The 144,179-nt window shown below is 44.5% G+C and overlaps 1 protein-coding gene across 1 annotated transcript; it reads right to left on the bottom strand.

The window, feature by feature from the left end:
• Positions 1-26,669: 26,669 nt before the first annotated feature.
• On the bottom strand, positions 26,670-120,507 carry FGF10 (fibroblast growth factor 10). Its single transcript, XM_083153950.1, has 3 exons — positions 119,802-120,507; positions 30,767-30,870; positions 26,670-29,466 (listed from the first exon to the last, which is right to left on the bottom strand). The coding sequence occupies exons 1-3, from the start codon at positions 120,094-120,096 to the stop codon at positions 29,275-29,277; spliced, it is 591 nt and encodes a 196-aa protein (XP_083010076.1). The 5' UTR covers positions 120,097-120,507; the 3' UTR covers positions 26,670-29,274.
• Between the last annotated feature and the right edge of the window lie 23,672 nt (positions 120,508-144,179).

The raw sequence follows: 144,179 nt of genomic DNA, 5'->3' as shown, positions 1-144,179 counted from the left end.
ATGCCCCCAGCCCCTCAGACAGATGGTAACGCATGGACACGCAGACGCCGACAAACAGACAGATACTGAGAAATGGACAGATCCTAAAACACGGGCGCTGACAAGTTGATACATGGACGCCGACACAGACACATATGTTGACACATGGACACTGAAAGACGCCTATACACAGGGATACGCTGACACACGGACTGCACATAGAGACACTGATGCTGACAGACGCTGACATCTAGAGACATAACACAGACACCCAGACACTGACACAAATATGCTGACATGTGATGACACAGACACTGAATGCTTTGCATCCCACTGTAGAAAACCAGGGTTTGAAAGAGTTAACCTTATTGTTGTGTTCAGCTCCTGCGCTGAAGCCTGTAGAAGGGGAGGGCTCTGTAACCGGAGTGCAGAGTGCAGGGGAATAGAAGGCAGCCGCTGGAGCAGGACGGTCAAGAACAGAAAGCAGGGAGAGGGACGATGCTGCAGCTGCCCAGCCTGCGCGGAGGGACGGAGGTTGTGTGTACTTTGTACACAGAAACAGTTCCGAACTTCCTGCCTGTATGCTGCTGCTGCTGCTGCTGGGAGGAAGGGAGGGAGAGAGACGGAGTGAGACAGGACGGACCTCACCTCAGCTCTGCAGGTTAGAGTGAGAGGCTTCTGGCGCCCACGCAGCCCCCACTCCTCCAAGCAGTGGCGGGGGCTGCCTTACACAAGCTACGCTACTGCTTGAGCACCAACCAGCAAAAACATAAATCGTCACCTTTGTCTGCACAGATCACTCAGCACACATCGTGGTCCGCACAGATCACTCAGCATACATCGTGGTCCACACAGATCACTCAGCATACAGCACATCGTGGTCCGCACAGATCACTCAGCACACATTGTGGTCCTCACAGATCACTCAGCACACATCGTAGTCCGCACAGATCACTCAGCACACATTGTGGTCCGCAAAGATCACTCAGCACACATTGTGGTCCGCACAGATCACTCAGCATACATCGTGGTCCGCACAGATCACTCGGCACACATTGTGGTCTGCACAGATCACTCAGCACACATTGTGGTCCGCACAGATCACTCAGCATGCTAGGCTGTGCAGCAAACTGTGTTGAGCGATCCGTGCTTAAGCACAGGCTCCCCCATCACCATGTGAGTATGGGACTTTACACATTAAGTGATAGTGATCGCTGTAATCCTAACCCTGATCGCTGTAATCCTACCCCTACCCCTCCCACAGCTTAACTCTAACCATCCCTTCCCACAGTCAAACCCTAACTATTTCCTCCCACAGCCGAACCCTTACAATCTCCTCCCACAGGCTAACTCTAACCACCCCCACCCACAGCCTAACCCTAACCATCCAATATCCCCTCCTACAGCCTATCCCTAGTCATCCTCTCCCACAATCTAACCCTAACCATTCCCTCCACAGCCTAACCCTAACCATCCTCTCCCACATCCTAACCCTAACACCCCTCTCCCAAAGCCTAACCCCAGCCATCCCCTCCTACAGCTTAAACCTAGCCATCTACTCCCACAGCATAACTTTAGCCATCCCATCCCACAGCCTAACTATACTCTTCCACAGGCTAATCCTAACCATCCGCTTCCACAGCCTAACCCTACCATTCTGTCCCACAGCCTAATAATCTCCTCTGACAGACTAACCCTAACCATGCCCTCCCACAGCCTTAACCTAGCCATCTTCTCCCACAACCTAACCCTAACCATCCCATCCCACAGCCTAACCTTAGCCATCCTCTCTTACAACCTAAACCTATCAATTCCCTCCCACAGCCTAACCTTAACCATTCCCTCCCACAGCCTGTCCCTAACCATCACCTCCCATTTCCTAACACTAGACATCGCCACCCACAGCCTATCCCTAGCCATCCCCTCCCACAGCCTAACCCTAGCCATCTTCTCCCATAGCCTAACTCTAATAATCCCTTTTACAGCCTAACCCTAGCCATCCGCCCCTTCAGCCTAAACCTAACCATCCCCTCCCACAGCCTAACCCTAACCCTACCATCCCACAGCCTAACCCTAGTAATCTCCTCCAATAGCCTAACCTTAACAACCCCTTCCACAATAACAATGCCCTCTCACAGCCTACCCATCCGCTCCCACACCCTCATTAAAATGATCCTGTCCTAAAAACAAAAATAGTTACTAGCTTTTGCACTTCAATGTAACACCAGTATCATTACGGGTCTTAATCTGCATTTAGTATGGAACTGCTCACTTCTTTAGATATCAGAAAAGTGTTTTTGACAAACTTAATTTTGCAATTTAACTATAAAATCTCTCTTGCCTCTGTGGTGGGAGGAACTTCATATAATTCTTAATGATACATGGTATCTTGGAATGCTATGGTTGTTTATGTTAGCCACTTTTATTACTTCTCATTGTAGTAGGGGGGTGGGGATTGGGTGGTTGATTCCAATTAGGCAGAGCACATGCAGTGTCTCTCACCATTTAAGAATCATTGCATAGGCTGTGTGCATGGTATAGCTGTGGCCAGTATAGGCTGTGTGCATGGTATAGCTGTGGCCAGTATAGGCTGTGTGCATGGTATAGCTGTGTGCATAATATTTGAAGGGCATAATTTTAAAGGGCAGCTTCATTTAAACATAACTGCAGCATTATACCAGCGTTCTCCCGAAGTGAAACAGAAGGAGAAATAACAACCACAACTCTGAAAACCAAAGGACTACTTTGAGTGAGTTCACTTTATCCCATACAACTCCTGCCTGCTTAATCTGGATATTCTTCCATATTAACATCACCTTTTTTACATCAGCAAGAACATTCTTTTACTTAGTTTTTATTTATATTTTTAAAATCTTACACGTACAGCTGACAAAAAGAGCATGTGAGCTGACATAGAAAGACATAGAAGTTACAAAAGACAAATTTACATACAATACATTTACAACATTTACAACATGCAAGTCAGTCAAGTCCGGTAGAGTTCGTATGGCTACGGGCATTGGTGAGTAATACATATGGTGGTGGCTCATATTAGGTTAGAATATTTTTGGTGGGCCTGCCTTTTTAATCGCTAGGTCTTGGTGCTATTGTCTTATCCTTGCTAGGTGCCGTTATTGGACATTTAACACAGTCTGATATAAGGTCAATCCTCCGGGTATTCTATCAAGAGTTTACCAGAAGTACCTGGAACTTTTCGTGCTCAATAAAATAAAAAAAAAAGAAGAAATAAAAAAATAAAAAATAACAAAAAAAATATACAGTATATATATATATAAATTTATGATCAACTTTTTCTCTTCCTATTATGATGTGTCTAAATCCATTTTTATCCAATTCATTAACTCCTTTTTTACATATACATGTGTTCGTTCATCGCACAATATTAAATAGTGAAGTTAGTGATAAACCAATAAACAATGCCCCCCTCCCCTTTTTTTTTTCTTAACCTTACCCTTTCCTTATTCTCATTGTGTTATTCTTTGTTTTATAAATTTAATACCTTATAGAAATACTGTCAGTGTGCATATTTTGTTATATATTTATTACTTATTTTACTGTGTGCCTCGTACTCCAATAGCGCGAGGCTTTCCATCTACACCATATTGTGTCGTATTTACTCAGTGTATTTCTGTTAACGGCTAAGTACTTCTCTTGTTCAGCTGTGTAATTGACCAGCGCTATCCATTCTTCTATCACTGGCCCGGTTTTAGCCATCCAGTATCTAGAGACTATTACCTTAGCTAAGGAGGACATACATAGTACGTACATTTTTAGGCCCCAGTCTATTCTGGTATTTTCAAAAATATTCAATAAACAGCCCTTCGGCGACATTAGCTCTCTCTTAACCCCAGTGTTTATCATTATACGTATAACTTGTTCCCAGAATTCAGACACTGGTTGGCACTCCCATAGCAAGTGAAAAAATGTACCCGGGAATTTTTTGCACCTAATACAGGTTATTGAAGTCACTGCTCCATATTTAATCAATCTAGATGATGACAAATACGCCCTATGCAGAATAAACAGTTGGATTTGTTGTACTCTTAGGGCCTTTGTGGCCATAGTAACCATACCTAGGGCTGACTGCCAGTCCTCCTCTGATATTGGGCCCAGATTCTCTTCCCATTTGACCCTTAATTCAGTTAAATAGTTACTTGGAGTTTCTTTTATTATTGTTTTGTATATTCTGGATACCTTCTTCCTATTACCCGATTTAATGATCTTTTTAATGGGAGATTCTTTAAAATTTGGAGGAGAATTAGCAAATTTATGATCCAGTACACTCCTCAACTGAAGGTACCGGAAAAAATACGATTTTGGTATTCCAAATTCCATCTGCAATTGTGTGAATGACTTAAAGTGGGCATCTCGATATAACTGGCTAATACAGTTGACTTGAAAAGTACCCCATACCTCGTTAAGTTGTAACTCTTTTAGGACCCCAAACATCCACATATCCTCGATGGGATGTTGTGGATCCATGCTTACGTGGCCAATTATTTTATTTGCTTCTTTCCACACCTTGATAGCCTGGACTACCAAGGGGGGATCTTTCCTGAGGGTATGTCCCTGTAGTAGCCTACAGATTGGCCTCGCTCCAGGGGTAGACATATTTACAAGCTCTTTTACGAGGTTACTACCTCTATCCTCTTCCAACCAATCTCTCATCTGGGATAACTGGGCCGCAATATAGTAAGTTCTAAAATCTGGCAAACCCATCCCTCCTTGATCTCTATCCTTCACCATCATATCAAAGCGAATCTTAGATCTCGAATAGTTCCAGATAAATGATATAATAACACTATTGATCTTCCTAAAGATTGCACGGGGGAGATAGATTGGTGACTGTTGTACTATATATAAGATCTTCGGAAGTACAATCATCTTTATGAGGTTAACGCGCCCCACTGTTGTCAACGGTAGTCTACTCCATGTTTTGCATTTTTTCTCCAAATATACCACTAACGGTTGTATATTTAGGGAGATAAATTCTTTCGGATCTTTAGAGATCCAGATGCCAAGGTACTTAAATTTCGATACCCAGCTTAGTGGGATAGGATTGAGAGAAGGGGGAACACCAGTATGATTTACAGAGAGAATATGTGACTTATGCCAATTTATCCTTATACCAGAATATTCGCCAAATTGATCTATCATATCTAAAACCCTTGGTAGGTCGGCCTGATAGTCCGCTAGATAAATTAAGAGGTCGTCTGCATACAAGGAAATTATATCTGTCTTTGTCCCTACTTTAAAACCCTGAATATCTAACTGATTTCGTAACAAACCGGCTAGTGGCTCTATTGCCAGGGCGAATAAAGCAGGGGATAATGGACACCCCTGCCTCGTTCCCCTAGACAACACAAACGCAGGGGATATCCATCCATTAACTGAGACCCGAGCAGAGGGCTCCGTATATAATAGCTGTATCCATTTGATGTATCTAGGGCCGAATCCCATATTCTGGAGGACTATCCAGAGATATGGCCATTCGACTACATCGAAAGCTTTTGTTGCATCAAGAGAAAGTACAGCTGATCGTTTTTTTTTATCCTTAGGGGTCTGCAGATGGGTTTGCAGCTTGCGAAGATTTAGCGATGTTGTTTTACCGGGCATAAACCCAGTCTGATCCGGATGTATTATTTTTAATATATATTTATTCAGACGGGTTGCCAGGATTTTTGCCAAAATCTTGGCCTCTACATTTATTACAGATATAGGCCTATATGAATCAACCTTACTCCCATCCTTATCCTGTTTCAAGATTAAACTTATCTTCGCCTCGACCATAGATGGTAGGAGGCACCCAGCTTGCGGAAAACTTAAAGTGGTGACTTTGGCTGCAGGGCTAGCTATCATAACTCTACCCTCTGCATTTCAAGAGACAGCAGTGGAGGAGAAGGTGATAACTCTGTCTTATTTAATTAATACTGTGGTAGCTGCAGAAGTCTGAGACTCTCTGAGACTGTGATTAGCAGTAAGCAATTCCTACAAAGATACTGTGCCCATCCTCTCTTATGGGATAGGAGTTATCTTCTCCCATGAGGTTATGACATTGATGTGAATACTATTCTCCCCCCATGTGCATGAACACTTATGTCTCACAAGGTGATGAAGCATTAGGGTGACTGTGTGATAACCGAGGAGAGAGACTTCTCCAGAGACAAAATATCCCTGCACTATTACGTGCCCCCTCATTAAGTACTACAAGTCACAGCTGACATTTCCTACACAGTAAAACCGACCAGGAACGGGCGGTTAAATAAATCTCTGGTCTAAGGGTAGTGATTAACCCTCATTAAATACACCAAGCTATATACTGTGGTTTGAAAAATAAGGGACAGAATACCGAGGTGGGAGGGGGAAAAAAGTGAAAAAAGGAATAAATAATTAAATAGAGAGGAGAAGAGTAAAGAAGAAAGAGGAAAGAGAAAAAAAAAAAATAATAATAATATAAAAAAAAAAAAAAAAGGGTAAATCCACCAACGCCTCTGCAGCTGCCAGATTGGAGCGATTTGCACGTGCACAAGGCAATCTGCCTCAGACACCAAATACCACACCACATACTACTCCATCCAAAGCCGGAAACCCCCAAAGCCCGCCGAAAATAACATTACAGCAGGTTCTGGAGGCAATAACTAGCAGTGAGCAGCGCCTCACCGAAAAAATTGATGGCATTCAAACACAAATAACATCAATACAAACGGAGCTCAAAATAACCAACGAGAGAATTCAAGAAACAGAAAATCGCATCTCTTTATTAGAGGATGCTAATAACAATTCCTCTACCAAAATAAATAAACTTGTTCAACAAGTATCGGAAATGAGGGCCAAAATGATCGACGTGGAAGGAAGGCTACGCAGAAACAATCTACGATTTATTGGCCTACCTGAACGCGAGGAGGGGGCAGAAGCAATTAAGTTTATAGAAAAATGGATGGTAGAGGTATTTGGTAAGACATCCTTCACGGGACAATTTGCGGTGGAGAGGGCACATCGTATTCCGGCTAGACCATTACCCCCGGGTGCCCCCCCCCGTACTCTTATTGTGAAGTTCTTGAATTATCAAGATAGAGATTCAATACTTAGATTGACACGGGATAAAGGACAGTTAGACTTTAATGGACATAAAATTTCAGTATTTCCGGATTTTGCCCAGGATGTACAGAGAGATCGAGCAAAGTTTACAGATGTTAAGAGAAGACTGCGGGACTTTTTTGCTACTCCAGATGAAGCTGCAAAATGGCTGGACAGACAGACACCAGGCTGTCAACAAGCTGGCCTCTAGCTAAACACTTCTACGAAATAAGGAAAGGGATGGAGAGCTCCCCTACACATTGGTGGTTAAGGGTTCTTTTTTCTCTTCAGCCCCGAAGTGTTTTTTTTTTTTTTTTAATTTTTTTTTTTTTTCTCTTTTTTTTTGATTGGGCTTTTGGGAGGTAGATTCTTAAGTATGCCAACAAGTACGTGGTATACAGGGTGGGGGGAGGGCTGGGCGGGTAAGGGAATCGGGTATCGTATGTGTATGATTTTTGTATTTTTTGTACAATCAGTCAAGTCAAGGTACGGGCAATTGGTGATAGTAATCAGGTGGTTGAGTTATTGTGCACCTGCCAGGGAGGGGGCTGTGATGATGCATGGTACATACAGATGCAGTAAAATATAGATGGTAAAATTATCACATGGAATGTCCGTGGCATAAATAATAAAATTAAACGCTCCTTGGTCATGGACCAATTAAGGAAGTCTAAGGCCGATATTATGTGTATGGTTGAAACCCACTTGATTGGTGGGAAACAGCTTGCGTTAAAGAGACCATGGGTAGCGACGACCTACCATGCACCATTTACATCCTCCTCTAGGGGTATCTCAGTGTTGATTAGGAAATCCTTGTCATATACATGTAATAGGGTACTCCTGGATCCTGGGGGGCGCTATATCTTTTTAGATTGTTTGATTAATAATATTCATATATTGCTGATGTTTATATATATTCCCCCACCGTTTAGTTATGAAATATTGGTAAAAGCAGCTGAATTTGCATCAACCCATCCTCAAACCCCTATAATCTGTATGGGCGATTTTAATAACACCATTGACCCACAACTAGACAGATGGAGAACAATCCCGCTAGATAAAGCAAAGGGTGGTACCGGTTTCTCTAATTTCATATCGGATATGGGATGGGTGGACATATGGAGACTCCGAAACCCAACCAATACCCAATATTCTTGTTATTAGGCTACCCATCGGGTTTTTTCCAGAATTGATCTTACGTTTATATCCAGAGACCTGGTTACCCAGGTGAGAACAATAGAATATAAACCAAGGGGAATTTCTGACCACTCGCCTATGGAATTAGAACTACTAGAAATTAGAGATAAGGGGCAAGGATTTTGGAGGTTCAATGCAAATTGGCTGCAATCATTGGGTCAGGAAGGCATTATTACTGCCCAGTGGGAGGAATTTTGGAGTTTAAATAGGGGCTCAACCGCATCAGCAAATATGTGGGACGCCTTTAAATCATATGTGAGGGGAACATTAAAAAAGAGGATAACGGAGATAAAAAAAGATAGTAGGGAAAAAATTCAGGACTTAGAAAAGAAAAGTACGGCTCTCGAAATAAAATATTTAGTGGATGGTAGTGAATCCTCCAGGCTTGATTGGCTCCAATCACAGGGTGAGTGGTTGGAGACACTACGGGTACAGAATATAAAGGCAATGGCGTTTGGTACACAAAGGAATTACCAGCATTCCGATAGATCAGGTAAATACCTTGCCTATTTGGCTCAAGTAGAATCCCAGTCCAACAGCATAAATGTGATTGAGAGAGGGGATGGAACCCAGACATATACAACTCCAGAAATCGGACAAGAATTTATACAGTATTTTACATCTATATACACATCCAGATTAAATTTGAGTGCAACGGTTATAGAGGAATATGTGTCTAAAAATGTATCCGCAGTACTAGAAGATCGAGAAATACAAGACCTGGAAGCCCCATTGACTTTGGAGGAGGTGAGGAGGGCAATTGTAGATCTGCCAAGGGGTAAATCTCCGGGCCTAGATGGAATACCAGCGGAAATATACAAAAAGTTTATAGATCTTTTTGTGCCACTCTTATTGGAGACATTTATGTCCTGCTTCGAGGAGAATAAAATCAGCAAGAACATTCACTGTAACCATTAATGCTTGTATTTGCACTTTCAGTCTTGAAAATGCCCAGCTGTACTCTAATGCCTCCACCTGTCCTGCACTTCCACTGTCAGTAGGTGTCTCCCAAAGCTCTGTTCTTGGTCCTCTTCTCCCTCTCTCTATACGCCTTCCCCGGGTGAGCTCACTTTTACGCTGATAATTATCCACTCTACCTCTCCTTTCCTGATGTCTCACCCTCTATCCTCACTTATTTCCAACTGTCTCTCTGCTATCTATTCTTGGATGAGCCAGCACTTTCTTAGACTTAAAATGTCTAGGACTGAACTGATCATATTCCCACCCTCCCGCATAAAATCCAACCATCTTTCATCCTAACTGTCTATGCTTACTGCAACCCTTCTGTGTCACTCCTGTCTGTCTTACCCTTCCCTTTAGAATGTAAACTCTCACGAGCAGGGCCCTCTCTCCTCATGTACTTTTCTTAGAATATATAAACCTCTGCCACCCTGATAATTGCTTCAGTGTCCTGTCCCCTGACGTAACTACCCTTATTTATCATGTACTTGTCCTAAATTGTCTTGTACTGTCATTCGTTATTTGTTTTTTGGTCATTTATGTATTGTTATTAGGCGCTGTGGAAACCTTGTGGCGCCATATAAATAAACGATAATAATAATAATAACTCCATGCCAGGAGTACAAGGTGCCCTATTGTAGATAAACAGGGTTTTAACACTGTGGGGGCATATGTGTGGCACTGTGGGGGCATATGTGTGGCACTGGGGACATATCTGTGGCACTAGGGGCATTTTTGGCACTGTGGGGGCATATATATGTGGCACTGTGGGGGTATATCTGGCACTGTGGGGGCATATGTGTGTCACTGTGGGGGCATATGTGTGGCGCTGTGGGGGCATATCTGGCACTGGGGACATATCTGTGGCACTAGGGGCATATTTGGCACTGTGGGGGCATATATATGTGGCACTGTGGGGGCATATATGTGTGGCACTGTGGGGGCATATCTGCCACTGGGGGCAAATATGTATTGCACTGTGGGGGCATATCTGCCACTGTGGGGGCATATTAGTAAACGGCATGAGTTGTGCGTAGGGAAGCCAATCCCAGGGCATTTTTTCAATCCCGGGATTCGGGATTGAAAAATGCTCAATCCCGGGATTCCCGGGATCCCGGGATTGGCCTCCCTAATAAAAAAATGCCACTGTTCCCAACTAATTCCCCCCCCCCCAATCCTTCCCATCACCCCTGCACTGTCACTTACACAGCACCAGTGACAGGCAGTATGACCTTCTCCGGTCCTCACAGCATGCGACACAGCGAGCGGGTATCTGGGAGCGGCACAGGCACAGCAACCGGGTGGCTGGGCGACCGAATACAATAGACATTAGACAGAAGAATAAGCGTCATGCCGGCGGCTGGGCTGCGCAGCGTGACCCTTGACATCACGTCACGCTGCGCCATCTGAGCCATGTAAGGTGCTCAGCGCTGCCCGGGTTTTAAAGAAGAAGTGTATTCTGCATGCCCGCAGTAATTCCCGAATCCCGGGATTGAGCGCTTCAATCCCGGGATTGAAATCCCGCCTATTTTAGGCCAAAATCCCGGGATCCCGCCGATCCCGATCCCGGGATTGGCCTCCCTAGTTGTGCGGCAGCGGCGTGTGGGGCATAATGTGTAATAGGCATTATGGTGTGTGGAGTATTGTGTAATTGTTATCACAGTGTGGGGTGTAACGGGCATCATAATGTGTAATTGTCATCATGGTGTGCGGCATAATGTTTAATAGGCATTACGGTGTGGGGAGTATTGTGTAATTGCCATCACAGTGTGGGGTGTAACGTGCATCATAATGTGTAATTGTCATCACAGTGTGCGGCGTAATGTGTAATTGTCATCACGGTGTGCGGCGTCATGTGTAATTGGCATCACAGTGTGCGGCGTAATGTGTAATTGTCATCACGGTGTGCGGCGTCAACGTGTTGTTGATACAAATTTATTTTTGTTTTTTCATTTATTTTAGATGACGGCATTGGAGAAAAAAACAGAGCAAAACCCAAAAAATAAAAAAAATCCAAACACACAAACCAAATATATGAGGGTCTATTGATGTAACATAACAATAGTCACAATACTACCATGATTTATAAACAGCACAAGATAAGCAGCATTACACTATAACAATTATTAGATTAACTAGTATTAAACTAGATTAACCCAGCCTATTCCTCCTTTGTACTTTAGGGTAATACGGCAAGGCTTGAGCTTGACAGATAAACCAATAAAGTAAAGGCAAGATTATTAAAGGCTAGGATCTCCTTTGGTGGTCATACCATCCATCCTGGAACTCCTAAACCCAATTAATCCTTCATGCCAAGAGAAGTGTTTTCTGGCCTCCGACATTACTCTATGACAGCTCTTCTACCCCACTGACATAATTGGCTTTCTAGTCAAAGAAGTAATATTTCTCCATGACTGAGAAATACCAAATATAAAAAGTCAATTATCACTTGTAATAACTATTAGTACTCTTCCAGTGAACTATATTTAATTGCATGCTGTTTATGGAGTGATCTCAAAGACTTAATCACTGACCTGTACTATACACAACTGCAGATGCCCTGAGTCTAAGAACAGCCTAGTACTCAAACAGTGGGTAGATTTATTTAGTAGTATGTACTTACAGTTAGTATACACAGACTTGTTGCATGGAGAAGACTGGAGCATGCAGGTAACCAACCGGTGACTGTATCTGGGTAGTGGTGCAGGATGCAAGAGGTACCAGGCTCTGTAGCAGTAAAAAAGTCGTTAATATAACAGGGTAGAATATAGTATATAGGTGGCCATCTTGGTTAGGGATTTGAAGCCTCCCTGTAGGAACCTAATTATGGAATATGCGCAGTAGCACTCTCCAATTCCAGCACCCATTCTCCATGTTAGACATTTGCTTTAGGTTTACACAAACAAGCAAACATGAACATTTCAAGTACCTTATAATCCACGTTTTTTGGGAGCGTTATCAGTAAGACTCTATCATCTGTCTCTTTAGTCACAAACTCATGAAAAACTATATTCGGTATTATTTGTGTCATTATTTTGGCTGTCAGAATTGTGATTGTGCCTGTGTTTTCTTTCTATCTGTGTTTTACTTGTCGGTATTTCGATTGTCAGTGGTGCGTATATGTCGGTATATTGTCCATCGACATCCATCCATCGATTTGGTCGTGACAATTCTGTCAATTGGTATTCATACAAACAAAACAGTTATTGTAGTTCCTCAACAATCAGTTGGGCAGCCAATAAGGGTTTCCATGACTTAAAAGTATTGGCAAATACATCAACATATTTGCCTATACCAAGTTCCCATATTAATGCAACAAAACATGTGTCCTGCCTCACCAACCAGACTTTTGCTGTTGGAAATGTGGCCTGTACTAGTGCTATACCCAGATGAACTAAAGTCAGTAATCAACACCCAATTCGAGTCCAGATAACCCAGTAGCAGAGCCCTCAGGAGACCGGGACACCTGTTGACCTCCCTCGACTATCCCAGACACCACTATGTCCAGCTTCAGGACCTGAAAAACAAGACTAGGAGGGGGAAGACAAATCGGCCTCATGAGAAAGACTAGCAACCACCGATGATGCAGCTAGTGGACTGGAGGTGGGACAGAAAGAGAAGCCGTTTCCACATCAAGCTCTTTCAGTACTCTGGCCCGTGACAGATCTCGGTTGCCCTGCCTTCAGGTACAGTACCCTTCACTTTTAACTAGTGACATACTCCTTTTCCATAACCACAACACATTATATAATATTATTCACATATTTTCATAACATTTAAAATATTCCTCAATTGCGCACAGAACTTGTTTGATGTTGCTTGAACAGTAGCCATGTTGATCCTAGAACCAATCGAAGAATGCTTGGCCACAGTTTGTTGTATTTGACTGAAATATATTGTAAACACCCGGAATTCTGGCATATACATGTTATTATACCTCAATAAAGTTACATGGGGACAGTGTAACAATGAGATCAAACCCTCGTTACAGTGAAAACATTTTTTATATATATTTCTAAACAAAGCCCTCATTATATAAACAATCTGTATTTCATTAGTAAACTATTAGATTTGTGTTTGTCTCTCAATCTTAATGAGCATTTCTCCCGAGTTTTCTCGAGTTCTGGAGCGAGGAGCGTGCTTCTGCATCATTTCGCGGAATATCTGAGGATTGGACTCTGTTAAACCTTGTAAAGAAAAGCTTTGGCCTCACTTAGAAAGAATCATGGGTGAAATTTCTGAGGGGAACAAAAAAAAGTCCTAAATAAATATTAGAGATTTCATGAATTGGATTGTTTCCTGTTAGAGCGATGACAGTTGAGAAATGATAGGATAACAGCTCTAAAAATATCCCAGTTTATTTATTTATTTTTTTCTTTAGAAAGTAAAATGAACTTGTGCACTGTAAAGAATATTAATGGATATGAACTTCAAACTTCAGTCGGCCTTGTGTGAACTAGAGACGGGCGACTCATTGTTTGTTTAGGGTACAGTATGCAAGTCAAACCGAGTTCCGATTTGGAGCTACCTCAGTCTGGAACGTAAGATGCCCACCCCATACACCTGCAGGCGCGATCCCCCCACCTGCCAGCACTGTCGCCCCGCTGACCGTATGCACTGATTATGTGCCAGGCAATGACCAACAATCAATCAGAGAGGATCGGTGATACTAAGAATGTAATGAAACACCTGATTCCCTGAGTACCACCAGGATTGGAGGATTGGGATTTTAAGACATGTTTAATATCTCCGATCCCATCACATGACCATCCGGGGATTGGGGGATTGCTATGATACACCACTGGTGTATGGGACTCTCTAGATTTAAAAACATAATCTTGAGGTTTGGATTTCCCTCGTGATGTGCAGAGCCATTACACACAGAGGGGCCTATTCAGGTTGCGATCTGAATTCGGCCACAGCCCCTCTGGGTTTGCTCATGTGCATTCGTGCACATTTTCAATCCCTCGCCAGGCTATTCGCTGCGTGGAGCTAGGGCCGGGGTGTGCAGGCGGCGGCAGCAGGGAAGCGCCCAGCATGTTATGGGCGTCCCTGTAAAAAATGTTAGGCGTTCCCCTGGGAGCGCAGGCAGGCCGATGCCTCTTCGGTGGACTCCAACGGAAATAAAAGTCAATTTAGACTGACTTTTATTACCGAAGGGGAAAGAAATGGAATGATTGGGTGGGACGCCGTTCGGCCGGGTGGCGTTTATGGGCTCGCTAGGTAATGACCGACTGCTGCTTATCAAGCAAACCTCAATTAGGCCCAGAGAGTGTGATCAAATTTGATTGGAAATTAATGCTATTGGTGTTAATAATAAAGTACAAAACTAGGTCCAAATTACATGATGTTACCTATTTTTTATACACTTTTAAGAATTTTAAAGCCAATTCTGAAGAAAATTGAGGGTGGTTTTGCCAAAACTGAAAAACAAAAACAAAATGCCCAGGGTGGTTTTGCCTAAACAAAACCATGAGGGAATGTGCACCGGTATTGATTGTACATGGTTAGTTCTCAAAACAATTGCAGTAAACAACACTGACCAATCATTCACAAACACACAAAGGGATTCATTCCAGCCATTTATATATTTTTATATCTGTTCAGTGGTGACCTTGTATAAGGTCATCTGCCAAATTCACTAATGAGCCTAAACATTTTCTGGTTGCATAGCATTTTGTTTAGCCACTCATGAGTGTGACCAAACTGTAAAGGGATCTAGCGGCCTGGGGCGAATTAAAGATGGGATTATGGTCCACTGGGTCCATAAATAGAAATGACAGTTTAGTAATAGGCACACACTAAAATGCAAGTCACGGGTTCCATGGTAGTGTAAATCGTCTCAATGGATGGATTTCAAATAGACATGTGAACGGATTCAGTATGAAATCCCAGCGGTCGGGATCCCGGCGTTCAAAATCCTGACGCCGGAATCCCGACCGCCGAAATCCCGACAAGGGGGGGATGTGGATCGCTGCGCTCGCCATGCAGCGGGCCCCGTGCCTCACTACGCTCGGCACGCTAATTTATTCTCCCTCCAGGGGTGTCGTGGACACCCACGGAGGGAGAAAGTGTCGGGATTCCAGCGTTGGGATTCTGACCGCCGGGATTTAAACTGCATCCCATGTGAACTTACTGCATGGCTGCAGCAGCCAATAATAATAATAATGATCTGAAACAGGTATAATGTGATCTAGAACCAGAGGCGTACCTACATATTCGTGGGCCCCATAGCAAAAGTTTGTAAGGGCCCCCTATTTAGCAACTTATGGTGATAAATGTATTGCAAAACATATTAAATAGACAGCAAAGATGGGCCCCCTTCAGCTCTGGGCCCCATAGCAGTTGCACCCCTTGCACCTATGGTAGTTATGCCCTTGTCTGGAACATCAGTGGTAACCCTGAACTGGCATAGACGAGGGGAAGGGGGGGTACTCTGGGCAGATTGTGGGCTGGCACATAAGAGTGGCACTCTGGACTGGCACATAAAGGGTTGGAACTAGGTGCTGTCACAAGGGGGGACTCTGGACTGGCATAGAAATGGTTGGTACTCTGAGCTGGCACAAGAGGGTGGGACTCTGGGCTGGCACATAAAAGGCGTGGCCCCTTACCTAATTGCTGTGCACATTTTTTTTGTTACCCTCCTTTCAGGGCAATGTTCTCAATATGGCACTCCAAGAGAAAAGTTTGAACACCTATGACTTTTGCATTAAATAGGAAGCAAACACAACTATTGCTTGTATATTATGGGGGGTATTCAATGTCCCGCCGCTATTCCCGATGGGGAAATTAGCAGCGGGGCCCTATTCAATGTTGTCTTTCCCAACAACCTTGAATGAGGATGTCGGCCAGTGGCGTAACTAGGCCTCCGCAGCCCCCGCCATGGCGGGGAGGCGCAGAGTAACTATGGGCGCCGGGGGGGCTGCGGAGCTATAGTTACCCGCTGCGCTGCTGCCCGGCCGCATCTTCGGTCACTGTCCCGTCACTCGCTCCCGGCGCCGGCTCCTGCTGATAATGAAAAGTGACACTTAGAAAATGGCTGCCCCCGTATTGCAGACAGTTTTGGCAGCCATTTTCTAAGAGTCACTTTTCATTATCAGCAGGAGCCGGCGCCGGGAGCGAGTGACGGGACAGTGACCACAGATGCGGCCGGGCAGCAGCGCAGCGGAGCTGAGGGAGACTGGATGCGGCTCTGTAAGTATGCCGAAATTTTTTGGCGGGGGGGGGGGGCGCAAATTATATAGTTACGCCACTGATGTCGGCAGAACGGGCCCGACTTTAGAAGCAGTCAGGCCGTGGATTGTTGAGCTCCCGACCACGCCCCCTTTTCGGCGTTCAGCAGGCGGGACATTGAATCCCACCTGCCGATTCTATATCGAGCCAGCCGAGATCGGGACAGGGTAAAGGTTGTTGGGCCAGTCTGACAGTTATGACCAGGGATTGGTTAATCCCTTATGTCTCACATTGATTTATTTAACTTTGTTAATTACATTGGTGTAGAGGCACATATTAATGATCTATTCCAGAAAAAAAAAAATTTCGACCTTAACAAAAAGATAATGAAAGAAATGTATATGACAGTTGTGGCCAAACTTGTTACTCAAGGATCCCTGACAATTCAGGTTTTCTAACCAAGGCCCTTATTCTAGTTGAATCGGACGGATGCGTATTTTCAGACAGGAACCGAGTGTTCTTAGCCCCGCCTACTGTACGGATCGCTCACACCGTCCGAATGCGGTAAGCCTCCGACCGAATGGACTGCAAGTGGATTTTTCATGTGCACACCTCCTCCATCTGTGGGAACCTCCCCCATCATTTGATGGTCGCCGACCATCGAATGCTGTACCGAGTGGTCAGGCAGCACCGAGTGCTCCAGACCACTCGGGCATTTCTCCATGCAAAAGCAGGGATATGGGGGGCAGCTGGCATTCGGCTATGTTAGCTGTCCGCCCCCCACATGTGCATCACGGGCGGATTACCATACGTACGCCCAGCGTTCTCATGGGAACGCCCATGAAAAGCAAGGCGTACGCATATGGTAATGAGCAAAATCAGCCCTTCACACCCCTCTCCACCCCTGTTTGGATGGTTCCGTACGAACATTTTCTGCACGGACCTCACGCCGTGTTCGGATGTGTGAGGCATTCGCACATACGCCTCTGCACATGCGCAAACACCAACCATCGGCCAGCCGTCCACATTCGGAGCCATCCGACTCAATCAGAAGGGCCCAACTGTGGATCTTTTTAAATGTGTCAGTAATTATCGTTATCGCCTATTATCGTTATTACCTAATGAAGAACACATACCTTCCAAACATGACCATATTGTAGGGCGTAGATAAAAACAACAGCCAGGTAATACTTTGGGGGGAGATATTTTAAGTATTTCAGATGGGCAAGAAGAGAATTTGCCCATCACAATCACAACCAATCAGCTTCTAGAACGTATTTTAGCCAGCACATTTTATAAAAGGATAGTTTAAAGCTGATTGGTTGATATGTTGATACTTCTCCCTGCTGTCTGCGACTCTGTCCAATGTACTCTGCAGGCAGCTGTTAACTGGAAACATCTTTCCACTCACAGCACCTTGTCCCATCTGCACTCGGGGTATATGAGTAATATAGATGTACTAAAGGCTGCAGGAGGCCACTACACCAGGAAATCTGAGCACCTCTTGCGGTTGATGAAGTGCATCACATACACAGCCCAGTAACTATAACTGATATGTAACAACTGCAGCTATTGATTCCATATTGCGCAGTGACATGGACATCCGGTAGCAGCAATGAATCTCTGAATGGGATTACATCACCGAGGGCAGTAAACTGTCAATCAAGTAGCGTAATCCGCTAACAAATCTGCTGGGCTCAATAAAATCTCTGCATGCAACCTTCAGTGTTAAAACCGTGCACAGAACTCTGACAACAACGCGACGATAACATTTTATTGCAACTGTTACCAAAATGAGGCAGAAGTTGCACGGAACATTAAAACAAGGAAGAACAAATATTGGAGGAGATATTGATGCACTTTATTGATGACATAAATATTCATACCTGAGAAGAGAAAGCAAGGTTATGTGAAAGCTCGCTCTACTAAAACTAAAGTGTTTCCCCATGTTCTGCAATAAACTTGTTAATTCGGAGGCTCCCTCTTGGACTGACTAGAAAATAACTTTACCTATCCATTTTATGGCATCCCCTAGGAGTAAGTAACTGGAAAGATCATTCTACGAACTTCCTGTTCAGCTGCAGCACTGGGCATTCTCAGCTGGAAAACAAACTGCTGCTGTTTTTCATTTACACACTCACCCTCTCGCCTCTTCCTATGGTCTCCATTTCTTACCTCCCCCCCTCTCTATGGTTCTCACTCTTTCTCTGTCTCCTCTCCCCAACCCCCTGCTCTTTTTTAGATCTCTCCCCATCTTTTCTAACTTTCTTTCTCTCTCTTTCCTCTCTTAGGTCCTCATTCTGATTCATTCAGAACGGGGTATATTCGTCCCTGTTCCAATGTTTGGGGCTCTGCGTATGCGTGTGGTATATAATGTGCACGTGCAGCTCCCCTTTGCAAAAAGCTTTGATGACTTTCATAGACACTGAGAAACAGGGCGGGCCGGGGGGGCAGATGGGGACAGGAGGTTGCCCATGGGAATGGCCAGCATTTTATGGGAGATCCCATGGGTATGTGGGCGGGACGATGTGTGCCAGGGGTGGGCGGGACGAGGGTGTGCCAGGGGTGGGTGGCTTTATACCGGCACTTGGAAATAAAAGTCAGTTCCCACCGCCTTCTATTTACGAAGCCAGGGGAAAATCATTTAATGGTCGGCAACCATTGAATAATTTCTCCTGCAGCAGAGGCATGTGAGGGGATATGTTTTCGTTACACATCCCCTCACAGGGGAATATGCTGCGGGGGGGGGGGGGGGCTGTGGATCCACGCAGCTTACTAGGAATCAGGCCCTTAATCTTTATGTCTGCCGGACTGAAGAATCAAGTGCTGAAACCACAACAAAAAAATAGGAGGTTATAAAAAGACAGATGAAGAAATCATAATTAGAGGCAGGTATGGCCATTTACTTCTTACTGCCATAATCTGAGATTTCCACCACTAGTCTAATTACTGTACAATGAAATCTTTTCTCTAAATCTTGTGCAAGTGCAACACAGACTCCCAGCAGCCATTATGTCTCACACAAGTACTAGGCGGATGGCAGACAGTTCATCAACCTAAGACTGCAAGGGACGGTCGAGCTGGTCAGCAAGTTCAATATACATGTAAAGTTGTATGTAAGATATGTGCTGGCTGCCTTAGCCGGGATCATCAGCCGTTCCGCAACACAGGCTTACACGCTCAACATGTCTATCATCAATAAGCCTGCCCCCGACTCCTTAGAAAATAGCCAATGGGAATCGGGAGGGGGGCTGGCTTATTAATGATAGACAGGCTGAGCGCTGTGAGCATGTGTCTTGTATTGTGGAGGTGGCTGCCGATCGTTGGTAAGGTGATAAACCAGAAACCTACACAACTTGTGGGGCCACAACTGACTGGTGGCCTCACAGGTGGACTGGCCGACCAGGAGTCTTTCCTGTAAGGTCTATGGCCAATCTGCCCCTGCTTGGATAGTTGCTGTTGCCTCCTCCGCCATCTCTCTATCATCTCTAAAACAGTGAGGCTCCCGGCTAAATGCATTAGCTGCAAGCCTTGCTGTTTGGGGAATCCTCGCCATCCTGTGACAGCGAGGATTCCCCCGGGACGTAGAATAGGGTGAGCGGTCCACCCGGGGGGTTAAAATTTAGTACGGCCCTCTGTGATTTAGTAGCTACAATAGTTCATTAGGAGACATCCCAAATAACTGATAGGATGCCAACTCTTGATCGTTAACTTAAATGTGTTTTCCTATTTACTGTTCTGCAATTAATGAAGTGGCTTTTAACACAATAACCACTGTGTGGTTTTCAATGAACTCATTATATACAGGATGCATTTGGTGTTCCTGTATGAGCAGATTCCATGCAGGACAATGTAAGAGGACACATCCTTCTATTAGGATAATGGCTATTGAATTAAGCAGCTATGTTGACAGGAACAGCAAATATAGTAATAGTGTACTTATTTTATATAACCTTTGTGCCCCCATGGGATTTTCCTCTCTGATACTGACACCATGGTAGCCATTTGGCCACATTATCAGAGCAAACAGTAGAGTATGTTTGGCTTTACTACGCTTTACTGGGGGTTGTATATTGTTGGTGGGCCATATAGCAAAAATTTTGGTTAGGATTCAACAGGTAATGATGGTTCCTCAGTTCCAAGGACCAGGGTTGGACTGGCCCACAAGGGTATAGGGAAGAGGCTAGAGGGTGAATCTGTAAATGAAAAACAGCAGCAGTTTGTTTTCCAGCTGAGAATGCCCACAGCGGCCATTTTTCCAGTGATTTCTGCAGCGCTGCTGCCTCCATTGCTGGTCTCCAGAGCTTAGCTTATTATTACTTTAAATAAAAGAGGAAAGCAGTGATGCATAATAATGGCTTCAACTGTCAGCCAGCCCAGCTTGTGAAGACCCAACTGCTGCTGCATCACAAATGGTCACAGGAGCTGAGAAGGGTGAATGAACGGAAGCAGCTACAGCCAGTAAGGGATGTTGCAGGCATTACGCCTAGATCCCAGGTTCCTCTTCTCGCCAGCCGGCAGGAAAGAGAATGTGATGTGATGACATCACTGTCATGCTCCCAGCAGCCTGGCAAAGTGGGAGGAGCTGTCATGCCACTGAACCGCGTGGCCTTGCTCGGCGGCAAATTAAACAAAACTAATTGCAGTAATGGCAAATCAAGGGTGCAATGTGTTCGGCAGGACTTATAGTGTTTCAGCTGCCAGCCCAAACTGGTATTGAGTTCAAGAATTTTACTGCTCTAAGGTTGAAGAATCCTCTTCTGAATTCCGTACGGAATTTGTTTTCCGCGAGCCTCAGTACATGCCCGCGTGTCCTAAGTATAGGCCTTTTAGTGAACAAATCATCTCCCAGTTCCATATGATTCCCAATCCTGTATTTGAACATACTAATCATATCGCCTCTCAACTACCATTTCTCCAGGGAAAAAATATTCAGCCTGGTTAACCTATCTTTCTATTCTGGTGATTTGAGACCTTTTACTAGCTTAGTCGCCCTTCTCTGTACTTGTTCCAATTCATTTATATCCATTTTAAGGTGCGGTGCCCAGAAATGAACACAGTATTCCAAGTGTGCTCTCACCAGTGCCTTCTAAAGAGGCACTATCACATTGGCATCCTTTGAATCCATTCCCCTTTTAATGCATAAGAGGAATGGATGTACAGCGCTAGGTTATCTGAAGAAGTATGTACTACCACATGTTGATATTCATAACATTTATTAATGAAAATACAATTTTAATGAGAGCTCTCATAATAATTCATAACAATAGAAATATATAAAAATTTATAAAAATGTATAAAAACATATATTAGAACAGAGGCTCTCTGATGCAAGTATCTCCACAGTATGACACCAATATGTTTATATTTACCAAGGGGAGACGGGGGGAGGGTAAGTCTCCTTAATGATCTGGCTGCATAAATAGTGTCCCAATCCGGATGAATGCCCAGTATATCCAGGTAATCCAAGCAGGTATTTTTATGGCAGTCCTTTTGGTATGTATGTACCTGGCATGACACTGCTGCTGTCTGCTGGTTAAACGAGATCCTGGAAGCAATAGATGAACCGGTCCGAATTAAAGTGCGGGATATGGTGCAGTCCTTGGTATTGTGCAAAATAGCAAATGGCAGTTAGGTGCGGTGGAGAGGTGCTGGATACTGCTCAACGCGTTTCGACGCTGGCTCGCGTCTTCATCAAGCTCCTGATGAAGACGCGAGCCAGCGTCGAAACGCGTTGAGCAGTATCCAGCACCTCTCCACCGCACCTAACTGCCATTTGCTATTTTGCACAATACCAAGGACTGCACTATATCCCGCACTTTAATCCGGACCGGTTCATCTATTGCTTCCAGGATCTCGTTTCATGTCAATTGCAATTTTACTATGTCACTTCCTATATCATTAATGAATATATTAAACAAGGTCGGTCCCAATATTGAACCTTGTGGCACTCTACTTTGGACCTTACCCCAGCTGGAATGTATGCCATTTACCACCACTCTCTGTCCCTGATTGTGCAACCGGTTTTTAATCCAATAAAAAATGTTATCTCCTAACCCTAAATTACTTAGTTTCATTAATAACCTTTTATGAGGCAACGTGTCAAAAGCTTTATGTATCATTGCTGAATATTAATGACTGAGTTTGCTACATATAAAATAAATGGTAATGTAGGATACACTGTAGATGTCTGTACTGTAAACTTAGCGCTACTGTTGCCAGCCGTCATGCGTTTGTACTGTAATAGGATGCATATGAGGGATTTACATCAGGACCCCTGATCTTCCCACCTTCTGCAGTGACCGCTTTGCAATGAGACACCAGGAACTTTGAAACACTGCAGATTTGTGGATTACAAATGAAAAGGACTATAAGCCACAGCTTAGTTAAATAGGTTGTGTTTGGGATATCTGACAGCATTTCAAAAGAAAAACCTCCAAGCATCCTCACTTTGTTATTTGGTTTTGGATACGGAGCAGTGCGTGTCTGTCTGCACCTATTACCAGTCCAGCATAAACCAAGGATCAGAGAGTTCTACATCCTGAACATTCCATGCCTCTGCTTATGTATAGTGGTTTGACAAAGCACGCAGCTTAAGCCTGTGTGGGGAAATCCCAGAGCTCGCAGGTGAAGCTTCTCTCACAAGCCAAAAATCATCGCGAGTAGCGTGCACTAACTTAAGCATGTAATGCTACAATAAGGCACAGTGTTTGGTCCTAAAATAATAATTCAGTCCATTTCTTTTTTTGCAAAGAATTATTACCATCTGTTTTATTGTGTTTCTCTTTGGGCTTCTTACTGTAGTCTCTTGTTGACAAAACAAGATTAAATGATATGTGTTTTTATGAGAATAAAAAGGGAAAACATGCCTTAAGTATACAAATATTTTTCCTAGCAGCCGACTATGCACATTCTTCCAGCAAATTCAGAGTGCATCCCAGGTGCAGGCGCTGAGGAATGTCATGTACATTTATGAAAAGGAAATACGGTTTTAAAGCTTTCTGAATCTATTTATGAAGCAGTGATAACCCCTGACCCTGAGCAATGTCAGGCGGCTGGCCCAGTGCAGGGAGCAGGATGGGCTCAACTACCTCTCCCTGTCACCTCCTCCTTTCCCTGTCACCCACTGCCTCTGCCTGTCAACCTCTAAACCTCCTTATTATCCTCTATGCCTCCCTAACATCCACTGAGTTTTCCTGTCACCCACTACCTCTCCATGTCACCTCTGCCTTTCCCTGTCACCCACTGCCTCCCCCTGTCACCCACTGCCTCTGCCTGTCAACCTCTACCCCTCCTTATCATCCTTTATGCCTCCTTGACATCCACTGAGTTTTCCTGTCACCCACTACCTCTCCCTGTCACCTCTGCCTTTCCCTGCCACCCACTGCCCCCCCATGTCACCCACTGCCTCGGCCTGTCAACCTCTACCCCTCCTTATCATCCTCTATGCCTCCTTGACATCCACTGAGTTTTCCTGTCACCCACTGCCTCTCTGTTTCTATGGGCATCTTCTCCACGTGTCTTCTTTAGAGATTGCAAACTATTAATTTGCTAAGAACCTTCTTGAATCCTGCATCAGTGATGTCCCTAGTGTATAGTGAATAGAGGGGCTGAGTATTGCTTCAGACCACAGATTAGCTGTCTCCACCACATGCATGGGTAGAAACATAGAATTTGACGGCAGATAAGAACCACTTGGCCCATCTAGTCTGCCCCTTTTTTTAAACATGTTACCTCAAACCATATTTGATCCTTATTTTTTTATAAGGATATCAATATGCTTATCCCAAGCATGTTTAAATTGTACTACTGTATTTGCATCTACCACCTCTGATGGGAGGCTATTCCACTTATCTACTACTCTTTCTGTGAAAAAATTCGTCCTCACATTTCCCCTGAATCTTCCTCCCTCTAGTTTCAGTACATGTCCTCGTGTTCTGCTGCTCCTCTTCCTGTGAAGAATGTCTCCCACCTGTACCTTGTTAAAACCCTTGATATATTTGAAAGTTTCTATCATGTCCCCCCTTTCCCTTCTCTGCTCTAAAGTATACATATTAAGATCTTTTAGTCTTTCCTGGTACGTTTTGTGATGTAGGCCATGCACCATTTTAGTTGCTCTTCTTTGTACAGTCTCTAATGTATTTATATCCTTCTGGAGATATGGCCTCCAGAACTGAACACAATACTCTAGGTGAGGTCGTACCAATGACCTATACAGTGGCATTATTACTTCTTTCTTTCTACTGCTGATACCTCTCCCTATGCAACCAAGCATCTGACTTGCCTTCTTCATTGCTTTGTTACATTGCCTACCTGCTTTTAAGTCCCCTGAAATAGTGACACCTAGATCCCTCTCTTCCTCAGTAGTTTCCATTATAGTGCCATTTATACTATATTGAGTCTTTGGATTTCTGAGACCCAAGTGCATGATTTTGCATTTTTTGGCATTAAACTGTAGTTGCCATTCTCTTGACCATTTCTCTAATCTACCTAGATCCTCAATCATTTGTTTTACCCCTCCTGGTGTGTCTACCCTGTTGCATACCTTTGTGTCATCTGCAAAAAGGCACATTTTACCCTCAATTCCATTTGCAATATCACCAATAAAGATATTAAAAAGCACCGGTCCAAGTACAGATCCCTGGGGTACTCCACTTGTAACCTTTCCCTCCTTTGACTGTAAAAGTTAGATCTGGGCTATTATGTCATCACTTGAAAGTGCTAGTGATTAAGTACTATATGACTTCTATGTGTGGTCTGCAGGAACAAATTTTGGGTTATGGTATTCATTTGTTTATGATCAAGCATGGTGGTGGTGGTGGGGAGGGGGGGGGGGCGTCCTCCCTACCGGGCCCAGTTTGCAGCTGCAGGTGCTATGTCCAGCCACAGACAGAAAAGAGGCAGGGTTTTTGTATCTCTGCCCTTTCCTATCTCTGCGCCTACCCTATAAAATACACTGCACCTACAGTACCATTGGATTCTTCTTGGCTTTGAATCAGATGAGAATGGAAAGATAGAGAGGGGTATTCAATGCCCCAGCGAGCGGCCGGCGAGGGGGTTAAACAGCGAGGATTGCTGAAAACCTGCGATCCTCGCTGTTTAACCCCCGTGCCGGCCGCTCGCTCTATTCAACGTTGTGAGGAAATCCTCGCCGTCACAGGACGGCGAGAATTCCCCAAAACAGCGAGACCCGCGGCTGCTGCAGAAAACTCGCAGTTTTTAGCCGCGGGTCTCACTGATTCTGGAGCCGCATCCGCCAATTCCCCCTTGCTCAAAAAACGGAGCGAGGGGGAATTGGCGGATGCGGAGGCTGTGTTGAATGCTGTCAGGGTGAGTGGTGACAGCGAGCAGGAAGCCCTGCTTGCTGTCACCACTCGCAAACAGCATTGAATACCTGCCAGAGTGTACCACGGCCTCAGTATTTCATTCCAGTTTGAGCAAATTCCAATTCTACAACATCTAGCAAAATTCCAATTCTACAACATCAAGCAAAATATCATTGATTTGTATGGTGGCTATAACTAACTTTATATATTTTGCTATAATTTGCTACAGTCAACAATGAAACATGTTTATAGGCAACTGGAGTCAACTTTGTTATTTTAATAGTCTTGACTATGATTTAAAATCAAGGGTTCAATTTACTAAAGCTTCTAAAAATGAAAAGAGGTGATGTTGCCAGAGCAATCAGTTCTCTTTGCATCCTAGAAATTGATACACAGACTCTGATTGGTTGCTATAAGCAACCTCACCTCTTTTTATTTTTAGAAGCTTTAGTAAATTTGCCCCCTTCAGTCTTGTCTGATATTTCCACCAGGCAGAAATATCGCCCATCAGTATTCAATCCCAGGCATTTTCACCTATGCAGTCTCGACTTTGTTAAAAGTCGAATAGGCATTGTCAAAATCAGACGCTGGATTGTCGAACCTGCGACCGTTTTCATCTATTGGCGGCCATATTTGCTGATGCACGGGCTTTCCAGCTGTCCTAATATATTCTGACAGTTGGAAAAACGGACCCGACATTGAATAAGTCGAATGTATATTCTTGACGGGAATAGATGATATTTCCACCTGGCGGATATATAGGCCGGAATTGAATCCCCCTCAATCTATATGACTGCAAACACAACTAGAATATGCAAAACTAAAAACTTCCAAAATACATCTAAAATAAAGAGTAGATAATCATAGTAATAACACGAGACACAACAGGCATGATTAACTTTATACTCTACAAACATGTTTATGTTAACAGCTTTATTGAGGAAGACGGCACAATCTAACCATTTGCAATTGAAGAGAAAGCTCCTTTTAAACAGCTAATATTTAAATAAAAGATTTTACATTGGAAGTGCTGGTAAAAAGCATTGACAAAATAACTTATAAAACCACTAAAGACCAGTATTTCTAGTGGTTACATTTTTTAGTAAAAAGGCACATTAGTAAGTATCTCATTTGTACCAAAATACAATTTCCAAAGATTAAAAATAAAACATACTTTTTTTTCTTTTTTTTTTCTTTTTTACAAGAAATTTGAACATAAAACTGCAGCATCAATATAATCTCATATTATCATCATGTAAAGTGTTTTGAACAACATAATATTATTAGACTACATTAACTTTACTAGGACACTATAAGAGACACTTAGGGTAGGATTTTATTTGGTGGAATACAATGTGAAGCCCGTGGTATGTATAAAAGAACGGCTTGTATCTGTTGTAATAGCAAGGACACTATTATAAAAAAAAATACTTGTTTAAAGGAAAGTCTTAATTTTACTTGTTGTTTTCTAGCAATATATAAAATGACAAAGTGAGTTTATTAATTGTATTGCCTTTTTCTCCTTGGAATAAGCAGGAGTAGCCTTCTCTTTCCTTGTCATCGATGTTCTGATCTAGAGAAACATTGGGTATGGTTTGTATCACTGTAAAAAAGGGACTTTTTAATGACCAATGATAAGGCACACTCATCGCGGTGTTGGAATTTGAAGTTACAATATTTTGTGTCCCCCACAGACAACATATATTGAATTTGGTAATTTTGAAATTTTCTGAAAAATAAACAAAGACCTGCGGGGAGATGTTTCAAGCAGTGAAAAGGCTAAAGACGTTGACCATATCAACCAATCAACACAAACCTATAATTTTAAAGAATGTACTCTATACATGCAACCTATGAGGGTGACTTCTCCATTGGTCCACTTCTCGACTCTTTTTACTGCTTGATACAGAGAGATATTTTCTGTAGTAAAAACCTTGATATTCCATAGCAATAGAAATAATAAGTAATTCATGTGTATAACTGGAATTAGTGGGCTGTTTTAACTTAGTGGTATGTTTTTTTTTGATTACTTGTTTTTGTTTATTTTTATATTTATATTTAAATCTCGAAAAAGGTCACCAATTGTGTCTTAACACAGAGAATCCACCTGGATATTTTGGAATGGTTTATTTTGACAGTAGACTCTTCAATATAAGTACTCATAAATATGAACTCCATCTTTTAAAGCAGGCATTAAATATCATATATCTACAATTGAGACAAGTGGCTTAGATAATCAAAAAGAGGTACATACTGTACTATAGGAAAAGCGGTAAATATGAATCCGATATAATTCCAGCCACAATGAGAATATTATGATCCGACCACAATCAAGCCAGCTGTAACTTCTGTGAAAAACTCTAACACACAATACTGTACTGCTCCATAATGTTTTCTTTTAAGTGAGCCGTGTGCAAAAACATGGTTGAACTATAGGATGTCAGTGAGATATTGTGTGTGGCCTCTTCGGGTGATGACTTTACAGCACAGCCATAAACTGTTGCCAATCCAAAGCAATCGATGTACAGTATATCATATTCCATCAATTAACTCAAAAGTAAATTCTTCCCATATCCTGGTGACACTAGCTCTAATGCCGCTCAATTAACATGGCCAAGCCAGTCCCCTTATTTCAACTATATAATGACCACGGTAGAGAGACATACATTTTTGTAAATGATCATTGTTATTGTAATACTATTATGAGTAACTTTCTGCCATAAGGAGACAACAAAGTATTAAGCCATCACCCAACTTTTTGTTCTTTAACACATCTGTCCATTAGTGTCAAGGCCTTCCAGTAGACCATCTTTTTTACTTAAAACCCAGATTGTGTTTTCTAATTTTCAAAACAAATAGGTCTTCACTTTTTTTCAAATTTCTAGAGATACTGTCATGTATTACGATGTTTACGTAGTAACAACAATCTCTCTATGATGCTGAGATTAAAAAAAATGCAGAATTGTAGACACACCACTCAAACACTGAAGAGACACATTAAACATTCTATTAAATAAATAACTTACAAAGAATAGGAAAAAAGGGGGGAGAAGGTAGGATACACAGGCATACCACAATATTCATTTTTAGAACGGGTTCAGCATGTTTACACAAATCCTATACATTCTTCTGGATGTCTCTTCAGAAAAATCCATTACTGTTGTAGTTTTCGACCCAAGTGCTTCCAGTAATTTCTCTCGTGTCTAACTGATCATTGGGCCCGAAGTGAGCAATGAAAATCTTTGATTTGAGTTAGAATTCTATAAATAACTTTCTCAGAAGATTATCTCTCTGATTGTCTCATGTCCTTTAAAATGTATTGTACAAATAATAAAACATTCTTCAAATGGGCGGTTAGCTTTCATAGTCCCGCATACGGCCTGGCCAGAGTCCCTTTTATAACACCATACAAACAAGACGTACACTCGTGGTCTTGCAGTCTTTTCTGTTTTTTCGCTTACAAAAATAGGCAACCGTAGAAGGTCCTTAGAACGGTCTTCACAAGACATCAGTCTAAATGCAGCAAATCCTTCATCTTAAGTTAAAGAGGAATTGGGAGAAAGTGAGCGTTAGTGCTTTTCCTCTTCGTCTTCGGGCCTCTTTTTGGAGTTCCTTTTCCATTTAGTGCCACAAACATTTGTCTTGAATTATTCTTCCAAGTTAGAGATGCGTACGTGTTATAGCCGTTTTCCTCTATTCTTTCCTTTAGTTTACAGTCTATATTAAATTCTTTCTGTAAAAAATAAAAGCAAAAGTTGAAATGTAGATGTATATTAGCATATGGGTAAATATTATAAACATTCCAAAGTATATTTGTATAAAAATTCTAAAATTTACGAACATGTGTTTAATAAGTGGTGTAATAAATAATGTTTATATAGTGCATTTCTCCAAAATGACTCAAAAGAGGAAATTACTAAGATGGGAAGGTCTATTTAACATGAGATGTTGCTATGGGCAACCATTCAGATCCTTTCTATTATTTTCTAGAAAGTGCTAAATAAATAAGAAGTAGATTCCTATTGGTTGCCCATAGCAATATTCCATATGAAATAGGACTCCCATCTTAGTAAATTTCTTCCAAAAAGCTTTACATTTGCTGGACATAATGAGGCAGCCATCTTGGGTTCATTACAGTGGTCACAGAGGGTAAACATATAAAATAAAGTTGGCAACTACAAAAGTTGCACAGACTCATCAGTTCTGCAGACTACACATCCGATGGATCCTTCTTGGGCACACGACATAGATTACAATAGGCAAGATAAACAAAATATGGAGATGTGATGCAAATTAAGAAAATAAAAATGCACATTAAAAGCTCATCCAACCCATCCTACCGTAACCTATTATTGCGAACAAAAAAATTAAATATACTAGCTGATGTGCCTGGGTTCAACTAGGCAAGGTTATATTGGATGGAACATTTTATCCCTTTTCACCCCATAGGGGTCAAATTTAAAAAAAATCCCTGCTTAGTTTATGGCTGCAAATAACTGTCACAGTATCCAGACCACCGAGCAGGTCACATGTTCTAGGTCACCCAGCAGGTCCCTATGGAGATTTCACCAGCTGTCACATTTTCTAGAGTACAATGGTGATGGCAGATAGATGTTTCACCACATAACTTTGAAACAAAGCAACCAATTACAACACCATTATGATGTTTAATTTGGTACATGACAACGACATCATAGAATTATGTCCCTCACAAAAGTCATCCTTTTGCTATTAATATGATGTTACCTAAAGTCAAACAAATTTTACAAAGAGTCGGTATACTATCAGGAACATTTAAGAGATTCACATAACTATAAGTCAACCAGTGTAGTTACAAACAAGTGCATAACTGTATATTTATATTTAAATATAATGTTAGAATTTGGGGAAGCTACAAATGTTTTATTTGTAATAAAATGACAGATATAATACAAAATAAACATAAATGAGAGTTACTTGTAAAGTTGTAGTTATGGTTACATTAATTGTGTTCTCGAAGTTTTGATGGAAAATAAAGAAAAATGTTTACTTACAGAGCCATAGACTTTGCCTCGTTTGTTCATGGCTAAATAATAATTGCTGTTAACGGATTTCACTGCTACGACCCCCACATCCACCGATGTTATCTCCAATATACCTAAAGTGAAAGAAAAACATGTATTATGAGAATGTTTCTGTTAATACGCTAATAGTGAATACAAAATAATGTTTGATACAGGCACAATAAAAAGGAGATGTAGATGGAAACACCTTTAGCCTATGTTAAAATTTTCTTTCTTTTTTTGTGATGGAACTCAAACTCATATAGAAGTGCAGCCAAAATAAAGCACGTAGAAACACTTAAAATCTAGCCCAACAGTAAAAAATATGGCTATGTTTGTGGAATAAAGATTCATTGAAAATTCAGAAATGATTTAAAACGCTATGGAATTTCAACAGTATGACGGAACCAAATATATTTGATTTCTAATCAGCTATTTGTCCAATTAAAACGTATTTCTTAAATCAAACTATAGCATTCAATACACCAACACAATAAACAAGGTATTTATTTATTAACCGTTTCTTATATAGCGCGCACATATTTCGCAGCGCTTTAAAGAGAATATTTGACCCATTCACATCAGTCCCTGCCCCAGTGGAGCTTACAATCTATATTCCCTACCACATGTACAAGCACACACAGAACATTCTAGGGTTAATTCAGACATTCTAGGGTTAATTTTGTTGGGAGCCAATTAGTCTACCAGTATATTTTTGGGGATTGTGGGAGGAAACCTGAGCACCCGGAGGAAACCCGCACAAGTACGAGGAGAATATACAAACTCTGCACAGTTAGATCCATGACCCGGCTCACAAAGTTGAACCTGTTCGTACATTGTCCAACTACTGCAATGCAAATGGTGTTTGGTAAAGGCTACCTACACAGATATTATGGCTTTTTTTAAATTTGGGTTTGAAAAACCCCAAGGTTGTCAAATTCTGGCAAATAATGTAAAACTTTCCACCAACTCATCATAGAAAAGGAAAACCATGAGCTATCTACCAGTAACCTTAAGCTAGGTAAACAATAGACAATATCGTCCATAAACAATATCGCAAACCATTTCCCTTGAATTGCCTGGAGTCCCTGAGTAAACGGTTACGGCATAGATGATAGACTGGGTCGACACTGAAAAGGGGTCGACATACCTTAGGTCAATATTGCCAAAAGGTCAACACAAGCTTATGGTTGACATATGCAAGGTCAACAGTTAAAAGATTGATGTTTTTCTGAATGTTTCTGGTGTCTATGTAATAGTACATTGACATGGACGACATATATATATATATATATATATATATATATAAATATATATATATATATATATATATATATATGTACCACGTCCCCTTACATGGCTCGCCTCAGTCGCCAAGCTTCGGGCAAGGAACCTCGCTGCGCTCAGCACACTATTATATTCCCACTCTATGCCCACTTGGATGGTAAAGTATGAGCAACCACCTTTTTTTGAAAAAAATCATGAAAAACTCATGTCAACTTTTTTGACTATCGATCTTGCTTATGTTGACCAAACGCTTTTGTCAACATTTTGGCAGTGTTGACCTAGTCACTGTCGACCATTACTGGACAACCTAGTGACTGTCGACCTAATTGTCTATCCACTGACTGTATACGGAGCAAACAATATCCCTAATGATAACATCCAGTGGCCACATCCAGGAGAATGCTGTAGTTGACGATATAGTCAAGATTTGACTGCATGTAAAGGCGACGGTGGGAGTGCACATCGTTAACGATAAAGTTCGTGCACATTAGATGTTATCCACAAAAAATATTGTTAACTATATCATAATCGTTAACGATAATCGGCTAATATATACCCAGCTTTAGTCAGCGCCAGTGATTGGCTATTGATCTATGCCCTTTTCATTCAGATCTTAACCTTGTTATATATAGTAGAAAGGGTAGCACTCAGGAGGGAACACAGAGAAGATGGAACGCAGATGTGATTCATCTGTATGAAGTTCATAAGGTTTTTCTAGGATTTAGTTTCAAACAAGCAAATTATCGGGTATTTCCTTGTTGTATGTTTTTTACACGAGGCACTAAGCATAAAATAATGTCCAACTGATAATCATAAGTAGGGTGGCTATTTTCACTGTTGTGGAATCCAATTTAGCAGAGATAACTGGATATATACTGGATGCCAGTGTGGCATCTTTTTAGCTTGAAAGGTCCTGACAGATGGAATCCCATATGTAAGTAAGCAGGGGAGGGGGGGGGGGGGGGGTAGGGAGGGTTAGGCTGCAAAAAGGGAGGTTTAGTGTTAAGCTGCAGGGGGAGGTTAAGGTTAGGCTGCAGGAGAGGAGGATTAAGGTTAGGCTGCGGGAAGGGAGGGTTAGGAGTAGGGATAGGATTAGGATTTTTTTTAGTTACTGGATTCTGTCACCATTATGACGGTTGGGATGCCAGTGTTGGTATTCTGACCACTGGCATCCTAACTACTGGGATCCGGCACCCAACCTTAATGTGCATCGTAATCACAATGCAATATGACAAACTGTGCTGCAGCCCCTCCTCTGGATCCACCACTGCTTAAATGGCCTACTTATTACAATCTGTATAGTTATTGCATTTTTTCCATTGCCAAGATATGATTCTATTCTGATATGAACTCATCCTTCTGAATAACTGACAGCAGGATGACAGCTTACACTATCACTTTACTTCCAAGTTCTGATTCGGCGCATGTACTGTGCTTAAGCGACTGTCAGGGCGCCATGATTCAAGGAAGTTAGGGAAACGCCACTTTAACCATTACCGCTGCTTTTCAAGTAACGTCTTGGGACAAACATCACTTTCTTAGAACAAAAATGGGATCTACGATCATCATCATTATCGATGTTGGCAAAAAACAGCAATGCATAGGAAGAGGAAATTTTGTAAGTGCAAACAGGGGCACATCTAAACTCCAAGTCAGCCCGACACATGCATTCAATAGCTCTAGGCACATTCAACATGTTTTGCTGGTGTCAATAACCAAGAGATTACAGGAAACAAAACAGAGTTAACTAGCTACTTGTGCCAAGTCAATGTGCTGAATACTCAGCATACTTCAGCAGCGCACTCTCTCGCACTGGTGTTCTGCCAATTACGCCAAACAAGTAACACGACGAACAGATGAAGTGCCGGCATATGTAACACAGCTGGGATTTCTTATGCATCGTGCGTATGTAACAGGTAACAGTCAGTTATGGAGGCCTTCGCTGCGCCCACACAGACAACTGGCCAACTGGTTGTATCACACAATGCAGGTGTTATACAAATCTGTTCTACGGAGAAATATTTTAATTGATTTTTATTTTTATTTTATAAAGTCTAATAAAATGACGCAATGGCTGATGGAAAAAGTAGCCTTAAACAGTTTCATCTGGAATGTCTACATCATTAGAGGTAGTACATAGCACATAAGCAAGTTTATTTTCACTTTATTATTCTATGGGCTTTCAGTAAAACACATGACCACATGTTATCCTGCAAACTTGTTTTGAGTTTTCCATAGTTGGGTCATCGGAACATCCATCTTGATACTACGAATGGCATATGTGTCCGGAACCGGTGGCAGCTCCAGGGGTGGGGCTTCAGCATAGTTCAAAATTCAAATAGGGAGGACACACCCACTGCCAGTGAGTCAGTTTGGAATAGCAGTGGGTGTGGCTCCCCTGTTTGAAGTTTGAACTGAGCTGCAGCCCCTCCCCTGGAGCCGCCACTGGTCCTGACTGCTATGAATTTGGTCAAGAGTGCTCTGCACTGTTGCATGCAGCAAGACAAGGAACTTTAAAAGAGAAGCAGGAGGAGATGAATAGAGGAAAAGAAGTTGGAGGAAAACTAGAGGCACGTCCATGGGGATATGTCATGCCCCCGCCATGGCGGATAACTGACTCGTTTTGAGTGCACGAGCCAGTTATGATGGAAGGCATGCAATATTGAAGGGATCCTTGCCAAACTCTAAACTCAAAATAAAAAAGCATCCAAGGAATACTGGTTCTATTGTAAGTAAATATCACTCTTATTATTTAAAATTGTTTTCTTCCTCCAAGTTATTTTCATTAATTGTATTTCAATTTTATGCTTTAGTGACACTTTTAATGCTATTTGTGTCTTGAAGTGTTGTATTTATATACTATTGTTGTCCCAGGATACCACATTTCTGCTACGCTCTCTACAACGGATACAATTTTATTCATGGAGCAATTTTTGCTTCATGTCCCAGACAAACAAATACAAACATCTGTTCTGCTTCGCTGTCTCCTCTAATTACTTAATATCTGTACCTTAAATCAGGGTGATTATGTTCTATAGGGAACAGACACTGCATTAGTGCCCGCATTTTCTTTAGGTTTACATATAAGCTACACGTATATTGTAAATCTACAGATCGGGGTCACAAATTGTTGCAATATATATCAAAAAGAAAACTTTTTGATATAGATGCTTAACATGTACAAATACAGTATATGAAGGCCAATTACAACGACCGGTCAGGCAGCCTATTTACTGTGAAATGAGTTATTAGGACACGAGGGCATGCGCTTAGACTGGAGGAGAGGTTTAGAACACTTACAAGGAAAGGCTTTTTTTAACGGTCAGGGCAGTCAAATTACGGAACTCTTTTCTATGTGAGGTGGTGTCGGCAGTTACAAAAAAGTTGTTTAAATTAAGGCTAGGCAATCATTTATTAGATAAACACATCCAGGGATATAACCGTTAATCAAGGGTTGAACTTGATGGACGTAAGTCTTTTTTCTACCTAAACTACTATGTTACTATGTAACCAGGGGCATAAATAGATGTTCATAGGCCCCATAGAAAAAGTTTGTAAGGGCCCCTATTTACCAGCCAATAATGATAATTTTAGATAGCACATCTAACTTACAGAGAAAAGATGGGACCCCCAAAAGCTCTGGGCTCCATAGAACCTGCACCCCCTGCACCTATGGTAGTTCCACCCTTGTATGTCTATGTCTCTCCTCCCAACCGGAGCACAAATTCTGGAGACTGGCCTGCATTATTATCCTGTATACTGCACAGTATATTGTCAGGAATATGTTGTGTAATCTGCCAACTCTCTAGGCGCTGGTGGAAAGTTTGACCACTTCTTCAAAGGTTCCACCCTGCCTTTGGATTCGTGGACCAGGGTGGTATATGTTTGAAAGCATATCCAAGGCACATTGAAATTACAGTCAAAAATACTGGGGGGGCAGCCATGTCTAGTGCAGGCATCTTATGGGCCCCCTCATCTGGAACCCCATCATTCCTCTTTTACCTGTCAATGCCACACACCTACCCATTATTAGGGAGAGCCTCAGGTAAGCAGCTAATAGCTTTATTTCACCAATTTAGTATTTATAGTACCTCCTAACTTTTGTGCCATAGGTAAAAACCTAGGTTCACCTAGTGGTAGAACCACCTTATCCCTATCTAGAAGTAACAAGACCTCCAGCTTTGAATAACGTTTAAGATTAACGTTTGACTTCAGCTCTCCCCAGGAAAATTAGGCAGGATCATTCCCTATCGTACTAAGGGACAGATGTACCAAGCTTCAAAAAGTGATTAAGTGGAAACGGCCAATCAGCTCCTAGCTGCCATGTTACAGGCTGGGTTTGAAAAAAGACAGATAGGAGCTGATTGGCTGACGGTTTATTACTGTACACTTTATTGCTTATTGAAGGTTGGTGCATCTGGCCCATGGGAATTTCAGGATATTTTTAATATAATTTTAAAGCAGTTGTTGGGAATACAATCGCTTCCCTTGCCTACAGTATGTGCTGTTTTCTCCTTCCCATGCCTGTTGGGTTTGTTTGCTGTAAATTTCCAGATTTTACAATCTGTATCAGATTTATTGGTATTTTTTGTTTAATTTGACACACAAATAAAACTGTGCAGTCCTGTAAAACATCTCCCTAAGATATTTTCATCCAGAAAGGGGATGTTTATAAACGGTTTCCAGCCACGATACATGGGGTGGGAGTGGGGGGCCCCGGGAACACACAAAAATAGCCTGGTGTATTTGTTTCATATCTCATGTGCTATGGTCTGTGACTGGAGAAGAAGGATGGTCCAAACTTCCACCGTGACTGACTGCTGACATTTAAAAAGGTCTTGCTGGCTATCTTGCCCCCCTATCTGGGCCTTTTGGAGGAAATCACTCAGTGTAACACTTTCCAATACTTCATAACAGTTTGACACTGAGCGCGTGCGTCACCTGCTTTCTGTTTACAATAAAAATACAAATAGGGGCAATACCGGGGACCGAATTTTCCATGGAAAACACTAGAAAATACTATAGCTACAGATTTGTTATTGTGGATTTACTACACAAAATGGCTGATTCAGTTTTGTTAGAAAAGCAAAAATGCATGAAAATGGACAAAACCATGCTGCACTGCAGATGTAACAGGTGTGAATCGTTTGGTATACACCAACAAGGTTGAAAAGCATTGGGTCGACAACACTAGGTCGACAGGCAGCAAGGTCAACATGGGTATCGGTCGACATGGGTCAGGGTCGGCAGACGACATGGACACAGTTTCAAGTGCACAGCATCCCCTGCTTCAGGCACGGTGCCTCGCTATGCTCGGCACACTATTTTATTCTCCCACCATGCCCTAGTGGATGGTAGGGCATGAAATACCACCTGTCGGCATATGTCAGCTCAAAAACAGTGGAAAACCCCATGTCGACCTTTTGACTGTCAACCTAGCCATGTCGACATTATTCCTGTGTCGACCTAATGGCATGTCGACCTTGACCCATGTCGACATTGCTGCCTGTCGACCTAGTGGTGTCGACCCAATGCTTGTCGACCTAGTTGGTGTAGACCTAATGACCGTATCCCGATGTAACATATGTGCAGAGAGATTTAGATTTGGGTGGGGTTTGACAGGCAGGCAGGCCCATTGGGAGGTCTGGGCTGCGGTACGCAGAGAGCTGGCTTCCTTATTATCATGGTTCTCACCCATTCTGCACAATGCTGCAGGATCGCATATTAAGGACCTATGACGACACGATTCCCTTAATATGCTAAATAAAGTACTGTATATCATTTAATTCATTGACTTACTGAAACTTATAATGCAGTGTAGAAGCCACAAAAGCTTACAATCTTTGCAAATAACTGATCAACTAGTTCCTTCAGAATATTGTAACATTTGCACCCCCTCAGCCGCCTTGGCTCGCAGATCCATGCAGTTACTCGTAGCAACAGGTGACTTTGCACAACCTTTTTAAATGGCATGGCCTAGGTCAGTGATGGCTAACCTTGACACTCCAGCTGTTGTTGAACTACACATCCCAGCATGCCCTGCTACAGTTTTACAATTTGGCCATGCTAAAACTGATACAGGGCATGTTGGGATGTGTAGTTCAACAACAGCTGGAGTGTCAAGGTTAGCCATCACTGGCCTAGGTCTAGATCAGGGCTGGGCAATTGCGGCCCTCCAGATGTTGATGAACTACACATCCCAGCATGCCCTGCATCAGTTTCAGCATGGCCACCTAGCAAAACTAATGCAAAGCATCCTGGGATGTGTAGTTCATCAACATCTGGAGGGCCGCAATTGCCCAGCCCTGGTCTAGATCATGAGTCTTCAACCTGTGGCCCTCCAGATGTTGTGAAACTACATGTCCCAGCATGCATTGCCACATTTTTTCCTATAAGAGCATGCTCAAACTGTCAGGGCATGCTGGGATATGTAGTTCCACAACATCTGGAGGATTGTAAAGGAATGCTGTTCCTAAAGATTATTTCCATCAGGTCCTCTGCAACTTCAGGCTTCCTATTTCCACTGATGACACCAACTCCACACAATGTTCCACCTTTCTCACTCAGAACGCTGGACATTCTCACGCTAATGCGGCTGTGACCGAGATGAGGGGGGGCGGGCAGCTGACATGCGTACGCGCATATGTAAGGTTGCTCAGAGCAACCTTACATATGCGTGCACCTTCCACATCTTTCGATAGTCGGCGACCATCAAAAGATGTGGGAGGGTCCCAGTGGCATGCGAATAGATGTTTATGAAAAAAAACATTCATTAGCAGCTAGTGCGAACGTACGCGCCTTGCAAATGGTGGCCTCTGGTGGGATCTGGTTCACTCGCAAGGATGAGAATGAACAAGAATAACCCCCTAAGAGTATTTAATCACATGACATCTGTTTTTCAAGCTGGCTTTCTCCCGCAACACCACCGGCCCTTCGGTCATACTCTGTGAGACTGTTTCAGGTGTCTCATTTGCAAAGTACAGATAAGACACTGAAAGCATCAGATGGGAGGGAAGAGACTCTTATGGAGGTCACATTTTGCCTTTGAACATGAAAGTCTCTGAAGCTGTGAGATCACTGACAGCCACCTGCAAAAGGTGTTAACATCATTATGAAGTGTGCGGGTCCTCAGGACATAACTGAGACTCCTGTTATGGTGGAGGAGACACAAAGCACTTTAGATAAATGCAATATTTAAGCTTCTCTTTTTTATTTAATTAAATTAAATCTAACACTACCAGGACATAGGTCTCCTACCACAGACACAGCCTATATCATGGGTCTTCAAACTGTGGCCCTCCAGATGTTGTGAAACTACAAATCCCAGCATGCCTTGCCACAGTTTTACTATAAGGGAGTGTTAAAACTGTGGCAAGGCATGCTGGGATTTGTAATTCCACAACATCTGGAGGGCCACAGTTGGAAGACCCATGGCCTGCCCTATATGGTCATGTGCAATGCATGATGGTAAAATGATGCAGTTGCGGTACTTACGCACTAATATTAGTAGGCAGCGAAGCAGATGCAAATGGCTATGCTGTAACCTTCGGCCCTCCAGCTGTTGTTGTACGACGCATCCCAGCATGCCCTGCAACAGTTTTATCATGGCCAAATAGCAAAACGGCAGCAGAGCATGCTGGGATGTGTAGTTCAACAACAGCTGGAGGGCCTAAGGTTCCCCATTCCTGCTGTAAAGGGCGCTACAGTATGTGTTTCATTCGGATCCATGCCAAAAAAAAAAAAAGCACGGCCGTAAGCCTCATCCCGAGCGATTTCTTCACCAAGAATTAAAAACAGCTGCAAACTGCAGTATACCAAGAAGAAAAATTAATTATCTGGTAAATCTGGAGCAGATTAGACTTAAATAATTGTATTCTGTCCTGTAACGTAAACAGTCTCTTCTCGTACAATACATCTACAATACACACCGCTTTCATAAACAGTCATTCAACACATCATCAGACATTGATAAAGACTTTAAACTCACAAGCACACTTAAAAGGCTATCGCCCCACAGCTGTCATGTTACACCTTGGCAAATTCATTACTTATCGCATGCTCTTTCCAGGACGCAGCAGTTAGATCACATAGCTCGATGTCAAAGAGGATGTCTAGACTCACGCTGTGATCTGGCTTTGCGTGTGAATACGGAGGGATTTAAACTCGGCTTGATGACAACTCTGTAAACTTTGCAAAACGTTAAATATTTTAGCGAGATGCTCAATTTCACATTATAAAGAAGAGAGGCCTTGGAAAGTGAGGTTGCTGATGTAGTTTTATTGTACCTGGTGTTTCTTGCATACCTGTACATACATGATTGAATTCAAAGTACTTTTAGGGGAACTGCAAGATGTATGTTTCTTTGTGGTAACGTGTGCGTGTGTGTATATACTGTATATATTGTCATGATACCTACTCCACGACTGAATAGAGCAGACATGAAGTTGGAGATGTATCAAATCTTAGAGAGAGTTAAGGTGAAAAGAGATAAAGTGCTAACCAATCTGCACCTAACTATAATTTTTCAAACAAAGTTATAGATGTACTAGGCCTTAAAGAGTGATAACATAGAGAGAGATAAAGTACCAGCCAATCAGCTCTTACCTCAACCAAAGTATCTTTGAGTGCTAAATATGTGCAAAATATTAGCTGAAAATGCCAGCGTCGCTCACATTTGTTATATAGAGTCAAATAAAAAATATTGTGTAAAAAAGATATTTCCTGTATAAGGTAACCATAATAATACCCCTTTCACACTTGCAGAGCCGGGTCATACCCGGGAATGTGTTCCCGGATGCTTCCCGGGACTCTACCCGGGAATGTACCCTTTCACACTGCACTAAGACCTGGGATTGACCCGGGACAGCCCCATTCACACTGATCCCGGTAAATCCCTGCAAATACATATGCATGTCATTAGAAATGGACTCCAGGGCTCTGAAAGATGACATCAGCATTTGTGAGCCCAAGAAAAACTCCAATCAGTAGCTTTTTTAAAGTCCCGTGTGCCCAATCCCGAGTACGGGACTATTCACACTGGCCGCATCCCGGTTCAATTCCGGAATCTACCCAGGTCAGGATATTCTTTCAAGACCCTTTCACACTGACCTAAATCCCAGGATATTTTTGCAAGTGTGAAAGGGGTATAACAGAATGATACTGACTGGTTGGCACTTTATATCTCCACTATATCATTGTCCAAGCTTTGATAAATCTGCCCCTGGTACCCTTTTCACATCGCTCCTCAGACGCGGGTAATTGCTGGGTTTCTGATGTGTTGGCCCGGGTCATGGTGCTGTGCGGTGTGAGTCAGGTTATAGAAAGAGTTAAACCCGAGTTGTGTTATGGGTGCCCAGGGGTTAATGTGAAGGTGCCAGACCCGTGTCGGTGCTGGGTCCGAGCCGGGATTGAGACCCAGGTCTGACCCGTCTTAGCAATGCGAAAGGGGTTAATGTAACTGTGGAAAAACTGCCGATGTCAGGTGGGAGGGATCTGTATTTCTCAGAAATGTATGGTATTTTGGAATTTTGAGGTACACTCTAGTGTTCTAATGGAAAGGAACTGGGTATGCAGAAGAGTGTCTCCAAATGCAGAGTAAGCAGACCCCTGGAGATGATAGGATACAGCACCAGGCTCAACTAAGAATGGGAAACTCATGGTGTTGGTGTAATGATGTTGGGAATGTTTTATTGGCACACATTATGCCCATTAACACCAGAACTGTAACTGCCCATGTGCTTCTGTTTATAGCCAATCTACTAATGGTTACAGTGCACACATCATCCCAAGCTGCTCTACACCCAGTGCAATCCACAGATTTCCAGTCACCAGATCTTATTAAAGACCTTGAGATACTGTGGAACAGGAGATGTGCGACAGGAGTGCTGCTGACCAATCAGATGTGCTGCCACACCCAACCAGGAAGCCGCAGCTTAAAATTTGACTATCGGAACACGCCCCCATCATAACATGGCCACGCCCCTGCCCGGATTCCCAGAGTTCCAAAATTAGAAGGCACGCTATGTAATATTCAAGAAACAATCATTAAAAAGTGTGTAAAGAAAACATGATGATGGGATTTTTTCTCTTTCTCATAACACATCTCTCTATAGCCTGAGGCAAGATACCCAACATCTTCTCATGTGGAGATGTTGGGTATCTACGTACACACCAACAAGAGTTCAGAAATGGATGAGTGAAGGATGCACAGCACAGGATTTGCATGGGATGCTGCAGATATGAATATAATGAAATATTCAGTGTGAGAGAAATGTCCTCTAAAACATACGTCGGCACTTTAAATGTAAAAAAAAAATGATAAAAACCTAAAAGGACTTGGGAAAATAAGCTGGGGCATCTTGAAAGATAATTTGAGTGCTCTAATGTCTGCTGTAGCAAAGCTCCCCTTCTTCATTGCTTTAGTTTGTAAAACATGAAAACATAAATTACAATGTGCGTTAGGGCCCCTCCACTTCATAATGAACATGTTTAAATGCAGGGAAATTGGAAACACATTGATACAGTACTGTATGTAGCCCTGCAGTGCACCGCCTGTGTACGTCGTATAGTCCCATGCTTGGTAAGCCTCATTTTTTTTGTATTCAAAATAAAAAACAGATAAATCAAAGCAGTGACATATAAACAGAAATAAATAACACAAAGAGCTCAGCACTCACCATAGTTAATACATATATATATCAGTGGCGTAGCTACGTTTTGGGCGCCCCCCCGCCGTTAGGGGGGGCGCCACCCCTCGCCGACGCCCCGCCAAGCACCCCTACCCCCCTGCCCTGCCGCCCCGCCGCCTATGCAAACACCCCCCCAATCCCCCACAGCCTTACCTATCGCGCTGGTCCCGGCGGCTCTGTTCTTCTGCTGAGGACCACCACAAAATGGCCGCCCCCATACAGCAGACAGTTTCAGCGAACAGTGTGCTATATGGGGGCGGCCATTTTGTGGTGGTCCTCAGCAGAAGAACGGAGCCGCCGGGACCAGCGTGATAGGTAAGTGATAGTCTGCAGGGGATTGGGGGGGGGGGGGGTTTAACTATAGCACCGCAGCCCCCGGCGCCCCCACATGCACAGCGCCCCCCCCCCCCGCGGTGGCGGGGGCTGCGGTGCTATAGTTACGCCGCTGATATATATATATATATATATATATGCATAAATAAATAAATAAATAATGGGGTTTTTGGTTAGGGATGAGGGTTTATGGCCGATGTCAAATAATTTTGCAATCGATAGGGGAGAACCAGATGGTTGTCCATCACATAGTTTATAACTATCGTCGGCTGGTTGCAGACTCACAATCGATGGCGACTGCAATGGATCGATCGATGATTTTAAGCTTGTAGCCCGATGTCAAGGGACCCCATTTCACTGCAAGTCCCACTCCGGAGACCCCGGCAACTGATGTCACACCATAGTCAAACTGAAAACATGCTCCCTGGTTTAAAGCTCATCTGCCAACTGTCCTTTGAAAGGTGAGACAGTCACCAACACATAATATACTCACAAATGTTACTAGCCAATGTGACAGTTCTGATTTATACCTGTTCTGAAACAGAACCATTTCTAGAATTATGATAGAAACATAGAATTTATTGGCAGAAGAACCATTTGGTTCATATAGTTTTGCCCCTTTATGATGCTCACTTTCCATTACAATATGCAATTGTAAATTGTGGCATTTTCGGCATAGGCACTTCAAGGCCTACCTGTAGGAAGCTTCATAAATCACATGCCACCTAATCCAGAGGTCTGGCTATAGACTGTGCAGTCCAGTTGCAGAAGACAGCATGCCCTTCTGTCAGTATGCACACCTTGCCCTGTACTTAACCTTTTTGCAGTACAAATTATTTTTTTTGCAATTCAAACAGTCTGGTTTAAACTAATTGTCATTTTTTTTTTTTTTTTAAATAGTCTACATTGAATGATGAACGATGTTAATGTTCTTATTTTAAAGTGGCTCACCATGGGATCTGCTACTAGCGCTAGGACTGTTGAGCCTGACTAGACGTTGGACCAGAAAGGGTTAAGGTAAGCTGGGAAGTATTTTTGACTTCACCATGGGCAGTAGGTGCTATAGCATGCTGCAGTTATTTGGTGTATTAATGGATAGAGAAATATCTTGGCGTTAGAACCACTTTGATGCACCACTTCACTTGCAATGACCATGCCACTTTAAAAGGGTGCTACAGTTGTCCTGATTATCTTTAGGAAATGGGATTGAAATTCAAATAATGTAATATTGCCTACACCTCTCCATCATTGCCAGCTTAATGATACCGTACACCAGGGTTTCCTACCCACCCGGAATGGCCGGGAGGCTCACAAAAATCGGGTCCCCCTCCCGGCCCCCCAGAAAGGTGGGCAACCCTTCCAGATACAGGGACTGGGGCTAAAGATGCAAATTGCGTAATTTAGCCACGCCCCCTTCTCGAAGATCCGCAAATTGCGGGATTTGCATTACTGGTGGCGGGGCTTGATGACATCTACATCAAGCCCCACCCCCAGAAGTGCTGCTGACAGTCTCCTTTCCAGGGTTCTCCCGGAGAGGAGACTTTAAAAGTAGACAGCCCTGCCATACGCTGAGGTGACTTCTCCCCTGAGCGAAGTGGCACACGGTGCTCCCTTGAGTAAGGATCGCATGCAATATATTGTATGCACAGACCCCCCACCATCGAAAAATGTGGTAACACTAGAAACGCTGCCCTAATTACAAGCCAGTGTAATGAACAATTCCTGGTATTGAACAGTATTCAGACTATTAACCTTACTATGAAATCTGCAGAGACAATAAAGTCATTTGTTCAGTTTACACCGACACAGGTGGTTACTTCGGTGTGGCTGTTCTGTACATCGCAAGATGATTTATGATTGATAAAACCAGGGCCGGTGCAAGGCACCGGAGCGCCCCAGGCGAGGGGGGGTGGGGCGCCCCGGTGCCTACGGGGGGGGGGGTACCTGCGGCGCTGTGTGATCTGGCGGCGGGGTCCCTGCAGTGATGCGCGCAATCCGGCAGCCAGGCGGCGGCGCGGGAAGCCTGGCTGCCGGATAGCGCGCATCACTGCAGGGACCCCGCCACCAGATCACACAGTGCCGCAGGTACCCGGCACGGACACCCCTGCAGCCTCCATGCGAGAGGCGAGGGTCGAAGTGCCACCCTCCAGTGGCTGGCGCCCTAGGCAAATGCCTAGATTTGCCTAGTGGTGGCGCCGGCCCTGGATAAAACACACAATTGGTGGATAATGATGTAATAACTCCAATCAGTCTGTGAAGGTGTGAAGTCACTAACATATGACTTTACTGCACATATATGTGTTACTGAGATTAATATAAGTGTCCAAAGTGTGCCTCTGTCGTCTTCAATATACACACACACAATCCGGCCCTAGGCCTCACTGACTCTCCACCCCCCACCCGGCCTCACTGACACACCTCTCCCTCCCCCACACGCTGGCTCTCCCTCCAGATGTGGCTTCAACCAGGGCCCCAGACACTCCCCCCCCCAAGCCCCATTGCAGGACATCCCCAGGATCCATCCATGCTGGCTGACTTCTGTGGGTGCTGCAGGGGAGAAGGTCTGTTGAGCCCTCTACTGCTGGCAGGGAGCAACATCAAGATGGTGCTGCAAATGGCTGCCTAGGAACTGTGCCACTCAGCCAAATGGGGGGGGGGGGGAGTATAATCGGATGGTTGGAGACAGAGGAGATCTTGATATAGATGTAATATGTTTAACAGAGCATGGATTAAGTAATAAAAGCTGAAATGCCACCATAAATAAATACAGTAGGTTCATTAGTGGGTAATAAGCGGTTTATTTAGTAGTTCAACTCTACAAAGAAAGGCTGAACATGAGTGGAGAGAAGCGAGATTAAGCTTGGAAAACAATTTTTTCACACATGGTTTGGATTAATAATATATTCACTTTTACCGTGCTTACAGGGCACACACACATGCATACATGCAAATATTCCGAGAATCATCTGCGCTCATTACACACAGCCGCCAAGATCAGCACAATAAGGTAAATAGTAACAACACCGGCAGCATGTTTACATTGTCATTAGCAACAATACTACAGAACACAGGGTGGTAATCATTCCTGTTTGTTATTGGAACGTACAATTCCAAGTGGTATCCAGACTTTAGGTCAACAGCAATGAGAGGCAGACACTCAATTTGGCGACAACTAATGGTTGACTTGTATGGGTGAAAAGGTCAACATGATCGACACAACATACTGTATGTTCAATGTGAGTTTTTCTAATTATTGTTTTGTATTTTCTAAAACTTTATTAGGATTAGGAACGGTAAAATGCCAGAAGCATGTTGAGCAAAGCAAACCATGTGAGGTGACAGGGTACACTACCTATGGGTCCATGTGCTAGAAGATAAAAATCAACACTCCAAAAACCTATGCCAGGAGGGATGGCTTAAGGAGTCTGAGAATGGGGATATGGTTGGGGGTGTCAGAGAATGGAATGCAGGAGAGATGGCTAAAGGACTCACATTATGGGGGCATGTTTGGGATGTCAAAGAATGGAGTGTGGGAGAGATGGCTGAAGGAGTCAGAGAATGGGAGCATGGTTGGTGGTGTCAGAGAATCGAGTGCAGGAGAGATGGCTGAAGGAGTCAGAGAATGGGGATATGGTTGGGGGTGTCAGACAACGGAGTGTGGGAGACATGACTGAAGGAGTCAGAGTGTGGGAGCATGGTTGGTGGTGTCAGGGAATGGAGTGCAGGAGACATGACTGAAGGAGTCAGAGAATGGGGGCATGGTTAGGGGTGTCAGAGAATGGAATGCGGGAGAGATGGTTAAAGGAGTCAGAGAATGGGGGCATGGTTGGGGTGTCAAAGAATGGAGTGTGGGAGAGATGGCTGAAGGAGTCAGAGAATGGGGGCATGGTTGGGGTGTCAGAGAATGGAGCGCAGGAGAGATGGCTGAAGGAGTCATAGAGTGGTGGCGTGGTTAGTCACAGGCTGAAGGACTCACATAATGGGGGCATGATTGGGGGTGTCAGATAATGGAGTGTGGGAGAGATATGGCTGAAGGAGTCAGAGAATGGGGACATGGTTGGTGGTGTCAGATAATGAGTGTGAGAGAGATGGCTAAAGGAGTAACAGAATGGGGGTGTCAGGGAATGGTGTGTGAAAGAGAGGTTGAAGTACTCACAGATTGGGGGCATGGCTGGGGGTGTCAGAGAATGGAGCGGGGGAGAGATGGCTGAAGGAGTCATAGAATGGGGGCATGGATGGGGGTCTCAGAGAATGGAGCGTGGGAAAGGTGGATGAAGGAGTCAGAGAATGGGAGCATGGTTGGTGGTGTCAGAGAATCGAGTGCAGGAGAGATGGCTGAAGGAGTCAGAGAATGGGGATATGGTTGGGGGTGTCAGACAACGGAGTGTGGGAGACATGACTGAAGGAGTCAGAGTGTGGGAGCATGGTTGGTGGTGTCAGGGAATGGAGTGCAGGAGACATGACTGAAGGAGTCAGAGAATGGGGGCATGGTTAGGGGTGTCAGAGAATGGAATGCGGGAGAGATGGTTAAAGGAGTCAGAGAATGGGGGCATGGTTGGGGTGTCAAAGAATGGAGTATGGGAGAGATGGCTGAAGGAGTCACAGCATGGGGGCATCGTTGGAGGTGTCAGAGAATGGAGCGCAGGAGAGATGGCTGAAGGAGTCATAGAGTGGGTGCATGGTTGGAGGTGTCAGAGAATGGAGTGTGGGAGAGATGGCTGAAGGAGACAGAGAATGGGGGCATGGTTGGGGTGTCAGAGAATGGAGCGCAGGAGAGATGGCTGAAGGAGTCATAGAGTGGGTGCATGGTTGGGGGTGTCAGAGAATGGAGTGTGGGAGACATGACTGAAGGAGTCAGAGTGTGGGAGCATGGTTGGTGGTGTCAGGGAATGGAGTGCAGGAGAGATGGCTGAAGGAGTCAGAGAATGGGGGCATGGTTAGGGGTGTCAGAGAATGGAATGCGGGAGAGATGGTTAAAGGAGTCAGAGAATGGGGGCATGGTTGGGGTGTCAAAGAATGGAGTGTGGGAGAGATGGCTGAAGGAGTCACAGCATGGGGGCATGGTTGGGGGTGTCAGAGAATGGAGTGTGGGAGAGATGGCTGAAGGAGTCATAGAGTGGTGGCGTGGTTAGTCACAGGCTGAAGGACTCACATAATGGGGGCATGATTGGGGGTGTCAGATAATGGAGTGTGGGAGAGATATGGCTGAAGGAGTCAGAGAATGGGGACATGGTTGGTGGTGTCAGATAATGAGTGTGAGAGAGATGGCTAAAGGAGTAACAGAATGGGGGTGTCAGGGAATGGTGTGTGAAAGAGAGGTTGAAGTACTCACAGATTGGGGGCATGGCTGGGGGTGTCAGAAAATGAGGCGCGGGAGAGATGGCTGAAGGAGTCATAGAATGGGGGCATGGATGGGGGTCTCAGAGAATGGAGCGTGGCAAAGGTGGATGAAGGAGTCATAGAATGGGTGTCAGAGAATGGAGCATGGTAGAGATGGCTGAAGGAGTCATAGAGTGGTGGCATGGCATGGTTGGTGGTGTCAGGGAATGGAGCACAGGAGAGATGGCTGAAGGACTCACAGACATGGGGTAACACTAGAAACACTGCCTTAATCATAAGCCAGTGTAATAAACAAATCCTGGTATTGAACATTATTCAAACTATTAACCTTATTATGAAATCTGCAGAGACAATAAAGTCATTTGTTCAGTTTACTGCTAAGGACAGCACAAGTTTAAAGGTTTTCTGTCAGTCCATCTGTATGTGGCTTACCTGCTGGCATCATTGAAGGCACCACTGAAGGAGCAGGTGAGTGTAACTATCTTACTATGTATTTACAGAGTATCTAAAACATGTAACTACGTAGTGTACACTTGTGCACAGACACCAGCCAAAAATACATACCAAATAATAATAGCTATTGATATTACATACACATATTCCACAGTGCTTCAGAGATTAGTCATTTACATCACACACAAACTACACACAGAGAGGCCCCTATGGGATATAATCTCAAGCCCTACGTACTGTGGGATGTTATGCTGACCACGCAACCAACCATGTTGTACTACAAACAGAAATATTAATAATTGCAGACAAATTATGTAGACCTTGGCCTTTATTCAGATTATTATTATTATTATAATTTTATTTATAAGGCGCCACAAGTGTTTCGCAGCGCCGTACAAAGGAACAATACAGGGAGACAAAACTTGGCATAACATTGAATAAATAACAAAAATACAGTACAAATAAAGAGCGCCACAGATTACACATTACAGCTTGGATATAAGTAAGTGAGGACTCAATCAACATACAACTAGAGGCTTTAGGCCAATGATGGAGAGGAGTATGCAGACGAAGATGGTCACTGAGTGTTGGAGTAAAGGAGAGCTGTGAGTGAAATGTGAAGAGAAGTGGGCTTTGACAACAGGAGGGAAGAGGGCCCTGCTCGGAGGAGCTTACAATCTAGTAGGAAGGGGAGACAGACAGATTACAAGAGGTGCAAGCGAGGGGGTGGTGGTTAGATAGCAGGATGTAAACAGGAAACAGGCAAGGGGTCGGAGAACCAGCTGGTTTATGCAGTGCATACCTCCCAACTGTCACGATTCCGTCGGGACAGTCCCGATTTTCGGGTCCTGTCCCGACGTCCCACCCGCGGCAGGCATTGTCCCGCTGCGGGGGGTGGCAGTTGGGAGACCCCCCAATCTAGTAGAATAGACGCTGTGCGCATGCGCACAGGGTCTATTCTCGTATGAAAATGAGGTTGCGGCTAATTAGCATAAGCCGCACCCTCATTTGCATACGCCCCGCCCCCTGAGTGTCCCTATTTCCTCCAGACAGAAGTTGGGAGGTATGCAGTGGAAGGGTACGCTTTGATGAATAGGTGAGTTTTCAGTGCCCGTTTGAAGCTTTGCAAGGTCGGGGAGAGTCTAATGGAGCGAGGGAGTGCGTTCCACTGAAGGGGTGCAGCACGGGCAAAGTCCTGTACTCTAGCATGGGAAGCAGAGATCTGATTACAATACAAACTTTTTCTCAAAACGGGCAAAACCATGTGTACTGCAGGTGGGGCAGATGTAACATGTGCAGAGAGAGTTAGATTTGTGTTAGTTATTTTGTTTCTGTGCAGGGTAAATACTGGCTGCAATTTAGATTTCAGTTTCAACACACCCCACCCACATGTAATTCTCTCTACACATGTTACATCGGCCCCTCCTGCAGTGCACATGGTTTTGCCCAGTTTGAGAATAAAGTTGTTCTGCGATCAGATCTGAATAAGGGCCTTTATTCATTTAATATGCATACTTCACAACATTCCGGAATGAAATATCTCACACCCCATACTGCCCAAACCGAATGCCAATCCACCCATGACATACCTATAATGCCACGTCCAGTTTCCACTTAACCTAACATGATGAAATCTCTCAAACTCAGGATTTTGTGAAGTATTGATTTGAAATAAAACACCCTACACACTATTCACAAAAAAAAGGTTTGGGACATTTCGGAGAACTGGTGCATAAGAACTCATTTTTGAAAAGAAATCTCAGACTACTTTTTTCTTTTGCACCAACAGTTTATAATAAAACAGCCTGAAATCAGAATCTACATAAAAAGATGTGGTTTAAAATAGAAAGGAAGCTGTAGCAGTAAAAACACGCATACAGTATAATAAACATAAAAACTGTGCACTGTGACACTTATACCCCTTTCACACTGGTGCCGGACGGCTCCCCGACAGTCGGGATTCCGACAGTCAGTACTCCGAAGTCGGAATCCCGACTGCTCCCTCGTGGGGGTCCACGACCCCCATAGAGGGAGAATAAAACAGGTGGCGAGCGCCACCGTGCCCGCAAGGGGCTTCATTGCGCTCCCCACGCTGTGCAGTCGGGATTCCGACGTCGGAGTACTGACTGTCGGAATCCCGACTGTCGGGGTATTATACCACACCCTTTCACACTGCACTTGTTAAACAGTATATTGCTGTTTTTTTTTCCCCATTTCAAAACGTTTAAGGCTGCAGTGAGAAAGCGCCAGAGTTAATTTACCAGTTAAAGATAACCGGTATTTCAAAACGTTTAAAAAGCAGAGTCCGACACGTTTCAGAGCCGTTTTTTATGCAGTGAGAATGGCTCTGAAACGGTATTTATTAAAAACAACAGATTACAGACCTGTAATAGGCTGTCCCCTGTATTCTGCCTTGAAACGTGTTCATGGGATTAAACGGGTTGACTGATGTGAATTGTACTTAAACGGTATTTAAAACGGTAATCTACTGCAATGTGAAGGCTCAGACCCGTTTTAAAAAGCATTTAAAAATACCGGTTTTTGAAACGTTTTGGCAGTGTGAAAGCAGTATAAAGGTGGCACAAAAAAGTTCATTATGTGGCGATTCCAGATAGAGACACATTTCTACTGGATAACCTGGCCTGGCAGACTACATCAACATGGAGAAGCACCACCAGGCTCCTCTAATACAGCATCATTTATGGGCATAATTAATCACTATGACATATGTGTAGGGGGCGGAGCTGATTCTGGGTTGGCAGCACAGGAAAAAAAGGGCAAGTTACTGTGCTCCTGGGCAGACCATGTTGCACTGCAAGGAGAAAAAAGACATTTATTTTCCTTTATTTTCCTTTCATGCTGCTTCTGCATGTAGCTCACAAATGCAGGATAGCTTTAGTATTACACCTCCATTTACAATTCTGCTAAGCCACGCCCCCTCACATCTACCTCTCTCTCTCACACATGTTGCATCTGCCCCGTCTGCAGTGCAGAATGGGTTTGCCCAGGTTCCCAGTTAATTGCCTTTTTTTATTTTCTCCCAAATCAGAACCAGGCCCCTAAACTTTTTGATTCCCTTTCCATGAATTATGTCATACCTTGCAATATGTTTTCCAGTTACAAACCGTACATTTGTTCGATTTCTGGATCCCAATATTTTCCTAAATCCCCTCTGTAAGTAGCACTTTGTGGGATCTCAGCAGCATTTTTAGGTGTCCCAATCATTTCTAGAAAGAGATGCTTTGCAATGAGCCAACAGTCATTGTCATGTCCCATTAATATCTTCATGTTTCTTCTTCATCACCGTGGCCATCAACCCAACTCTCAGACAGTCCAGTCACCTGCCCCAACCAACCACATCACCATTGGTGGCTCTATGCAGTTGCAGGAAGCAGTGCTAATCTCCTTTTGATTAGATGATAACTGTTTTATAAATAGCCCCTGTAATGCCTCATCATGCATTCAAAGCCATTCACATAGACCAGGGGTGGCCAAACCAGTCCTCGAGATCTAACAACAGTCCATGTTTTCCAGGCCACCTGTGGATCTGTATAATTTGTTGGTTAGGAGTGAATGCACCACATGTTTGAAAATGTGACAGTTAGTAATGACTGCACCTGTGCTCTAATTAGGTAGTCTGGAAAATCTAGATTGGTTTGGCCAACCCAGACCCAGAGCACTGTAAGGTCAACCAATTTCCTGGGTGATGCTGAGCAGAGCCATCGACAGCCGGTCCACTCCTCTTACCCTCTTGTGCAGGAATGCCATGGACGGATGGCACTGGCTTGCTGGGGATGCATTACCACGTGTAGCACCCCCAATTGGTCACACCACCTCCCTGTACTGGGGCCTCAGGGGTCCCACTTTCATGCATGCCATTGTCATGCCATTGTCAAATCCACCAGGCACGGCCTCTTCATTGCGCCTGAGACACGGGGTGATCAGGCGGGGAGAGGGGGGTAGGTCCCGGAGACAGTGTGACAATAGAGCAGGGCAGCGGGGAGATGCGGGGCTGGCAGGTGAGGAGAGCATGGCATCTATTCCCCAGCACTGCTGCAATGCTTTCCACGCTGCGGCGGATGGGCAGTGGTGGGGTCCCTGAAGCTGACTGTCCAGACGCCGCAGGGAACCCCTGCCCACCCCGCTCTGCCCGGACCCCAAGGAAGCGCTGCCCAGACCCTGCTGTCTGTCACCCACCCACCTGGAGTGTGGGGGCCCCCTGATGTGTGGGGGCCCCGGGGAGACTGCCTCTAGTCACCCCTTGGTGGATCTGCTACTGCTTCTTAGTAACACACCAATAGCTTTAGTTTTTTACCTGTATGCTGCCCTGGGGTGATTGGCTTATGCCGGCTTTTCTGGGGTGTCGCGCCCCAGATTCAAACTTAGTATTAGGGACCCACCAGAGATACAGGGGAAGGGCTGATATTATGCATTTCTATGAAAATCACTTAATGGACCGGTGATTTGCATCATCCTGCAACTAGTGATGCCTAGCACAGGCCCCACCGTCACCTCCAGCTCCCGGGGAGGCCCAGAAGACAAGGTTCAAAAGTAGGTTAAGTATGACATATCATTTATGCGAGACATGATTAGCATTAGTCATAGCACCACAAGTATTCTGCTTCCCACAGACTTACTTAGGTGGCCATGCTACTAAATGACAAGCTTAAACGATGTCTAAGGAGCGAGCACATTATTTTAAATTGAATGTAATTTCCCTTTAATTACTTTGGGACTGTGGTGCAAGAAGACGGTAGCTATACACGTCTCATAAAGCATGCGCTGGAGACAGATGGAACATTATTCCTCGCTCCATTCAAACATGGATTACGTTACTTTAATAAGAATGCAATGCTTTCATCTTAAAGATTTGTAAAGATCAACGAGGTCACTCATTAAAAAGCCAGCATTCTGGATTTCCCGCTACCGCTTGGAAACTGCCATTCGAGCTGCCACCAGTTTTTAAACCCCCAAAAAGATTGGAAAAAAAAAATGAAAAACCCCTCCCCAAAGCTCATGATGTTTATCACACTTACTGATTTTGTACTGGTGCCCTCCGGAAGACCCCAGAGGGGGCAGTCTAGGTGAGCGGTGAGATTTATGGAGGGGGTGTGCAAATTCCGCCACTCAAGGGGATGTGATCCATCAAATCCACGGTGTCTCCAAAACTCAGGAGTCCCCCACATATTTTGGTACAGTAGACAATGATACAATGTAGTTTATTGAGAAAATGTTATTCTATTATATACTGAAGTCAGGACCTACAACCACTAGTATCCAGAGAGAGCAGCTTTCTTTTCATCCAACCAATCAGAGCATTACTGGTCTATACTGTTTAGTAGTAACAAGTCTTACCCTCTAACAATCATGTCAAGCGTTGGCCATTTTTATACATCCATTGGCCACACATTCCGCAGCCTTTTACAGAGACGATATTTGGTAATTTTGCCTCAGTGCCTGCCATTCAGAAAAAGACAAATATTTAGAAAAACCTCATGTTGACCTTTACATGTGTCAATCATTTGACCATGTCGACCTTTTAACCATGCCGGCTATGGGGGTGTTAATAAAAGGACATTGTTATTAAATTGCGGCTGTTTTTAGCCGTTTTTTTGTCATTTTATTTTTTATGTCAAAACTGCATTGGCAAAAAATCGCAAAAAAAAAATTGTCGAAAAGTTTTGACAAAAACATTTGGATTGGCCAGTAATTCGCATTCCGTGTGTTTTCCAACTGTGCCGGATTTTTCAATTGAATAGGTCGAATGTAAGTTAGATCTAGAATAATACAGCTTCTAACTGTAATTTTTCAAATAATTTTTGTTGTTGTTTAAACCAGTTTTATTTGTTGCATTTTTGATTTATTGAAAAAATGGAGTCATGTATTAGAAACCTTTATCAACCATGTTTTAATGCTTTCTAATTTTAATAACAATACAGGTTGAGTATCCCTTATACAAATATCCGTTATCCAAATTATTCTGAAAACCATAGTCTCCAAAATGTACTTTTATTTTTATTTTTTTCCTAAAAACCTACTGACTACATCTGTAACTGGCAATACTGGGGAAATAAATTGGAACTGGCACTAAATATGTGCAAGACAATGATTACTTGGCATTCACATTCAGTGCCTAATGTGGGGTACACACCACGACGACCCGCTCATGATGCACATTGTGAGCGGGTCATCAGTGTTTCTGCAGACCGATCAGACCGATCCGATGGCGACCCGCACCCGGCTGTATGGTCGTTATTCAGATCCTACCTGCAGCAGGTAGGATCTGAATAACGACCGACCCGCGGGACCGCGCATCGGATCGGTATCGGTCCACACCAGGACAGAAAAGGGTCCAATCACCAGACAATCTACATCCAATTGGTCGAATTGGATCTAGATTGAGGGGATCGGGCCCTAGTCGTCCTGGTGTGTACCAGGCTTAAGATAGTACACAAACTTTGTTCCATGTTTTAAAACCTTATTATATGTGCAAATAAAATATGTGTGTGTATTTTATGTGTTGGATGTGTTTGTACAACATAAATGCAAGATACCTCAAGATACATCACAGAAATATAAAAATATTCCAAAATATGGAATAATCCGTTATCCAAAATTCTTCTGGTCCCGAGCATTTTGAATAAAGGATACTCAACCTGTATTAGGCCTACGTTTAATTTATTTTACATCCTAGTCTTTCAATAAAACCATTTTTTTCCAGCTTATTATTCCTATTAGATCTGAAAATATGTAGATGCACTAAACATAATAATACATACAAAGAACACTCAGCAATAAATGAAATTGAAAATAAGCACAAGTGTTATGCTGGGTACACACCAGGGCGACAAGGGTCCGATCCCATCAATCTAGATCCAATTCCGACCGATTGGATGTAGATTGTGTGGTGATTGGGCCCTTTTCTGTCCTGGTGTGGACCGATACCGATCCGATGAGCGGTCCCAAGGGTCGGTTGGTCGTTCTTCAGATCCCACCTGCAGCAGGTAGGATCTGGAAACGACCATACTCCCGGGTGCGGGTCGCCATCGGATCGGACCCACTCACGGTGCACATCGTGAGCGGGTCGTCCTGGTGTGTACCCCACATTAGTCCTGCTTGTAAATTATTATAATTATATAAATCTGAATAGTAATACAAATAGAAAATGCTAAACATTTTTCAGAGAAAGACACACACACACACACACACACATACATACATACATACACACACAATTTTTATCTCTCTGCACGTTATCTTTCTCAAAGGCGCATGCAGGGCCGGTGCTAGGCACCGGAGCGCCCCAGGCGGGGAGGGGGGTGGGCGCCCCGGTGCTCAAACACTTACCCGCTCCAGGGGGGCCAAGCTGCCGGGTACAGCGATGCGGCGCATGGCGCCGTTACCTTCGCGGAGGCTTGCTGTGCGCCGCCGCGACTCTCCCCAGGGAGGGGAGAGGAGGGGTCCAGCGCTGTGACGTTACGGGGAGGGGGGGTGTCTTGCCGTGCAATGCGGCGCTGCCTGCCGCAACTCTGCCCAGGGACGGGAGGAGAGGGGGGATGTCCGGCGGCACCGTGACTTTCCATGGGGGAGCTTGGTGGGTGATGCGGCGCAGACAAGCTCCAAACTGCCGCCCTCCAGCGGCCGGCGCCCTAGGCAAATGCCTAAGGGAGATTTTGTAGATGCAATGTAGATCGCTCAGCATAATTGCTCAGCACACAGCCAGCGCTGTGCAGCGCTGTGTGCTGAGAGATCTGTCGGGGCCAGTGTTCTCCCTGACCGCGATGTCACTAGATTTATCCTGCATGCTATCACTATGGCCCCTACACACGGAGCGATGTCTAAGTGTTAAGAAAGTCGGATCACTTAGAAAATGGTCTGAAATCGCCCCATGTGTAGGTCTCATTAGTTACATCTGCCTCTGAATGGGAGATTTATTAAAGTGTGGAGGGATAAAATACCAACCAATCAGCTCCTAACTGCAAAATTTCAAATACAGCCTGTCACATGACAGTTAAGAGCTGGTTGGTTGGTACTTTATCCCTCTCCAATGATTGATACCATCTCTCTTTTCCTTAATATGTATGCAGGCATATACATTGTTCATGTGCAGTATGATAATGAGTAATTTACACTTGCAAACAGTCCTTGCGTCCAAGTCTTAATTAGCCCCAGCATGAACAGAAAGACAACAAATTGTTACTATGGGGGAAATTTACTAAAGGAAATTTGTAAAAAATAGGTGTATTTGTATCCAGAAATACACTTATTTTTGACATTTACTATCCTGAAAATACGGCAATTCGTATTCGTATTGATAGCACATCATTACGAATACGAATTGCGGTATTTTCGGGATAGTAAATGTCAAAAATAAGTGTATTTCTGGATACAAATACACCTATTTTTTACAAATTTACTTTAGTAAATTTCCCCCTATATTTGCATAATTGAAAGGAACTTTCAAAAACCGTACAACATGTTCTCAATATACTAGGAATTCTAGAAGAACAATAACTAACAGAAGAACAATAAAAGAGGCCCCAATACTATTAAAGGGTTATTCAATTTTTCCTCTATTAAGTGTTCCAAGCATTTGTATTTTGAAAAGATTAAAGCAAAAGGAACAAACGCAGAGGAATTCCCTTTCCCTGTTAGACAAGAAGAAACAGGGATCTTTTTCAAACTGTAACGACAGATACACTATATGGACACAAGTATTTTGGCCCACACCTGTTGCCGCAGGTGTATAAAATCAGGCACCTCGTCTCCATTTCCGAACATTTGTGATACAAAATGGGTCGTTCTGAAGAGCTCGGTGAGCAAACGTGATAGGAAGCCACTTTTAAGTGGTAGTGAGATAGGAGGCCACCTGTGCATGGTACTGATATAGGAGGCCACATGGTACTGAGATAGGAGGCCACTTTCCTGTGATACAGTGATAGGAGGCCACCTTCCTGTGGTACTCTGATAGGAGGCCACCTTCCTGTGGTACTCTTATAGGAGACCACCTTCCTGTGGTACTCTGATAGGAGGCCACCTTTCTGTGGTACTCTAATAGGATGCCACCTTTGCAATATGTCAGTTTGTGAAATTCCATCCCTGTTGGATATTCCACGGTCACCTGTAAGTGATATCATTAGGAAGTGGAAGCATTTAGGATCAACAGCAACTCAGCTATGAAGCAGAAGACCAAGTCACATCGGGTTGGGATCATTTGGTCTACAGCATGATGGGGTCGACAGTCATTAGGTCGACACCATTAGGTCGACATGGGACAAGGTTGAAAGGTCATTAGTTCGACAGGTCGTTAGTTCGACAGGTCATTAGTTCGACAATGTCTAGGTCAACAGTGAAAAGGTGGACATGGGGTTTTTTACTGTTTTTTTAACTGAATGTCAACAGTCGACATGGACACAGTTTAAAGTGCACCGCTGCGCTCGTGATGCGTCGGGCACGGTGCCTCGCTACGCTCGGCACACTATTTTATTCTCCTACCGCACCCTAGTGGATGGTAGGGCATGAAATACCGCCTGTCGGCACATGTCGGCTCAAAAAACAGTGAAAAACCCCATGTCGATCTTTTCACTGTCGACCTAGACACTGTCGACCTAATGACCTGTCGAACTAATTACCTTTTCGACCTAGAACCATGTCGACCTAGACCCCATGTCGACCTTTTCCCATGTTGACCTAATGTGTCGACCTAATGACTGTCGACCATCATGCTGCAGACCAAATGACCGCGTCCCGTAACATCACAGAGTGTGGTCAATGACTGCTAAGGCGCCTGGGGCATAAAAGTCATCAATGCTCTGCTGATTCCATAGTTCAAGAGTTCCAAGAGTAGCGGGACATTAATGGAAGTGGTTTCTATGGCTGAGCAGCTGCATTCGAGCCTCACATCACAAAGTACAACGCCATGCATCGTATGGAGTGGTGTGAAACACACGGACACTGTACTGTGGAGCAGTGGAAATGTGTTCTGTGGAGTGATGAATCATGCTTCTTTGTTTGCCAATCAGATGGGCAAGTTTGGGTTTGGCGATGCCGGGAGAACATTACCTGCCTGACTGTATTATGCCAGCTGTGATATTTGGTGGAAAAGTGATAATAGAATGGGTCTGTTTTTCAGAGTGTTGGCCAGACCCCTTATCAAAAGTGAAGGGCATTCCCTTCATGCTTCAGCATATCAATACATTTTGGACAATGCTATGCTTCCAATTTTTTGGCAACAGTTTGGGGAAGACCCTTTTCTATTCCAACATATGCGCCAATGCACAAAACAGGGACTATAAAGACATGGGGCGAGATGCTCCAAACCAAAAATGCTGTAAATACCACGTTTTCGGGGGTTTTACTGCATTTTCATATGCAGCAATGCCCCACTGCCGGGGCTTCGTTAGTGCATATGCAATTATTAACAATGCGAATGCCGGCGATGTGTGGCGGAGGATGATAGAGAATCCCGCCCATAATGTGATGAGTTTGGTGTAGAAGAACTTGACAGGACCGCACAGAGCCCTGACCGCAACCTCATCAAGCACCTTTGGGAGGAACTGAAACGGAAATTGGCCTTCTCATCCAACATCAGTGCCTGGTCTCATAAATGCTTTACAGAATGAATAGGCAAAAATTCCTACAGAAACATCCAAATAATGTATTAGGCCTTCCAAGAAGAATGAAAGCTGTTATAGTCGATAAATAGGGACCAACGTCATACCAAAGTGTATCTATATGAACACAATGTCATTACAGTACAGTACCTATTGGTATAATGGTCAAACATCCGATTACTTTTGTCCATATAGTGTATGTTCTGGATATATTTTGTTTACTGGGATGAGAGTGATTGTGCAAAATACCATCATTGTAATTAAATTGTTCTGCTCATGCTTGCCTACTTTATGGATCCAAGAGTTGAGTGTGGGGTTTATGACAAATGCTATTAAAATGATTGGTTGCAGTCATTTTTGATCTCTACACTTTGAAGAATCAGGTCAGTTGCTCTATATCAGCTGTAATAATGCATTTACACCAGGGGACTGGCTCTGCAGGGGAGGTGTAACCACTCCCACTCCCAATGTTGTGACCACACCTCTCTATGTGCAAGTCAGTGTTCCATGTTCCATGACTGGGCAAAGGAATGTCCCCTATGTGGCCACACCCCTAGCTCATAGTTCAACACAATTTCTCAGAGAATACTGTACGATAAGTACTGATAGATTGGTCCTCTGATGTTTTAGTTGTTTAACTTTTACATACACGAAGACCCACTGGGGAGCCTGAACACAATGTTTTAAACATTTACATGAATCTCTACCCTGTAATATATGACAGCAAAGGTCATGAAACGTAAGGCCTTCCAGCTGTTGTGGAGCGGCAAGCATAGCAAGGTACAGTGATAATGGAAGACAAAAATGAATTTGGCATGTTCAGTGCAAATAAGCAATGACTGTACTGAAGATGTATGCTGTATGTAAAGGTGGAAGTTTTATTATTATATATATTTGTTATACAGGACTTTTTTGTTATATGGCAGCTATTGTTCAGCATGACTGCAGCTACTAAAGACACACTTCAGAAGCTCTACAGAATTCTTTGGTGGGATGAACTTATGACCACTTACCGTCCTTACAGTAATGACCAAACTACAATGACAGAGCCATAAACACTTTTCCACGAACAATGAATACAACCCCTGACAAAACTATCTCCCAAATGTACAGTTATACACCTTTTACACCAAAACACCAGGTCGCGCCCGGGTTTTTGAACCCAGCTCAAACCCAGGTGCGACCCAGCGTTTCACCCCTTTTACACAGGCGTCCCCACCCGGCATAATGGCGGGTGGGTGATGTCAGTGGAGGCGCGTACTGTGCTGGCGCTTGGAGATGACATCATCTCCAAGCGTCATGAATCCCGCCACCTGGGACCCCTGCGACGTCAACTGACATGCTGGTGGCAAGCCCAGCACCCGGAAAAGCTGCTGGACTACCCCCAGCCACTGTGCGCCGCCAACCTCCTTCCGTGATGAAAATGAATACCGCACACAGGCATCCAGTCCAGAGCACAAATTAGTCGCTCTGCATTAAATCTCTATGAAGAAAACCAAAATACCAGGACAACTGTAAAAGTAAAGTTCATCCTGAGTTCGCTGCATCAACAATACTCAAGACATCGTTATAAAACCTAGATTTAAGATATTGCCACTAAATTAGCTGCAAATACACGTGTAAGAAAAATCTGTACTACAAATAATAACATGACCAATAAACAGGATGGATATATATTAAAAAGACGTCTTCTGAGACGTCCAAGGCAGATACTCCAAAATTCAGAAGACGAGGGTACCCTCCAACCCGCCCACTTCCTGAGGGAAAACTGGAAAAGAAACAGGGTGGTGGTCGGTAGCAGCTCCAGAGGAGGGACTGCAGCACAGTTCAAAATTCAAATAGGGGAGCAATACCAACTGCCACCAACTGACCAACTGTCATTCCTCACTGGCAGTCGGTGCTGCTCTCCTATTGGAATTTTGAACTGTGCTACAGCCACTGGTGGTGGGGGTGGCGGTGATGGGGAGGTATCAATTCTCATTGCTCTGCTGTGCAATGTTACGCCACCTGAACTTGTCACCCGGATTTCCACTTCTCTCGCAATTAAATGAAGCCGTCAAAAAGTTAAAAAGTATTATTTATTTGACAGACACAGAGCACTTGATTTTAATAAAAGGGGAAAGAGTTTTTTTTTAAAGTGGTTGAAGATATTTTGTAAGTTATGCTTGAAAGACTTATAACACAGTTTACCTATGCCATTTTTCTGGCTGTCCCTTTAAAGAAGGCTTAAGGGAAGGCTGGGACACAATTAACCAGTATTATTTATTCAACGCCTGGTAGTTTATTTATTTATCCTGACACTAAAGTCCCAGATAAGAGAGCGGCTTGTGTGACATGAGACTGATCTTTCCAGAACACCACTGTTTCCTACCGGATCAAGTTCCCATTTCCACAGCACAGGTAAGATAATAGCATTCCCTCCCCAGCCTGGGGTTTAAACTAAACGCACACAAGGGAAGGCAGGGCGACACAAGATAACAACAAAGATGCTAAGAGACTCATTTCTAAATCCTCAGAGATCAAAGATAGCAGGAGCCCAGTACAAAAGAATGTCATGAGAACCTTGGGGTAGCTTAGCTGATTCTAGCTGATTCTATGGCCATGGTTATACCATAGAGTCCCAGTGCTGAGAAGACAATGAGGCATAACTATCCCTTAACAAAAGCATCTGCCCTAATTGTTTAGTTGTCTGAGGCTTTGATGTGACTTTAGAGATATCCGCATCGGTTCTATTTGATATTTGCAGAAACACTTCCTCAATCAGATCGTGTAATAGTGACATATGGCTATTAAAACATATACACTTCATACCTCAGTGGGGGGGGGGGGGGGGGGGGTGATGCGCTATGCCAATGGGCACAATTCCAGGAGGCTTGCCTACCTTTCCAGGGGGCCGGGAGGGGGGCCCGATTTCCGGGTCCCTCCCTGCCATTCCGAGAGGGTAGGCAACAATGAATTAAAGGGATTTATTACAAAAATATAGGCATGATCTGGAACAGCAAGTCACTCTGGGGCAGATGTATTAAGCCTGGAGAAGTGGAAAGTGATAACGCAGCAGCCAATCAGCTCCCTCATTTTTCAATCCCAGCCAGTAATGTGACAGCTAGGAGCTGATTGGCTGGTGCATTATCACCTTCCACTGTATCACTTTACCATGCTTAATACCTCCGCCCCTCTATCTCACCAATACATGGCCACAGCAAACATATTCTTGTTTTAGCATTTTTATCAAGTCATATCCCCTGATCTACTGAATATATCAATGTCTCCCTACAGTATTTCCCTCAGAATCCAGTTTAAGATATTACCCTTAATTACAAAGCCCTTAAACATCACATTAGGTATCACGTAGGTTTTCCGAAATTTCATAGTTTTTTTTTTTATCCTTTCCGCACCTTTGTTCATACTCACCTTGTCCCCCGGTGTCCGTGGCGGCCATCGGATTAGTCTTTAGCGGCATCCCTGGTCCCAAGGATGCATTGCACGGGTGCGCCGGTGACATCACCGGAGCACCCGCTCACATGTGCAATGCATCCTTGGGAGCGGAGATGCCACCGAAGACAAATCTGATTGTCGCCACGGACGTCAGGGGACACCGTGGACGTCTGAGGACCGCAAGGGGATCAGATGAATATGTAATAAAAAATATTCAGTACTAAATGGATTTAGTACTAAATCCCGACGGTCTAAATACCACTTCCAAAGTATCACACCAGTGTTTGGGCCACCCGTCCCTTCTGAGAACCCGGGACCCTCGCATGCTGTCCTTTCACATGCTATGTATTATATGCGACCCCATCCCCCGCCACCGTGAGCGGGGCTGTCGGAGGGCAACAGGTCCAACCTCCCGCTCAGGTCTGATGCACAAGTTACCGTGCATCGAACCACCGCCAGGATCGGGTGAAACTGGCCAAATCAGACAAGTGTATGGGGCACCTTACTCACCCTCTTGTGAGTGTTCAGTAAATATGGGGAAAACCAGCAGTGGTATTAAAGGACAAACTTTACTGAACTACATAGGTGCACTTACAGATTTTAAATGTTCAGCCAGACGACATTCCAAACAACTCCCTGAAGAAGGACAAACAGGCAAAATGCACTGGAGCACAGAGGAGCGTTACTTTTACACACATTATGCTGCTTATCACGCCTCCTGACAGCGACAATGTGGACACCCGTCACCCGCCGCCATCAAAAAGTTAACATCATGGTCAACCAGGACCATGATTGAAAAAATGCACCGGGATTGGCTTCCCTAATTATTACTAATAATTATTTAATTACAGTGGGCGAGATTCAGCAAGCTGAAAATGCCGTAAAACCGCATTTTCATATGCAGCAAAGCCCCATTGCTGGGGCTTCGCTGAGGGGGGTTACGCCAGTTCCTATTTGGCGTAACCCCATGAAAGCCTATGGGCTTCCATTCGCGTCCCCTGCCACCCAACACGCCCCCCGCCGATCTGCGCCGCACCCCCCCTCACCTGTGTCTGGGCAGCCTCCTGCTGTGCTGTGCTGCCCGGACCAGTGATTTCCTCCTGCCTGCACCACTTCTGAGTGCAGGGAGGAGGAACCGGAGCCCTTACAGCCGTGTAAGGGTTCCGGCAGGGAGGGGGTTACCCGGTGCACATTGCCGGTCATCGCTTTTGCGTTAATAATCGCATATGTTAGTGCATATGCTATTATTAACTATGCGAATACCGGCGATGTGCACCGGGGATTATTGCTGAATCTCGCCCATTATCATTAGGGCTGTTTTTATCATATAGTCTAGGGCAGAACCATCATTTAAAAATTATTTTATTTACCTTTCCCAAAAAAATGGAGCAGAGGAATGTGATTTCAGGATTTGTTTACAAAAGACAGTATAGCTCAGTAACATGCTGGGAACCCAAACAAGATCCAAACTCCATGAGATTTGCTAACTAAGATGGAAATTCTGTTGAAGTCGGGATGTTGCCCACAGTGGCGCCAAGAGGGGGGGGGGCTACTTTCTACCCGGGCCTGGGTCAGATGGAGGGGACCAAGTGCAGATCCCCCCTTCCCCATTGCAGGGAGCCGGGCAGTGGGGGAAGAGGTGACAGGCTGCTGCCGCAGTGCAGCCTCTCTCCACATCTCAGTGCTGAGCTGGGGAGAGAGAGGCAGCGGCAGCCTGTTCTCTCTCTCCCTGTGCGGGTGTGCGATCACACCTACACCCCCTAGGTGCCTGTCATAATTCTGGTCAATTATTGCTTGGTAGTAATTATAGTTTGCAGACAATAAACAGACACCACCCACTTGTATTGTGTTATTCATGTAACTGTAACTTGTTTATGTAGTAAAACACGTTTATTGGACTCCTACTGTATTATTTTCTGTTTCTGCTATCCAGCAATCGTGATCTTACTACATAATGGCCCTTATTCTGGTTACATAGTTACATAGTAGGTAAGGCTGAAAAAAGACTTGCGTCCATCTAGTTCAACCTGGTGCTGATTTGGTTGGTTCTGGTATTTTACAGACAAATTATATTTCTTATTTGTACCCATGGATGTTTTTCTCCAGTAAATGTTTGTCCAACTTTGCCTTGAACGCATTTAATGAGCCAGCCGTTACCACCTCTCTGGGAAGAGAGTTCCAGAGTTTGACTGTTCTGACCGTAAAGAAATTCTTTCTACTAGCTGAATGAAATCTTTTTTCTTCTAATCTATACTCATGCCCTCGCGTCCTAGATTCCTTTCTAGTAGAAAATAGGGTGTGTGACAGTTCCTTATATTGGCCCTTGATATACTTGTACATGTTGAGCATGTCCCCCCTTAAACGTCTCTTTTCTAATGTAAATAGTCCCAAATTGCTTAATCTCTCCCCGTAGCTTAAATTCTCCATTCCCCTAATAAGCTTTGTTGCTCGCCTTTGGACTTTTTCTAATTCTATGATGTCCTTTTTATAGTGTGGGGCCCAGAACTGTACTCCGTACTCTAGGTGAGGTCTCACCAATGCTTTATATAGTGGCATAATTACCCTTGAGTCCCTAGTTTCCATTCCCCTCTTAATACATGCCAGAATTTTGTTGGCCTTTTTTGTAGCTACATTACAATGGGCACTACATCCTAGATTGCTGTCTATTTGGACTCCTAGATCCTTTTCAAGTATGGAATTACCCAGTTCCTCTCCGCTAAGGTTGTAACTTGCACACTGGTTGTGTCTCCCAAGGTGCATAACCTTACATTTATCTACATTGAACCTCATCTTCCATTTTTTTGCCCACTCATCTAGAATTGCAAGATCATTTTGAAGCATGGTGACATCTTCTGGTGATTTGATGACTTTGCTAAGTTTTGTATCGTCCGCAAAGATGGATACATTGCTGAGTAACCCTATCCCAATATCGTTAATAAAAATGTTAAACAAAATGGGCCCCAAAACCGAACCCTGGGGCACTCCACTTAGTACCGGTATCATATCTGATACGGCACCATTCACAACCACTCTTTGTTCTCTATTACATAGCCAATTCCCTACCCATCTGCAGATATTTTCACCCAATCCTAGGTTCTGCATTTTATTAATCAATCTCTTGTGTGGGACAGTATCAAATGCTTTAGCAAAATCTAGGAAAATCACATCTACAGCATTTCCATTATCGAGGTTTTTGCTAACCTCTTCATAGAACCCTAGTAGATTAGTTTGGCATGAACGATTTTTCACGAACCCATGTTGGTTAGTACTGAGTAGAAGGTGATGATCTAAATATTCCTGGATACCATCCCTTAAAAATCCTTCAAATAGTTTACCCACAATTGATGTTAAACTAACGGGTCTGTAATTAGCTGGATCTTCCTTTTTTCCTTTTTTGAATATTGGCACTACCTCTGCTATTCTCCAATCTTTTGGTACTATACCTGACGATAGTGACTTGCTAAAGATATAATGTAGGGGGGTAGCTAGTTCATCCCTTAATTCCATTAATACCCTCGGATGAATCCCATCTGGCCCTGGTGACTTATTTGTTTTGAGTTTGCTTAGCCTCAGTATTATTTCTTTCGGCGTGAAATCCACAATGAGATCTGGCTTATTTGTCCCGTTTGTGGTAAATGTTCGTTCCACAGTCTGCTCTCCCTTAGTAAATACTGATGAGAAGAACTCATTTAACAGTTTTGCTTTTCCCTTGTCCTCAGTAACACTTTTTCCACTAGTATCAGTTAGTGGGCCTATGTTTTCCTTAATTAAACGTTTACTATTTATGTATTTAAAAAATTTCTTTGGGTTGTTTTTGCTTTCAGTGGCTATGCACTCTTCATATAATATTTTAGCTGCTTTGATTACCCCTTTACAAGTTTTGTTTGATTCTTTGTATTTTGCGAATGCCTCCTCATTCAAGTTATTTTTATAGAATTTAAAGGCTCTGGTTTTATTGTTGATAGCTGACCTTACTTCTTTGTCCAACCATGGTGGCTTTTTTTTGTTGAATTTACCTTTAGTTACTTTAGGAATGTATTCAATAGTTAGTGAATCAAGCACCTTTTTTAGAGTATCCCACATTTCCTCTGCATTTTTTCCCTCCATAACCGTTTCCCACCCAATTCCTGTTAGGGCTTCCCTGAATAATTCAAAGTTCGCTTTTCTGAAGTTTAGTATTTTTGCAGATCCTTTTTGATGTAATTTACTGAAGTTGATTTCCAGTGAAACCATATTGTGATCACTATTCCCTAATTGTTCAATTACTTTTGTGTTTGAAACTAAGTCTGTGTTATTTGTTAATACTAAGTCCAAGAGTGCCTCATCACGAGTTGGAGTTTCTACCGTTTGTGTAATAAACTGGTCTTTAAGTAAGCTTAAGAACCCATTGCTTCTAGCTGATTTACCTGTTTCGTTTTCCCAATCAATGTCGGGTAAATTAAAATCCCCCATAATTAATACCTGACCCTGATTTGATGCTTGTTTGATTTGGTTTAAAAGAAGAGACTCTTCCCTTTCATTTATATTTGGTGGTCTATAGCATACCCCTATTATAAATTTGTTTTTTGGTTTCTTATTATTGTCGGTTATCTCTGCCCACACTGTCTCCGAGTTGTCGTCTTCCAGGTCTGTGCTCATATTTTTCTCACATGATGTTAAGTTATTATTTACATATAGGCACACACCCCCGCCCCTTCTATTTTCCCTGTCTTTCCTGTAGAGTGTATATCCCTCCATGTTTAATGCCCAGTCATGCGACTCATTACACCATGTTTCTGTAATACCAATGATGTCGTAGTCATCCCTACTGATCACCGTTTCAAGCTCCCCGATTTTACTCACTAAGCTTCTTGCATTAGCCAGTAAGCATTTTAATTTATGTTTATTTTTAGATATGGCTCTAATATTGTGATTAGTTTCACCCCAGGACCCATTTGAATTCTTTACTAGCTTCCTCTTTCCCCTCTCCCCTTCAATAGACTCTCTACAGGCCTCCCCACCATGCACACTGCCTGCCCTCTCCATAGTTCCGGGAATTCTTCCTCTGTCATTCCCTCCTTCCCGTATACTAAGATCATCTGTACCTAAGAACTGTAATGGGGTAACGTGACTGTTACAACATAACATTTTATTACATGACATTCCTGATGCACCCTGAGAGTTACCCCCGATTATACCCTTGTTATGTCCCAGGACTTTGTCTATGTCTCCGTCCCCCCCCCCATCTCCTTCCCCATATGATTCCTGATCCCAGTCTGGCTTCTCTCCCTGATGGTCCCATAATGTCTTGCTGCCCCCACCCCCCCGTTGCCTAGTTTAAAATCTCCTCCAACCCTCTAACCATCCTTCCCCCCAGCACCGCAGCCCCCTCCTCGTTCAGGTGCAATCCATCACGGCAAAAAAGATGGCGCCTGACCGAGAAGTCCGCCCAGTGTTCCATGAACACGAATCCCTCTTTCCTACACCTTTTCTTAAGCCACACATTTACCTCCCTGATCTCCCTCTGCCTCCCTGAGCTAGCGCGTGGCACTGGTAATATTTCCGAGAAAATTACCCTAGATGTCCTCGCCTTTAATTTCTTACCTAATTCCCTATACTCTTTCTTGAGGACATCCCACCTACCATTGACTTTGTCGTTGGTGCCGATGTGCACCAAGACCGCCGGGTTGCTCCCAGCCCCTCCCAACAATCTGTCAACTCGGTCCGCGATGTGCCGTACCCGAGCACCCGGGAGGCAACAAACCGTGCGGCGATCGCGGTCCCGATAGCAGATTGCCCTGTCTGTTCTCCTAATGATGGAATCCCCTACCACCACTATCTGCCTTGGTACCTCACTAACTGTCATCCCGTTTGAGCTAGAGGAACCTCTCCTCTGGTTGCTAGAGGGAGCCGTCTCCTCCAGCTCCGTCATTTCGTCTCTATCCTCCCCCGAAACTTCGTCCAACCGGGCAAATTTGTTCGGGTGTGATAGATCCGAGATGTCGTTCCTGACCCTCCTGTCCCTCTTGCTTCCCCTTCTAACCGTGACCCAGCTGGCTACCTGATCCTCCTCCTCTACCAGTGACCCCATCTGCAACTCCTCCACCGTTCTATTTAGGCTTTGCTCAAGATTGGAAATATCCCTCAGTCGCTGGTTAACATGGTTTTGTCCATTTGAGAAGTAATTTGCATGGTTTTGTCCATTTGAGAAGTAATTTGCCATTGCGATTGAACCAGAATACGGGCCAATGTATTCTGCTGGGGAGAACCAGTTATGTCATCCCAGCTTCAAACGTGTAATGTGATGATAACCCAGGCCTGCCATTAGAAATTGGGGGGCCCGGGACTGAGAAAACAGGCAGCCCCCCCCCCCCCCCCCCGCCCTATCTTGACACTGATTTTGGGGAGTCCAAACTACAGAAAGTATAACTTTTATAGACAAACTGGATTTTAGGCAAAACATAAAAATCACCCCTTCTAACTACAGAAACAAAAAAAAAGAAATAATCCTACAGCAAATGATATAATCAACAAAATTCATAGAGGTCTACTTAACACCAAGCAGTGGGGCAGATGTATTAAGCTTTAACAAGAGATAAATGCAAGGGTGATAAAGAGAGATAAACGTCCAGCCAATCACCTGCTAACTGCCATGTTACAGCCTGTGTTTGAAAAAAGTCAGTAAGGAGCTGATTGGCTGGACGTTTATCTCTCTTTATCACCCTTGCATTTATCTCTTGTTAAAGCTTAATACATCTGCCCCAGTGTTAGTTATAATTTTCTATCATCAGTGCAACATCTGCATACCCTCCAACTGTACCAATTTGGCCGGTACAGTACCGTTTTTTAATGGTCTATACCGGCTAAATCTAACTGTACCGACTGTACCGATTTTTGATAGATGGCTCCTCCCTCTGGGAATTGTAGTTTTCCTCTGTTACACTGCCGGGTGCTCTTTGAGGAGTGTGAGTGGCCTGCCAAAACTACATATCCCGGGTTGCACTGCAGGGGGACTCAGTGAGACGGCCGTACTCCCATTGCTTAGTGATTTCTCCCCGGAACCCCTGCACCTCGTCTCCATTCCCAGGTGAGGGTAAAGCTAGTGCACACCAAAAGTTTTGAGCTCATGGGCGGCTGAGGAGGCCCCGGGGGGCACAGGAAGCGGGTGAGTGCTGCTAACAGGATACCCGGGTCATCCTGGGGCCCCAGGTATATGATGTGTGAATTAATGCCAATACACATTCGAAAAGGGGACTTGGCCACACCCCCTTTCCCGCTGAACACGCTCACTTGGCCACGCCCCCTTTCCGAATGTGCACCGATTTCTGCCCTACCAGATGTTGGAGGATATGCATCTGGATATCTGCAGATACTGTCAGTATGCCCATGGCATGACAAACTCTGATTATCATTAGTAGCAGAGGACCAGTGGCGGCTCCAGAGTTGGAGCTGCAGCACAGTCCAAAATTCAAATAAGGGAGCCACACCTACTGCCAGTGAGTCAGTTTGGAATGGCCGTGGGTGTGGCTTCCCTATTTGAACTTTAAACTCTGCTGCAGTCTTACCTCTGGAACCTCCTCTGGGACTCAGGACCCAGGACTAGAGTCCTAGCAGTCCCCACCCTGATGCTTGCCCTGTGACAACCAATAGATATTTATTTAGACCTAACACTTTTAAGCTTCATTCTGCGCATATTCAAGCAATGTGCTAGACCCGATCTTCATCAATGGTTTGACACAGCCCTTGGTCCTCACTGTCCTCAGCCAACCTGAATCACCCCCTGAATGTCAGGGAATCCCTCCCCATTAGCAATCTGTAATTGAATTTACATTTGAAGATTAGTACATTGTAAGTCATGCACCAGGTGGAGCAACTTCAGTGCCGTGTTCATCATTGTTGCTTTCACAATCTCCCTGAATTGTTTTTTGGCAGTAGGAAAATTTTATGCAGCAAGCTCCAACATTGTTTAAAGGGCGCTAGTATTGGCTAGAGGCTACTTGGCAATTTTTGTTACAGTGAGGTGTGCAGCTAAGGGAGAGGGGATGGGAGCACCAAGTTACAATACGACATTTATAATTCCACCTAGGAGGGAATTCAATTAGCTGCTGTAAATTTTTAAAAAAACTGCAATTATCATGGATTTTGTCTCTCCTACCTCCAAGCAGTTGAAACAAAATCCCTGCACAGCTACAGTAACTCTGTCACCGCACCGCATTGCTAACTACATCACCGCACAACCAACTAGCTTACTGCAGAGCCTACTCCATCACTGCAGAACCAACTCCATCACCGCACAGCCATCTAGGTCACCGCACAGCTAAGTCCATCATTGAACAGCCAACTCCATCACCATACAGCCAACTCCATCACCACACAGCCAACTACCTCATCGCCAGCCAACTCCACCACCACACAGCTAACTACATCACAGCACTGCCAACTACCTCAACTACCTAATCGCCAGCCAACTCCATCACCGCATAGCTAAATATGTCACAGCACTGCCAACTACCTAACAGCCAGCCAACCCCATCACTGCACAGCTAACTACGTCACCGCACAGCCAACCACATCACCGCACAGCCAACTACATCACCATACAGCGAACTACATCATCGCACAGCAAACTACATCACCACACAGCCCACCACATCAACACACAGCTATGTAAGTCGACGCACAGCCAGCTAGGTCACCATGCAGCCAACTAGGTCACCACACAGTCATCTCTATCACCGCATAGCGAACTACATCACCACACAGCCAACTAGGTCCCTGGACAGCCATTTATGTCACCACAGAGCCAACTACATCACCACACAGTCAACTCTGTCATCGTACAGCCAACTAGGTTGGCACACATCTAAATACATCATCACACAGCCAATTAAATCAATGTGTAGACAAATCCATCATCATACAGCTAACTAAGTCAACTCTGTCATTGTACAGCCAACTAGGTCAGCACACATCTAACTACTGTACATAATCACAGCCAACTACGTCACTTCACAGCAAACTACTTCACCACACAGCTACCTATGTCACTGCACAGCCAACTAGGCCACCGCACAGCCAATTAGGTCACCGCACAGCCAACTATGTTACCGCACAGCCAACTACTTTACCACACATCCAACTCTGTCATCGTACAGCCAACTAGGTCAGCACACATCTAGCTACTGTACATCATCACACAGCCAACTATGTCACTACACAGCCATTTAGGCCACCTTACCGCCAACTATGTCACTGCACAGCCAACTATGTCACTGCACAGCCAACTACTTTACCGCACATCCAACTCTATCATTGTACAGCCTAGTAGGTCACCGTACATCCAGCTCCGTCATTGTACAGTCTACTAAGTCACCGTACAGCTAACTACATCCCCACACAGACAACTAGATCACTGCAGATCCATTTACGTCACCACACAGCCAACTAGGTCAGCACACAGCCAACTACATCATCACATAGCCAACTAAATCACTGCCGCAGCCAAATCCACCATCATACAGCTAACTAGGTCACCACACAGCCACCTGCGTTACCACACAACCAACTACGTCACCGCAATAATCAATTGCCGCAGTTCCGCTGTGGTTCTGTAGTGCGGATTAGTGACAGGACGCCATATTTAAATTCACGCACCAAAGCATGTACATCCTGTCAGGTATGATTTATATAGAGCTTTGCCATTTACCTCAGAAGCATAAACCCCACGATATTACATCCAAGCACACTTCTTGGAGACGCATATTGATATATTTGAAAGGAAAATTCAATTATTCAGGGCTGGCTGACATCATAAGCCACATATTGTTTTATTTACGTGACAGACTTACTTATCCAGGAATGTTGTGCATGGGCACATGAGAGGCGGCACAAGCTAAATAGTAACACAATAGGAGGCACGGACAGTTCCCACCCATTGTTAAAATAAGGGAGGAGAACAGCTATTAAAGGGAAACTCGAGCTTCAGTTCTTTCCTGACATCTGACTTTGGGCCAGATGCACTTAACTTCAAAAGTGATAAAATGGAGAGTGATAAACAGCCAGCCAATCAGCTCCTGCCTGACATTTTTCAAACACAGTCTGTGACATGGCAGGCAGGAGCTGATTGGCCGGCTGTTTATCACTCTCCATTTGATCACTTTTGAAGCTTAGGGCATCTGGCTCTTTGTCCTGATTATGTGGTTAGGAGCTCAGGGAAACACCTCAGGTCCACTTGTACCACATGTGCTATATGAGGGCCTTCATTTTATATAGTGCAGCTGAGAAGCTAATAAACGTGGCGTTTACTGTCACATATTTATTATATAGACATAAGATACTATGCTCCCATCAGTATACAAGCAGTGATTAACCGTTATGATTCGTGCCACCGATTGACTAGTGAATTACAGGTGGAATTACACTATAGGGCAACAAATAAACCACAGTAGCATGTAATGACTCTTTGCCTTGGGAAGAAGACAGAAAGAACCAGTGTCACCAACTGTGAGTGGGGGAACACTGGTAACAGGGTCAGTGTAAGGAGAAGACAACAGCTCAGTGGGCCCTGCTAGTAACATGTTACAACCAAGGCGTAATCCCGTTACACTCTATATTGTCATAGGACAGGGGTCCTCAAACTATTTTATTCTGGGACCCCATCAGACATTATAAATAATGACAGGACCCCAGCAAGTTCCTGCAGAAGGTCATCACATCACATGTGTAGTCAGCAGACAGCACATACATGGCAGCATTGTGGAGGCACAGAGTGATGGGAGGAGTCTAAAATAACAGACAACTCAACAGATTTTTCAGACTCCTTGAATCACTGACTGAGATTAGAGAAGTCATCAGCCTGACGGTCAGCAACATGGAGTCGTGACCCCATACTGAGAAGGTCGGGACCCCCTTTGGGGTCATGTCCCACAATTTGAGAACCGTTGACATAGGACACTACAGCTGCCAAAATGACCTGACATGATGTAAATATCTTATTACACCCTAAACAGACACAATGATCTTCCTCCTGGGGATGGCCATCGACCATTGATGAATCATGATATATGATGGTTTATGGTCGATGTAGAATAGTTTTGCCATCGTTGGGGCAGAACTAGAAGTTCTCATCCATCGATGGCACAGCATAACCAATTAGTTTTCGTTTTCATTACACCAAAGAGGTGGGGACATGGAGCATAGCTCCACCCCTGAAACCCATGAAGCCACGCCACCATGTTCTGTTTGGCTCATGGGCCATTCAGTCAAAGAGTATAGATGACCATCGATAGTCAAAAACATCTATGGTCATCGATTAAATATTATGCTGCCAATGATGACTGATTGTATCGCAACCATCAATGGTGACCACAACGAAGGCCATCCCTACTTCCTCCCCATCATGTCATGATCAATGGACATGATCATAATATAATTCTATTATACCATATACAGACATAGGACACTACACAGCCAATATGTTCTGATCAATATCATTATTCTATTATATTCTATATCTATTTATTTATATCTTACCAATTTCTTATCCAGCACACACCATACTTGCCGACGGGAGAAGCCCGGAGAGGAGTGAAAGGGGGGCGAGAAGAGGCTTCGTTTTGGCAGCCCCCCCCATGACAGGCCGCAGCATCAATTTACAGGTCCGTGGATAGGGGAGGGGCTAAAATAACGCAAAATCGCGTCATCCCCGCAGACTCGCGAAATTCGTAGTTTTAGACCGCGGGGAGAGGGGGAGCAGTGACTATGGTTAAAAAGCAGGAGACTTGCCCACCTTCCCGGGGGCCATTCCGGGAGGATAGGCAAGTATGGCACACACATATTCCACAGCACTTTACAGAGTATAGTTGAACAATCACATCAGTCCCTGCACAAGAGGAGCTTATAATCTATATTCCCTACGACATGTACACGCACACACATTCATGCTAGGGTCAATTAATGCTAGGGTTACTTAACATATCAGTATAATTTTGAATTATGACATCTGGTCACTAGACACAATTATAACATGAATATCTAACCATCTATACAAACCTAAGGCATTACAACTACTGTATTTACCTCACAATATTGTGCAGTCAGCAGTCAGGAGACGGACTCTGCCTACCCCCAAAAGGGGGACATGTCCTATAAAAAAAGCGGGCATAGCCTTGGGGCACATGAATGCTTTGGCCGGGGGGAGGGACTTGTATAAAAAGTCTCCCCCACCCCCGGCTGTGGCATTACCCTGCTGGCACCGGTGCTGGTTGGGCCCGGTGCTGGTTCTTGAAATACGGGGGACCCCAAGTCATTTTGTCCCCCGTATTTTGGAACCAGGACCGGTCCTTGAGCCTGGTGCTGGATTGGTAAAATCCACAGAACCCCGACTTGTTTGTCCCTGTGATTTTATGAAACCAGGACCAGCTCTTTGAGCCCGGGGCTGGTTATGTTCAGGAGGGGGGACCCTACGCCATTATTTTCCTGTTTTTTTGTATTTAACCCTTTTTTTTAATACAGAACCATGCACAGATCACAATGATTTGTGCATGGTTCTGTCAAATTCGCCAGCCAGAACCTGGTCTAATTTTTTGGCGATATTTGGTAGTGTTTACCAAAAATCACACCCTATTACATGTGCGAGTTAGATACTTTGTAATGGGAAAACATCTGGATGTGATTTGAAGTGTGACTAAAAAGCGTCACTTCAAAATGTGCGATTTTTTACCGCGAATTGCACCCTATTACATGTGCGATTTTTGGAAAACGTGCGATTTCAGACGTTTTTGACCAAAAATCGCACATGTGTAAAAAAATGTCCTCTATTTCAGTAGTTGATTCCTTATCACAATATCTATATATATATATATATATATATATATATATATATATATATATATATATATATATATATTGAAGGGAGAGAAGCAACAAACAAAAAAATGTAAATAACCCCAGCAATGTCATGCACAATTGATACGATAGTAAGTTCCTGGGCTCAGTGTTTATAGTGACTAACATTATTGCTATTAATTTGTCATCAAGGCACATGTAAGAGTATTGCACCGCGAGGCTTGTAGATACTTGTGGGTCACTCTGAATGATGCATAGAACGCTGAGTGATTTAGTGCCTCCGTGTAATGAAATAACTCACACAGGGGAAGGAATAAGGCTGATTCACAGTCCATCTGCACACAAGGGGCCGGCTGCAGACTGGAATGTGCGCCCATTTGCAGAGTGTATCTTTCCTATTATTGCACTTCAGGAACTTATTTCCTAGCACGGCGCCCACGATCTAGATTGTATGTGTCGGGTTGATATCTCAAGCATTGCATGCATCTTATGTGTTTGTGCGGCATAAGATGCATGCGATGATGCAATCGACGCAATCAACGAGATTTTTACATTGGAATCAATGTGAAATGGTCCCTGAGACCCAATTTTACATTTCTTCCAATGTAAAAAGCCCCCAAAACCCCAATTGTAATTGCTACCCCCCCTCATGGGTGAAATGGCCCCCATTGCTAACGCCACCCCACTATTGACGCCAACCCGAAGCGTGGCGAGCGCAGCGAGCCCGCGAGGGGCGGTGGTACGCGTCCGCCGACCTTTTCATACCCCCACTATCCACGTCGGCGTGGAGTTGATTATATATAGTGTGGCGAGCGCAGCGAGCCACCGAGCCAGAAGCGTGGCGAGCGCAGCGAGCCCCACGAGGGGACGCGGAATACATGTGAAGTAGTCCGCGTCCCTTCGCGGGGCCCGCTGCGCTCGCCACGCTTCGGGCTTGGTGGCTCGCTGCGCTCGCCACACTATATAAAATCAACTCCACGCCGATGTGGATAGTGGGGTTATGAAAAGGTCGGAGGGCGCGTACCGCCGCCCCTCGCGGGCTCGCTGCGCTTGCCACGCTTCCGGTTGGCGTTGATAGTGCTGGTGGTGTTAACAATGGTTATTGGGGGCTCACGATTTTTATCTTATAGCATAATATGGATCTCATGGATCTCATGCATCTTATGGATGCATAAGATCCATGAGATGCATAAGATGAGATCCATACAATTAAAAATGTGTTTCAATTGTATTGATTGTATGCCTTAAGTAAGGCATACAATCAATGAGACGGGCCCCGTGCTAGGAAATAAGTACCGCACTTCACATGCTATAACTTGGGATGGAGTATACAGCATGCAAGTATGAATTTCAAAGAGCTGTCAATGGGTGGTCTCATCTGTAGTGTTCATTCTAGCACCCCAGAGCTTTTAAAACCCATGCAGTTCCTCTTCCCTGCCTGGGGTGTCAATGTCTGCTGTGGTGTCTATCACATTGTGGCCTGTATCTCAATACAGACCAGACTGTATCAGAAACAACAAAAGCAGACAGCGACACCCCAGGCTGGGAGGAGGAACTGCATGGGTTTTGAAAGGTGCGGGGTGCTAGAATGAACACTACATAGACATCAGTGACAGTACTGCAGGTTAGGCAGAGATGGACATAAGACTAAACGCGCCAACAGGCACTTTCCAATGATTTTCTTTGCACCAATTATAGCCTGGTACAGTTGTGCATTAATGATGGTTTGCAATTCAAGCATATGAATTTGGAGGACGCACCGCAACAAGTGCACAACACTACATATAGACATACACATTTATTTCCATATGTACGTGCAATACATGAGCACACATGGCAAGTCTCTGTCCAAATCTGCACAAAATATCTGTTTTTTTCTGCGTTACATACCTGCTTACCTCCCAAAACGGAAGGATCTGGAAAGTAGGCGTGGCATGGGTCAGTAGGCGTGGCATGAGTCAGGTGACAGGCTCACCATATGATGCAACATCTCGTTGCACCTGTTCAGCCACTCCCCTGTAACCTCTCGGTCAGCGTCCAGGAACGCCTCTTACATTTCTGTCACCATGCGGATAAATTTGTTATGCGGCTCTGTATGAACAAAATACTTTCTTCCTGTCTCAGAAAGTCCTGGAGATCCAGGAATTTGGGGGGTTTCTCCTGGACTCTTGGGAAAGAAGACCACCTTCCAGGTTTGCAGCCACTTTAGAAACCCTTAAACCCTATTTGATCCTTATTTCTTTGTAAGGATGTCCTTATAGCCTCATCCACACTAGTGACCCCCACCGACGGCAATATCAGCGGCGTCAATGGCCCAACGGCATCAGCAAGTACATACACACTTGCCGATGCTGGCTCCGAGGTAGCAAAGGGGGTGGGTGGCTTGATGCTGCTGCATCATAGCCATCGTTAACAGGGGGCATGCATCATTAACGACATAAAGCGTACACACTAGAAGATAAAGTAAAAGATATCTTTCAGAACGGGCTTTCTGAAAGATATCTTACACTTTATCTTCTATTGTGTTTAATAACAATTACTCAGCCCTATAGGGTTATCATTCTGGATCCCCAGAATTTCTTATTACCGAGTACCCTATTCCTCTAGATTACCTTACAGGTTTATTTTATCCTTACTCATTATACACATTAACAATCTGTCTTTTTAAGTATGAAGTAGCTCAAACTAATTTGTGGAACGGAACACAAGACATTCATTCGTAGCTAATTGGGTGTATTGTGATTTTCCAGCCAATTAGATGAAGCCACTGTTACTATCACTATGTACCTTAACCTTTCATCTGTGGATCAAGTTACACACTCAATAAAGTGTGTAATTACAGATGTCAGACATATATGGATGGGCAACACTTATGCAGGCCTGATAAAAGCATACTGCAATGTGACTGAGCCTCCAGTCAGGCAGGAACGTCATTTCAAGGGACATCATTTTAAAAGTGGCAGAGAATAAGAAGTTCACCTACTCTCCTGGCCCACATGGATGATCTCTGCTAGGGGTGATCTTATGGTCTAACTATGGATGGCAAAGAGATCTGCAATTGTTTTCTCTACCTCTGTGCCATGGGCATAGTGCTTAGCTCTGTATACACTGTGTCCCACAAACCCAGCCTGATCCCCTACCTGGACTGTGGCTGAGGACAGCCTCCAGATACTGCAATGAGGGCCGTTGAAGGGCAAACCATCAACAGTTTCCAGTCAATGTCTTGTTTACATCAATTTAATACACCAATGGCCCCATTGATGGATCAAATTGATGGTAGACATGTTGATGGCCCTGCATGCAGCAACTCTGTTTGTTCAAACTGGCTAAAAATAGGGGCAAACTGCCGATCCATAACAAGAAAGTGTCAATGGGGGCCAACTGCCAGCCCACCACCATCAACTCCATGTCTAGATGGGGGCCAACTGCCAGCTCTTCACCATCAACTCAATATCTAGATGGGGTTAACTGCCAGCCCATCACCATCAACTCAATGTCTAGATGGGATGAACTGCCAGCCCATCACCATCAACTCAATGTCTAGATGGGATGAACTGCCAGCCCATCACCATCAACTCAATGTCTAGATGGGATGAACTGCCAGCCCATCACCATCAACTCAATGTCTAGATGGGATCAACTGCCAGCTCTTCACCATCAACTCAATGTCTAGATGGGATCAACTGCCATCCCATCACCATCAACTCAATCTCTAGATGGGATCAACTGCCAGCCCATCACCATCAACTCAATGTCTAGATGGGATAAACTGCCAGCCCATCACCATCAACTCAATGTCTAGATGGGATGAACTGCCAGCCCATCACCATCAACTCAATGTCTAGATGGGATCAACTGCCAGCTCTTCACCATCAACTCAATGTCTAGATGGGATCAACTGCCATCCCATCACCATCAACTCAATCTCTAGATGGGATCAACTGCCAGCCCATCACCATCAACTCAATGTCTAGATGGGATAAACTGCCAGCCCATCACCATCAACTCAATGTCTAGATGGGATCAACTGCCATCCCATCACCATCAACTCAATGTCTAGATGGGATCAACTGCCAGCCCATCACCATCAACTCAATGTCTAGATGGGATCAACTGCCAGCCTTTCACCATCAACTCAATGTCTAAATGGGGTTAGACTGATAACCCATCACCATTAACTCAATCTCTAGATGGGGTCAACTGCCAGCCTTTCACCATCAACTCAATTTCTAGATGGGGTCAACTGCCAGTCCATATTCATCAACTCAGGTCTAGGTGGGGGTTGACTGCTAACCTATCAAACAAAACTGAAGGTATCCAAACTCCCCTCCCAATGACACACAATAAGCCCACCTGCATCAGTGGTGACTCAGACTCCAGTAAGGTAGAATCCGCCAAACCTCTGTACTGGTAAGGAGAGCATCTCAAGGCCAATATCAAGACAGCCACTGTTCTGTCTATATTTTTTCTTGCAAAAAAGGCTGACAACAATAACATATAAAATGGATGGTAGGTGGGAACGGATGCAGCAACAAGTAACCATCCAGCACAGGGAACGTAATATAAATAATCAACCACACCCATAAAACAAACCCTGACAGGAAAACCTAGAGCACACAATTAGGCATATGTATCAAAGCTCGGAGAGAGATGAATTCCAATTCAATCAGCTCCTGACAGTTTACAGGCTGTGTTTGAAAAAACATCAGAAGCTGATTGGTTGGTACTTTATCTCTCTCCAATGAATAAAAACTCAAATACATTAACCATTTCTAAATGTGACTTCTTTACTGTAAATAAACCACAAATGTGTGAATGAAGGCATAGTTGAATGTTCTGGCCTGGCCTGGTCTGCCCATACTACTGGACGGACAAAGCAATTTGTAATTTGCAAAAGTCATAATTTGCCATATTTTCACAAATGATTCCGATAACGCACTGCACTGTACTGTACTGCACTCCATAATAATAACAGTGCATCATGCAACAAGAACACAAAGAAAAAAGTTTCAAGCAAAATAGTATAGGCTTCAATATAAACAATATTTACCAAAATTATCAAATTTCCACAAGAAATGATCAATGATCAATAGCTACTAGAAATATGCAACTGAGTTTTGTTCCGCATTTTCTGATTTTCAACTATTTTGATCCAAAACTCATACTAGAGCTGTAAGATTATTATTTTTTTTATATATTATCAGGCAAAAAGTTCAAACTGCGAAGCATGGTATGACAGTTGTTTCTGTACAAGCTTAGAGGTTTTATATTTTTCCCCAGGTTATGCCCATTTGTGGAAATTTACCAATGTGTAGAGAAACTTCGCTACCTGAAAACATGTTTTTCTGATGGAAAAGGGAAATTTCGTTACATGGGTTTTTTTTTTACTAATCTCACACAATTGGGACTAGCACGTTCCTTACCGGAATGTCATGTACATGGTTATGTGAGCAAAAATACTGGGCTTGAAATTCATGACAATTTACGACTGTTCTTGGCACATCTTTTACAGCACATCTGCTATAAAGTTAACTGAACATTTCCTTTCTGGATGACTCTGTGTACATGTTTTCTTCGAACGCTTGTAGCTCACACCTTTGATCTGGCTATTAAGCGATTTGCAACTCAAGAGCTTTGTAGTTTAGCAAGAGGAAAAGATATTTTGAAAGGTGCTAAAAAATGCTGTCATTACATTAGGACAACCCTTCCTGTACGTTACGTCAGCGCTATGTGTCAACAACATCATGTGAGAATCATACTTTGGGGGTTTTTCTTATTGATTTCGCACCCTTGGGAGTCAACCAGAATTCACCCTGCGAATGGAGGTAAGCCCGCCCCCCCACCTGGAACGCCGCGTATGTTTGCATGGGCTGCGATTGGATGTTTTGCATAAACTTTTATTTGCATGCCAGGGGGTACCTCCCACATCTTTCAATGGTTGTTTTACAGTCTTGAATGATGGTGGATTTGGTACCTGCACGCTTTTACCTTTGATAGCATATCAAAGGTATCAAACGTTTACGTTTGATATGTGCGGTATGCAAAATACTTTAGCTATAGATTAAATAGCACGGTACTCTTTACCTAGAACGGCGCCAGCGATTGAAATCGCGGTCGTCGTGGGTAAAAATCGCGGTGATCGCGGTCATCGCGGGCATCGCGGGTAAATCGGGATGGCCGCGATGACCGCGATGACCGCGATCACCGCGATTTTCCCATAGGGAACAATGTTAAAACGGCTGATTGACCGCGATTTTACTGTTAAATGCCTCAATGGACCCGATTTGGGGCCAAATAGGCCAAATTAACCCTTAAATGTCCCCCCAAATGTTTAACGCCACCCCACGATCCACGCCAACCCGAAGCGTGGCGAGCGCAGCGAGCCCGCGAGGGGCGGCGGTACGCGTTCTCCGACCTTTTCATGCCCTACTATCCACTAGGGCGTGGTGTGAGAATATAATAGTGTGGCGAGCGCAGCGAGCCACCGAGCCCGAAGCGTGGCGAGCGCAGCGAGCCCCGCGAGGGGACGCGGATACCTTCACAGGTAGACGCGTCCCCTCGCGGGCTTCACAGGTGTCCACCTCGCCACGGACACCTGTGAAGCCCGCGAGGGGACGCGTCTACCTGTGAAGGTATCCGCGTCCCCTCGCTGCGCTCGCCACGCTTCGGGCTCGGTGGCTCGCTGCGCTCGCCACACTATTATATTCTCACACCACGCCGTAGTGGATAGTAGGGCATGAAAAGGTCGGAGGACGCGTACCGCCGCCCCTCGCGGGCTCGCTGCGCTCGCCACGCTTCGGGTTGGCGTGGATCGTGGGGTGGCGTTAAAAATTTGGGGGGACATTTAAGGGTTAATGGGCTCTGTGGCCCATTTAACATTGATTCCTATGGCCAAATCGGGTGGATTGAGCCATTTAACAGTAAAATCGGGTCCATCGCGCCTTTTAACATTGATTCCTATGGGAAATCGTGAGCATCGCGTCGCGGGCATCGCGGGTACATTTATGGACGGCCGCGACGCGACCGACACGATTTCAAAGTTTAACATTGGTTTCAATGGGAAATCGCGGGCATCGCGTCGGTCGCGTCGCGGCCATACATAAATGTACCCGCGATGCCCGCGACGGGCGCCGTTCTAGGTAAAGAGTACCAATAGCACAATGTTCCTGTTTGGACTGCAGGTTCTCTTAAACACAGGAATGAATGATAACTTCAGATGTTAATGATAATAAAGAGCATATTTAATTTATTACAAACATTATCACATTTTTGATCAGTAGGCCCCCCTAGTGGTCACTTTACTATACCCCTATGTATATGGATTGCCGGGTTTTGAGATAAATAGATGTTTTAAATGTCTTGCTTAATCACAGCAGGAACTGGTGGCTTACAAAATGTACCCCTAATCAGGGTCACTGGTAAAATTTGGGGGCGTGGCCTAATCGCGAAAGGTGTGGTCAGCTCCTGCGATTAGGCCACGTCCCCAAAATGTTTAAAGTGGGTGAAAAACACTCTAAAGTCAAGGGGGGAGTGTAATTGCCCACCCCCACCTCATCAGCAGCAGCACGCACCTACAACATGTGCTGTGCTGACAGCAGGCTCAGCATGAGCTCACATGCTGTCAGTGAGATGATCATGCTGAGCCTGCTGTCAGCACCGCACATGCTGTAAGTGTGTGCTGCTGCTGCCTGGGAAGGACGGAGGGGGAAGGTATGGGGGGTCGGACCAGTTCGCCGGGCCCGGGTAATTAGTAACCCCTCCCCCCCCCCCCCTTATCGGCGGCACTTCCCCTAATACAGTGGTGACTGAGGGGTACATATACTAAGAATACACATACCGCAGACAATGTCGATGTATGTAACAAGAAACCACCAGCCAAAGTGGATGAATGATAAGTCACTCCCATGGGCTACATGAGCAGAGATGCCTAGCACAACATTACTGTTGTCCTTGCATGCGCAATTACAGGGGTTATCTCCTGAGAATCAGATTAATGCAGAGATGTATCAATGATGATGACAGTTGAGATCCCGGCAGTCAGTATACCAACATCAAAATCCTGATTGTTCAAATGCCTGACAGTCGGGATTCCAAATGACAGGTGCTATTCTCCCTTGTCCATGACCCCCCATGGATGGAGAATAGAACATGTGGCGAGCGTAGCAAGCATTGCAAGCGCAGCTAGCCCACAAGGGGCTTCTCTGTGCTCGTCCCCTGACGGAGTACCGGCGATTGGGATTCCAATGTTGGTATATTGGCTGTCAGATTCCCGACAGTCGGGCCGTCATACCACACTCGCATCAAATCTTTGAGCGATATAAAGTGAAGTAGTTGCCGATAGGAACCAGATTATAACTAATACCGCTTTTCCACTGACATAAAAATTCCGGGTTTTTCCACATGAACACGCACCTACCTGGGATTTTTGACAGTGGAAATGGTGACGAGGTAAAAATCCCAAGTAAAGTGAACCGGGGATTTTCAACCATGTAACGAGTAGAGTTTTTAATAGGGCATTTCCGGGTGACAAGCAGTGAAAACAGCTCTTACCTGGGATTTTCGACCGGGGCAGGGGCGGCTGGCAATTACACAGGTGCCTGCCGCTCCCTGGCTGCATGGTGCTCAGCAGTCCCAGCATGCTGCCCGGCCGCTGGTCTCTGCCTACTGCCCATCCGTCAGTCCCCGCTTGCTGCCTGGCTGCCGGCTCCCACATGCTGCCCGCCCGTCGGTCCCTGCATGCTGCCCGCCGATCCCCATCCGCTAAACCACTTTCCTGGGTTTTTCCTTGCAGTGGAAAAAGTGTCCACCCGGGAATACAGTGCAGAGGAAATGGATAAATGTTTTACATGCTTTTCCACCAAAATCCTGAGTCAAAAATCCTGTGTAGGACACGGGATTTTGGTGGAAAAGCATGTAGAACCTTTATCCAATAAGCATGTCTGCTTGCAGATAGAAGATACAGGTTATATAATCTGTGTTGTATTATCATTTTGCTATATAGGACTCTGTTCATTAAGCATTGCTGTTGCTTAGTAGCAGCAGTGCATGCTGATACATTGCCGCAATCCAACGTGGGGCCCTACTGGGAAAATACAATGGTACGACCCAAGTTTAAGGGTTTGGCCATTCTTCATGAGGAGGTGTGACCAGCCTTTAACCAATGAACTGGGCCCCTTGATAAATATGTATAGTAACTAAACACAAATAGTTGCATGTATGGCAATGTACCGTATTAATAACAGCAATGCCCTGTAGAAAATACACCACAATAAGGTACCATGTTTAATGTATAACTAAAGAGCAAAGTAAGGACCTAATCCATAGAGGAGAAGGTGGGCCCCCAGGCAGTGGGGCCCCCTGGGAGGGGTTTCCCCTGTGCCCCGTTCAACTCAGTATGTGAAGACGAGCTGTCAGCGCGATCCCTATCACGGCTCCTTATGTTGCAGCGGTATCGCCTGTATTACCGTTCAAATATAATAGCCCCAATACTTAAATATTCATTTTCAGCTACTTGTGTAAAGGGATAATGAATAGACCCATAATAATGAATCCTATTCAGGCATTATTACAGAATATGGATGGTCTTTAAGTAATGAAAAGAAAAAAGTCTGACAGACTAATAAGGCCATTTTATTAGTTGCTTTGGTAAATGTGGCCAGAGATGCCAAATTGTCAGCTATAAATTAAGAAAGCCGAGGAGATGCTGAGTGAAAACTCACAGGAAAGGCTTTTTCATAAACGTTCGGGTTATTAAAGAATAATAAAACTGCTGGGGAGTTAATTCTGAATCTGTGATGGATAAACACCAGAGCCGCTACTGAATGTCCTCAGTCACACCAATCAATCCGAGCCACACATGTAACATATTAACAAGCCAGTAATTAGCAGACATTCCTAGCTGCTACTAAAAGCTTTTTTCCCGCATGCTGCCTCCCCTCATTCTTCTTCTTATTACCTTTGATGATTCACAAAACGTTAGCCGCTGGCAGCCATTGCTTAACTTCGTGGTAGCGTCGCACTTTGATAAAATTCTCTGCACAGATCGATATTTATTAAGGGGTCTGTTCATTATCTCTTAAGGGCCCACTTGTTTCCCCGTGTACGAAGTGATGTGTTTCCTTATTATATTAGTAGAGCACTGTGTTGATAACATCATTTTTTTATAGCGTTATTTCCAGGCGGCTCCACAGGGGGTGGGGCTTCAAAATTCAAATAAGTGAGCCAACTGCCATTCCGAACTGACTCAATGACAGTTGGTGTTGCTCCTCTTATTTGAATTGTGCTGCAGCCCCTCCTCTGGTGCCACCACTGGTTATTTCTCAACTAGGGCCCGCGTACTGGAAGCGGTCAGGGACGTTTTTCAGCACCTTTCAAAACTTCTTCTTACTGCTCCCACCACCACCCACACACTGATACCAAAACTCGCACACCAAAACCGACTTTCCATGACCTCAGGTGAAAGTGTGGAGGGGGCAACTTAGACGTTCAACAACTGCCATTGGCATGCCTCAATCAGAGTCATCCCTAATTTTGTGATAGTGAGATTCAGGTACACCTTGCACATTCTAGAGCCCCATGGCAGCTACCTGGATGGTAAAGCCATCACTGGAAGCAGTGCTTCGTGCTAGACATTTGAGTAATATGGACAAGCAGCACAAAAACTACTTTATTCCATGCTTGGGTTATTGGATGGGATTAATGATCCATGGGTGATGTTTGCCCTGATTCTGAGGCAGGTAAAATAATTAGCATATTACAGTATATAATAATTTAACAAAGACTCTTTAAAAAAAAAATCTTAATAGAAAACATTAGGCTAAACACTAGGCAACATTCGGAAACAAAAAACATCTCCATATATGATGTCTACAAATAAAAAGTTGTATCTGTTGCATCTTAAAGAACCCATACACCAGAAGGGGGGGAGGGGGGGATGTTTTAAAAAAGTCCACATTCTGCAAACCTGCCGGGATTGGGGGATTGAGAATTTTAAGCATGTTTAATATCCTAGCGTGAAATTCGACCTACTGTGAATAACTTGCACTTGCCAACACTTTATACGCCTCTCCAGGTAAGTGCCAGTCAGGCATAATTGCAAGTGCAGCTGTATTATCCAGAACATGTGTAGCGCGACTAGGATACAGTTGGACTCTAAGGGGGGTATTCAATCTGGAATTACGACTGTCAGAAAATCCCGGCAGTTGGAATCCCGGGCCTAGGTGTATCGGTGAAAACAGATGCGCATTATCGTAAAACGGCTGATAATCCGACAATCCGTGTCCACCAAAACAGATCCGACTTGTTTTAAAATCGGATCTATCTTGTCGGAATCTGCCTTCAATGCTGTTGGAAACGGCAGCATGGAATAGTCCAGTGCCGCTATTTCCACTGGTGAAAATTGCGTCCGAGATTGAATTTACTAAAGCTTCTAAAAATCAAAAGAAGTGATAATGCCCATAGTAACCAATCAATTTCTGTCTATCATATTCTAGGATGCAATAGAGAAATGGCAGACCTAGTCTCATTGGTTGCTATGGACAACAAATCACCTCTTTTCCTTTTTTAAAAGTTTTAGTGAATTTTCTCCTAAGGGTAAAGCGTTCCTAAGCAATGTTGGACTTCCAGGGTTAGAACACACATTTACTAACATTTAAAAATGAATATCCAAATACATCTGTCAGTAAATGTGTGTCTTAGCCCTGGAAGCCCAGCATCGATTAAGATCAATTTTAAACCAATCAATATTGATCAAAAATCAATCAAAATCGACCATTTTTAGTAAATATACCTCTAAATCAGGTCTATAACACACAACTTTAATGCTAATATAAGAAATTAAATATATATATATATATATATATATTTGACTTAACAAAAATAATAGTTTAAAAAATCTAAGTAAAAATGGTATAAATATATGGTATATGGTAAAAATAGCACATCAATACGACTACGAATTGCCGTATTTTTGGGATAGTAAATGGCAAAAATAAGTGTATTTCTGGATACAAATACACCTATTTTTTTTACAAATTTCCTTTAGTAAATTTCCCCCATATTGTCCATCTGACAAATAATAACTTGTACTTTCCAAATTTCTGCACATATTTCATAAACATCTGTAACATTAAAGACACAATACACTAAGTATCACCGGTTCCTGATATCGTTTGCGTCTTTGGAAATCACCATTTCCTCTGAGAGGCCAAAGTGACATCACATCTAACTTAAAGTGCGGTACAAGAAGCCATTATTCTTCCTCTCAGCCCCGCTGCAGTTACTATATGGTATCCATATGCAGCTCTCAAACACCTCAGCAATTGGCAGCTATTAACCTCTTTCCCAATCTTGTTTTGGGAAAGGTCATTCCACTTCACTGCAGTAACAAATGACATCCTCTCAAACATGGTCCAAGGTCAATACTGCTTTTATTGGCTTGCCAAGGGCTCTCGGTCTGATAAACCCTAAATTGTTTTGGAGTAACTATTAGACAAAATACCGAGATGATCAATCACAAAATTTGCTCCTGAAATCCAGACAAAAATGAACATGGTAGCATTTTAATGGTAATTAAAGAAGTCCCTCTGCTCCATCAAACTCCATGGCAGAGCAGGAACCACACACATCTGAGACGCTTGTGTTTTCTCCGTAAAAGTGGTCAAGGACAGTTGACGTTCCAGCTACATCTGGAGAAAAGATAATATTTACAAGTTTGGTTTCTGTGGAACATTTTTGATGCAATTCAGAAAGTTGGTTTGTTTAGAATGTTCTCACTGTGCCCTTAGATTTCAACACAAGCTCATCAGAGACTTTCGACAACTTACTCAACAGGTGGTACAATAGCACGCAGAGAGGGTCAGGAAGACAACATAAACTGGAAAGGCTGTTTTGGAAACATCACAAATGGCAGTGCCTATTCCGGGAATGCTCTGTGAAGACCCACTCTTTGCTTCCAGGAAAATGGGTGAGCTGCCATGATCTCTCTTCTGAAGGATCAACTTTTTGGTTTTATTATCTTGGTTTTTGTTTTTTTAGCACAGTACTGTATGTAACTTTCCATAATCAGATTGGTCACATCACGTCATTGCATTGTACTGCTCATTCTGTTGTCCCTGCAGCCAAGGCTGAAACAAGGAGTTTTGTTGCAGTAATGTGGCACTTCCATCCAGGTGCATCAGATTGCCATCACTACTGTATGCCACTCTTTGGTACCCCTAAAATATGGTGGCCAGAGCCATGCCCCCTTACCCACCCCCCTTTTAATAACACCCATCTCCCCCCAAAAAGTCAGTATGGCTAAGAACATTTCCATGATCTGATTGACTATAGAACTGACCACTTGGGCAGGATGATAAATGCTAAACCAATGAAGGGGCTCTAAGGTTAAACACACTTAAAAAAAATGCCCCTTATCTTGAATGAACTATTAAAACGACAATTAGCATAATTCAGATCCGTTCGGATGGGGACAAAATTCGGCTTTGTTTCCGATGGTGGGGGCTCTGCGCATGTACGCATATGTGCATGGCAAACCGCCTGTCCAAATGCTTTCGGCGAGTACCACACTCGCCAAGACGTTGGCACAGTCAGGGGAGGGAAGGGGTTGGACAGGGTGCTTGTGCAGGGGAACACCCAGTCATTTTTGGCTATGTCGATGCCTGCTCAGGGGGGTTGATGTCACATGACGTCAATGCCCATCCCGAATTCGGCTATCTCTGGACAAGATGATAGTCAGTCTAGACCAGGCTTGTCCAACGTTGGCCCTCCAGATGTTGTGAAACTACACATCCATGCTTTGCCACAGTTTTGCTATTAGAGAATGCTAAAACTATTGCAAAGCATGCTGGGGTGTGTAGTTTCACAACATCTGGAGGGCCAACGTTGGACATGCCTGGTCTAGACTGAGTTTTATCTATGAAAAAGTAAAATAAAATCATTAAATGGTCAGCAACCATCCCATGCGGTCACATGCTAGGGGATGTGTAAGCATCCATATCCCCAGATGTGGGGATAAAGTGCTGCGTAACAGGCATTGAGGCATGGAATCCCGGAAAAGTTTATGGATTTGTGTATTAACGTGGTTGCAGCATCCGGTGACCACTGAAGCTGATCCCCAGATAACTGCTGGCTTCCAGGCTAACTGGGCAGCCCCGGGGCATCAATTAGCTTGCTGTAGATAGAATGACCCTCGTAGGAGGATATCCTATTAGCAGCGGTGATTCATTGCTGCTAATACATTCCCTGGGGTCTATTCCCAATCAGCAGCCACCAGGACCTGTGGGAACGCATGGGATCGGGAACCTATTCCCAATTCCATGTTTTTGGGACAAAAAAAACACGAAAAACTCATGCCGACATTTTCACTGTCGACCTTCCCCTTGTCAACCTAATGCTTGTGTCAACCTTTTGACCCTGTCGACCTCAGCCATGTCGACCGATTTCATGCATCCACCTTTAGTGGTCAACCTTATGTATATCGACTAGGGATGGCCATCGACCTTCGATGATTCGAAAATCATTGATGGTTCATGGCCGATGTCGAATACTTTTGCCATCGATGGGGGAGAACCAGATGGTTTCCCTTCATCGATGGAATAGCAAAACAATGTTTTGCTTTTTTTTTTTTTTTCAAAGTGTCGGGACACGGAGCATAGCTCTGCCCCCCCCCCCCCCCGACACGGCGAAGCCCCGCCCCTGTGTTTTGATTGGCCCATAGGCCAATCAATCAAAAACAATGGATGACCATCGATATGTAAAAATATCAATGGTCATCCATTGCATAGTTTAGCACTATCGATGGCCAGTTGCAGAATTGCCATCGATGGCGATGGCAACGGTGGCCATCCCTAATATCGACCCTTACAGTGTCGACCATATGACCCAAGCCCGTTTGGTTGTCACACGGCAAATCCTGTATGGTAGTGCGGTGCTTAATAACGCCGGCGGCAGCTGTTGCATCTTGCCATTTGCACTGAACCTTATCGCATAAACAAATGGAGACTGTGCCAGAAAATGAACCTGTGTTTTATGCCTCATATAATCGCATTATCGCACTAGCATTTGTTACATGTTTCCAAGTGCTCTCTGTCAGCCTCCAAATATTCCACCTCATTGCTCAGCGTAATGATTATTGTGCATTAGGTTTCCTTATCTAATTCATTCTGCTCAACAAATTCATTATTTTGTGGTTAAGGAGCTTACTGAAAACCACATGTGCCTGGCTGCCAGCGCCGCCCGCTTCATACCTGTGTTTTGGCAGCACGATACGAGCAGGAGAAATGTAATCTGGCTTTTATGTCATCTTCCCGGGTTCTAGTCTGATGACAGCCACTGGCAGCTTTTTGACTGGCTGCCCAATCTATTCCAAGTTGTTCAGGTATCTCTGCAATGTATCACTGAGAGATGCCATTGGCCTGATTCAGAGGTGCGCACAATGGCTTGTGTTGCTGCGAGTGAAAAAATATTTTATTGATGTCACTGTGTCGACCACTGAGGATTCGACATGCATTGGGTCAATCACTGAAGGTTGACAAGGCTTACGTCTACACCTGAAAAAGATCTACGTGGCTAAGTTCACAGGGTTGGAAGGTCAACACAAGCATTAGGTCGACAATGGGAAGGTTGACAGTGAAAAGGTCGACATTAGTATTTTGCTTTTTTTCCAGATGCGGACGTAGTTGACACCATCTAATTGTACCGCGTCCCCTCGCATGGCTCGCTGCCCTCACTATGTTTCAGACAGGGTGCCTCGATGCACTATTATATCCTCGTACCATGCCATAGTGGATGGTAGGGTAGGAAATACCGCCTGTCGGCACATGTCGGCTCCCAAAAAAAAAATGACATAAACTAACTGCATATACAGATGTAGCGCCTCTCATCTAGCGGGGGTCTGGCGGTGGGATCGCCAACCGCCAGCTCCATCGGCCCCCACCGCCTTTCCGGCACCCCCCCTAGCAGAGACGGCGGGTTTCCGTCCCCTGCCGCCGAAAAACTGGGACACGCGTGCGTGTGAGACGCTCAGATGGAGCGCCTCTCTGCCGGAGATCACCAGCGGGGGCATTGTGCCGATTCCCGGCACTGAATGAGAGGCGCTCCATCTGTAAGTTCAAACTTAAAGTGTCTCATTTATCAACAAGCGATAAAACTCGCTGTGAGTGATAAAACTCCTGGTGTACGATAAATGGCGCTCCGGCCAATCAGCTCGTAATTTTCATGTGTTTGGCTCCTCGTGTGTTCAAAAAAATGACAGCTGGGAGCTGATTGGATGGAGCACCATATGTTGTATGCAAGGAGTTATCATTCACAACACGTTTATCACCGTTTGATAAATGGGCCCCTTACTGCCAATGGATGCTGTAATACTATTTTGCAACAAACTTTCATTCTCCACAGGTTTTCTCGTGTCACCTAAGCCTCCATCTGTCTACAAGTTTCCACAAAAACAAACTTTATTTAATGTTACAAATGATAGATAATACATGCAAATGTCAAGGTTCCATGTTTATTTAACAAGGATTTGGTTCCTCTGCGTGTAGGCCATGCTTCGCACACTTTCTAAAATAAACCCACGACTCGGGCCCACTTTTCTCCCAAAATGTCAACACAGAAAAGCCGGAGGGAACCTAACAGTGTGTATGATGTCCTCATTCTCACACGCTACAGTAAGTCATTAATACTCCAAATAAACACAGTGAATCCTGGAGAGCGGTGTTTGTACTGATAGGAAAGTGCAGTCTGTAGTGTGTGTGTGTGTGTGTGTGTGTACACAGGAAGAGCGCTAGTGCCAGACATTTCCTTGTCAGTGCCCCCTTCCCCCACAGTGCTCAAATGTGCACTCAAATGTCTCTGAACATATTCCACGGGCTGCACTAGACGTTCATATGGAACTAACTATTTCCTTCTATCCCAGCAACAGTTGTTCTTCTATAGTGTCCTTTTGTATTGCATAAAATTAGGTACATACACACACACACACACACACACACACACACACACACACACACACACACACACGTATTTAACAATAAAAATTGGCTACATATTAAATTGGAATGAGACAGAAATTGTTTCTAAATAATCCTAAAATCTCATACCTCCCAACTGTCCAGTTTACCACGGGAACATCACGGTTTATGAGGACGTTCCCGCTGCCCGCCCGGGGCCAGCAGTGTCCCACAGCGGGGGGTGGGGGGGGTCAATTGGGAGTCCCCGCTGCCACCCGATTGTCAGCGGGGAATAGATGCTGTGCACGGAAGAGGGCCAGTAGTGGCAAAACGGGGGCGTGGGCAGAAGTGAGTTTGAACGCCACACCCCCTCACACAAGGCCACCCCCCCCAAATTTCCCGCTAATCTCCACCAATGAAGGTTGGGAGGTATGAAATCTGAGAGACTGTAAATTAGTACATTTTAAAGGACCCTCTCTCATTACTGGTGGTACTGTAAACTGTTCTGCATGATGCTGTCTTCAGGGGTGTGGTATGAGCTGCCAACAGGCGGGATTTTGACAGTCATTAGACCGATGTCGGAATACCAACTGTCGGAACTCTGAGATGGGGGAGGCGAGCGCTGCACAGGTTCTCTTATCCGTCTACGGGGATCATGGACCCCCACGGGGCGGAATAGCCACTGTAAATCAGGATCCTGTGTGTAGGGGGGGGGGGATAAATTGGGCAGAGCTTATAACAGTGGACCATACTTTAAATGTGGATCCTGGATACAGATAACGTATACTGTACCTCTCTCTCTCACTGTAAATTAGTACAGTACCATGGAAACTTCTAGTGCAGTCCTATTTGTTGACTGATTGGGGTTCATAGAATCTACCATAGAGTAACTCATGTAGCCACAGAAAATACTATGGTAATAATTATAATAATATTATTTATATATCGCTCTTTCTCCAATAGGACTCAAGGCGCTTAACGGATAGAATGAATGTAATACAGTACAGGAACAATGAAGTACACAGAAACTTTTCATAAACAATACTTAAGGGAATGAAGGAAATGCTTGAGTAAACAGGAAAGTCTTGAATCTCTTTCTGAAGGATTCTAGAGTGGGGGCCTCTCGAACTGTGCCGATCAATTATCAATTATTTTGGTACTTCTTATATGATTTACAGAGCGAAATGTCTACAATGTCTGTGTTCCCAGTGAGAACAATACATCGGTTCATTGTGTATAACTTGCTGATTAGATTAAACAGAGTCCTATAAATCGTATTATTATAATTTGATTTAGTTTAGATGGTAATTTGGTAAAAAAAACATTATAGTACCACCCAAACACAGGTTTAGGGAACACCAGTACAATATAAAGCCGATGCATACATTGGGAAACAGAATCCTCAGGACAGAAGTAAATGCTGTAGCTGGCATTGTAACAGTTAAGCCAAATAGACAATTTACAGCAGTGAGCACTTCCTCCTGTGGTCCGCTAAAGCACTAATGTCCGGATGTGGCTTCCAAGCGGGTTTAATAGGCCCCAGCACTGACTGTTTGGAAGTGGAGCTACAGATGTGCCCACATTAGCCTCCTTACGCCCTTCCGGTAGAAAATTTTAAATGACAGTGTTTTCCAGTAAAACAGTGTCATGTAGCATTTTGTATGCAGATATAAAATATAGGCAAACTACACATCATTTAATCCGAGGAAGCTGCTTGTGTGTCATTTTTACTTCATTTTGGGATTAAGACACATTGGGGCAGATGTATTAAGCCTTAACAAGAGCTAAATGCAAGGGTGATAAGGAGAGATAACCGTCCAGCCAATCAGCTCCTTACTGACTTTTTTCAAACACAGCCTGTAACATGGCAGTTAGCAGGTGATTGGCTGGACGTTTATTTCTCCTTATCACCCTTGTATTTATCTCTTGTTAAGGCTTAATACACCTGCTCCATTGTACCGGAAAAAGTCACAAGCAAAAACACTACTGAGTGACACGGAGCTCCCGTGTTATGTGTAGAGTGGCCTGTAGCGCAGAGTGCATATATGTATGTGTACATACCACATGTAGATAGAAGGCCAAAATGGGTTTAAGGACTTGTGGAAAATATTATAAGGAGAACACAGAGCCAATGTTACACATTGATGTTTGTGTCTTCCTGCCATCAAAAATGTTTCTGGTAACCCCCCCCCCCCCCTTATTATATTTTTTACCTATACTCATTGCCAGGGGTTTATTACTTGTTGCTAGGAGTTACATGCTCCTTGCTAGGGGTTCTTTCTTGTTGCCAGGAGTTACATGTTAATTGCCAGGGAGTTATATGCTCATTGCCAGGGGTTTAGTACTCACAGCGCGACCTGGAATCCGGCACTTCCGGTTATCGCTATTGACAGACATCAGAGGTCCAGTAAAACCTTTAGCATCTCCTCCAAGGTGGCGGCCATTTTTGGTGGGCTGTTTTCAGTAGAATCCATGGGGATGGCCAGGCCACATGGTATCTGAAGAAACCCTGCATCCCCATGGTGGCGGATCCTCCCCACCACCGTCTGAGCTGTGGTGACATTGTGGCCACTGACACGTAAGTATATGGGGTGACAAAAACTGAGAGATTTGGTAAAAAATCTCCATGTTTTTTTTAAAGCGGCAATCATTTACACTACAACATCAAACAGCAGTGTTAAAGATTTCTGCTTTAAAAAAACTGGAGATTTCTTACTAAATCTCTCACTTTCTGATTCTCTCATCCTATTAAATTTCCCCCATGATGTTTAGTGGGATAAAACTTTGCATAGCAAATTGTTCTGACATTGGGCAAGATGCAGGAAAGGTACAAATGCAGCCAAACCTATTTTGGATGCAGCTCCCATACGCACCAAGGCCGGCTTGGATGTTGTGGCCAACACGATTTTCGGATGAAGCCTATGGGCTTCTTTTGCAGTTTTCTGCTGTGAGGGATCTAACCCAATCCCCCAGCATCCCTGGCGGCATGCGCATCCCTGGCGGCATGCGTATCACTGGCGGCATGCGAAGATAGGACTCCAGGTCCAAACCCCGGAAGTCCTATCATCGCAAAAGAATGGCTCTTACTACCAGAGCCATCCTTTGCCAAATTCTTCAGACAGTCGGCGTTACTAAATGTGGAGACTGGCGGCAAGCATCGCAAGCGTCTTGTGATGATTGCTGCATTTCGCCCATTATACCATAGTAGTTATATAGGAACATATGAATAACTGTAACATATAAAAATGACTACAACTTTTTTGTGACGCACTCAGAAAACGGCAGGTTACCAACCCCAAATGTCAGCTCCCTGTCAGTCAAACTGCGGCTCCGTTGCGTTTAGGACCCATATGCATTTTTAGACCCTAATTACCCTCTTCCATACGCAATACGAACGCATGCCCGGTACGCATCAGCAGTCATTTGATAATCCCTTGATTTCCGAATTTTCTAATTAGCAATCCATGCTGAATAAGAAAATTAGAAAATGTACAAATTGCTGATAAAGGTTGCAGTAGCAGGGAAAATTGTCTCCTTTCTTGTTAATAACTAGAGACTTTTTAGGGGATATATATCTATATATCCAGGGGCGTAGCTAAGGGTTCATGGGCCCTGGTGCGAAAGGTCAGCTTGGGGCCCCCCTACATACAACAAAATTACTGACAATGTCCAAGAATAATAATCACAAGCGGTGTACTCCACCTCTCTGATTAAATGGAAATATACAGTATATGTCCATATATTTTATATTTGTATAATTCCATTTCCAAATGAATAAACTTTTGATTATTTTTATTCCTTTAAGCTCATTGTCCAATTAGAATGAAGTCTCTGTATCAGTCCAATATTGAAATGGGGGGGGGGGGGGGGACATCTAATCACAGTAACACTAACACGGACTGTATAAGCAGGTGATATTGGTAACTTACGGAGGAACAGGAGGCTGCCAATAGCGTATGTACTGTATGAGTCCCCGGCAGCGACACACTGCACACCCAGCCAGAGCCGACCACTTCGTTGCTATATTGACTGGTAGGTGCACTCTCCGGGAGATGGCTGCGGCGCGGGACCTGCCTGTCAGTTCTTCTGGCACTTCTAATCTCGCGCCGCCTGCAGTCAGCGTCACACCACCACTGCTGGTCCTGATTGGTTGCCCGGATCGCAAGCTCCTATTGGATCGCGGTCAGGGCAACCACTCAGGACCAGCAGTGGTGGTGTGGCAGCGGCTCTCCATCCCCGGATTGGCGCAAGATTTAGAACTGCAGCTTCTCACACAGCTGCTTCTCACTCGCGGCGCGGTTCCCGGACAATGTATAGTCCGGGAACACCACCCCTCCGGACTCCGGACACCGGGCATAATTACCGGACTGTCCGGAGTAATCCCGGACGGGTGGTAACCCTACGGACAGTGGCGGGGGCTGGGCCCCCCTGGCTCAGGGGCCCGGTCGCAGGTGCGACCGCTGCGACCCCTGTAGCTACGCCACTGTATATATCTATCTTAGTGTTCCTTCTAGAAACTAGGGCGGGCTGGGTGCCGCTGCACGGGGCAGCGTAAGGGGGGCGGACCGAGCCTGCCAACATCACTGTTTTGGGCGGTCCTGGGCTGGCCAATGTCACAAAAGGGGCGTGCCTGGGCCGCACCATGATGAAAAGGGATGGGCCCGTCCGGTGGCATCAAGAAAAGGGGCGGGCCCAGGCGCCGGCGTCAATGAAGGGGACGGACACGGCCACCCGGAAGGCTCTACACTGCGGGGAAGCGCCGGGCATCGCTATATACAGCGGCGCCGGGCTTGCTCGGTCACACCAGAGGGGACCGAGGCAGGCTGTTTAGCGGGGCGCTGCCAGAGGGGCAGGGCACATTTTGCCCTTTAAAAATCGGGCAGGGCGCATCTAAAGAGAGAGAGAGCAATTTGCTCTGTGGAAATAGAAAGCAAACCAATTCAGAAATCACATCTAAAAATGAAAAAAAAAAAAAATGTTCCTGTACGGTTCCCTGATGTAGTTTACGACACTGACCTACCATTAACATGGGCAGAAATACAAATCCGGTGGCTCTAAAGAAACGTCAGCTGCTTTAAAAAATACATCTGGAAAGCAGTGTGTGTCATGTCAGGAATTAGGTAAAATATATTTTTTAAGCTAAAACATAGCTCGTGGATATCGAGCGTTTCTAATCCAATTTAAAGTCAGGTATTTCATTTGTATCATTTATATTCATATATACAATATATATATATATATATCTCTATATATAGATCTATCTATCTTTATATATATAGATAAATATATATATATATATATATCAATAAACTGAAACGTTGAAACAAAGCACTTGCATTAGTGTATTCTTCCAACACTGGATCCAGGAGTGCTGCTCAACATTCTATATATTCATCTACACCAGAGAAGGCACTACATTGTGAGTGCCAGACATCTACATACTACTATACTACTATATATGCACAAAGATGACCTCGAGTGCGCCCTCAATAGTATAGCGGCTACTCTATAGAAATCCCCCTTGTTAGCGGAAGACAAGGAAAGGGTACAAATTAATGTAACAGAGAGCGCTAATATATCCACCACCTTCTCGAGATTTAGTGATGGTCTTTGCCACAAATGTAAATATACAGAACAACCAGCATCAATAAAACATATTTCTTTTTAATTAAAGATTCTTAAAATGTGATTATCCATGGCTGTTTGTTCATCTTAAAGCAGTAGACAACACGATAAAGTTTACAACCCCTTATGCGTTTCGTCTAGCAGACTTCATCAGGGGTTTACACTGTAACATAGGTGGTAGAGGATGCCAAAATTAACAAAAAGTTAAAACTACATAAATGGAGATCAAAGTTTATAAATATTCACTCTTTCTGACAAAATCCTTCTTAGATGGACAAAACCATGTGCACTGCAGGTGGGGCAGATGTTACTTGTGCAAACAACAAAACTTTTGAACTGTGCCTAATCTCTTTTACAGTATTTCAGGGCTTTTAGAATGCCGGCAGTCAAAAGACGACCCCGGCATCCCAAATCTGAGAATCCCCACAGGAGGTGAACTCCGACACCCCTTCTTAGAAAGTAAACCTACCACCCCTCCCTGCAGCCTATTCCCAACCACTCCCCCCTGCAGGCTAACCCTAAGCCCCCCCCCCCCCCCCCCCACTAGTGCCTAAACCTAGCCCGCCCCCTCCTTCTCCAGCCAACCATTTCTACTTCCTGCATATTCACCGATCAGGATGCCGGTAGTCACTATACCCGTGTCGGCATACTGACCTCTTCACGGTTTTCTGAAGGCTGTGTGAATGCCGGCATCAGTATACTGACCTCCGGCATCGTGACCACCAGGATGCTACTATTTTGTGAATTGTCCACATTACTTTAAAAGTAACATTTGTTTCCTAAGCTTTGGTGCTTAACATGGACCCTATAACACCGGGATAAAGGAATAACTGTCATTTATTTCCGTAGATGGTTTGGGAACACGAGTGAAGGTAATTAGATTATAATCATATCAACAAAAATGCCAGTTACTAATGTGACTCAAATAGACTCATTGTCATTAAGAACCTGCTGTATAGTTCCAAAGACAAACAGGCAAAATGAATTTGTTTTTACAGGAGACTGAATATAATTGTAGTATAAACATGTAATTTTCGATCAGCGATTAAACAACTGAATTCCACGTGTAAACTGCTATTAGAGGCCCATTACATATAAGAAAGACTTTCCTCTTCGTCTTTCGGAAATATGGGACGTACAAAATTGGTTTGGGAGAAAAAGTAGAAGCTGACAGGCCAAAAAGAATTTAGAGAGCTATTTAGCATTTTAGGAATGGTTTTCATTACACTTAAGTGAATTAAGCTGTTTCCTTTAAACATGAGAGATTAACAAGCTACCTTCAACCTCCTTTGGGATCCTGACACTTTTAGTAGCGTGTGACATATGACTTGTGAATGACAACCTTCCTTTTAAAGCTAGAATGTCTTCCATCGCCATGGGATAATCGGCCGTATCACATGCTGTGCGCTAAAATGTGTTGGGAAGTTACGCGTTGGATAACTGGGTTTTGTGTAAAGTATATATTTACAGATGAAGGCGGCAGTCGGGGGGGGGGGCAAAATACTCTGGTTCACAGGCACTTCGCAATTTTGGGCCAATTCATTTTTTGTGTGCATTGTCTTACAAATATTTTGACATTTCCAAACCTCCCAACTGTCCCCTTTACCGCACGAATATCCCAAGGCCAGCAGTGTCCCATGGGGGGGGGGGGGGGCGGGGGGGGGGGGGGGTTTTTGCAGTTGGGTCATTTCACTGCAGACAGAGGGGCGGCAGCGGCAAAATGGGGGCGTGGCCTCACACAGTGATACATTTTGAAGGCTCACTCACCACCCCAAAAATATCAGTCCTGCTGGACCACCAATGAAAGTTGGGAGGTATGCATTTCTGTTGTAAAAAGACGACACTGGTCCGAATTCACCGACTTCCTTAAGTGGGACTTTGACAGATCGATTGACAGGCAGCACAATAAGTTATATATTGTAGATGTAGTCAAAACGTCGATATACCCAGAATGTCGACAGGTGAAATGTCATCAGTGTTAGAATGTCGACATTAGGGTTCTGCTGCAGGCGGGAGTGTGAGGGTTAAGCCGTGGAGGGGAGGTTGGGTTTAGGCTGGGGGGGGGGGGGATTTGGGTTAAGCAATAGAGCAGGCCTGGCCAACCTGTGGGTCTCCAGATGTTGAGCAACTACAAGTCCCAGCATGCCTTGCCTCAGTTTTGCTATAAAGGAATGCTAAAGCTTTGACAAGGCATGCTGGGAATTGTAGTTTCTCAACATCTGGAGAGCCACAGGTTGGCCAGGCCTGCACTAGAGGGATGGTTAAGGGTATCGAGGGTCCAGAGGATTGGACGTCTGACTAAGAAGTGACAGTCACATGACTGCTGTGACCCAAACGATGTTGAGCCGGTAGGGACATAATCTCAACATTCTAAAATGTTAACATTTCATCACTGTCTACATGATAAATGTTGGCATTGACCATGTCAATATGATGGATGTCAATATTATGGGGGACATTTACTAAGATCGAATGGGTACGAATGCACCTATATAACAACCTACATTATTCTATATACATTAGAATGAATGAATGATTAGACTTTACCTAAAGAATTCCAGGTAATGGTAAGCAAATTATTCCTTACTTGCCCTTACGGATTCAGTATTGAATCCCGGCGGTCGGGATCCCGGCGTTCAGAATCCCGACGCCGGAATCCCGACAGCCGAAATGCCGACAAGGGGGGGACGTGGATCGCCCCCCCTTGCGGGCTCGCTGCGCTTGCCACGCAGCGGGCCCGGTGCCTCGCTACGCTCGGCACACTAATTTATTCTCCCTCCAGGGGTGTCGTGGACACCCCAGGAGGGAGAATGTGTCGGCATTTCGGCGGTCGGGATTCCGGCGTCGGGATTCTGAACGCCGGGATCCCGACCGCCGGGATATTAACTGCATCCCGCCCTTACTGGTCAACCAAGATTCTAAAACCAGAGGTGCAGGATCATAAATACAATACAACTTGCAAGCCTGCTACAGACGACCTAGAGCTCGCTAGTACAGTAATACCGCTTTTAGATCGCAAAGCCAGGTCCGACCTGGGATTTTGATCTAACCCTTTCACACTAAATCCGGGTCGTCCATTGACGAACCAGGTTTAACCCCTCCTATAACCCGGGTTGAATTGCCAGCTTGGTCGACCCGGGATATTCAGTTTGGTGCTTTCACACCGCACCTCCACACGAGATGACCCGGCAACTACCCAGTAATAACCCGGGATATTGATGCGGTCTGAAAGGGGTATAACTCTAAAGAGGTAAAGCTGGCCCTCTCTAACAAGTAGGTCACATGATTACTAATTTAAAAACTTAAAATGGTCTTTCTCAGTAGAGGCTAGATGCACAAAGTGTCAGAGTTTAAAAATGTCCATATGTAGAACTGCGACAAATTATTTGCATGGTATATTTGAAACAACCAATACAGAGGCAGCTTACTGCAACAAAGTCAATAATTGTTACCCATGTATAAGAGTGTGTGGTAATTCCGACAGTCATAAGTCCGATGTCGGAATCCCAACTGCCGGGACTCAGACAGTGGGCGAGCGCAAAAAAGGGAGACCCAACTAGTGTGCTCGCTGCGCTCTATTCTCCCTCTATAGGTGTCATGGACCCCCGCGAGGGAAAAATAGCCACTGTCAGTCAGAATCCCGACAGTCCGGACGGCACCAATATAAGAAATGTGCGATCATTCATATTGTGTAAAGGAACCACAGACATAATATAAATAGGTACTTGTGTATTTTGGCGGCGCCCATCGCATCGCATACCATAAGGCATGCGATGGTATGCGATGCGATATCGCGCGATATTGTACAATGTCATACAATTTTAAAATTGTACGACATTGTATATGGCATACAATGCCCTACAATGCAATGCGATTAAACATTGTATAAGCACCCTAATGGGTGCTTACAATGTTAAATGCACCCCCACGTCACCCCCCCACTATAAACGTGAACGTCGGCGGTACGCGTCCTCCGACCTTTTCATACCCCCACTATCTACGTCGGCGTGGAGTTGAGAATAGAAAGTGTGGCGAGCGCAGTGAGCCACCGAGCCCGAAGCGTGGCGAGCGCAGCGAGCCCCGCGAGGGGACGCGGATACCTCTGAAGCCCGTGAAGGGACGCGGATACCTGTGAAGGTATCCGCTGCGCTCGCCACGCTTCGGGCTCGGTGGCTCGCTGCGCTCGCCACACTTTCTATTCTCAACTCCACGCCGACGTGGATAGTGGGGGTATAAAAAGGTCGGAGGACGCGTACCGCCGCCCCTCGCGGGTTCGCTGCGCTCGCCATGCTTCGGGTTCACGTTTATAGTGGGGGGGGGGCGTGGGGGTGCATTTAACATTGTAAGCACCCATTTAGGGTGCTTATACAATGTTTCATCGTATAGGGGGCAAAAATCGCATCGCATGCCATCGGGTGCATGGCATGCGATGCGATAAAAACATTGCGCGATGGACATCGGGGGCGCCGCCAAAATACACAAGTACCTATAAATATAATTGTACAATGTTCTATTTGGCAAAACAGAATAACAGAGATAGGATGGGGATACTGAGCATAATTAGTAAAATATCCTCCCAGGCAATGGGATAAGCTCTGGAAACGTACCACATAAATAATCTGGGAACCATACAAGGAAGAAGCATTCAAATAAAGCACACTGGTTGTTCTCAGATCCAATCAGAATGTCTAAAGACTGGAGGAGACGATAGAAAGATCTACATTCACACTCTAGGCCACACACTGCAGGGGGAATCTGTAATAAAACAGAACAGATGCACACGTAGTGCTCAATAACACGAGTACCTTCTAAATTCCTTAACAAGCAATGAGTGCTAAATGACCTACGATTCAAGTAGGGATCACTGATCCGAATGCTAAAGTGACAAACCATGCTCATGGCACCTAACACCCCTTCCTGGGATTTTTGTCAGTGGAAATGGTGACATGGTAAAAAATCCGGTTAAAGTTACCCAGGGTTTTTACCCGTGTAGCAAGCAGGGTTTTTAGCATCTCTTTCCCTGTTAACGAACAGTGGAATCAGCTCTTGCCAGCAATTTTCAACCCAAGCAGGGGCGGCTGGCCATTGCTGTGGCTCCTGCCGCTGCCTGGTGACTGCGTGCTGGCTGCCTGCCAGTCCCCAAACGCTGTCCGGTCAACCGCTGCCCAACCTCCTGCCTCCGCATGCTGCTCTGCTTTCCTGGGTACTTTCTTTCAGTGGAAACGATGTCCACCAGGGGAAAACCCAGGAATACAGTGCAGTGGGAATGGGGACCCGCCAAAATCCAGAGTTAAAAATCCCATGTATGCCACGGATTTTGGTGGAAATGTAGTATATGACAAATCGGTATTGTCCAAAAGTGGTTCTTGTTTCCAACAAACCCATGGTAGGTCTGTTTAGCATGGGGACCCATCTCAGGTCAATTACTGTGACCATGATTTTTTTAAGGCTCATGTATGTCCGAACCTGGGGCAGCTGGAGTTTTTCCGGCATCCCGCATGGCCACTTGGAGTTCATTACATCCGGCCTCCTAAGCCTATCCACATATATATCATAATTATTGATTCATAGTGTTGTTTTTCCAGTAACTCATAACTAACCATTAGATAACTGTCTATTTAGAGGTACATAATGGATATAATACACGCGTACTAATGTCCTCTATCAGACAAATCCATATGTACATACTGCTAAGTACGTTAGTGCACATTCAGATAATACTACAGGGAGTCCATGAAATCCATCAGCAGTGACTGTGCGCTACTCAAGGCCCTCACTCTGATTGGTTCACAACGGGGGCCGATGGAGATGGTCTGCGCTTATATAGTGTTCATTCTAGCACCCGCCATATTTGAAAATCCATGCAGTTCCTCTTCCCTGCCTGGGGTGTCGCTGTCTGCTGTGGTGTTTCTAGCACAGGTTTGGTTTGCATATCAGGGCTGAAATACAGACCACACTGTGCTAGAAGCACTACAGCAGACAGTGACACCCTAGGCAGGGAAGAGGAACTGCATGGGTTTTCAAATATGGCGGGTGCTAGAATGAACACTACTTATACGCATGTGCAGGTCTTCACAGTGGGCGCTCTTGAAGATTTGCATAGTCTCCCGAGGGGCACGTAACAGGGAGGGGGGGGGGTACGTGCAGGAGGCGGGCAGGGGGCATACCTGCCTTCTGTGGGCAGGCAGCTGATGTCAGGTGGCCGTCCTGTTCACGGACCATGGCGCCGCTAATCTTAGTCACCAGAGGCGACCATCTAATGATTTAGTGCCTGCAGGCAAGCCTGCGAATAGATGTTTATGCAAAATACAGCTGCTTTGCGAGTCAACCAGAATCTGGGCCCAAGTCTCCGTACAAAGAATGTGTGCTATGTAATATGATGACATAATTGTTTTGAAATAATTGATTTACATGAAAACCGAATCTGTTACATACTTATCTACATGAAGTTGTCCCTCTCTGGTCTCCCACACAGCAGAGGAGATCTGCAGCCAGAGACAGTGCTCACTGCGGAGGGACTTTACGATCTCCCGGTATTTAAAATACAGAATAACAATCACTAAAACATAAATAGGACACTAATGAATCACCCCTGCTCACAGTTTGGGAACCACTGGTATAGAGGAAAAATACTTTAAGGATATGCGTTAGCCAATAGGGTTTTATCTATAAAGTTGAAGAAACATGGAGGCCAGGGAAAGCAAAGCAGCGGCATGTAGGGGTCTGGCCATGAAATACATAGACACTCTGGTAGCAGGAAAGTCTGTAATGTAACAAGGAATAGAGTTTGGACAGATTTTATGATATGGTTTTGTTATCCCTATGCTGAATGTTTATTATCAACTAGGGTGGCCGATTTCGCCCCAAAATCGCTGGGATTTCAATCCCGGGATTGGAGTCTCCAATCCCGGAATTTCAGGATTACACTGCGCCTGCGCAGTCTAATGCCGGGCAGCGCCTGAGCACTCGCTGAAATGCTGCCCAGCTGTCCAAACCCAGTGCACAGCGGGACGTGATGCTAAAGGTCACACTGCGCAGGCCGCACCCCCACACTGCCTGCGCATTTGCTCTTCTGCCTCTGGCCTGGGCGCTCAATGCAGTACCCATGCACCACACACCCCTAGCACCGTCAACTCCGTCTATCCCGCTCCCCAGCCGCACCGCCCGATGCACCAAGTACTGTATATAAGTACTGTAAATGTGTGCGGCGGTCTTTTTTTAAATCAGGGATGCTAATCTGGGAGTACCGGGATTGAGCATTTTTCAATCCCAAATCCCAGGATTGAAAAAAATGCCCTGGGATCGATTTGGGTGGGGTTTTACTTCAAAGTGAGATCTATATTGCAGTGTAAAAATAAAGCAGACAGTATTTTCCCTGCACAGAAACAAAATAACTCACCCAAATCTAATTCTCTGCACATGTTACATCTGCCCCACCTGCAGTGCACATGTTTTTTTTCCATTTGAGAAGGAATTTGCCTCTGAGAGTGAACCAGAATAAGGCCCCTAGTCATTTGGATGATACAACTGAATATTTGCAATCCAGGCCTTCCAAATATCCACAATCCATATCGATTTCCTATATTTTTGTCGTCAAGGCTTATTGGACAATAATTAGATCTTTCTATTCATGCTCCAACAATGTTATTCTGGGCAGTTTTATTAAAGCTTGGATAGAGAAAACGTGGAGAGAGATAAAGTAACACCCAGTCATCCCCTACCTGTCATTTTACAGGTTGTGTTTTAAAAAGTGACAGTTGGGAGCTGTGTGGTTGGTAACCTCCACTTGATCTCTCCAAGCTTTGATACATCTGCCCTTAAATCTCAACCAAACAGCAGAGTTCCCTGAGAGTCATGAAAGTCACTGTAAACCAACAATGCTAACCACTGTGCCACCCATTTTGCTATGCTCAATGATTACTATGTTTCCTCTATTATATCCTAGCAATAAAAAGCATGTTATTCCCAAAGGACATGTGCAAAGAAGGTAGCGCCAAACATGAAAGAGGCGGTACCAACAACAGAATTGGGGGAGAGGCTTATTTGTTCACCGTTGTAGATGTATTTTACCCTCAGAGTTATGCGTTACAGGAATAATGTTATTACAATGAATAAAAGTAGTTATTTCACTATATAATACCCCTTTCACACCGCACTTGTTAAACGGTATATTGCCGTTTTTTTCCCCTTTCAAAACGTTTAAGGCTGCAGTGGGGAAAGCGCCAGAGTTCATTTACCGGTTAAAGATAACCGGTATTTCAAAACGTTTAAAAAGCAGAGTCCGACACGTTTCAGAGCCGTTTTTTTTATACAGTGATAATGGCTCTGAAACGGTATTTCGTAAAAACAACAGATTAGAGACCTGTGATAGGCTGTCCCCTGCATTCTGCCTTGAGACGTGTTTAAACGGGTTGACTGATGTGAATGGTACTTAAACGGTATTTAAAACGGTAATCTACTGCAATGTGAAGGCTAGACCCGTTTTAAATACTGTTTAAAAATACCGGTTTTTAAAACGTTTTGGCAGTGTGAAAGCGCTATAACTGCATTGGTGCTGGGTAATAACAATAACACAATAATAATAATAATAATAATAATAATAATACCTGAATGATACCATCAAAAGCTGACATTACAATATAGAATTAAATGGGCTTCTTTCCAACTCTGTGCTGAAGAGGGATACAACAGGATCCCTCCCAGCACGTTCCGCCACTGCCGCTTTATAACCCTGCGTATGTGGCGAGGGACTCCCGAGACTGAAACTCAGGATGGCCATCGCAAATGAAAGCTCTTATAGGGAGCGTTGTCCATTGCGATAATAATTGCATATATTAGTACATGTTATTAGAATCAATTCAGTAATTGGTGGGATGCACCGCCAAGGCTTGGCGTCAATTTAAACTACTTTAATCTTACAATCGGAGAAGGTGCAACCTGTGAAAAACTCACCAAGTATACAACGCTGAAACTAAAGGCAGCTTTTTTGAACTGATGCCAATTTTACTACACAGACTAAACAATTTCAATGATGTAACCAGGTGACCAACTCCAGCTGTTTTGAAGGCAAAGGGTGGTCACACCGAAAACCTGATTTCATTTTTAATTCTCTTCTGTTCTTTCACTTTGAATTTTGTTTATTGATAAAAATAAACAAATAAAATGAAATCTGTTGTACGAATTTGCACGGCGACCAATCATCGGATGACTGCGCATGCTTGAGAATCACAGTACACATGCGTGACTCCAAAGAGCAACAAAAATCTGAATTTTTTTGATCACAAGCCAGGCTGCTGCTGGAGTGTCCAGGAAACCATAGATGTGCCCAGGTGTTGTCAGGGAGTGTCTGTGACGTCTGGGCTCAATCAGCCTGCAGCCCAACCCTAACCTCTCCCTGCAACCTAACCCTAACCTCCCACTGCAGCCTAACCCTAACCTCTCCCTGCAACCTAACCCTAACCTCCCCCTGCAGCCTAACCCTAACCTCCCCCTGCAGCCTAACCCTAACCTCCCCCTGCAGCCCAACCCTAACCTCTCCCTGCAGCCTAACCCTAACCTACCCCTGCAGTCTTACCCTAACCTCCCTCTGCAGCCTAACCCTAACCTCTCCCTGCAGCCTAACCCTAACCTCCCCCTGCAGCCTAACCCTAACCTCCCCCTGCAGGCTAACCCTAACCTCCCCCTGCAGCCTAACCCTAAACTCCCCCTGCAGCCTAACACTAACCTCCCCCTGCAGCCTAACCCTAACCTCTCCCTACAGCCTAACCTAACCTCCCCCTGCAGCCTAACCCTAACCTCCCCCTGCAGCCTAACCCTAACCTCTCCCTGCAGCCTAACCCTAACCTCCCCCTGCAGCCTAACCCTAACCTCCCCCTGCAGCCTAACCCTAACCTCCCCCTGCAGCCTAACCCTAACCTCTCCCTGCAGCCTAACCCTAACCTCCCCCTGCAGCCTAACCCTAACCTCCCCCTGCAGCCTAACCCTAACCTCTCCCTGCAGCCTAACCCTAACCTCCCCCTGCAGCCTAACCCTAACCTCCCCCTGCAACCTAACCCTAACCTCTCCCTGCAACCTAACCCTAACCTCCCCCTGCAGCCTAACCCTAACCTCCCCCTGCAACCTAACCTTAACCTCCCCATGCAGCCTAACCCTAACGTCCCCCTGCAACCTAACCTTAACCTCCCCCTGCAGCCTAACCTTCCTGTCAACATTCTGATAATGTCATGATTTTAGATGTCAACATTCCCAATGTTGACATTGTGAACATGTCAACATTCTGTGGTTGTTGACATTACAACCATCAAATGATGGGAAGCGTACTATATATGGGGTGGAATTTACTAAAGGAAATTTGTAAAAAATAGGTGTATTTGTATCCAGAAATACACTTATTTTTGACATTTCCTATCCCGAAAATACGGCAATTCGTATTCGTATTGATAGAACATCAATACGAATACGAATTGCCGTATTTTCGGGATAGGAAATGTCAAAAATAAATGTATTTCTGGATACAAACACACCTATTTTTTTTTACAAATTTCCTTTAGTAAATTTCCCCCATGGTGTCTGCAAAGTAAAGATGCAATTTACCATTGTGATTTTACAGTTCCCAGCTTGCATGCTCTTTCCATCTAAACCAGGGGATATGACAAGTCAGTTGCTGCAGAACTAGACATCCCAGCATGCCCTGCCGCTATTTAGCATGCCCTAACAGTAAAACTGGCAAAGCATGCTGGGATGTGTAGTTCCACATTAGCAGCAGCAGCGCGACACGCTGCCTACACCCGGTTTAGAACATCCATTTTTTAAAAACGAACAGTTTCTTTACCGCTAGTGTTTGTAGTGAACATAGACTTCCATCACAGACAGGACAGCATTTCAGGTTTACATTTATCGACTAATTGAGCTTGCATTGAATCATGAATGTCGTGGTACATGGGTGACTGCATTGGGCTTACCGCAGCTTCACTATATCTTCCTTAATATGACAGCAGCTGGTGTAGTGAGACATTGTTGGGCAGATTTCCAAGAACAGCAAATCCTGTTATACTATAGTTGTCCAGAGTTAAGCACATACATAATCAGTGCTTAATCCCCGTACCCTAAACATTTATGCCAAACTGGCACCTCCGAATTTACACTACAGTATATGGAGATAATCCCAGTGACAGGCATTGATAGCACATAACATAAACGAATCGATGGAATGTGCTAATGTTATTACCAATTAAATAAAAACACGAATCTCCTTAGCATGTGTATCCATTTTTGCTAATGTGATCACATAAAAGAGACTGCGGCCATCCAGAACTAGACTGTGGATGCTGTTTCTAATGGACACCAATAAGATAAATATTGTAACAATGGGGCTTATTCAAATCCCAAAGGATCTGCAATGTAATGGGCAAAGTACTGATTGTCAGTGCTTTGGTCCCAATTCATTCCTGATTGCATTTTGTTTGCTTATTAGCTCTGTTTACACAGGTAGATATTGCACAGAAGCATGGCAAGTGATTTGCTTTGCAATTTGAGCTTTTTGTCCCGTCGTCTGTTCATGCAGCTGAATGTTGACTGTACGTCAACTGCATGATCAACGGGAGCCACTGTAAATAAAGGGTGCGAACCACTGGTGCACCACCACATCCCCCCCCTGTAGCTGCCCCCCCCCCCCCCCCCGGTCGCTAATTACCCGAACAACTTGGAGCTCTGGAGCCCCCCCAAGTGACGCCAAACTTTTCCAAGTGGCATTAAACAGCCGAAGCCGCCAGCAGCAGCCCCAGGGGAGCAGGGGCTGCTGCAGAAGGCAGCGGCTGTCCCTTCTGTGGTGAGTACCTCTGGGGCAGGACCAACCTGCCCTGGTAGTGAAAAGGACGACCATTATTGGTCGACAGACAGAAGGTTGACACATGAAAAAGATTGACATGCATTCAGTCCACATTGTCATATGGTCAACACAGGCAAAAGATCGGCATGGATAAGATCGACATGAGTTTTTCCCATTTTTTTTCCAGTTTTTTAAAGCGGCAATCATTTACACTGCTAAAAGAGTTTATTTTTTGCAGTATAAATGATTGCCGCTTAAAAAAAAACCTGGAGATTTCTTACCAAATCTCTCACCCTATTAAATCTCACCCATAGTTCTGTGCGTACCTAGATTAAGCCAGCGGATCTCATGCACCCAAGGTCATGTTCACTAGATTTCTCTAATCACGCACAAGTAAGTTAAACAATTTTGCTGAGTCACTAATTAATCCAGCTGTTTCTACAGATAGGAATCCTGAAAACATGACCTGTTGGTGGAACTAATGGACTAGTCTAAGCCAATCTTTGCAACTGTAAACTTCATATTGTGCAATCGCCTGCATCAGGAATACAGATATTACAGATACGTCTTTCTCCAACAGCAGAATTAGGGGCCCAATTCAGACCTACTCGCTAGGATGCGTGTGTTCTTCTGAGCGCAGCGAGCAGGTTAGCCCCTCCCCCTAGGCGTGGTGGCTGAGCGCATGTGCAGGGCTGCAAATGATGTGAACGCATACACATCCGTTTGCACGCGGCCGCACAGAGGAGAAATCTTTCTATGGTTACTTACCATCAAAGGATTTCTCTTCATCTGCCCGGCGCTTGCAGCCACCACGCGACCCAGGGGTCACGCGGCAGCTTCTTGTATGGACGCGTTTTTGTGTCGGGCACCAAAAACATGCGCCCACCCCAAACAGGTTTTTTTACGCTTTTTGTGGGCACACCCAGTCACCTGGTGTACGGCCAGCGCAGGCTACACTTTGTACGGTCCTTATGCTAGGGGACCCTGTGCACAGCGTACTGTGCGTGTGCGTGTGTTAATCGATGTCTGGATGGGCTGGGAACTCGCTGCACTCTGAGCGAGCCGTAATCGGGCCATAGGAGTGCTAAAAAGCAAAACGTGGCTAGCCATGAACCATGGGGTTATTCTGGGTGATTTGCAGCCTTGCGAGTCCACCAAACCCCGCCAGTGAATGCCGGGCCCCCTTCCCCCCTCGCACCATGTGTTTCCACACACAGGCTGCGAATGGATGTTTAACATAAACATCCATTCGCAGGGCAGAGGGAACCTCCCACATCTTTCAATGGTCGCCTATCATTGAAAGATATGGAAGGTGCATGCATATAAAAGTGACATCTGCTAATGTCAGCTGCCTGCCCCCCGCACCCGCGCCACAGCCTCATTAGCATGACAATGGCCAGTTATAATCCCGGCATTCAAAATCCCGATGCCGGAATCCCGACCGCCAAAATCCCGGCAATTTCTCCCTCTGTGGTTGTCCACAACACCCATAGAGGGACAATAAATTAGTGTGCCGAGCGTAGCAAGGCACCGGGCCCACTGCGTGGCGAGCGCAGCGAGCCCACAAGGGGGGGGTGATCCATGTCCCTCCCCTTGTCGGGATTTTGGCAGTCGGGATTTTGAACACCGGGATTTCATATCAATACCCCTGGGAATGCCCATGAAACACTGGGAGTTCCCATATGCTAATGGGGCTGCCTGACGCCGACTCCCATCTCCGCCACCCCCCCCCCCCCCGCTGTCCTGGGTGCGTGCACCGACCAACAGACTGTTCGAAATGGGTTCACGCACCCTGTGTCTGCACATACGCAGAAATGCGTCTGCGCAGATGCACACCATCGACCGCACGGGGGATACGAATGGAATAGAATAACCCCCCATGTTCTGGAGTAGCTTACACACACACACACACACACACATACGCCCAATCAACTTCTGAGAGCTGCACACATAATCCGTCAGACAGACTGTATAACGTCTAGCAGGTATGTGTTTATTTTTGAAACAGCGAACTGCAAGAAGATAACCACTAATCTAAACATTTATTTAGAACTGGCAAAAGGGCACACCATTAAAATACTGCTGCTATTTATATTATGAACAGCTTGTATTATCCCCCCCCCCCCCCATTCTAATATTTATAGAGTGATCATGTGATTGAGCGATGGAGATAGGGTGGCAGGCCGCCATTCCTGGGCTTTTCTGCGGTTACTCAGCATATCACACTCTGTGCTATTTATTAAAAAAAAAAAACGAGTCCCCGTCACATCTATAGGACTAGGACAGATGTTCTTACAGGCTTCCAGCAAGATTTTTTATTTTATTTAGGAGGTCATAAAAGCAGAATATCAGGTGTGGGTTTAGGATCAAAAATATCTAGCATTTACTACAGTTTAAACATTCTAATTGGCTGCAATTTAGCATTTGGTGGGAGGACTGTAGCCCTAGGCATGCCAAGATCTCCGTTCCCATGTAATTAGGCAACATTTAGATAATATCTTCATAACACCATGAACTAGTGCAGCGGGAATCCAGCTGCACATAATGGCACAGAGGTCTGGCTGCCCAGCCGAATGGGAAATTAAGACTCGTATTAAAGTTTTATTTTAACTCAGATGTTCGTTAAAGACAAATCACAATGGATCAGTAGATTTGAACATAAGCATTAAAAACATAACAAAAAAACAAAACAAACTCATTCAGCTGACAATCTAAAGTTTGCTTTGATCTTAAAACTTTTCAACATTGATTTCTTGTCGCCGATTACCATGAAGTTGTTTATACACAATTACTGTAATGAATATCATTCAAGTCTGAATAACTTCACAGGTATGCATTTGAGAGTCCAGATGATGACTTATTCATTTTTCTCTGATGTAATTTACCACAGGGGTACAGTTTATCCAATGCCATCTAGTGGTCAAATGGTAATGAAAAATGTGTAGAACAGTTTGGTTGTAATTATTATTTATTTACTTATTAACAGTTTCTTATATAGCGCACACAGATTCCGCAGCGCTTTACAGAGTATAGTTGAACATTCACATCAGTCCCTGCCCCAGTGGAGCTTACAATCTATATTCCCTACCACATATACATGCACACACAAACATTCTAGGGTTAATTTGTTGGGAGCCAATTAACCTACCAGTATATTTTTGGACTGTGGGAGGAAACAGGAGAACCCGAAGGAAACCCACTGAAGCATGGGGAGAATATATAAACTCCACACAGTTAGGGCCATGGTGGGAATCGAACCAGGGGGTTAGTGTTGTGAGGCAGTAATGCTAACCATTACACCATCGGTACTGTCGCACATATGATATTAGGCGAGATTTAAATGGCCGATTTTTTATGCAGGCCACAAATTCTGGCCACAAATACTGCCCCAAAATGATCACTAAACAGACAAACTACAAACGACTATCGCTGTGTAATAGAATAAGGGCAGAACACAACAGATCGTACTATTATCTATCGGAAGTACCTTACTGGCTGATCATTGCCATTTAAAGAATACACATCTAAATCATTATTTTTGAAGCGTTAAGGAAACAAGATAATTATGTAAACAAAAATGTGTAGCGTAAAAATAAGAAAACCATAAGGATTAAAGTAAAGGATGATCTTGAGAGATGGGATACACCCATTGTCTGTACAAGACTTAAAAGTGAGGAACTTGTAGTGAGCTGTTAACCTATCAAAGGGCAATCGTGTGATGCTGAGACACAGCAAACAAGAGGTGTAATAATAACTACACTGGCTGTCTGGCTGCAGAACGATCTGCAGGGATTAACAAATGGGGAACGGTAGCACGACAGCGACAACATCAAAGCAATGTGGCTTTATTAACTTGATTAAAGAGTAAGAAAATGCTGCACATACAGTACCGCAGTACAATTATAAACATGAGGCATCACAGTAACGCGCAGCGGCTACAAAACAACACCACATTATAACTTTAGGAAACCAATACATTGTTACTTTCAACCCATTTTTATTGTTCTCCTTTAACAGAGAAACAAACAACAGAGGAGAAAGAAAACAATCAATAATGTGATTCGCATTAAAATCTAGACAGGAGGTTTCTGTTTCTTGTTTCAGAAATAAGGAACTAAAAAAACACAAAACTGCCTAGAAAACAACCTGTGTGAGGTCTATGGAGATAACAAAAGATTATGCAAGAATATGCAAGAATATTACAAATAGTATATTGTGGCAGGGACGGCATACCTCCACGTGAAGATAATGTGGAGGATCCGGTCCAGGTTTTGGAGCAGTAGCAGCAGCAGCAGCAGCTGTGAAACTGATGTGATCATGGCTGGGCTGATTAGCAGCACCTGTGCTCTACTGATATAAGTGTTTCCAGGGCAGAGGGTCATTGCTCTTGTTGGTGGAATACCCGCCCACCTGGTAAGCTGTGTACCTGCTACAAAATAAAGACCAAGACTTCATCTTATTTGGTGTTGGTGCTTCCTTGTCACATTACATATGCTATATTACATCTAATAGGCACCCATGTATACCTGGCCTGAGGCCTCATAGGGTATGGGTTGTTAGGTCGACATTGTCTAGGTAGACAGTGAAAGGGTCGACCTCTATTGGTCGACAAGGTCAAAAGGTCGAGATGGAAAAAGGTCGACATGAGGTTATAATTTTGTTTGTTTCTATGTCGACATAGGTTGATATGGACACCATATAAGTGTATCGCGTCCCCTCACATGGCTCGCTGCGCCATGTGTCTACCTTTCCAAGTCAAAGTAGTTGACATGTTCACATGTTGAGCTTTTTGACTGTCGACCAATAGCGGTCGACCTTTTGACTGCCTACCTAATACCGTCCACCTAATGAGAGCATCCCGCCTCATGGCATATAGCCATACAATGAAGACACAAGTCTGTTTATAATTGTAGGTACCTTTTAGTTATAATGGGGCAGATGTATGAAGCGAAGATACCGGAGAAGTGAGCAAGAGGATAAGTGGCCCATGGCAACCAATCAGCACTGAAGTAACATCTACAATTTGCATAATATTAAATTATACAGAGCATCTGATTGGTTGCCATGGGCCACTTCTCCTCTGGCTCACTCCTCCCTTATCACTGCTTCATACATCGGCCCCAATATATTAAAATGAGCAACTAATCTTCTTAAGGTCCATACACACTGGGCGACTATGCCCAGCGTGTATGGACAGCGATGATGCCAATCATCGCTGCGGGGAAAGCCGCTCAGTGCATACACACTGAGCGGCTTTCCCCCTGCACGGCGCCGATGGAGGGGGGAGGACGGCTTTGCATAGCGTATTACCAGCAGATGAGCGGCTTTCCCGGCGATGTTGCGGGAGCGCGCAGCAGCTCTCACCGCTCATCGCCGGGGCATACACACTGGGCGGCTTTCAGCAGAAAGCCGCTCAAACTGGGTGTTTTGAGCGACTTTCAGCTCAAAGTCGCCCAGTGTGTATGGGCCTTTAATCGTACTGCAAAACAGACCTAGAGGGACTATGCCTGTAAACACCACGGAGAGCACAGGCCTTATACACAACAGTTAACAAGTAAACAAGTTACTTCCTGCCGCTTACAGTCATTTACCTTCTAAGAGGATTTATGGACTTTTTCTAGGAAACATCAGGAAGAGAGTAATTTCCAAATGTAGGAAACTGACAACAGACCTCATGTCAGGCTAGTTGTAGGACAGTTCACAGGTATAATGAATAATTGAATGAAATAGTAGTAGATGTTACGAATCGACTGCCAGACCAATGTCTACCTTTTCCCATGTTGACCTTTTGGGGTCCACCTAGACACAATCAACCGAACGAAGCAGACCCAGCAGAATATAGCATCCTAACATCAACATATAGGAATCCATAGGGCTATGGCCAGACCAAGCATGTACAGGGATGACACACAAATACTTGTATTCAGGATGAGCCGGGTGAATTGACTTACAGTAATTAGCAGGGCAGCCATCAAGAGGGAGCTGCGGGGAATCCAGTCCCGGGCCAGAGAGAAAGGGGCCCAGGACTAGAGTTTCTAGAGTAGAATTTGTCGTAAACAAAGTTCACATCTCCCTTGAAGCAATGTAGAGGACGGGCAGTGCGGTCAGTGCTGCAGACGCCAGAGGTCTCAACAGCCATTCCAGGTGTACGAGAAGGGAAGGGGGGCCCTGCCTATTTTGTTAGTCCCGGGCCCCACAATTTCTAATGGAAGACCATATTAGGTCGACTTGGTTCATACTTTACAATCCAAGTGGACATAGAGTTAGGTTATAATAGTGCGCCGGAATGATCCTGAGAGTAGATAGAGTTGAAAACCATTGACTTAAACGTATTAAGTTCCATTATATTATAATACAGTAGTTATGGCTACTTCCTGCTGTAGACACTTTTGGGGGTTATTCTGGTTCACTCGCAAATGCAAATTCACTCATAGATGGGCAAAACCATGTGTACAGGGGGGGGGGGGCAGATGTAACATGTGCAGAGATTAGAGTTAGATTTGGGTGAGTTATTTTGTTTCTGTGCAGGCTGCTTTATTTTTACACTGCAATATAGATTTCAGTTTGCAGTACACCCCCCACCCAAATCTAACTCTCTCTGCACATGTTACATCTGCCCCACCTGCAGTGCATATGGTTTTGTCCGTTAGAGAGTGAATTTGCCTTTGCGAGTGAACCAGAATATTCCCCTTTATACAGCACGTTAGTCGTCAGTAATTCTTGCGTCAGTAAAAAGTATTTCCAACCCTGAACTAGACCCCAAGCAGAAATCTCCTGTTGTATATTGGACACATGCTTCGCCACTGAGGTTAAACCCATTAGGTCACTCACACTATAGCAGACAACCATGAGGGTTTTGTATGGTTCTAGATTTATGGCTCCCTTATGAATGTGGAACCTGCACACACACAGAAAACATACATTTAAAACAACACTGCAGGTATTATAACCGGAGACTATAATGAATGTGACATTCCCGGGTCCCCAGAGTTCTGAGACCCATATAACGCAGTGGGTATACAATCAGTGCTACAGAGACAGACATTCCGTCTATAATCAGCATATGAATGTAAGTTGTGATTGCATTTCAGCAAACATTTTGAATGTATCCAAACAAGGCAAGGAAAGAGAGATGCAGTCATTATTGTTATTGTCTAGCGTTTGTACATAATACAGTATATGACCCTTACCCATGCTCGCTGCCCTAATCACAACCAGAAGGCTGCTTTTAGGCAAAAATCCACTTTTTCTTCCTTCCCTTTAAAGCTCTTATACACTCCTTAAATAATAAAGGGTAATTATTCTCACGCTAGGAACATTTACTTCTTCAGATCTCTATAATCGTGTTTGTTTTTTATGTGGTTATTTAGGACCAAACAGAACAGTTAAACATCAACTTTTGAAAGTGAAATGGATTGCAAAAGGGACCGGATGATCCTCAGAGGCAAATCCTGGCTGGGACTTATTACAGCAGACAGTGCTACAGTGATAGGACATAGGACTCTATGCAGCAGACCGGGGGCTACAGTGACAGCAGTCATAGGACTCTTTATACAGCAGACAGTGCTACAGTGACAGACATAGAACTACAGTATACAGGAGACACTGCTACAGTGACGGACATAGAACTATATACAACTATATACAATTGTTAGGATCGACAGCACTAAGATCTACATGCATTGAGTCAACCACTAAAAGTCGATATGAGCCAAGGTTGACACATGGGAAGGTCGACATAGGCATAGGTTGACATGTCATTAGGTCGACACAATCATTAGGTTGACATGGGCTAGGTTGATAGTCAAAAGGTTGACTTGGGGTTTTTTTTGAGCCGACACGTGCCGACATATTTCATGCCCTACCATCCACTAGATGGAGAATAAAATAGTGTGCCGAGCACAGCGAGGCACCGTGCCCAAAGCATGGCGAGCGGACGCGGCGCACTGATACGGTGTCCATGTCGACGGTGTCAACATTCGGGACCTAATAGTCATGAAAAACCCCATGTCGACCTTTTGACTGTTGACCTAGCTCATGTTGACCTAATGACATGTCGACCTAGACCCATGTCAACCTTACCATGTGTCAACATTGGCTCATGTCGACCTTCAATGGTCAACACAATGCATGTCTACCTTAGTGTTATCAACCCTATGATCCAATACCCAATCCAATACTATACAATAAAAATTCTACCCTGCTGAGCACAATTATTTCCGTCACGTGACAGTTGTACACAAGGGCAGAGGTAGGTCACCAACGGCTGGTAGAACGAAAACCTTCCCCATGTTCCAGAACAGCTTTGGTCCACAGGTGACAAGTTCATTATATGTAATGACGATGCTAATCCCATTAACCAAACCTAAGATTTTACTGTAGGAAATGAAATGTGCTAGTTTTGACACATCATGGTTATTTACAACTGGTCCAGCCCAAAGCTGTTTCACTTGTGACTTCAGTGACAAAACAGGAGTCACCACTGCAGGAGGGACAGAAGGCTGACGAGGGTCCAGCTCATCAGGCAATCAATGGTGCAGTGAACAGTTCTACAGCGGACTGAGAATTCTATGGCAGTACTAAGGTCCCCATGCAGAGACCTGGTACAGAACTCACACACTACAATTATTTAAAAAAATCCAGTATACAGTAATACAGTATCATCATCCCACAAGGCTCAATAATGTATCTATACACTGTACACACACACACACACACACACACACACACACACACACATATATATATATATATATATATATATATATATGTGTGTATATATATAAACTACAGTCATATTTTTATAGCATGACTCAACAGACTGCATAATTTAATGATTATCTTAGGTTTCGTGGTCATGTAAACCTCCTGTAAGGAGATCAGACAGCTCAATGACCACAAACCATTACTTTAAGCATAAACAAAACTTTAATATGACCTTTTCCTGGAATAACATTACACTCACTGGGGATCTATATAATGTTGCTCAAATGAGCCACTGTCAGTACCGCACTTACAATGTTTTTTTACTATAGAGACTGTTGCAATAAAGCATTGAAACGCTGGATACAGGATACCTGGGTCACACAGAACATCACATCTGCCCCAGGGTAGCTTACAATCTATATTTCCTACTAAACAGACATTCTCTTCTGAAGCCAGTGAGTCTACGAAGCCTAAGAAAAAAAAACACAGCAACCCTTATTAAAACACACACAGATATGGAGAGAACATACAAACTCCACACAGACAGGACCCTAGTTGAAATGGACGCAACGGTGTTGTGAGACAGAAATATTAACCACTGTACCAACCTCCTGCCCGGTATAGTTTAGTATACAGACAACATGAATCTCATCTAGCTGTGGTGGAGTGCCTCCACCACCAGCTCATCATGTCCCTGCTAGGACTTGTCCCAGAGCAGCTGGTGAACGTCAAGACTGCAATGTCCAGCAGAGCTGACATGTTGGCATGCCCCTGGTTTATGACCCTTGAGGTGCCTTTCAGTCCCAGCAGCCTGGTGTCACCACAACAGCCACAGTCCATTAACCACCCCCTAGGTTGCACAAACTCTAAACCCACTTTCATCACTCCCACCCTCCCATTGCTGGAGCCCCATGATCATGGCAGGATGGGGGGGGGGGGGGTACTCACTGTAAGGGCAGTCGTCCTTCTTGGTGCCACTAACTCTCCCATTGTCATCGATCTTGAGGAAGTATTTGTGGAAGGAGAAGAGTTTCCTGAAGCGCACGTCTCCTTGGAGGTGGTTGTAACTTCGCACATGCCTCCCAGAAGATGTGTTGGAGGAGAGCTCCTGGGGGCGCCCAGGGTCCGTGCCCCCGACCTCATTGCAGCTGATAGACAACAGGTAGACCAAGAAGAAGAAGGGCCAGGAGCGGGGCAGGTGAGACCAGCCTGGGGCACCATGTGTCAGTATCCATTTGCACATTGTACTGAGGCTGAGGGCTTCAGAAAATGCCTCATGGAAAGAAACATAATGGAAATATAAAATCCGGTTTGGGGTTAGCTGGGAACTGCTGGCCACTATCTGATCTGTCCTGGACACCAACTTATCAAGGACTAGGCATGGATAGTGATAGCGCAAGTATTGGAGGTGCTCAGGCACCCACAGAGCTGGTTCCTATGGCACTAACATCCATAACTCAGCATAACTAGAAGACCATCCCGGGCTGTGGACCTCTGATGCTCCTGGTAGGGTAGTGGATGAGGTCCTCCTGGAGGAGAAGATGCTTCTGCTGCTTCTGCTGGTGGGTCACTGTCCTGGCTTGCTCCTACTTCATGCACACACTTTCCCGGCAGCTTCTCCCAACATGTTCAAGTCTGCAGCAGTGCCTGGAAAACAATGACATGTTCTGCACACCCCACACCCCCCCACCCCCCACCCCATAAAAAAAAAAAAGTCCTAATCTGTATTAACCCCCCTCCTTCTTCTGCTCTCTGTTCCAGGCTGCAGAGAAATCCTCAGTGGGCTAATTGTCAGCCTGGAGATGAGAGTGGAGCTGCGGAGTAAATGCCAGTGATTGCAGCCCAGGGGTGGGATGTCTATAGTGGGCAGCCTGCTTGCAAGGGGTCAGGCAGCGGTGGACATCTGAAACCCAGGAGTAAGGGGGAGTCCCTGGGGAGGAGGAAGGGGGGGCGGGTGTTCTCTCTGACGGCTCCGGAGAGAGAGATCACTGATCCTTTCCACTGATCTGAATCCTACAAATTGCTAGACGCCCAGGTCCTCAGTCTGAGCTGCCCACCAGCAATGCTCCCTCTCTCTCTCTCTGGATGTTAGGCTTTTGCACATATAGCTGTCTTGCAGGCTGAGCCAATCCCCCACCAGGAGCCCCTTTTAGTTTTAGGCTGCGAAGAAGTGCTCCACCTGGAGATTGCTGCTGATTTTTTTTCTTTACTCCCTTCTTCTATAGAAATGTTGCAAAGTAAAGAAAAATAACAATTAGGTTCCTATTCTTAACCCCTGCCAGTAGCCAGCCTGGGAGCTGATGATCCTGCGTACAGCTATCTGTATACATAGAACACTTCACCTATCCAGTTTGATACAAAGGGACAAGTTTACTAAGATGGGAGTTTTATTTCACATGGGATGTTGCTATGGGAAACCAACCAGAATCTACTTACAGTAGTTATTGAGCACCTTTTAGGAGACACTAGTATCGGATTGGTTTCCCATAGCAACATCCCATTTGAAATTTTCCCCAAAGACCCCTATCCACAATCTCTGAGTTTCGGGGTGACTCATTCAGTGAATCATTCCTGATACAAATCTATTTGTGTTATCTGATTTATGGTCGCTTCAGTTTCCTTTTCCCATCCATTTTTGCATCATATGTTATAGCAACATATATTGTTTTGATGCATGACTTATACAGGTTCCGTGGCTGATAAAAACCAGGCTTGTATTTAGCCAGCCACAGAACCTGTGTAATGCATAGGTGTTCCGGATTGTAAATCTATCTATAGGCCCCCGTACATTAGTGCAACTTGCCACGATTGACACAAAAAGGACGACATGCAATAGATCGACACAGACGAAAGGTCACAATGCAATGTGTGGACACTGACAAAATGTCGACACAAGTAAAATGTTGATGTGACAATGGTCAACACATGAGTGGGTCGACATGAGTTTTGTCAAAGTGATTATAAAACTGAACAGAAAGGAAAGTTGGGGATTGGTTCTACAGCCCCCCACCCCACCCCACTATCACCATCACCAAACACATCATCGGTACAGTATAGCATCTATCTATCTTTCTATATTTGTCTAGTGGGGTGTGGATCCTTTTATCGACCATAGTTAGGTCGACAGTCATTAGGTCGACACCGTTGGTTCGACATGGGTGAAGGTCAACAGGTGTCTAGGTCGACATGGGACAAGGTCGACATGGGTTTAGGTTGACATATGCGTTAGGTCGACATGGGTTAGGTCGACATGGGTTTTTCCACTGTTTTTTTTTACCCGAATGTCGACGCAGTCGACATGGACACAGTTGCAAGACTGTCGACCTAAGTGCTGTCGACAATACGACCGTATTCCGTCTAGTGTCCGTGTGACTCTGAAAAACTGCCATCTGTAGGCAGCAAGTGAAACTACATCTACTAGCTTTCGAAGTATTAGCACGCCCATTTATTTTTCTGGAAGGACCATTGTTTTTTTTTTTCATTTTTACAAATTATTGATGTTGCATTCACCATCTGGACCAGGTCCTTATTCAGATCTGATCGCAGTACAAATTTGTTCTCAAAATGGGCAAAACCATGTGCACTGCAGGTAAGGCATATATATACATACATATATAGAGAGAGATTTGTGTGAGTTATTTTGTTTCTGTGCAAGGTAAATTACTGGCTGCATTATTTTGACACTGCAATTCAGATTTCATTTTCAACACACTCCACCCAAATTTAACTCTCTCTCTATATATGTTAGATCTGCCCCACCTGCAGTACACGTGGTTTTGCCCATTTTGAGAACAAATTTGTACTGGGATCAGATCTGAATAAGGGCCCGTGTGTGTGTGTGTGTGTGTGTGTGTGTGTGGTGTACCCCTGTCTTACTGCAAGTTAGTGACTCCTGTTCTAAGCTAGGGTTGCACTGATCAGCTGGAATGGATGTTCTATAGTGCATTAACCTGGGTACTGACATTGCAATATACTTTAATATCATGCTTGGAAAAAGAAGAAAGTCATCTGCGCTACTTTGAGGAATTCATTTAAACACAATTTTACCTAATCAAAGAATATTGATATTATTGTTTTTATAATTCATAAATTTTACCTATTTTAATTATATTTATATATTGGTTAATACATTTTAAAAAATGTCTACCTTCCATGCACTGGGTGAAATTGTGTTTCAACTAATTCCTCAAAGTAGTGCGGTTTCCTTGATTCTTTTTTCAAGCATGTTTTAAGGGAGTAACTACCCCTAATTTTAAACTGCAGCTAATTGAGAGGTGAGTCCATATAAATCAGGAAAACTGATAACCCTATTTCCTCTTTTTTATACTTTAACATAATATCTTTGTATCCCTCCTTAAAGGGATATCACCAACAAAAAGACAGTGGTACTTATGTATTATCTGGGCTCCCATGTTAAATGCACCCCATTTTTTCATACCCCTACTATCCAACTACGCATGGAGTTGATTTAATATAGTGTGGCGAGTGCAGCGAGCCACCGTGCCCGAAGCGTGGCAAGCGCAGCGAGACCCGCGAGGGGACGCGGTCTCATAAGAAAAACGGGAGCCCAGATATTACATAAGTACCGAGACAGTTAAGCCCCATACACACAAGACGACCCATATTGTTAGCGAAAGACATATGTAAATGATAGTGGCGTAACTACTGTAAGGCAGCCCCAGCTGTCACTTGGGGGGGCAAGCAGCAGTGGGGTCTGTGTGGGCGCCTACACCTGCTCGATGCACTGACATGCTGCTGCCTGCCGCAGCACCGGAGACGAGTCAGCCGCAGCATGGGTGTGGCCATAGCAGAGACGAGAAATCCCCCCACTGATTCAATTGACTGTACACAGAGCTGGCTATTGGCTACTGTGTACAGGATGGGCTTGCTATGGGGGCCTGGGATGCGTCGGAGCTACATGTCAAGTCCGAGCCATATGTTTTAGAACACTTGTATGGGGCTTTAGTGAAAAATACAGTCATCATTGGACAGAAAACTTATCATGTCCTAGAGATCACTTGTATCTCGAGCCAGTTGCAATTCACCTTCAATTTACTAACAATATGAACACTCTGCAAGGACTTTCTGCACCCAACTGAGCCAATCAGAAGTTACAGAAAGTCAGGACACTAACAGTCAATCTTCAAAAAAGTACAAGTTTATTCTGTTGGTGAGAACAAAAGTAGAGGTCAGTAACAATAAAGGGGACATTTATCACCAATAGACATAAGTGAGAACAGTCATTTGTACAATCTGGGAATGAGAGTTATCCATCACACTGGTAATGCAGGAGATACCAATGACATCTCCTGCTTATACTTCAGCTCTGGCCACGATAAACTCAGAAAACACTAAAATATTGGACATACAGTACAATACAAAAGAAAAGGTGTACACTGTTGCGCTGTCTCAACCAACAATTATTCTCTGTCCTCTGCCCATTCAATGGATTTGCTCCACAGGTTGAAGAACACACAAATGTTTTTCAAACTGCCATCCTGTCTGCCACTGCAGTGCCACTCCTAGATGGACTACCACTACGAGTTTGTGCCGCCCACTTGTGTCGATTAACATAGTCATCCAGTTACCTCGGTGCAGCCTATTGGCCTAAAAACAACATTGTGAGGTGTGAGGTATTCAGGCTAGACTGGAAATGAGTGGACATTAATGTTATTGAGGTTAATAATAGCATAGGAGCAAAAAAAATCAAACTTCTGTGATTTTTAGCGATTTTTATGTTTAAAAACAAAACAAAAAATACTTATCCAAAACCCGAAGCACTGAAGGGTGATGGTTTGGAATAGAGCCATATTCAAAACACATTTCACCAAACACTAAAAGTGGCCGGTTTACACCCCGCTTTGGCGATTTTCACTCTCGCCGGGTTGTTATCTCCATGATGGGCGGAAAGGAGGTGGAAGCAGGGTAATGCCCAGTGTCTTATGGGCATTCCCATAAAAACACTGGGCATTCCCCTGCACACGCAGGTGTGTCCATGTCTGCTTGGGGTGAGCGGTTAATGTAACATGATGTCAGTGCCCGCCCCAAATGTTGATTTTTATCTGCAAACGGTAATTTTTTTTGCCGTGTGGCCGCAATGGCACAAACACGTCCCATTGCATGCTAATGAGGGTATTCCCAGGGGGGGGAGAAAGGGGGCATTCAGCAGGGTGGTGTTTACCTGTTCACTAGCCTAACACACAAGTGTGAATCAGGCCCCAAGGTCATTTAGAATTAGCCAAAATGTACTCAGGCTGGCTGTAGGATCCAGACAGCCAGGTCCAGGAAGTCTCTTTCTGATGATGAAGGCCTTTGGCTCAGCACGTCTACAAAATAGTGGGGTTGTGCCCGCACCTTGCACCCCAAACACCACAGCATGTCAATCATGTCAGAATGGGTCTTGCACATGGACAGACCACTAACCATTGGATGTGTATAGAAACCATTGGGAACTTGCACCGCTATATCAGCGTGCGTGGACGCTAATGTGCACTTCTATTTCCTTGCACATCTGGATGCATGAATGTATTCTACATAAGGGATGGGTGACCGTCAACAGGTGATGATGGTGATGGCACCAGGCCCTGATTGTGTCATTTGTTCATTTAATAGAGATATTTAAAATGAAACAATACCATACATTTCCAATTCTAGTATGTAAAGGAAATCCCAGCACTGGAGTGTTATGCTTTTGCAACATGATTGGGGGCCTCATGACCCACTAACGACTCAATGGATCGCCCATCGACCCATCGCCTTCCCAGTGCTGCACCTACACATGCATGTTATACAGAGAAGTGCATTGGTGACTAGGGGGGTCATACAGACCTGATCGCACGGCCGGGGATTTGCACAGCGGGCGATTATCGATAGACTGCGCATGTGTACGGACCGTAGTACGCATGCGCGAGGCCATGTTGAGCGGCTTACAAATGGTTTTGAACATATTTGCAGCCGTACACATCTATTCGCACAGCGAACCCATTAAATCGGAAAACAGGATTTTAGTCTGGCGGGGTGGCATCTACCCGAACGTTGACTGGTGCCAAATCGCAGCCGTGTGATCTGGTTTAAACTAACCCCCTAGTACCAGTGGCGGCTCTTACCATTTGAAAGAGGGAGACTGCTGCAATGGGGGGCCCCCCTCTGCTGCCGCTGCCTTCCCTGGCGCTCCCCGCACTGTCCTTCTGGTCCTGGCTGCGGGGCCAGTGAATTCACAGTAACTTCATTCATACTGTGCATGCGCTAGCCCAAGCCTCGAGGGGCTGCCTTTGCAGAAGCCCCCGGAGGCTTAATCAGGTTCCCGGGTCCGGCTTATGCGCAGTATAGACCGCGGTACTGCGCATGCGCAGAACCTGATTTGAGGGACTGCCCCACATTTGCATAGGATGAGAGGCATCCTGGAGGGAGGGAACCCCTCCCAATGGGACTGCCTTGGGTGACTGGCAGGTCGGCCTTCCAATAGGAAGTCACTGCCAGTCACAGTGAAGCCAGTGCAGTCTCACAGACTGCATCTAGCTTCACTTTAGGCAGAGACAGTGGCGGGTTTTACCTGGGGGTCTTCAGCCCTGCAGCCCATAGGTAAAAACTGCTACTGCCTAGGACTCACCTCACCTGATGCCAGCTAGACGTAGCCAATGAAATCCCAAGCGGGAAGCCAGAACAAAGCCTTCAATTCAGGACAGATACATAGGAACTATTTTCCATATATCACTGGAAATATCCAGTATCATGCGGCAATTTTGTCATTTAAAGGGTTAAAGAAAGACTCTGGAATGACAGGCCCTGTATATAAATCCATAGACATTTTTGTCTATACTGTGAGATGACAGGGGGGGGCATTTCCAACACAGAGACCAACTGAGAAGCTGACATAGCTTTTTAGATGATATCTCTCCTGTTTTTCCCCCCCGTCTGTATAGCCTTTTCTTTTACAGCACAGCCGAATCTCTAAATACCCCACTACTTTGCATTGTTTGGTCACCATTTGGTTCAGCCTGAGAAAGGCTCCTAGGGAAAGATGCACTATTTAACGGAATTCAATCTGTCCCAATAGATTTGAATCACTAACATAAATGTATGAATGTAGATTATATCTCCGTAATGAGGCCTGAATCATTCTCAGTTACTTCAAAGGAATGAAACTTAACCTCGCTTTTTAGCAGCGATAATCAGACCTTAATGGGTTCCTTTATTAATTGTTTCACTGGTAGGTTCGGAAGAGACACGCAGCCCTGCAGGTCTCACAGAGAGGTACGCCTCACTTCTCAGACCAAGAGCACGTTTTTCACACATTACGAAGGCCCTAAATAATTTAGAATAAAAAAAAGGACACACGCACACGCGTGTTGCAAAAGTGTTTCTCATCTTTTCGGTTACAGTCTTATTCCGGCTGAAATTGTTATCGTGGCAGCTTCAAGGGTGTAACTACCGTAGGGGAGGCAGCTGCTATGGGGCCCTATGCTGAGGTGGCCTATTTATTCCCTGTGCATATTACATGTGTTATATACATTTTTCACCATTGGATGGTATATAGAGGCCCTTACAAACTTTTGGGGCCTACAAACACCTAGTTATGTCACTGCCGGGCTCCTTCAATAACAAGACCTAAACCTGTACATTATTTAACAGGCAGCAGCTTCTCTGACCACTGTTAGTTACTGAGGGGTAGATGTATGAAGCAGTGACAAGGGAGAAGTGAGCCAGAGGATGCACATCGTAAGCGGGTCGTCAGTGTCTCGTCTGACACGATCACGCGGAGTGCACGACCCGCTCACGATGTGCATGGTGAGCGGGTTCCGATCCGATCGCGACCCGCACCCGGGTGTATGGTCATTTTCAGATCCTACCTGCTGCAGGTAGGATCTGAATAATGACCGACCAACCCGCGGGGCCGCACATCCGATCGGGATCGGATCGGAACAGGACAGAAAAGGGCCCAATCAACATACAATCTACATCCAATCGGTCGGAATTGGATCTAGATTGATGGGATCGGACCCTTGTCGTCCTGGTGTGTACCCTGCATAACTGTGCAGAGTTTGTATATTCTCCCCGTATTTGCATGAGGTTCCACCAGGTACTCCGGTTTCCTCCCACAATCCAAAAATATACGGGTAGGTTAATTGGCTCCAAACAAATTCACCCTAGCTGACTCGGGAGTTCCCGCCTCATTCCGGACCAAAAAGGAGGCAAAACTTCATCATTGCGCTGTCGGATTCTCGCAGGATCTAGATTCTATAAAAGACACATGCGCACGCCGCCATCTTCACTCCATCATAGGAGAGGGAAGAGGGTGGTTGTGCTCTACTGCCGTGCTAATATAATTAATAATATTTTTTTTATTATTATTTTATTTGTTTGCTGCTGCTGTGTGACTCGATTAAGGGCTGCAGGGGCTGCTGTACACAAGTCCAGTGTACAGGGGCTGCAGTGGCCAGTGTACGAGGGGCTGTGTACAAGGGGCTGTGTACAAGGGGCTGTGTACAGTGTACAGGGGCTGTGTCCAGTGTGACAGGCCTGTGTCCAGTGTATAGGGGTTGTGTCCACTGTACAGGGGCAATGTACAGGGGCTGTGTACAGTGTACAGGGGCTGTGTCCAGTGTAACAGGGTGCATTGGCCATTGTATAGGGGTTGTGTCCAGTGTGACAAGGGTTGTGTCCAGTGTGACGGGCTGTGTCTCTATGAATGAGGAGGCAGGCGCTCCTCCATCTCCCCTCCAAAAATAATAAAATCAGTCACCTATGGCAATGGATCGGCAGCAGGGGGGGTGGGGGGGGGGGTTCTAGGAACTCAGAACCCCCTTCTGTGTGTGTTACTGACCTACAGCAGCATTCATATCTAACTGCATCCCATCAGGACTGTCCTGTAATCTGGTGGGACTGCCAGGCTATGGAATCCTATCCTTATGTATCCATCCTATTATCCCTATAGATTGTAAACTTGCAAGCAGGGCCCTCCTACCTCTATGTCGGTTTGTTTCTACCCAGTTTTATCACTGTTGTTTCCAATGGTACAGTGCAATGGAACACGCTGCACTATATAAGAAACTGTAAATAAACTGTAGTTGCCACTTTCTTAACCATTCCTATAGTCTATCTAAACCTGGGGTCCTCAAACTATTTGACTCTGGGACCCCATCAGACAATAAAAATAATTCCGGGACCCTAAAAAGTTACTACAGAAAGTCTTCACATCACACGTGTAGTCAGCAGACAGCACATACATGTCAGCCTGATGGTCAGCAACATGGAGTCGCGACCCCATACTGAGAAGGTCGGGACCCACTTTGGGGTCAGGACCCACAGTTTGAGAACCGCTGATCTAAATTATCAATCAATTGTTACTACAGTGCACACTTATGTTAGAGGGATATAACTTTGCCATTATCCACGTAAAGGACAAGTGTCCCTTATTGGAGAGTACAGTGGAATCAGACACCATTCAAGGTGAAGAATGGATCCACTTGACCTAAACTTCACACTTATCTCCGGTAAACAACACCAGCCTGGATACATGATCGCAGACCAGTATCACATGATCTCAGACCAGTATCACATGATCTCAGACCAGTATCACATGATCTTATGCCTCCAACTGTAGAATGCCCTAATTTCTATCTCAGAAAAAAGTCAAATCTTTGGGCATGGAGATATTTATAGTGGCAATTCATTGTGAATGATCATTAGTTAATCAGTGATTATTAGTTGGTAATTACTGATAGCTGATCAGAGGTACTCACAGAGAAGGGGGATCTAAATTATATTTATTTATTAACAGCTTCTTCTTCTTCTTCTTCTTTTTATTATTATTATTATTAACAGTTTGTTATAGTGCATACATATTCCGCAGCACCTTACAGCGCCATTCACTTCAGTCCCTGCCCCAGTGGAGCTTACGAGCGCAGCAATTTCCATTGCGCTTTACAAATGAAAACAGTAATTTAAAAAATGGGGTACTGTAGTTACAGACAATCAATACGATAGGAAGGCCCTGATAGCAAGCTTACAATCTATAGGTTGCAAGCTTATATAATTTAAGGCATGTGAAAAGTTTGGGCGTTATTAATTTAGGTGGATGAGGGCACGCGTGGTGTTTGTTTGGCAAATGTGCTAAATTGATTTGAGGACATTTTTCAATTGCGCTATTTCAGTAGCTGTTAATAATAACATGTAAACATCAACACTGGGACACAATAAGTCCCATACCCAATCTACTCAAACCCTGCATCTGCTACACCCAACCCCACATACTGATCCCCCAACCTACCACCTCCCCACAGGATACAGTCGACTGGTTGACCATAAAATGGTCGACAGTCATTAGGTCGACACCATTGGGTCGACATACAGAAAGGTCAACAGGGGTCTAGGTGGACATGGTTCAAGGTCAATAGGGGTCTAGGTTGACAAGGGACTAGGTCGATACATGCATTAGGTCAACATGGGTTAGATCGACAGTCAAAAGGTCGACATGGTTTTTTTTAAACGTTTTCTGAGCCGACATGTGCCGACAGGCAGTATTTCATGCCCTACCATCCACTAGGGCGTGGTGGGAGAATAAAATAGTGTGCCGAGCCTAGCAAGGCACTATGGGCCTTATTCTGGTTGGTGCGGGCGGGCCGTACGCGTACGTTCCGGGGTTTTTAATGATCTGCGCATGCGTACCATCTCCAATGCGCAGGCGCGAACACTCCACAACGCTTACGGACGGGTCTCTCCGTGCGAAAAAACCTGTACGCGAGAGTACGGGCATTGGGGGCGGCATAGGGGCGTGTTGAGGGAAGCGGCCGAAATAATGAGGGAAAATGGGCGTAAACATGGGCGTACACGGGGGTGTGCACCAAAAATGAACGGTGCTACTACCGCTCGATCGGCTAAAGCACCGTTCATTTCGGACACAAAACAGGCGGCCGCCAACCGCCACCTCAGACCACCCCTACAGATACCGCATGCCAGCGTGCGCCTGGGTTTGCTAATTTTCGCTGATTACTACTCAAACACATACACCTGAATGTAATAAGCAATGCTGCAGTCTATTAAGTCCAAACCATGATTTCACTACCTGCAAGCCACACACAGCACTCAAACACATTGGAAGCTTATCTTTCTATACTTCTCGACATTTAAAGGTTTGTTTAATTTAAGGTAAGAATCTTTGTAAGACCTGCTTATATATGCTAAGGTAGGTATTTGTTAAACAGTTATACACATTCACTACGTGCTTTCATAGACTTTACACAGTAGCACACTCAATCTACACAAGTCGACATGTGTCAACGTTTTCACTGTAACATCAACATAAGTTGATCTAAAAGTAACAGCAATGTGGGGACACATAGATAGTGATTAAAATGCAACATTAGAACATAATAAATATACATGTAAGGAGGGTTAAAATGTATTTTTATTAGGGTGTTCATTAAGTTAGACAATTGAGGTAATATAAAACAATAATTGAATAACAATTAGAATAATTCATTTAATTGCCTTAATCATAGTTGAAAGGCTAGATTTGCAGGTCCATATGTGTGAAGGGTATGCCAGCGTGCACGGACGTACGCTCACTCTCATGAGCGGTGACATACGCTGAGTTTTCCATTGAAAACAATAGGGACCCGTCCGTGCAAGCTGGCGTACGCTCAGATAGCCGCAAGAAGTCGGTGGGAAGACGGACGAGAAACGTCCGTAAACGGGGGCGTACGCTCTGTTGTACGCCAGTTGTCGGAGTCTAAGGGCTGATCCGTCCGTGTACGTTGGCGTACGCTCAATTGTACGCCACTCCCCTTCGACGTTGTTTCTGGCCGTACGTATGCGGCAGATTTGTGGGTGGACTTAACCTCAACGGCCGCGCACGGAGAGCGTACGTTAATATGGAACGTACGCACGTTTGGCCGCACCAACCAGAATAACCCCCTCTGTCCAAAGAGCGCAGTGACCAATGCGAGGGGATGCAGTGCACTAAAAATGTGTGTCCACTGTGTTGACATTCGGGTAAAAAAAAACATTTCAAAAAAGCATGTGTCGACCTAGACCCCTGATGACCTAGACCCCTGTCGACCTTGTCCTTTGTTGACGTAGACCCCTGTTGACCTTGTCCTTTGTCGACCTAGACCCCTGTTTACCTTGCCCCATGTCGACCTAGATCCCTGTCGACCTTGTTGTATGTCGATCCAACAGTGTCGACCTAATGACTGTTGACCATCTTATGGTCAACCAAACGATCCCAACCCCTCCCCACAGATCCACACAAGCCCTGCCCATAACCATCCAGAAATGCCCACTTTAGTTTGAATAATAACCTCTTTCGAGGACCACAAATGTCATCTGTGGGATGCGGGGGCGCTGGGTCCCTGGTCTGCAGTGGCTCCCGGTGTGCCCTTCTCCCCATGGCAGCATCTCCTGGGCCAGTTGCTCGACAACCCAGGAAACAGTCCGGCCATGAACTACTTCCACCGTAGGTTCCTGCGGTTGCCAGGCACCCAGGGACACCAGGTGACATCAGCGCTGTTCACTTCCTCCACTCAGCAGTTGCTGGGCAACATGGGATGCCAGACCAGCATGCCCACCTGCAGCTCGGTAATCAGGGCCAGGGGGCTGGGCTTGCTACTCCCTTGGTTATTGGACACACAGGTCTATTTAATGGAGTCAGTCCAGCACAGCCCCGCTGGTGATAGCTACTGTCTAAGCTATTCTCCTGCCTCTTCTCAGCTTCACTTGGCTCCTGCTTGTTAAAGTTCCCGTTCCTGGAGTGTAAATTTGCCTGCTCTGGTCCAGTTCCGCTTGCCGTAAGTTCTCTGTTCTGGAGACCTGGGGTGAAATGTAATAGGGTGCGATTTTATCGCATGTCCCGAATTTTCAGACATGCGATTTTGGGTTAAAAAAAAAAAACGTTGTGGGGTCCCCCCTCCGGAGCATAACCAGCCCCCGGCTCATTGAGCCGGACCTGGTTAGAAAAATACGGGGGACAAAAAGCGTAGGGGTCCCCCGTATTTCTGAAACCAGCCCCGGACTCTTGGACCGGTCCTGGTTCCAAAAATCTGGGGGACAAAAAATCTGGGGGTCCCCTGTATTTTGAAACCAGAACCGGGCTCCAACAGCCCGCAATGTCATACCACAGCCAGGGGACACTTTTTGCCAAAATACCGAGGGTGAAATGTAATAGGATGAGAGATTCAGAAAGTGAGAGATTTGGTAAGAAATCTCCAGTTTTTTTAAAGCGGCAATCATTTACACTGCAAAACCAGTGTGATTTTGCAGTGTATATGATTGCCGCTTTAAAAAAACTGGAGATTTCTTACCAAATCTCTCACTTTCTGAATCTCTCATCCTATTACATTTCACCCTGGTCTGAAACGGGTAGGACCCTCCATTTTAACCGTTTAAAAAAACCTGCTTTTTTAAAACGGTAAAGTGGTTCTGCACCTTTCAGACCGCACAGATTAAGGTTTTAAAATGGTTAAAAATCGGCAAAATACCGGTTTTTAAGTGCGGTCTGAAAGAGGCATCACACACCCCATTCTCGGCATTGGATGCACACACAAAAAATAACAGTTATATCAATTATAAAACCTCATTAAAAAGAGATATTCAGGGTCAGAGTCTCTTTGTATCTCTTTCCTGAAATTTTTATGATGTTTTTTCACTGATACAAGTTGTAATTTTTTTTAACTGTATTTGTTTTTTATTTACATATTTATATACCGAAATAGGTGTAAAAAGGATGAGAGATTCAGAAAATGAGAAATTTGGTAAGAAATCTCCAGGTTTTTTTTTAAGTGGCAATCATTTACACTGCAAAACCAGTTTGATTTAGCAGTGTAAATGATTGCCGCTTTAAAAAACTGGAGATTTCTTACCAAATCTCTCATTTTCTGAATCTTTCATCCTATTTAATGTGACCCCTAGTAGTTTTCCATGAACCAAACTGGGGTCCCACAGATCCATTAAACCAGTGGTGTCAAACTCCCAGGCCAACAGTTGTTGTTGAACTACACATCCCAGCATGCCCTGCCACATATTTTATATGGATTGCTAAAACTGGCAAGGCATGCTGGGATGTATAGTACCACAACAGCTGCAGTGGCGTAACTATAAATTTTGCGCCCCCCTGACAAAATGTTTGTGCCCCCCCAGGCATAACAGAGAAGCTGAAGCATGAGAGACGAAGATAGACCAGCATACACTGCTGCTTCCCTTGGCTCCAACGCATCCCAGGCCACCCTAGCACGCCCATCCACGCCCATCCTGTACACAGTAGCCAATAGCCAACTTGTCATCTCTGCCATGGCCACACACACGCGCTGCGACTGACTTGCCTCCAGTGCTCGGCCAGTGGGCAGCGGCAGGCAGCAGCATGTCAGTGCGTCGAGCGGGTGCCGGCGCCCACACAGACCCTGATGCCACCTGCTCCCCCAAGCGGGAGCTGGGTCTGCCTTACAGTAGTTAAGCCAATGAACAGCTGGAGGGACATGAGTTTGACACCACTGCATTCAACAGTCACTGTTCTCTGGGCCTGATTCTGGTTCACTTGCAAAAATAAATTCTCTCTCTAATGTACAGAACCATGTGCACTGCATGGGGGGGGGGGGGCAATGTAACGTGCAGAGAGTTAGATTTGGGTGGGGTTTGTTTGTACTTCAAACTGATGTCTATATTGCGGTGTAAAAATAAAGCAGCCAGTATTTACCCTGCACAGAAACAAAATAACTCCAAATCTAACTCTCTCTGCATATGTTACATCTGCCCCACCTGCACTGCACATGGTTTTTGTCCATTAGAGGGAGAATTTGCTTTTGCAAGTGAACCAGAATCAGGCCCTCTGTCAGTAACTACTAAGTATAATAAGTGTGTGCAATACACAAGAAATTCTCACACATCTGTCCGCTGCTGTTCTGTTTCCCTGAACCTTCAATAAACCTCTACGTCGTGCTATAAATCTCACCCAGAACATCCTTTACTGGGAAAGGAGCAGGCTTCTCTTTCCTATTGCAAAGTGGATTTGTTTGTTCCCTGCTCTCTTGGTACAAAGGTGTAACCTATCTGCTGATTCAGACACTGGATGGGCTGTGCAGTGTAATTAGTGTCAACGCTGAGATACCAGGCTCACACCCTCACATTTTAGTTCAAGAACCAAGAAAAAGTCTTCTCACATCTATCAGGTCTAGACTCCTTCTTCCCAGCAGCTTCCTCAGTAGTCTTTGATCTTCAAATGTCAATACATTAAGAACGTTAAAAAACAACCTCTTGGCCTCTTTAATGTGTTTTTCTTTTCAAGAGCAGGACCATGCACCCGAAATAGTATCTTTGTTTACCTAACCGTCCATCTAGTTGGCAGATATTTATTGATAGTCACAGCAACCTACATAGCAGCTGTTTTACCTGTTGTGCAAACACAACTATCAGAAAGTCTGTGGAGAAGGTACACTTAATATGCATTATATGCCCTTTGGGGTATTTTATAAATTTGATGGGTCAGCGTGCAGGAGTAATGCTTGGGTCAAGTCTTCCCTCTACAGGGCATACTTGCCTATTCCAGGAGATGTCTTAATTTGGCGGAGGTCTTCCAGGGTTCTAGAAGAGTAGAGAAATCTCCCATGTCCTGCCCACTTTTCCAGTGAAGACATGATTTGCTGTGAATCACTGATGCAAATCACTCAGTGCCACATCCCAGTCTCTCCCGCTTGGACCACTCCTGATCTACCGGAGTACAGAGAGAAAAAGTGGTAAAGATAGAAACACATCTAACCAACTTTCCTCCAACGACCCATCTGTCCCACTTTTGTCCAACTTGTCTGACCAACTACTTAAATGTATGTATGCCACACACTTAACCAACTTTTTCATCAGACCAGTAGATTTTTCTCTAACTGAATGATTCTGATGTCACAGACATCACAGACACAGACACCGTCTGCAAATAACTATTTTAATTTAAAGAAGTGTGTCACACTACCCCCAGCACAGGAGCTTTTCACACAATCCCCCCCCACCTACACAGCAGGTTTTCAGCCCCCCCCCCCCCCCCCAGCACACACAGCAACAACTTGTAATTACCTGATTTGGTATGCCACATGCACATGGAAAAACAGTGCAGACAAGGTCCATACACACTGGGCGACTATGCCCAGCGTGTATGGACAGCGATGATCGTTTTATCGATGGGGGGAAAGCCGCTCAGTGCATACACACTGAGCGGCTTTCCCCCTGCCCGGCGCCGACGGAGGGGGTCGGGAAGGCTTTCAAAGCCATGCAAAGCCATCAACAAAGCCGCTCATCTCCTGGTAATACCAGCAGATGAGAGGCTTACCCGGCGATGATGCGGGAGCGTGCAGCAGCACTCACCACTCATCGCTGGGGCATACACACTGGGCGGCTTTGAGCTAAAAATCCGCTCAAACCTGCTGTTTTCTCCGACTTTGAGCTCAAAGTCGCCCAGTGTGTATGGGCCTTTATTTGACTTTCAGATTCCCTTAAATTTTGGACTATTTCGCCTGGCAGACTGTGTGACTGCGTACGATGCTCTCAAGAGCTTACACTCTAAAGTTATCCCTCATCAAATGCTGGATATACAGTATGTAATTTATAACATAATCAGGGAAGCTTTTAAAAACTGGATAATAAAAGTAATCATTGAAAATAATTAATCCATAGTAATAATAATTATAATAATAATAATAATAATACCAATAATAATAATAATAATAATAATAAAAATATATTTACTCTCGACTTTTTGACCTTCACAGCGTTCTTTAGCTCTTCCTAAATATATTTATTCATTTCTGTACTAGTTTTTATAGTTTGTTTTTTCGGCCAGGTTCTTTCTATGTCTTTATTTATTATTAATATACTTAGGTAATTGTTCCCTAATGTGTATGTAAAGTCTGGTTTAACAATGCTCTTTTTCTTTTCAGGTAGTAAATTGTAATTCACAGGGGGCCTGCAGCTGATGGCTCCTGTCTTTCCTAGTCTGGGTGTAGATAAAGCATTGAGCAAGTTCAACCCCTTTGATTTACAGCACATACAGTATACTGGGACAGTGACTCCAGGTCCTGACATTTTCCTAAAGACCAATAAAAGGAGAGTGGAGCCACACATTTCCAGCAAAGACTGAGCAAAAATGCTAGTTATGGGATGAGAACATCATCAGATACTATAGTTACATAGCTTACAAACACAAGCACTTTCATGATATATAACTCATGCAAACTTAAAACCCAAAAAGAACCGGGGCTAACCTTTCACAGTTTGGCATTAGATTTTCTGCCAGGCTCAAATCGGGTCCCATCGCATACCTTAATTAGTGGTATGCGATGCGATGGGCGCCGTGATAATACACAAGTACCCCAGTTTTTAATCCAATTACAAATTTTCCTAACCCTCAATTACCCAGTTTCATTAATAACCTCTTATGAGGCACCGTGCAGTATTACATCAACAGATTTCCCTAAGTCCAGTCCTCTACTGACTTCCTCATAGAAGCTAATTAAATTAGTCTGACATGATCTATTTTTGATGAACCCATGCTGAGCCTTACTTATCACTTTTTCCTGATCTAAGAAATTTTGGATACTATCTCTTATTATTCCTTCTAATATTGTTCCCACAATGGATGTGAGGCTGACCGGTCTATAATTTTCAGGGTTAGTTTTGCTACCTTTTTTCCATATTGGTACTACGTTAGCTATGCGCCAGTCCCTTGTTACCTTTCCCGAGTCTATTGATTCCTCGAATATCAGGTATAATGGTAGTGCTATGACAGAACTCAATTATTTTACTATCCTAGGGTGTATTTTGTCCGGGCAAGGAGATTTGTTACTACAGTATTTAGGTTCTGTAATCTATTTTTGACTATTTCCTCACTCAAACATACAGTTTGGGAGCAATCAAGAGACAAGCATTTATTCTGTGGGAGATCTTCTGAAGATTCTTCCCTTGTAAATACCGAAGCAAAAAACTAATTGAATAATTCCGCTTTCTCTTTTCCTTATATTACCAGGGTACCCTGCTTATTTTTTAGTGGGCCAATATTTTAACCGTTTCCCGTTTATATAACTGTAGAATTTTTTGGGGTTAGATTTGCTATCTGCTGCTATTTGACGTTCGGGCTCTAAATTTGCCATCTTGATTGTATTTTTATATTTATTTTTACATTCTTTATATGCGGCAAATGATTTTTTGGTGTCCCATCTTGTTTAAATGCTTTGAATGCCCTCCTTTTTTTAGCTGTTTCAAATTTGACTTTGCTGATGAATGAATGAATCATTGACTAATGAAATCAACTCTGCTCTTTCAGCATTCATAAGGAGTTTGTGTCTCTTTCCTTAAATATACCACATATTATCTACTTATTTTGTACTCAAGCAATTAATTCATTGCACAGACAGTGACTATTGGATATAATTACCAATTATTTGGCGAGCTGATGAGATAGCATTCATCATGTGATCTTTGCTAGATATTCTGAGACAAACGAACAAGATGCGGCTGCGGAATCTCAGGCAGAAGGATGACTTCCCAGGAAGGGGTTATCATGATCTCTGGTACATGAAGAACACTCACAAGTGGTCATAACACAGTAATATCACTTAGCACATGGGAAAATAAGGCAGAGGAATCCTGGACTCAAGTTCCATGAAATGCTTTGTTTGGAGAACACATTGCCCCCGAATATGTGGCTGTTATGAGAAATGAAAAAAACAAGGCAGCTAAATCAGTAAAAAGAACCAGTAACACAAGGTAATGTGAAGCTCATGTCACAAATTCGTCATAAGAAATTTAGGGGGCGATTCAATTTAGCACATGTGCAAGCCCCCGGGACAGTCGCACAATGGTGGACAGGAAGGGGGCGGGTAGGCGGTGTGTCCATGGAAATGCTGCATGTACCCATGCATCCTCGGTGCGGCAATCTGTTGTCACGTGACATCAGTGTCCGCCACCAATTCGCGGCCATCTGAAAAGTAAGTATAGACTTACTTTTCAAAGCAAAGGCTGGGGAAATAATTTGATGGTGAGCGGCTATCAAATGTGTCCTCATGATAGTGCAGCGATTCGCTCGGCGTGGGGGGGGGGAAGTTTCGGCTGGTCAGCATTTACCTACTCACTAGGCAGCGAATATATGAATAAGGGCAATGGAAGTTTTTGGGAGAGGTGTGGGACTCAAAAAAGTTTAAAAGAGCCGCATATACAGTAAGTCACATGACTCCAGTTTCATATGGAGAATCAACCACTATATCAGTAGTAAGTCAGCGGGTATGTACGCCCCCTGATGGGCCAAGTGTGAGAATCAGAAAGTGAGAGATGGTTTTTTTTTAAAGCGCTAATCATTTATACCGCAAGACCAGGTTGATTTAGCCATGTAATCGATTAACGCTTTAAAAAGATGGGAAAACTCTCCCAACATCTCTCACTTTCTGATTCTCACCCCCTATCACATTTGGCCAGATTTATAGACATATCACGCTGATCCTGCATCTCAGCCAATGCCATTTTATCTGATAGATCTATTGGTGCATATGTTTACGATCGATCTGCCCGTGGATCGTACACTGGTTGCAGGTTCCCCCGACACGGACATCACAACTAATTCCTTTTAATTTCAAAGTCCCACTGAAATTGGCCCAATGTATTGAGCAGTAAGTGTGCCTGTTTACCTAAACGGCCACTGTAGCGGGTCAGCGTTGCTCCAGGGATGCACAGAGGGATCCCAGTGGATTCCTCCCTCAATGCATAACCAGTGTGACCTCCGCGCCAGTTTGACCTCCGGTCATACTGGCGCCGAAACCGAAGATGGGGAAGTAACGAGGCTACTGAATGAATTTACTAATCACAGGTACAGCCCCTGGTCATGAATAGGTCTCTAACTGTGACCATTTAATCAATTTATTTTGAAGAATGGGATTGACCCTAACTGTGGTCTAGGCCTAACTACAGCCTGACCCCAACTACAGCCTGACCCTAACTACAGCCTGACCCTAACTACAGCCTGACCCTAACTGCAGCCTGACCCTAACTGCAGGCTGACCCTAACTATAGCCTGACCCTAACTACAGCCTGAACCTAACTGCAGGCTGACCCTAACTACAGCCTGACCCTAACTGTAGCCTGACACTAACTACAGCCTGACCCTAACTGCAGGCTGACCCTAACTACAGCCTGACCCTAACTACAGCCTGACCCTAACTGCAGGCTGACCCTAACTACAGCCTGACTCTAACTGCAGCCTGACCCTAACTACAGCCTGACCCTAACTACAGCCTGATCCTAACTTTAGGCTGACCCTAACTGCAGGCTGACCCTAACTACAGCCTGACCCTAACTACAGCCTGACCCTAACTGCAGGCTGACCCTAACTACAGCCTGAATCTAACTGCAGCCTGACCCTAACTACAGCCTGATCCTAACTACAGCCTGACCCTAACTACAGCCTGACCCTAACTGCAGCCTGACCCTAACTACAGCCTGACCCTAACTACAACCTGACCCTAACTGCAGGCTGACCCTAACTACAGCCTGACCCTAACTGCAGCCTGACCCTAACTACAGCCTGACCCTAACTGCAGCCTGACCCTAACTGCAGCCTGACCCTAACTACAGCCTGACCCTAACTACAGCCTGACCCTAACTGCAGCCTGACCCTAACTACAGCCTGACCCTAACTGCAGCCTGACCCTAACTGTAGCCTGCCCCTCCACCAATATGTGTGATTACTCTGGCGCTGTCTTCAAAATTTTGTGACCAATATCAGGCGTTCGCTCCTAGACATACTATTGGGGCTGAACTGACCTTGATATTGGTCCCTGTGTGCGTCAAAAGCTATCTTTAGTCTGTGCTCTAAAGTTCCTCTCTGCCAACTCTTCTGGGCTTGGAGGAATATCTGGTAATACACTGACCTTGGGGACGAGCCATATGTTCACACAGCAGTGTCTTTTAACTCAGAGAATCTTCTCACAATCACAAGGCATTTCAATCAATTGCACCAATCACCTGGATGATGGGCCCTATATGCACATCAAGGTTTCTTTAAGTCCCAACAAACTCCAAGATGGACCCTTTCCACGATTTCAAAAGGTTTATTCTTTATAAAATTAGTCCATAAAACATTAAGAACAACAATATAATGTCCACCTGCATTAAGTGCCCTTGCATTATAGACATCCGTATTTTTATGACAGAGTGACTTCAGCGGTGCTGGCCCTTAACCTTTTGAAATTCAAACAGTCTGGTTTAAATGTTTAAATTGATTGTAATTTTTTTAAATAAAAAAATGGCCTACATTGAATGTTGAACGATGTTAATGTTCTTATTTTAAAATGGCTCACCATGGGATCTGCTACTAGCGCTAGGGCTGTTGAGCCTAACCAGACGTTGGACTTGAAAGGGTTACAGCTGTCTAAGTGTACAGCCAACCATGGACCCAGTGGAAAGTCAAGATGTTTTGCAGTGTGCTTTGCAAATATGGCCCAATGGCAGTCAAATAAAAGCTACATTTTGTCTGTAGTCCCGCTGGCACTGGCTTGCAATGGAAATCATGTCCCACAACTTGCCAATAATCACAAGCAGCAAGTTGACACACTTAATGTCCAGGTACTTGTGTATTATCACAGCGCCCGATTTTATCTAAATCGCATACTATATCGCATACGATTTAGCGGCCGATTTGCGACAGATTTGCAGACGACTTGCAGCCGATTCGATCCGCAATGCCATTTCGCGCACGATTTCGCGGCCGATTTTCCGCGATTTCTTGCCGATTTGCATGCTATTCCATCCTTGCACACCCCCACTATCCAAGGCAGCCCGAAGCATCCTCCCGACCTGTTCATACACCCACTATCCATGTCGGCGTGGAGTTGATTTTATAAAGCGTGGCAAGCGCAGCGAGCCCCTCGAGGGGATGCGGAAAACTATCCCGAAGCGTGGCGAGCGCAGCGAGCCCCGCAAGGGGACGCGGAATACACGTCAAGTAATACACGTCAAGTAATCTGTGTCCATCACGGGGCTCGCTGCGCTCGCCACGCTTCAGGATCGTTTTCCGCATCCCCTCGCGTGCCACCATTCGGGCTCAGTGGGTCGATGCGCTCGCCACGCTTTATAAAATCAACTCCACACCGACGTGGCTAGTGGGGGTATGAACAGGTTGGGAGGACGCGTACCGCGTCCGCTCGCCACGCTCCGGGCTAACTTGGATAGTGGGGGTGTGCAAGGATGGAATAGCATGCAAATCGCAAGGAAATCGAGGAAAATCGGGCAAAAATCATCCGCTAAATCGCATCCAATTTTTGCATGCGATTTGCGCCCGATTTAATACACAAGTACCATTGTCCAATATGGCCAAACACTTACACAGCAAAATTAGATGCGACGAGGTGGCAATTAGCCAACTTTAAATCCAGCTTCACAGAGTCCCGGCCAATAGAAACTATTTATGGTCTTCTTCCATCCACATTCCTGAATATGTCCAATAATAAACCTAACCAGTAAAGTCTTATTTTTTTAATTAAAATTATACTAAACGGAAAAGTGCCTGAGTTCCACTGAACACCATAAGAAAAAAGGCACCGATCCTTACACACTGGGTAATTTTTTCGGGTGTTGTCGAGCCAGTTGCCGAAAATAGATATAAGATATAGATAGAAAGAAGAAAGAGATAAAAAGAAGATATATGTAGGCCCCACAGCAAAAGTTTGTATGGGCCCCTATGGTGAAAAATGTTACTCTGACAGGGAAAGGGGCCCCTTTCAGCTTTGGGCCCCATAGCAGCTGCACTCCTTGCACCAACGGTAGTTATGCCCTTGGTCATAAAGTAGAATGGCGGGGAAGGTTGTATTTATCAAATCAAAGAAGAATCTGGATAAAAACAGTGATTGTTATTTTCAGAAAAAGGTGTAAGTTCTTTAAATGTATATGAAAAACTGTTTTGGATGAGGGTGGGAGATAATAAAAGAAAATAACTTTAGAAAGCCATGGTTGAAATTCAGAGGTTAGAAATATACTTTGAGACGTGTGTGAAGGGCACCATCAACACTTTAAATGTAGTCTTGAGGTTCTTAGAAGAAAATATATGGAACAACAGAGAGCATCAGCTAATGAGGAACGGTGGGCAGTCTAGAGCAGTTGAACAACAGCATTTATGATTGATTATAAGGAAAATAGTTGTGTCACTGAGAGGCCAAATAGAAGAATTTAGCTGTGATCAAAGTGGCAAATGATTGGGTGTAGATCATACTCTTGGTGGCATCTTGCGTAGGGAAAGGACATATATGGAGATGTTTTACAAGTGGTAAAACATCTCTATATACAGAACTTGGAAACTATCCAGGTATGAGGAATATAGTGAAAGCTGATTCCAAGACAGAGGGGTCGAATTCTTAAAAAGTGCAATTATGTATACTGCCAATATTACAACCAAGCTAAAAATACTCTTCAGTCATATTGAAAGCTACTTCAGGCTCATTCCTGGGTGCTTATTTGCATTTTATTTTTCAGAAAAACTTGTATCCAGTATATGTATATATATATATATATATATATATATATATATATAGTTATATATATATATATATATATATATATATATATATAGTTATTGTGTGCTTTTTCCAGCTTAAACTTTAGATGCGGGGAAACATTAATGTTTCACTATGCTCTGTCTGTTAGCTGTATGTAATTGTTTTTTGGTGTGTGTGTATATATATAAGCCTTGATGAAAATGCCCAAGTAGGCATTGAAACGTTGGTGTTGTTGCTGAATTAAACCGCTATCTCTAAAAGCTCTGGAGTGCCACTCTGCATTCTTTTGGCTATATATATATATATATATATATATATATATATATATGTATATATATATATATATATATAGAGAGAGAGAGAGAGAGAAAGAGAGAGAGTGGAGAGCGCTAAAGGTTTTACAACCACTTTGAAATGTATATAGTGCAAAAACACAAAATACAGTTAAAATAACTTTTTATTAAAAGTTCGATGATCACATCAGGATTTCATCTTTAGGATGCAGTTTCAATAACCCAACGCGTTTCGTCTTAAAAAAAAACTTCATCAGGGTTTTTTTATACATGCACAAAGGATTGAAAATCAACAGGATTGATAATCAACATTACTGCTGAAACACATGTCCTTTAGAACGGATGGTGGTTTCCAAACGGTGATAGTCTTTACTGTGGTATGGTGTCACGACCTTCACACGAAGGCGAATTTTAAGCTGAGGGTAGATCTCAGTGGGAGTACTGATCCACCCTTATATCCAAAGGGGTGAGTGTGAGGATTTTAAATACCTGTTGAGAAGTGACACGCCAGTATCCTGATA

The sequence above is a fragment of the Crinia signifera genome, chromosome 1 (assembly GCF_055691185.1).
Source record: "Crinia signifera chromosome 1, ASM5569118v1, whole genome shotgun sequence".
Classification (NCBI taxonomy): Eukaryota; Metazoa; Chordata; class Amphibia; order Anura; family Myobatrachidae; genus Crinia; species Crinia signifera.
The sequence above is the reverse complement of the archived record's forward strand: the minus strand, read 5'-3'. Positions and strand labels throughout refer to the sequence as shown.

What these genes read in the sequence shown, in the direction of transcription:
- FGF10 (XM_083153950.1), bottom strand. Translation starts at nt 120,096, where the DNA reads ATGTGCAAATGGATACTGACACATGGTGCCCCAGGCTGGTCTCACCTG. An exon ending in GAAGGACGACTGCCCTTACA is followed by an intron (nt 30,871 to 119,801) that starts GTGAGTACCCCC and finishes CTTTCACTTTAG; the next exon opens with GTATATTGGAGATAACATCG. An exon ending in GAGGCAAAGTCTATGGCTCT is followed by an intron (nt 29,467 to 30,766) that starts GTAAGTAAACAT and finishes TATTTTTTACAG; the next exon opens with AAAGAATTTAATATAGACTG.